Source organism: Musa acuminata, chromosome BXJ3-11, assembly GCF_036884655.1.
Source record: "Musa acuminata AAA Group cultivar baxijiao chromosome BXJ3-11, Cavendish_Baxijiao_AAA, whole genome shotgun sequence".
Taxonomy (NCBI): domain Eukaryota; kingdom Viridiplantae; phylum Streptophyta; class Magnoliopsida; order Zingiberales; family Musaceae; genus Musa; species Musa acuminata.
Genome location: NC_088359.1, coordinates 24,264,079 through 24,408,257, shown reverse-complemented (window position 1 = coordinate 24,408,257; position 144,179 = coordinate 24,264,079). Strand labels below are relative to the sequence as shown.

The following is a 144,179-nucleotide window of genomic DNA, read 5'->3' as shown; positions in this document are numbered from 1 at the left end:
AGAGCACTAAAAAGCAGTAAAGTGTATCCTTAAGTACTTGAAAAAGACTAATGATCTTTTACTAGTATATGAAGGTAGTAGTCTTAGGGTTGAGGGTTATGCGAACTCAAGTTTCTAGTCTGATATCGATGATAATAAGTCTAATTCGGGGTATGTGTTCACCTTGAATGGAGGAGCAGTGTGCTCGAAGAGTTCCAAGCAAGAGATTACTACTGATTCGACCACAAAGGTGGAATACATTACTGTGGTAGAGGCAGCAAAATAGAGAGTTTGGATAAAGAAGTTTATCACAGATCTAGGAGTCATGCCGGGTAGCGAGGAGTCGATTCCCTTGTATTACGATAACTATGGGGCGATTGCTCAAATGAGGGAACCTAGGTCTCATTAGAAGTTTTCTTAGGAGGTTTCAACTTATAAGAAAGATCGTGGCCCGAGGAGATGTTCCAGTGGAAAGAGTTCCTTCCGAAGATAACATCGTAAATCCACTAAAAAGTCATTGTCTCATATTGTCTTTGAGTATCACAATGGTCTGATGGGGATTAGATACATAGGTAATTAATTTTAGGTCAAGTAGGAGATTGCTAGTTATAGGTGCCCTTAATACCGGTGTGATGTAGAATGAGGGGGGGGGGAGGTAAAGTAGAATAGATTTCGAAAGAAAATTAATGGTACAATTTTTCGGATAGAAAATGTACAAACTCACGATAATACTTCAATAAGATCGAAAAATAGCTCACTACCAAGTTTAAAATCACAAAAGGATATAGAAAGTTCACCACCCCAAGGAAATTAAATAAGGATACAGAACTAAAAATAAAAGACTCACCACTCAAGGAAGCATCCAAAAGATACAGAGTTTAAAAGAGACCTCCAAGAGAGCTTCTGCCAAAGTATCATCAGTTTCTAAAGTTCTTTCTAAATCCTAAACAACCAAATAAGTAATAGTACATGAAACAACCCTTCATACATAGGGAATTTCAAAATTAAGTGTTTTACAATTGTAACCAACTTCTTTATTGTATTCCTTAGTCATGAAGAAAAGCACCTTGAAACTGTTGTAACTTCATCTAAGGAATGGACTAATGAGCTATCATATTTGAGTGAGTTGAGTTAAAATCTATGAGACAACATTGTGGGCTAAAAACAATACCATAGCACCAGCAATGTCCATATGAGCATATTATAGCAAATTAGGTACTCCTATGTCAATCTCCCCTAGTTGAAAAAGACTTGTCCTCAAGTCCTTGTTTGTTTCGTCAATATGATTAAAAGGACTTAAATCAGCCACATTAAATATTAAGGACACTCCATAATCTTTAGGTAAGTCGATCTCATTAGTATTTTTACCAATTCTCTTAAGCACCTTGAATGGACCGTTTGCTTGTGGTTTCAATTTTCTAAATTTTTCCGGTGGAAACCTCTCCTTCCTTAGATGAATCTAGACCAAATCACCTTTATTGAACTCTACATGTTTTCTATGTTTATTGGCAGCTTGCATGTACCTCTCATTTTGCTTCTCAATTATTGCTTTAACACCCTCATGCAGCTTCTTTATCTGCTTAGCTCTTTCATCATCATATCCACTAAATTGCTTAGTTGTAGAATATAGGATTAAGTCCAAAGGATCAACAGGATTAGCACCATAAACTACCTCAAAATGACTCTTACAAATACTATGATGCATGGAACGATTGAAGGCAAACTCAATTTGTGAAAAAAATGAGATCTCATTGCTTAATATTTTTGCTAACATAGTTTCTAAGTAAGTTTCCTAATCTTATATTCGTTACCTTAGTTTGCCCATCAGTTTGTGGATGATGAAAGCTACTGAAATTCAAAGAAGTATCCAACTTCCTACAAAGAGTTCTCCGAAAATGATTAAGAAATTTTGAATCTCGATCAAACACCATAGTTCTTGGAATACCATGCAATTTAACAATCTCCTTAAAATATAAATCAACAATATGAGATGCATTATTCGATTTATTATAGGGAACAATGTGAGACATTTTTGAAAATCTATCAACAACAACCATGATAGAATCCTTGTTCTTTTGAGTTCTTGACAATCTCAAAACGAAATCAAGACTCACTTCCTCTCATGGAGCATTTGGCACTGGCAAAGGAGTGTACAAACTAGAATTTTGACTTCTTGTTTTTGTCAAATGACATACTCAATATTGCTTTACATGTCTCTCTGTATCTTTGAACATCTTAGGCCAATAGAAATTTGATTGAACAAGAGCTAGAGTCTTGTCCCTACCGAAATGTCCTCCTAAACACCATCATGAGCTTCAGCTAGAATTACTTATCTCAAAGAACAAGATGGAACACACAATACATTAGCTCGAAAAAGAAAACCATCAAAGATAAAAAATTATTGAAAGGAACCTGATTTACAATTCTGTCATATTGAGCCAAAATCTAAATCATTCTCATCGAGATCTTTGAATATCTCAAATCCAACCACTTTGACTTCCATTACTGATAATAAAGAATGCTTTCTGCTCAATGCATCAGCAACTATATTTTGAACATCATATTTGTGCTTGATTGTAAAGTTATAAGATTGTAAGAACTCCACCCAAGCTGCATGCTTTTTGTTTAGTTTGTGTTGGTGATTAATGAACTTTAATGCCTCATGATCAGAATATAGGACAAATGACTTAGAAAGGATATACTGACTCCAATGAGATAAAGCTTGATAAATGGCATAAAACTCCTTGTCATAGATAGAATATTTCCTTCCCATATCATTCAATTTTTCACTGAAAAAGATAATAGGCTTTCTGTCTTGACTCAAAACACCACCAATTCCGACATTAGAGGCGTCACATTCAACCTCAAACACATTGTCAAAATTTGGTAGAACTAAGATAGGAGGTTCAGTCACCTTTCTTTTTAAAAGCTCAAAGGCATCATTAGCCTCACTAGTCCATTTGAATTTATCATATTTCAGGCATTCAGTGATTATAGCGATAATAGAGCTGAAACCCTTAATGAATCTTCTATAAAAGGAAGTTAAACCATGGAAACTCCTCACATCATGCAATGAAGCAAGTGTTGGTCATTTGAGAATAGCTTCTACCTTGCTTTGATCCATCATGATTCCATTTTTTGAAACAACATACCCCAAAAACACCACACTATGAGTAAAAAAATTACACTTCTTTATATTAGCAGCTTTTGTTATCTTAAAATAAAAAAGATCTCTTTAAGACAAGTCATATGCTCTTCTTCAGTCTTGTTGTATGCTAATATATCATCAAAGTAAACTACAACAAATATTCCAATGCACGGCTTAAGTATGATTCATAAATCTTATGAAAGTGCTAGGAGTATTAGATTGCCCAAATGACATAACCAACCATTCATATATGCCTTCTCGAGTTTTAAATGTTGTTTTTCACTCATCTCCGGGCCTCATTCTTATTTGGTGATAGCCATTCCTCAAATCAATTTTAGAGAAAATAGAAGCACCACATAATTAGTCAAGTAAATCATCTAACCTTGGAATGGGAAAACGATAATCCATTATGATTTTATTGATGGTGTGATTGTCCACACACATTCTCCAAGAATCATCCTTCTTTGGCACCAACAAAGCTGGAACCGCACAAGGACTCATGCTCTCCCGAATTAACCCTTTTTTCACCAATTCATCAACTTGCCTTTGAAGTTCTTCATGCTCCTTAGGACTCATTCTGTATACTGGCTTATTAGGTGGAATAGCCCCCGGAATAAGATCAATGTGATGCTGGATGTCTCTCAAAGGTGGAAGGTCATGTGGAATCTCTTCTGGTATAACATCTTGAAATTCCTCTAGGATTGGTTTCATGATTGCCGGTGTCTCCTTATATTGTTCATTCTCCTCTACTATCACTAGGGCCAAAACATGACCACCCTTGTCTAATTCACTTTTGCATTCACCATAGGACATAAAAGCGCTAACTTCCTTCTTTAGTGCCCTGATTTCGAAGGTTATAATGAAGCTAAGATAATCTTCTTTTCATTCACCTTAAAAGAATAAGAATGTTTGTAGCCATCATACAACACCCTTCTATCATAATGACAAGGTCTTCCCAACAGCAAATGACAAGCGTCCATAGGAGCAACATCACATCATACTTCGTCTTTATAATACTTGCCAATAGAAAACGAAACTAAACATCTTTTAGTTACCTTGATGTCATTTCCTTTTTGCAACCAACATAATTGGTACGGATGTGGATGAGGGATTGTGTCCAACTTTAGCTTCTACACCATCTCCAAAGATACCATATTCTCAAAGCTGCTGTTGTCGATGATGACCAAGCATACCTTGATAAGAGAAGTGCATTTAGTGCGAAACACATTTTTTCTCACCCAACTTTTATCCTCGGCCACCTAAGATACTTGTAAGCTACGTTGCAATATAATAGATAAATCATGATCTACATAAGTAACCTCTTCTTCATCTTCATCATATTTTGGTTCATCGTCAGCTTCATCTTCTCCTCCATCACTATAATTTTCAACCAAAGTTGTAATCCTCCTATTTGGATAATATGAAGCAATATGCCCAAAACCATGACGTTTGAAGCATTTTTGACCACTTGAGGTAGAAGAATTAGGTGTTTTTTTACTGCCAGTAGATTCTTCACCCATTTCTTGCACCTTTGGTATCACCTTGCTTTAGACAATAGGCTTGGAATTTCCTCCTTTTGTATAGCCTTCTTATGAACCGTACCAAGAACTCTTTTCAAACTTCTGTTGCTTTTCAACTTTTAATGTCAGCTTGCTCACACCATTTAAAGACCAATATGGCTGCAGTTGATCAACTTTAGCAATCTCGTACTTTAGACCTCCTAAAAAGATTGCGATGGTTTGCTCTTCTGGTTCTACAAGCTCTCTTTTTAACATTAGATTACCGAATTCTACTATATACTCTTCCACACTAAGATCTTTTTGCTTAAAATCATGGATTTTGAGAAAGATCTCTTGCCGATAATTGTCAAGTAAATATTTTCTCTTCAGCTCCCTTTTCATTTTTTTCCCATGTCACGATCTTACTCTATCCCTCACGTTCTCTTTGTTTCTTCATATTTTTTCACTAAAAAGATGCATTTCGTCTAAGTTTGAGTGTCACAAGTTTTATCTTATTTTGTTCTTATGGTTAAAGAAAATAAAAAATTCTTTCTACTGTATTAAGCCAATCGATAAAGTCATCAACATTTATTTTACCTACAAACTCTAGAATATCCAATCTTGGGTTGTATTTGTTCTGCCACTCGTTTTGGACTACATGTCTTGTCCGAAATCTTCTCGACTCCCTTGGATGAGGAGGTGTATCATCATCAGAAGTAAATTCATGGACATCATTTTTATGTTGGTTGTGTCTATTTTGAAGTTCTTCAATTATTTTATTTTTTTCTTGTAGACTATGTAGCAATCTTCATAGCTGCAGCCTCAATGACTCTGCATCATCTTCATGACAACTACCTTCACCAACTATATCTTTTCCATTCCGCCTTGCCATAATCTTTAGTTTTTAGCTCTGATACTAAACTGATACCGGTGTGATGCAGAATAGGGGGGTAAAGTAGAATAGTTTTCGAAAGAAAAAAATTAATGGTATAGTTTTCCGGATAGAAAATATACGAACTCACGATAATACTTCAATAAGATCAAAAAACAACTCCCCACCAAGTTTAAAATCACAAAGGGATACAAAAAATTCACCACCCCAAGGAAATTAAACAATGATACAGAACTTAAAATAAAAGACTTACCACTCAATGAAGCATCCAAGAGATACAGAGTTTAAGAGAGAACTCCAAGAGAGTTTCTGCCAAAGTATCATCAGTTTCTAAAGTTCTTTCTAAGCCCTAAATAACCCAATAAGTACTAGTGCATGAAACAACCCTTCATGCATAGGAAAATTTACAATTAAGTGTTTTATAGCTGATAACCAACTTCTTTATTGCATTCCTTGGTCATGAAGAAAAGCACCATGAAACAGTTGTAACTTCATCTAAGGAATGTGCTAATGAGCTGTCATATTTGAGTGGGCTAAATTGAAAACCATGAGTCAACATTATGGGCTGAAAACAATACCATAGCATCAGCAAGGTCCAAATGAGCAAATTATAGTAAATTATGCACTCTCGTGTCAGCCCTATAAGCTAATCACGTGAGTGATGGCATGTGTGACATGACACACAATCTTTTTACTTATTATTATTATGATATTTTCTTACTTTATATTTTTTGTTGCATATATATATTGTGATATCCACATATCTGTGCAATGAGAATCGGATCATGATGAGATCATAATAATGAGACTGATTCGTCTTTAAACACAAATCATAAATAATCCCGGTCATAGGTTACTCGAGAGAGACATCGAGATAACCAGACAGACTAGTGTACTGTATACCCATCCATATGATGGAGGTAACTAGTCTCATAGTTGCTCATGTGGGGACACTAGGGATACAGTGCAGGTGCTCATTGGAGAATGAGTTCACTGATTGATTCGCTCACGGAATGCTGGATAGTTAATGATACTTATTGATAGACAACGATTTCGTCATCCCAATGGTGTATTTAACTCTTAGACTTAAGATACCAAAGATGTCTTGTATGAGTATTTCACTCTTTGATGCTGGACTTATAAGTCTGAAAGTTTCAAATCTGACACAACCGATCATCGGGAGTAGTAGTCAACCTTACAAGGGTCATTGAGTGTCGATGGAGGATCATCCACTCTCAGTATCATAAGAGAAATATCTCATGTGTTTTTGCTCAAACAAATCCTTGGCCATGGTCGTTCGGATTGAGAGAGAAATAGTTCTCTGGGAGAATCCGATTAGAGTGAGACTCGAGTAGAAACTGTATGGGCCTGACATCACCATACTCGGTATATGATCTCTGGGGTATTAGATGAATGAGGGACTATAGATACATGATAACTGAGGACTGATAGGTCCAATGAATTATATCCCCCTGTATCATCTAGGAACTGTGGTGCAGTGGCCTAGTACATCCACAATTGATGAATCGAGTAAATTATTATAAGGATAATAATTCATTGAGTCAGAAGAAATTCTGATAGGTATGACTCATGGCCAGCTCAATATTGGGAATAAAGGATCACACACATATGGTAGGTGTTATGACGAGTAGAGGTTCGGATGAGATATTCACTAGAGCCTCTATGGATATCCAATAAACCCCTAAATTATTGGATCCTATGGATGAGATCCAACAAAAGCTATTGTGAGATGATTATTGGATAGAGATTCACTACTCTAAAAAGCTTGGATAGTTGGATGGAGATCCAGTACCCAATAGGGTAGGATTTATTATGGTTAAGTTGAAAGGGGGGCTCTATAAATAGGAGGGAACCAAAAGGTCATAAGTTGGGACTTCTTGGCTGCCACCTCCTATTCTCCTCTTCCTTTCTCCTCCTTAGCTAGTAAGTATGGAGATTTGGATAGCGATTCAAGGAGCACCTTTGCAGCTCTTGCTGCGTGGATCACCACTAGAGAGGAGGACACTTGACCTCCTTTATCCTCTCCTACAGATCTGTAGGATTTTACAGATATACGATCTCCCTAGGTAACACAATTATCTCACATGTGTTCTTTTTATTTTTGCGGGGTTTTAGCACACCAATCTTTACACGATGATAAACACCTTTTGGGAAATCTAGGATTTTTGTTTTCTATTTTTTCGCTATGCATGTGATGTCGCCCCTAGATTTCCCTACAATCCTGAATTCCTCGAGTGTTATCATACTAAGTCATAGTCAATTATTTCATTAATATGTCGACCAATGACTTATCATCATATTTAAATCTGACTTCAATAGTCTTTAAATATTTCCATGTGCTAGTTACACTCGATAATGAAATATTTATATCATTTGCAATCGTCATTTTTATGAACATTAAACTAAGCTATTAGATCTTTTCCAAGCATTCATTTTATTAACCTATTCTATAATACTTCTATAAATCAAATCTACGGACCTTTCAATAAGTAATACTAAGTCAAGATCTAATACGTCCAATATGAATCTCACATGCCCTAATCATTCTGAATAATTTGATCTAGAAAGTATAAGGACACTGGAAGCATGAGAATGTATGGAAGGAAGTACCATTGCAAAATATAAAATAATATTAATGCTTTGAGTTTTTTAAAATATGATGAACTATTGCTATCATCTATATATATCTTTAGATAAAATATTGACATATCTAGTATTCACTTAAGATCATTTATGGAGGACTAATACCATCCTGCAAGTAAAAACACTTTCATCCATATTCATCAAATCCATTTCTCAAAAAAAAATATTTTTCACATGATATGTGTATGAGAGATGTATTTGCTAGTTGATTACATATGTCAAAAATCAATGACATATGCTTGTTAAGTTCGGAAGAGAGTAATGTATCGAGAAAATCTGATTGTTAGGATCAAGAAAATCCGAAAATAAAATTTGACTCTTTCTTACATTCGGACAAGGTTTTGCTATAGATATTCAATTACAATCATGAAGGTAAAGCATGCTTATTATCATGGAAGTTTTGTATTCAAGCACATAATTTCCAACATGTAATTGTGTAAAATCATTATGGCAATCAAGTGATTTGATCATTCAATCAAGAAGGTTTAAAAAATAATTTTAATACGTTCAATCATTCAGACGTATTTTTGCTATAGTTTTCAAATACAATCATGAAGATAAGACATGCTCATCATTATGGTAGTACGATGGCAAGTTTACAATTTTAAGACACGCAAGCTAGTAATTTTGAGATGTTCAAGAAAGCAACTCTTGCTTCTTGAAATATAAGTTTTGCTAGATGTGCAAGTTAACTTTTTGCTTCTGCAAGATATCATTCCTTGGTGATGTTCAATATAGCAAGTTCTACATCATGCAAGCTAGTGAATCTTATAACATTTTAGAACATGCATAATCACCAAAGCATCATAAATTTTAATGATGTGCAAAATTACAAATTTTGCATGTTTGCATTTGTGCATCTTGAGATTTGCAAGATAGCACTTCTTGGTGATGTTCAAGATAGCAATTCCTTTTCTTTTGAGAAGTGTAATTATTTTCTTTCTCCTTTTTTTTGAATTATATGAGTTAGCAAATTAGCTTTCAAGCATGTTTTGCTCCCCCTTTGTCATTGTTAAAAAGAAGGGAAGACCCTTTACGTTAATTTTTAAATTATGACAAAGGTAAATAGTATTGATGAAAATTCAAGTCTTGAATGTCAAAACAATTATTTTATCATGAATATTTCATCATTGCATGCATCATTATCATCATATATATTTTTAAAACATATAAACTCATTATTATATGATTCCAAATCATCATTCCTATTATTTCAATCATTGTTTCAATCATCTTTATAGCTTATCATGCACAATATGTCAAATCATTTAACATGATACAAACATTTAGTTTCAAAGTATTTATCACTATTTTCATATATGATAATAAAGTGTTCATGATACCGAACATTAAATCAATATTTTTAAGTATTTATCACTTCATTTTGATCATGATACCAAACATTCATCATTTAGAGCATTCATGACATTAAATCAACATTTATAATACTTCATTTTAGCAACAACTCATAGCATTTTAAATCATGATTCACATCAAATGCAATACATCACATCATAATTAAAAGGCTCGTATTGCGTGCATCATTGCAAATCATAAATGTTTCATATCATGATGGTATCAATTTTGTTAAATTATATCCTACCATGCATGATCATAACTTTTCATTTGTATACATCAAAATAAATTAATGAATATTTCATGTATTCATATCATCACATAAGGAATATCAAGAAGAAAATAATTGGGTGATGAGATAAACCTTTCATGAATACAAAGAATCATATCATGAATACAAGGAATACAGGTCACAATCATTCAAGAGAAAAATCATCATTCATTTTCAATTCATTCAATTTGACAAATCATGATCATGATTTTGATAAAACTCATTTCAAATTTAAATCATCAAAATCATTTTTGTGGCTCACAAAATTTATAACATAAATAGATTCATGATTTCATTGATAATATATTTTTTTCCCTTTTTTTAAGTGTTTCATCTTAAGTGATCGATTTCATGTTAGCATGCATTTTCATTTATGTCAAATCAAAACATGCATCAATTTTTAAAGCCACTATTATTATCATGAAAATCGATAATCCATAATTATCAAGAATCATCATACATAATTTCAAAAATATATACTCATTAATCATAACTTCAAATTAAATATGATTTAATATACTCAAAATCGAGAAATAACAATGGACATCAACATGATACACATTATTACTTCTTAACCATGATTTCATATTTTCAATCAAAATCATTTTATTTGTTTATCATAAAATATACAATATTATCATTTTCGAAATTACTAGCATGATCATAATATTTTTTAAAAACATTAATTCTAAACTAAAAAAGAAAATACATCATGAAAGCATCAAGTAATTTCAAAATAAATTAGGGGGATTTCGATTACCTCATCATTGAAAGCAATTAAGGCGTAGTTTGCCACCTCGCATTTCTTGATTTTCTTCTCATCTTCGGAGGAGCTCGATTCATCCCACTTTGTGTTCTTCTTCTTTGGCCTCTTCCTTCGTTCAAGTTTATTGTTTATTTTAGATTTTTGTTTAATAAACTTATTATGATTTAGTGTTCGAAGTTCAAGTTCATCATTGTCCTCATCACTTGAGTCATCGCTCAAGTGGTATTCATTTGTCCGGAGTTCCAAATCCTTCCTGTTCTTTGGAAGGTGATTTTGTTCATCATGTGCATTGTACACCATTTCATATGTCATCAATGAACCAATTAGTTCTTCAAGTGGTAAGTTGTTTAGGTTTTTAGCTTCTTGTATTGCAGTTACTTTTGAATCCCACTTCTTAGAAAGAGAACGCAAAATCTTGTTTACGAGTTCAAAATCCGAAGAACATTTTCCAAGAGCTCTTGAACTATTGATGACATCCGTGAAACGGGTGTACATGTCACCTATTGTCTCGCTTGGTTGCATTCGAAAAAGCTCAAAATCATGCAATAAAATGTTAACTTTCGAGTCTTTGACTCTACTAGTTCCCTCGTGCGTGATTTCAAGTGTTCCCCAAATGTCAAAAGCCGTTTCGCACGTAGAAATCCAATTGAACTCATTTTTGTCCAAAGCGCAAAATAAGGCATTCATAGCCTTTGCGTTTAAAGAAAAATACTTCTTCTCCAAATCCGACCATTCGTTCATCGGTTTAGAGGGAAGTTGAAAACCGTTTTCAACGATATTCCATAAATCCAAATTCATAGAAATCAAGAAAACTCTCATTCGAGTTTTCCAATAAGTGTAGTCTAATCCGTTAAACAACGGTGGACGAAAGACCGATAAGCCCTCTTGAAAGCTATGAAGAGCCATTTCTCTCGGGTGTAAATCCGAAATGAGAAATACCGGGCTCTGATACCAATTGTTAGGATCAAGAGCACTAAGAGGGGGGGGGCGGTGAATTAGTGCAGCAGAAATCTTTCGACGATAAAAAAACGTTCAAAAGATAAAAATGATTTCGGCGTGAAAGCCGATTCTAAGATTACATTAACTTAAGATCAAGCGAGATGACGTTAAAGTCAATCTATGAAGGCAGTTTGTAGTTATGATGAAAACCAGAATATAAGCGCAAACTAAAATACGACGTTCGTACGAAGAAACTGATTTACGTCTAAATGCTGATTCGTAAATCACTTGATTAGGCGAGATGCAGCTTAAGCAAGGATATAAAGGCAGTTTTCAGTTAAGATAGAAATCAAAACGTAAACGCAAACTGAAATATGATGATCGTACGAAAAAACATATTTACGTCTAAACGCTGATTCGGAAAGTGCAAAGCTTGAAACCCGATCGTATATGCACAGAAAGCAGTAAGCTTTAGAGGAGGTTTACAGTAAAAATAATATGCTCAAAGTAAATGCAAACTGAGATTTAGAGTGGTTCGGTCAATCTTGACCTACTCCACTTTTGGCTTCCTCCACCGACGAGGCCACCGACGTCAACTAGAGGCCTTCCTTCAATAGGCGAAGGCCAACCACCCTTTTACAGTTTCACTCCTTTTGACGGGCTTAGGAGACAACCCTTATAGAATTTTCTCTCCTCTCTTTATAGCTCAGAACTTGGAAGAAAAGAGGGAGAAGAACTTTTGGCCTTTACAACAATTTTGAGCTCTAAAAATCACAGAACAAGATCAAGATTTCAGAGTGTATTCTATCTTCTTTCAGTGCTGAATGGGTGGGGTATTTATAGGCCCCAACCCAGTTCAAATTTGGAGCTCAAAACTGTCAATTCCCGGAATTCCGGGATCAAGCGGTTGCACCTCCTGACTGGAGCGGTTGCACCGCTTAGTAGAGCTCGAAGACTGAGCCTCTGGGCGGTGCTACCTCCTGTCAGGGGCGGTTGCACCTCCTGCCAGAGCTCGAAGACCGAGCTCAGACGGTGCCACCGCTTGACTGAGGCGATTGCACCTCCTGCCAGAGCTCGAAGACCGAGCTCAGGCGGTGCCACCTCCTATCATGGGAGGTTGCACCGCCCAGTCTTGCTCGGAGACTGAGCCCAAGCGGTGCCACCTCATGGCTGGGGCGGTTGCACTGCCCAGTCTTGCTTGGAGACTTAGCCCAGGCGTTGCCACCTCCTGGCTGGGGCGGTTGCACCTCCCAACATAAATCAGGGTCCGAATGGGTTGATCCATTCGGCCCAATTTGGGTTTTTCAGGGGCCCAATTGCCCCAAGATTAAGTTAATGGGATCACCTCCCATTTCCAACTTAATCATTGTGCTAACTACGATATTCTCTAAGACATTTACTGCAACTTGCTCCGGTGCGTCAATCGCTTCTTCCGGCGAGCTTCCGGCGAACTTCCGTCGATCATCCGATGAACCCTCGGTGATGCTCCTGCGGACTCCCGGCAAACTCCTGGACCTGCGACGATCCACTTGGCGAGTTCCGACAAGCTTCTTTGGCAAGCTCATGGACTTCTCGGATTTGTTCCCGCAGAACCTCCGACGACTGTCCGAACTTCCGTCGAACTCTCGAACTCCCAACGTGATCATTGTCTTGACTCCGGCGCAACTCCTACTGCATGTCTTTCTTCCATCGTAGTTAATCCTGCACACTTAAAACAAAACTTTGATCGAGACAATTAATCCTAAGCAATTAACCAAGTTGTCCAGCATGTCATTGGTCCCTCGACGCTTCGTCTGATTCTTCGACGCATCGTCCTCTCCTGCAGCCTATTGCCCAATCGGCCAGTTGACTCCGCAACTCCGATATCCTTGGCACAATACCTGCTCTTTTTGGCCCGATGCCCGAGTCCACGGCCCGAAGCCTTCTATCGATACATCGACCGATCCACCGGCCCGACGTCCAATCTTCTGACATGTTCCTCCGGCACAACATGATTTTCCTGCTTTAATTGTCTCATCCTGATCGAAGCATCCTGCGTCACTCAAAACGCAGATTAAATCATAAACATATATCAAGTAGTTTTATTATCAAAATATGAGATTCAACAACCACACCCTCAAACTGCACCCAAAATAGACACAAAACAAGCCTAAACTGTAGCCTACATCCACCAATCCACCAACTCTTTCGACCATCACCTCTCTCAACCAATACATGCCCTAACCCAACAACAAAAGAGAGATCTTAACATCACAGATTTGGCGGCTTATACTATGGCATCTGAGGAGGTAATCAATGCTAAATTCAAAGCCTTCAAGGTGCGAATAGAGGATAAGATTCAGACGCTCTTTACCGAACTCAGATTGGGCCGACCACTAAGCCCGAAGAAATCACATCAAGGAGAGAGCTTTGCCCAATCGCACCAATCCTGAAGATATGACTTCCAAGAGAGGGGAAGCTCTATGACCAACCCTAACTATCCATGCATGAGAGTGGACTTCCCTAGATGGGAAGAAGGAGACCCGATTGGTTGGATCTCGCGCGCGGAGCGATATTTTCGGTACCACAAAACCGCGGATGCATCTATGGTGAAAATTGCAGCTATACATCTTGAAGGGGATGCTATATAGTGGTTTGACTGGTTTGAACATACTTATGGAGTCCTTTCATGGTGACAATTCAAAGAAGGACTGCTGATCCGCTTCAAACCAACCGATTACGAGAATATTGACGAACAACTAGCAAACTAGGTTTGAAAGGTTATCTAATCAAACTCGTGATTGGTCTCAAAAACAGCTATTGAGGACTTTCATTGAGGGCTTGAAGCCGAAGATCCGAGGAGAAGTTAAAGCGCGACAACCGTATACGCTTATGGCAGCCATCTCTTTCGCACGACATCAAGAGGAGTAATTGAACCATAAAGCTCGGAGGACTAGGGTCGCTCCTCAACCAGTAATATTGAAGGCCTCAACCCCCCCTACTATCGACCAAGTCCCTACACCAAAGAGGTTAACATGAGAAGAGCTTCGGGAGCGATATGCGAAGGGGTTATGTTGGCATTGTGACGAGCCGTGGAGCCATGAGCATCGCTGTAGTAAAGGGAGACTTCTTATGATTGAACCAATAGAAGAAGAGGTCATTGAACATCTAGAAGAGAGCCTTGAATATGAAGAAGAAGATGCAGAAGAAGAGCCACAACCGACCGAAGTTACGGTACATGCACTAGCCGGCAACTCAAACCCGCAAACGATGAAAGTTGGAGGCCTTCTCAAACAACAATCGTTCACTGTTCTCATCGACATGGGCAGTACTAATAAGTTTCTAAACAGTATGGTTGCTATCCAGATGGCTTTATCTATCGAGAATTGTAGCAGGTTTGACGTTAAGGCCGCCGATGGTTGGATTTTGAACTATGATCGTAGGCTCCCGCAAGTGAAACTGTTGCTGATCATGAGGCCTTACCAAGAGATAATTACATATTTCTTCCTTCTCCCTCTTGATGATCATGAGGCCATGCTCAGAATTAAATGGTTGATGACATTATGTGATATTTCTTGGAATTTTATGCAACTAATTATGAAATTTTACAGTAAGGAGAAACAGGTGATATTGAACGGGAGACGTGGGGGCGACGTAATAACGATTTGCACACAACAAATGGAGAAGGTTTTGCATAAAGCATGCAGCGGCTTTTTGGTACAACTTGACTAGCAAACTAAGGGAGAGCCAACAAAATTTGAAGATCCAAATCTACTTCCTTTGCTTGCTGAATTTTCAGATATATTTGACGAACCGCGCAACCTACCTCTTACCCGTCGGCATGATCATTGTATAACGATTCTTCCAGGAAAATCTCTAGCAAATGCTCAGTCATATCAGTATCCAGATCTCCAGAAGGATGAAATAGAAAGGATTGTAAAAGAGATGCTCAAAATAGGAGTTATTCGGCCATGTTGCAGCCCCTACTCTTCATCGGTGCTCCTCATACGAAAGAAGGATGGAATATGGCGATTATGTGTTGATTATCGAGCTCTCAATGGCATAACCATCAAGGATAAATACCCTATTCCAGTAGTAGATGAGTTGCTAGATGAAAGGGAGCATAAATCTTCACAAAACTGGACCTTCGATCTGGGTATCATCAAATACGAGTATGCGAAGAAGACATACCGAAAACCACCTTTTGAACACACAACAACCACTATGAATTTTTGCTTTCTTCAAAAGAAGGTGGAATATCTTGGGCATATCATATCAGAGGAAGGTGTGGCAGTAGACCCCTTCAAAATTGGAGCAATGCAAAACTGGCTGACCTCGAGGAACATAAAATTGCTACATGGCTTTCTGGGTTTAACAGGCTACTACTGCAAGTTCGTGAAAAACCATGGAGAGATCAGTGCACCACTTACTTCCTTACTGAAAAAAGATGTCTTCCAATGGTCAGATAGAGCCTCCGCTGCCTTCGACAAAATTAAGGCAGCCATGACGACGATGCCGGTGCTAACACTACCAGATTTCAACCGACCCTTCATTATTGAGGCCGACGCATCTGGAGTCGGAATTAGAGCCATTCTCATGCAAGATAGTCGACCACTCACATACACTAGCATGGCATTATCTCCCTCCCATCAAAATAAGTCAACATATGATAAGGAGATGCTCGCCATTGTGCGCGCAGCAACGAGGTGGAGACCCTACTTGATTGGCCGACGATTTCAAATTAAAACCAACCATAAAAGCCTCAAGTACTTTTTGGAGCGAAAGATATCATTCCCTGAGCAGCAAAAATGGCTACCCGAGCAAGTTGAAGTTTCGGCCGTTTCACTTCCGACTAGCGACTTTCTTAAAGATATTAAGATGGAATGGCAGGAAGATTCAGAGACTAGTAAGATTATAAAAAAATTGAAGGAAGCACCAAGCCCCATGGCTCAGTACAATTGGGACTCAAAAGAATTACACTATAAGGGATGCATTGTGCTTATGATAAATTCTACTTGCATCTTCACGAGCAGATTTTGGACAAAGTTATTCCATATGCAGGGTACTAAATTGAAAAGGAATATGGCATATCACCCACAAACCGACGGTCAGACGGAAGTTGTAAATAGGTGCTTGGAGACAGCCCAAAGCCACCCACCAAATATGACTTCCTAAGGAGAACTTCAGACTCAGCCAAGTGCCATTATTGATCGACGGATCGTGACTCGACGACGACGATCCACTACTGAATTGCTAATACAGTAGGCAAACCTACTAACAGAAGATGCCACTTGGGATAACTATGATGACTTGAAGATCAAATTCCCAAAATTCATGAATCGTCAGCCTCGAGGACAAGGCTGATTTGAAGAGGGCGGGTCTGTTAGGACTCTAGCTAGGAGAGTCCTAATTGAGAGGGACATTCATGTAAAACCTACCTAAGCCGACCCCTATTAAAGAGGTGAAGAGGCCGGCTAGGGTTAGGAGGTTATTTCTTAGAGAAGAATAAGGAGTTGTAAAGGAATAGGAGTCTTGAGTAGGAGTCCTATTAGGAGTTGGTTAGAAGTAGGAGTCTTGAGTAAGAGTCCTATTAGGAGTTGGTTAGAAGTAGGAGTCTTAAGAGTCCTATTAGGAGTTAGGGTTTAGAAGCCCTATAAATAGTCATGTATTCCATCTCTTTTGATAAGCAATAGATAAATCTTTTCTGCAGCCTTTGAGCAGCAACTTGGAGGGAGGAACCCCTATAGAGTTCCAAGGAGGCCGATCCCCTAAAGTGATCAACACCAAGTTTAGAATCTGCAAGGGTTCTAACAGCATCGTGGTGAATCAAGCAATACGGGGCAAGCTGGACCCTTGCCCCAAGCAACCGCAGGTGGCCTGCAAGTGCACATTCGCTCGCATGTTGTTGGAGCCACTCAGGAGGTGCGCGGCAGCAAACATGATGAGTGAGAAGTTGGCTACTCTTTGTGAATGGAGGAGGTGCAATCTGGAGCGCCAATCGGGAAAAAGAGTCATAAGGAGAGACTCACAATAGCAGAAACCCGCTTGGACGTTCTCGAAGCGAGCTTGGAAGAACTCTACCATGGTCAACGAAGGCTTGTTGGGGTAGAGAGCTCGTAAGAAGAAGCGGAGTCTAGAATAGACAAGGTTGAGGCCCTATTTGACCGATTGTCAGATGACACCAAAGACTCCATGCAACACCTACAGGAAGTTGTGGCGGAACTCACTTCGAGGGTATCCATGGTCACAAGGGCACTAAATGCGGGAGGAAGCAACACCCGCGTTGCACCATCACAAAACTTAAGGGCACTCAAGCCTTATGGTTATAGAGGGGCCAGAGATGCAAAAGAGCTCAAGAATTTCCTATTCGATATGAAATAATACATTTAAGCTACAAGGCCTGATTCTAAAGAAACTAAAGTTTCTATAGCAACCATGTATCTGAATAGAGATGCAAAACTTTGGTGGTGAACCCGTTGGGAGGAGATCCAACAAGGTCGATGTCGAGTTGACACATAGGAGGATTTGAAGTGGGAGTTGAGAACTCAGTTCCTAATGGAGAACACCGAGTTCGTCGCAAGAAGGAAATTGAGACAACTCCGCCAAAATGCTTCCATCTGAGACTACACATCTAGGACATGTCCGAGAAGGATAAGCTGTTCAGCTTCCTCGATGGTTTGAAGCCATGGGTGCAATAAGAACTACACCGAAGGAATGTCGCCAATTTGATCCGGGCAATTGCTGCCGCAGAAAGGCTCATCGACTTCGTTTCCTCTGAAGACCCTGGAGGAAAGAAACAATCTTTAAGCAACCGCCCTCCAAAATATTCTCGAGGGAAGGAGCTCGGGGGCGAACAAAAGAAGAAGAGTTCGCACAAAGGGCCAAGCCCGAAAGGCAAGGCCCCGAAACCTGGCGGATGCTTCTTGTGCGGAGGGCTGCACATGGTGAGGGAGTGCCCACAAAAATAGGCACTTAATGCTTTAACAGCTTCCATCCATCCCCCCAAATTGGATAAGGGCAAGGCCGTCGCTCTTAGTTCGAGTAGTTCTGAATCTAGTAGCGACGGCGAGGAGTCGCAAGGACCCTGGATGGGAGCAATGAGTTTATTGAATGCCATACGGGGTCAAGTGAGGGAGAACATAAAGACAAAGCTACAAAAAGCAGGAAGTGATGAGCTGATGTATGTAGACATTAACCTAAATGGCCAAACAACCCGTGCAATGGTGGACACGGGTGCTACCTACAACTTTATTATCGATCGAGAAGCAAAGCGACTTGGGCTGATCTTAGAGAAGAGCCCAAGTCGAATGAAGTAGATGAACTCGGAGGCCAAGCGGATCTCCGGGTTGGCAAAGGGAGTCCCCATCAAGATTGGAATATGGAGCGGGAGCACGAACATGATGGCGGTGCCATTGGATGACTTCCAAGTGATCCTTGGAATAGAGTTTATAAACGTAGTGAAGTTGGTGCCAATGTTGTTCCTAAACACCTTATGCATAATGGGGGGTGACGACCCCTGTGTGGTTCCTATTTCTCGGAGAGGAATCAAAGATCCACAATAGATATCGGCATTACAACTGAAGAAAAGAGTACGAAAAGGCGAACTAATATTCGTGGCTGCTATGAAGCTGGAGCCACTCGACGAGAAGGCCATTCATGAAACTGCTGTGGTGGCGAACGTCCTGAAAGAGTTCACTGACGTTATGCCACCCGAGTTGCTAAAGACTCTTCCGCCACGCAGAGGTGTGGACCATAATATCGAGCTAGAGCCAGGAGTGAATCCTCCAGTGAGACCACCCTACTGCATGCCCCCGCCAGAGTTGGCAGAACTCAGAAAGTAGTTATGTGAACTGCTAAGCGGTGGTCTCATCAGTAGTTCGAAAGCACCATTCGAAGCTCCAGTTCTCTTTCAAAAGAAACAAGATGGGAGCCTTCGACTATGCGTCGATTACCGAGCCCTCAACAAAGTGATGGTGAAGAACAAGTATCCCATCCCACTTATCGCGGACTTATTCGACCAATTGGGCAAAGCTAAGTATTTCTCAAAACTCGACCTTCGGTCGGGGTATTGGTAGGTGCGCATTGCTGAAGGCGACAAAATGAAGACAACCTGTGTGACTAGGTATGGAGCATTTGAGTTCTTGGTGATGCCTTTTTACTTAACCAACGCTCCAGCCACGTTCTGCACTCTCATGAATCAGCTATTCAAAGAGTATTTGGATAAGTTTGTGGTTGTCTACTTGGATGATATCATCGTCTACAGTCAAACGCTCGAGGAACATGTCAAGCACCTTTGGATAATTTTCAAGGTTCTCAGGGAGAACACTTTGTTCGTGAAAAGGGATAAATGCTACTTTGCTCAAACAGAGATCTTATTCTTGCGGCATCAAATTGGTAATGGCTCCATTCGGATGGATAAATCGAAGGTGCAAGCAGTTATGAAATGGCAAACTCCAAAGAAGGTGCTAGAGTTGAGATCATTCCTTAGTTTTGTCAACTACTATTGATGCTTTATAGCGGTGTATTCGAAGCGTGCAACTCCACTGACGGAGTTGTTGAAGAAGGAGCAGTCTTGGAGGTGGTTTTATAAATGTGAAATTGCATTCCAAGATCTGAAGGCTGCCATTTTGAAAGAACTAGTGCTCAAATTGTCGGACTATAGGGAGCCCTTTGAAGTCCATACAAATGCTTCAGACTTCATTATTAGAGGAGTACTCATGCAGGAGGGTCATCCGGTGGCCTACAAGAGCCGCAAGCTAAACGAGACCGAGCGGCGGTATCTAGTGCATGAGAAGGAGATGACAGCAGTGATCCACTGTCTACGAGTTTGGTGACACTACCTCCTCGGATCGTGATTTGTGCTGAGGACAGACAACATCGCTTTGAGCTATTTCCAAACTCAGAAGAAACTCTCCCCAAAGCAGGCACGATGGCAGGACTTCCTGGTTGAGTTTGATATGGCAATGGAGTATAAGCCCGGAAAGGCGAATGTCGTGGCTGATGCACTGAGTCAAAAAGTGGAGCAAGTGAATGTTGTACGATTGGAAGGTAGAGGCCAAGCAAGTCAATTACACTCCAACTTCCTTTCCAGGATCAGGGATGGACTGTACAGTGATCCCCAGGTAGAAGCCCTGATACAGCTCATTAAAGAAGGCAAGGCACGACGATTTTAGGTCCAGGAGGGACTCTTTTACACCAAAGGGAATAGGGTCTATGTTCCTCGAGTGGACAATCTGAGGCATGAACTCTTAAGAGAGTGTCACGATTCCCTTTGGGTTGGACATCCAGGAATTCATAGAACCTTGGCTCTCGTGGAGAGGGCCTTCTATTGGCCGAAGATGGGGACTGATGTGAAGGAATATGTTCAAACGTGCCTCACTTGCTAACAAAACAAGGTAGAGCAACATAAGCCGGTGGGACTTTTGGAGTTGTTGCCCGTACCAGAAAGGCCGTGGGAGAGCATTTCCTTGGACTTCATATCAAGCTTGCCCGTAGTAGGGAGACTCGGATCGATACTCGTGGTGGTCGATCGATTTTCTAAGTATGCAACTCTCATTGCTGCTCCCCTACATTGTTCAGCAGAGGAGGCGGCTAAGCTGATGATGAAGGATATGGTGAAGTATTGGGGAGTCCCGCACAATATCATCAGTGATCGAGATGCTCAGTTCTTGGGACGATTCTGGACCGAGCTATTCAAATTGTTGGGGTTAAAGTTATACTTCTCCACAAGCCTCCACCCCCAAACGGATGGCTAGACTGAAAGGATAAACTCACTCCTAGAGTAATATCTTCGGCACTATGTGAGTGCCAATCAACGAGATTAGGTGAAGTTGTTGGACTTTGCCCAATTCTCCTATAACTTGCAGTGGAGCTCTGCATCCAACAAGAGCCCCTTCGAGATTATTACAGGGCAACAACCGTTAACTCCTCATACGATGGTAATTGGGTATAGTAGGAGTAGTCCGTCAGCCTACCACTTTGCAAGGGAATGGCACCGAAATGCGGATATTGTGCCGGCTTAATTGGAGAAGGCGATAAAAAGAATGAAAAAGTGGGCAGATTTGGGAAGGTGATCGCAAGAGTTCAAGATTAACGATTTGGTATTGGTCAAGCTCCAACTAGCATCACTCTAATTCTTTAGGAACAAAGTACATAAAGGATTGGTGCGCAAGTATGAAGGGCCCTTCCCAATTATCAGCAGGGTGGGCAATGTCTCCTACAAGTTACAGCTGCCGGCGTGGTTCAAAATTCACAATGTTCTTCACGCCAGCAACTTAAAAGCCTACCACTCAGATCCGCAAGATGCTTCCCGAAGTGTTCCAACTCGGCGAGCCCCCACCACAACCTCCTACGAGAAGTGAGTTGAAACCATTCTAGCGGACCACAAGATAAAGCTACCCATTGGAGCTGAGCAAACCGAGTACTTGGTGAAGTGGCGAAAACTTTCCCGAACTGAAGCTAGTTGGGAGCCTGAAGACACCCTACGACATGAAGAAGCAATCATCAATAACTATCAACAAGCATCGACGAGGGCGTCGACAATTTGAGTGGGGGAGAATGTCAGAACGGTCGTCGTGCACCCGCAACAACTTCGTTCAACGAATCGTTTGTCGCTCTCGTCTACATGTACAACTGCTTGGCAGCATGTTTTGGCTTGGTTTTAAGTCTGTTTGCTTGTAAAAATATAAGTTTGAATAAGTTACAGCGCTACAGTACGATCGCTCACCGAACCGAGCAAAACAACCCCAAAATAGCTCCATTTTCGCGTGCCATGGGCTGATTTCTGCAACCCACTACTGCATGTGAAACATTAGCCATCTCAGCACCCTGGAACCCCTCGGGTGGCACAGGGCTGGATAGGGCTTCGGTATAGTGTCGGGCGTTGAACAATCTTTCGCAAGTTCGCACGTTACCTTGACGGGAACTTGTTGTCACGCCCGGCACCCGGTAAGCAGCTATTTGTGGACTTGCAATTGTTCGTTCAACCTTCTAAAGATCTTGTTTTCCCCCTCTCCCTCTTTTTTCTTGTGCACGCAAGGTGCTCGCTGAATTTCTTGTAAAGCTTTCCCTTTTCACGAGACGTTGGGACTTGTCTATCGCTCGTTTTTTGAACTAATCAACTTTCTCTTTTTACAGGTCCTTCAGGACCTGCAAGAGGTTGCAAGTGGGCTGATCTTTGCGGACGCAAATCGCAAGGGCGAAATGCGACTTAGGCAATGCAAGCTAAGTTTGCATCTTTGCCGTAAGGGTGCCTCGCGACTTAGGCAATGCAAGCTAAGTTCGTGTTTTTGCCATAAGGGTGTCTCATGCCTTTGGCAATTCCAATTAAGGTCGTGATAACCTTGTAGCCGCTTGTGGTCGCTATAGTGCGGATGCTGCCTGGCACAATTTCCTACTATAGTAAGTCCGCCATAGCGGCCACATGTAGTGAGTTTGCTGCGACTACCATCGGCAATGGTGCTCCACAACAACCATTGCTGCTTCATGATCATCGAAGATCACAATACAAAAGCAAATCTCATGTCGCCCCCAAGCAGGTGACACGATAGACCAGATAGGAAGATAGATCGATAATATACACGAATCATTCAAGTATCATAAATAAAAAAAATAATATATCTAAAGTATTTAATTTCAAGAAACTAGGCTCTGATACCAATTGTAAAAATAAAATCTATAATATGCTATAAGTTATGTAGAAAACTTTTATGTCAAGATTGAAATCAAATAACAATAGATCATATTTATGATGTGTATCTTTCGATACTATCTAAAAAAGTTCTCTATCTGATCTGCAAAGGCACTATCCTCCGGATCCATATATCATAGTGACGTCGATCTACAAGAAGAACTAGACACTCGTTCTCCTCTCTTCCTAATTTTTTATAGAATCATTGTTATTAATGATTTAAGAAAATTGAGAGAGAAAGCCTAATCTCTCAATTGCATCATGTTTTCTTATTTCAGATCTTTAAAATGTTCTGTCAGACAAGAACAAGGGTCTAAGATAAGTTATTAAGAGAGCTTCTCCTATCAAGGGCATCCCTTAAGGAATCCTTCTATAATATAATTTTTTTTTACTAATATTTATCAACAAAATTTAATTAATCTAATTAGTTTTATTATATATCTTATATAATTATAAAGGATCAGAGAATAAGAAGAGTTGTCAGATGATTTTATTCTCTATTATGATTATATTCTCTCGCTCTTGTTCCAGACAAAGACATTTCCTGTGATTATGCCTAGACTCCGATGAAAGGAAACAATGCGCATACTTTACGAGTTCTCATAATTTAGTTGTAAAAAATTTTCTTGTTCGAGGATAAGGCTTGACAACATGATGAGATTATTTTTGACTTGGGTAGGGTACATCCATTATTTCTGGGCCATGCACATCAATGGAAATGAGAAGTATAAGGATATATTATTTATAAAGGAAAAAAAATTGACAGGGCATGTATTTAATCCAACAGTATTCTCTCTTTAGAAGCTTTTTGTAGTGTCTGCAGATTATATGACTAAACCAAGATGCTAAACGATATAGCTTTGATTGTTGCACTAAACCTAATCCAAGACAAAGATTTAAATATTGTTATGTCATCATCCAAAAGAGAAAGAACTTGAATTTCAATCTTTAGGAGAATTTCTTAATCCCAATAACATATTGAATCCATGCCAAATCCAACCTTTAGCGGACATCATCTTGCACTAACAAACGCATTTTCATCTGATTTGCCAAGAAAAGGTTAACGAGCATGCAGAAAGTCAAATGGCACAAAGTGTTTGGTTAAAATACAGAGATCCTCGAAGCATCTTTAAAGAAGGTAGCTGAAAGCAAAAAATGGCGCAAGACTGGAATCTGTTAATTCAGGATGTAGTAATGGAATAAGATGAAGATAACCTAACATCAATAATTATGGGTAACTACAGCAACAACTATTGATGGTCTATTAGCTAAAACATGAGACTAGAGTGTAGTCTCTGAACTCGGATGGCTTCAGGGAGAAGATCAGTTCATGAAGCAACGGAAAACAAAACAAGAGAAGCCTCCAAGAACATAATAATGTAATTTGGGATTTTTCAGCAGAGAAGTGAAATCACATTGCAACTCAGAAAATTGTAAAATGGAACATCTCTTCTAAAATGACAAATTCAAAGTAATATATACGAACTATCTGATGCAAGGACTAGGAAACCAGCACAAAATAGCAATTACAATAAGAATGAATAACTAAACAGAACATGAAATGCATAAGGACAAGAACACATAATTCCATAATCAATTTCCCTCCATTTTTTCTGGAGAATAGTAGCAAAGTTGAGTGGAAGTCACCCCGGAAGAAAACAACAAACCAAAAACAAAATTTCTATTGATATTTCCTGCTTTGTTAAATCATAATGTACAAAAACAACAATAGGTCGACTAAATGAATCTCTTGCTATGATTGATCTTTGTATAAGATGATATTTTTTATAGAAGATCATATTATAAGTAAATATGATATGATAATATTGTGTTTCTTATATGTTCTAATCCTCAATCAATCTATGATTTGAGGATAAATCATAAATTTAACTATATGATTTGAATATATGATTGAGAAAAACCTCTCCCTCACAATCTGTATAAATACGCGTTATCTCATTAATGAAATCATCTCATTAATAATAAATTCTTTAATTCTAAGTTAAATTTAAAAATTAAATATTTTTTTATAAATTCTGGTATAGTCTTCTTACACCCCCTCTACCACTCTCATATCAATTATCATAAGAAATAATTCTTGTTAGTTTTATTTTCGATCAGAATTACACTTAGAATTCACGAGTAAAAATATTTCTCATTCTATTTTGTAGTTATACCACGTGTCTAGGTAAAGGAGGAGTGGCTTACCGGATAAAAGAAAAAATAAAATAAAATAAAATAAAATAAAGGAACCTTTCCACCAACTTGAAAGTTTAGTTAACTGATGAAAATGCTACTCTATGATGGCTGTACGAACCGATTGCTATGGAAGCCCAGTGGCCTCACCTGGATGAATCTCTTAAGTAGAACCATAAGAGCAAATTATTCCAATTTTCTGAATCCCTTTGAATGCGCTGTCTTACATGAATTGTTAAAAGAAAGGACAACTTAATCCTAAGAACAGAATATACTCAAACAGATTCACATCCCAAATCAACCATTTAGTTTATACTGCCAACTGAATCTCTTCAACCCAAATCAACAGGGAAAGGAAGCCGAACTTTTAGCTTAAAGAGCAGAGCAAACTCTTTCTTGTCTGCCATGTTAATTGAATGCCTAACTAAGATCGAATGCATATTATGTATCAACAGAATGTGATCATGCTCTCAATACATCTCCCTCGTGAATCCTACATTTATCCACATTGATCTTCCAATCAAGACATCTAGTCGCCAAACACACACACATTTTGACACCATTATAGCGGAGCATATCCCTAGAATTAAATGGAAGACAAAGCTCATGTTGGGTCCGACCCATATGTGGGCTTGGACAAATTGACCCGTTCAAGCCCAAATCAAAGAAAGAGAGATAGGGTAAAATTGGATGACGGTAGCATGTGTGAGCGTGCGGTGCGCAGTAAGAAAGATTAGGTTTCTGAGTTTTCTACTTGACGATCTGTGGTCAAACGTTGTCAGTTTCAGCTCAAATTTTATGTGGAGAATCCTTGCAGCAAACTCTACAATCCTAACGGTGTTGATCTACAGTTTACCCTCTCTAAGGTACTTTCTTGCGATATCCACTTTGTGAGACATAGAATTCTTTTTTGAGGAGATCCATCCTATATGATGAAGATATGCTATTCTTGAGCCAAGATATGCTATTCTTGAGCCAAGATCTATGATCTTGATGTTATTCTGATCCTCTAGTTATTCTAGAGAAGACCTACTGTAAACCTGTTATCATTATTATTGATAGTGGAAGTTTGAGGTGGACTACGGTCCCGTAGTTTTTTCCACATTGGGTTTTCCACGTTAAAAAGATTTGGTCTCACTGTGTGATTGATTATTTGCTCTATTGTTTATGTTGTGTTGGTTGATATTTACATTTGGATATCAAGTTGGTATTTTGATAAGGAACTCATTTTGATACACAAAGAGGGAAAAGAATATTCTGCTTTAACAGGTTTTCCCAACAAGTGGTATCAGAGCAACAGGTTGTTTAGTGCTAGTTTTTCTTGTGTGATTGAAATGGAGTCTGATGGTATGATTAAATTAAACTCATCAAATTATTCCACTTGGAGTCGTCTGATGGAAGATTTGCTCTATTGCAAAGATTTGTATAAGCCTATCAAGGTTAAAGATAAACCTTCTACTATGGACGATGAAGAGTGAGAAGTTCAACATAGAAAAGCTATTGCCTATATTAGAAGATGGATGGATATAAACTTGCATGAGCATATTTCCGATGAAACCAGAGCTGATGTTGTTTGGCAAAGGTTAGAAAATCTCTTTGCGAAAAAGACAGTGGGGAATAGAATTTCTCTCCTCAGAAGGCTTGTAAATTTGAAGTATAAAGATGGTGGTAACATTGTTGAGCACATAAGCCTATTTCAGAGTCTTGCAAACAAGTTGGTTGCTATGAAAATGAATATAGATGATGAGATGCAGGGATTATTACTTCTCAGCTCTTTACCAGAAAGTTGGGATGTGGTGACTATTTGTAACTCTACGCCAAAGGGGACTCTAACTATAGATATGGTTAAAGACAGTTTACTAAATGAAGATGCTAGAAGAAAAGAACAGGGTGAATCTTCTTCTGGGGCATTTGTTACTGAAAAACAAGAAAGACGTGGAAGAAGTCATAGCAGAAATCCACATGGTTATAGAGGAAGATCCAAGTCTAGAAGAGATATCAAATGTTTTCACTGTAACAGGCCAGGTCACATGAAGAAAGAGTGTAGGTTTTGGAAGCGAGAACAGAATGAAATGAAGAAAAATGAGAAAGAGACCAATACAATTGCTGCTGAAGGTAATATCACTATTGTCTGTGATGAAGGTTGTGTTAGCCTTGTAGCTCAGGATAGTAATTGGGTAATTGACTCTGGTGCTTCATTTCATGTCACTTCTCATGGTGATTTCTTTAGATCTTACACTGCTGGTGATTTTGGTAATGTCAGAATGGGAAACAACGGTACATCTAAGATTGTGGGTATTAGAGATATTTACTTGGAGACCAGTATTGGGAGCAAATTGATACTCAAAGATGTAAGGCATGTTCCAGATATTCGTCTTAACTTGATATCTACAGGTAGACTTGATGATGAGGGCTTTGCACACTATTTTGGTAAAAGTAAATGGAAAATCACTAAAGGTTCTCTAATTGTGGCAAAAGGAAAGAAGATTAACTCTTTTTATGTCATGGAAGCTAAGCTACATAAAGGAGAGATTAATGCAATTCAAAAAGGTGAAAGTATATATCTTTGGCATAAGAGGCTTGGACATATTAGCGAGAAGGGACTTCAAACTCTTGCTAGAAAACAGTTCTTACCAGAGTTGCAAGGTACATCTCTTAAATCTTGTGATCATTGCTTAGCTAGAAAAACACATAGAGTTGCATTTCAGACATATCCATCATCTAGAAGATCAGATGTTATTGATTTAGTTCAGATGTTTGTACTATGCAAACTAGAACTCTTAGAGGTGCTCTTTATTTTGTTACTTTTATTGATGACCATTCTAGAAAAGTGTGGGCTTTTGCTTTGAAATCTAAAGACCAGGTACTCGATACTTTCAAGGAGTTTCATGTCAGTGTTGAAAGAGAAACTGGCAGAAAACTAAAGTGTATTCGATCAGATAATGGTGGCGAGTACATGGGTCCTTTTGAGAATTATTGTAGGTTTCATGGTATCAGGCTTGAGAAAACAGTTCCTAAAACTCCTCAACAGAACGGTGTGGTAGAAAGGATGAACAGAACCATTGAAGAAACTGGTGGCGAGTACATGGGTCCTTTTGAGAATTATTGTAGGTTTCATGGTATCAGGCTTGAGAAAACAGTTCCTAAAACTCCTCAACAGAACGGTGTGGTAGAAAGGATGAACAGAACCATTGAAGAAAGGATTAGGTGTATATTTTCTCACGCCAAGTTCCCGAAGTCATTTTGGGGGGAGGCTATGAGAACTACAGTTGACCTGATAAATCTTTCTCCATCAGTTCCTCTACAAGGTAATGTTCCAGAGAGAGTATGGAGAGGAAAAGATATATCTTATAATCACTTAAGAGCCTTTGGGTGTAAAACATTTGTTCATATTCTCAAAGATGAAAGGTCTAAGCTTGATAGTAAGGCAAAAGCATGTATCTTCTTGGGATATGGTCATGAAGAGTTTGAGTACAGATTTTGGGATCCAGTGAACAAGAAGATTATTAGAAGTAGAGATGTTGTGTTTCTTGAAGACCAATTGTTTGATAATGGTGATAATATTGAGAAGCCAGAAACCTCTGTTTATATTCATTGGAGTTTGGGTCCAGTTCCTTCACTTGTAGTTCATGATGATCATGGGGGAGATGAATAAGAAGATCATGGTGAGAATGCAAGTGATGATACTCCTACAGTTGATGATGCTGAACCAACTGAATAAGCACCTCCACCACCAGTTGAGATTCCATTGAGAAGATCCACTAGAGATCGACAACCATCTACCAGATATCCTCCACATGAGTATGTTATGCTTACTGACGGGGGAGAGCCAGAAATTTACCAAGAAGCTATTCTACATGAGAATAAGAATGAGTGGGTTAAAGCCATGCAAGAAGAGATGAGATCCTTGCTTGAGAACCACACTTATGACTTGGTAAGATTGCCTAAAGAGAAGAAAGCTCTCAAGAATAAGTGGGTTTATAAATTGAAGACTGAAAACAATAGCTCACAACAAAGATACAAGGCACGACTAGTTGTGAAAGGATTCAGTCAGAAGAAAGGTATTGACTTTGAAGAAATATTTTTTTCCGGTTGTAAAAATGTCCTCTATCCGAGTTGTTCTTGGTTTGGCTGCCCATTTGAATTTAGAAGTTGAGCAACTTGATGTGAAAACAGCATTTTATTCATGGTGACTTAGAAGAAGAAATTTACATGGAGCAACCAGAAAGTTTCAAAGTCAAGGGAAAAGAAAATCTGGTATGTAAGCTTAAGAAAAGCTTATATAGACTCAAACAGGCACCTAGACAGTGGTATAAGAAGTTTGATTCCTTTATGATGAGCCAAGGGTATGATAGAACCACATCTGATCATTGTGTGTTTATGAAGAAATTTTCAGATAATGATTTTATTATTTTACTTCTATATGTTGATGATATGCTGATTGTTGGCCATGATGTTGGAAAAATTAGAAAGCTTAAAAGAGAGCTAAGTAAGTCTTTTGCCATGAAAGACTTGGGATCGGTGAAACAAATACTTGGCATGAAGATTCTCCGTGATAGGAAGAAAAGGAAGATTTGGCTATCTTAGGAGACTTACGTTGAAAAGGTTCTTGAAAGATTTAATATGAGTAAAGCCAAAGTAGTTTGTTCCCCACTTGCAGGTCATTTCAAGCTTAATTCGAAACAATGTCCTACAAGTGAGAAAGAAAAAGAAGAAATGTCCAGAGTGCCTTACTCATCTGCAGTAGGCAGTTTGATGTATGCTATGGTTTGTATTAGGCCAGATATAGCTCATGCAGTTGGAGTTGTCAGCCGATTTCTCTCAAATCATGGAAAGGAACATTGGGCAGTAGTGAAATGGATATTAAGATATCTAAGAGGTACTTCCAGGTTATGTTTATGTTTTGGTAATGATGAACCTGTGTTAGAAGGTTACACAAATGCAGACATGGCAGGTGATACTAATTCCAGGAAGTCCACTTCGGGATTCTTGATGACATTTGTAGGAGGAGCAGTCTCTTGGTAGTCTAAGTTACAGAAATGTGTTGCTATATCAACCACAGAAGCAGAATACATAGCAATTACTGAAGCCTGCAAGGAAGCTTTATGGATGAAAAAGTTTCTACATGAATTGGGCTTGAAACAGGAAGTATATACTGCTTACTGTGATAGTCATGGCGTCATTCATCTCTCCAAGAATTCAACATAACATTCTAGATCCAAGCATATTGATGTGAGATATCACTGGATTCGTGGTGTGCTTGAGATGAAAGAATTACAGTTGGAAAAAGTGCATACCAATGAGAATGGTTCAGATATGTTGACAAAGTCTTTACCTAAGGAGAAGCTTGAAGCATGTAGGCGAAGAGCGGGCTTGGTATAGCCCACCATATGAGCTGGAGGGGGAGAATTGTTGGGTCCAGCCCATATGTGGGCTTGGACAAATTGAGCCATTCGAGCCCAAATCAGAGAAAGAGAGAAAGGGCAAAATTGGGTGACGATAGCGTGTGTGAGCGTGCGTAGTGAGATTGCAGCGTGCAGCGTGCGGCGACGTGCAGAGGAGAGAGAAATAGAGAGAGAAAGATTAGGTTTCTGAGTTTTCTACTTGACGATCTGTGGCCAAACGTTGTCAGTTTCGGCCCAAATTTTGTGTGGAGAATCCTTGCAGCAAACTCTACAATCCTAACAGTGTTGATATGCAGTTTACCCTCTCTAAGGTACTTTCCTGCGATATCCACTTTGTGATACATAGAATTCTTTTTTGAGGAGATCCATCCAACACGATGAAGATATGATATTCTTGAGCCAAGATCTATGATCTTGATGTTATTCTGATCCTCTAGTTATTCTAGAGAAGACCTACTGTAAACCTGTTATCATTATTATTGATAGTGGAAGTTTGAGGTGGACTACGGTCCCGTGGTTTTTCCCACATTGGGTTTTCCACGTTAAAAAGATTTGGTCTCACTGTGTGATTGATTATTTGCTCTATTGTTTATGTTGTGCTGGTTGATATTTACATTTGGATATCAAGTTGGTATTTTGATGAGAAACCCATTTTGATACACAAGGAAAAAAATATTTCGCTTTTAACATGTTTTCCCAACAGCCCAAGCGGTACCTACGCATTGAACCGCTGGGGAGGGGCCTCACGGGGAATAGGCGGCCACATAGGTGGAGGCTAAGCCCTCCGATGGAGGATGGAGGTGGCTGAAGTGGGTAAGGGGGTCCGCGCCATTTATAGGTTATCTTTGAGTGGGCTTCATCCGTGATGGACTAATTAGGGCCCAAAACAATCAGTTCTTTGTGTAAGACGCATCTTGTTTAATTTCGAGCCCATTAAGTTTGTAAGTTTATCTGTAGTGACTCACTCAACCACTTTGATCGTGCTTGATCCAAGTCGAACTTGATTAGCGTAGCCTAAACCTGACTCCAATCATATTCGATTCACGTCCCAATCCAAATTATTGACTCGTATAATTGGATCAATCATCACGTTAGCCATGAACCTATAAATTTTGCAACGTTATATATGTCACGTTAGCCCTAAACCTCACTACTCCATCTCAATTTGATTTCTTCTAAACCATCTAACTGAATTGGCACCAACAGGTTGGTGCCATGTCTGTTCAACGAATATCATCCACAACAAATTGGATTCTCGTATTTATATGAGCAAAATAATACGTATATTGTTGCAATCGAAAGAAGCATTTGCTTAAGTCATGACCACTCAACTTTGTCTTGTTCTAATCCAACTTTGCCAATCCTTTTAATATCTTGATTTAGGTCTAGTTGCATATATATGGCCACACTTTTCCCTAAAAAGCACTTCCCTATTACTGTTTTTTGTACCTAGAAAAAACATGCATATCAATTCTTTTAGTGCCTTTTTGTCGCTAACAGTTATTCCAGTTCAACAGCCATATATAACAAGAAATGCCAAAGGAGGCTTCGAAGCACCTCGCTCTTGCTTTTTCTGCTGAAGTCTCTGTATGCATGAGAATTCAATCATAATACAACATGCATGCTATATGTTTCAGGAGTACTTATTTCAGAAGCCTGAAAAATGATCTTGCATTGATGGATGAACAATTTGCAGGTCTGTTGTCGAAGAGCCAACACTGTCATCTCCAATCAAGTTCCTGCGGTAAGATATACGTGCAGTAGTATTCATGTAATTGTAGGAAGCTATAACCAAATAACAAATACCAGAAAGAGTGAGCACAAGATGTTTAGAATTAAATGCTAATGATTGAAAAGGCATGAAGCGACTAGATCATTAATTGTTGTATTTAGGCATGAAGCTAATGCTTCCAATTACCTGGGTGGTCAGCTATACGGGTTCTACTCAACAATCGAGCTCTATATATAGAACAATGTTCCAAATGAGATCATTAACAATCAAACCCCTTTTCCATTATTTCTTGCAAAGTTTTTCTCTTGATCCTCACATTAGTCATTCTAATCTATTCAAACTCATCGAACCACATTTTTTTTACTCATTATATCTTTCATTAAAGATATATGCACCTTCTTTTCCACTAATGAGAGCTTTCTTTATTTTATCTTTCTATAAATTCAGATATCCACGATGAATAGATTGTATCAAAAGATCATCTGCGTATACACTTGAGAAATCATATATGTATGCTTGATAGAAGCTTACGATGATCCCTTAACCAAGGAATTAACTATAGATAGCACAGATGGTGCATGTGTTAAATATAAAGAAAAAACTAGCAAGCATGATTAGTAGACTTACTGCCGAGGCCGAGAAGCCCACAGGGAGCTGAGAGCACGTAGACGGGTATAGTACTCTCCGATTGCGACGAAGCATCTTGCTGCTTGTCTGCTCGTTAAGATCCGACGCAATTGGTGCAACGTCTCTTGCCTCAAGTTATCAGCCTGCAGAGGCACCAATTTTGGAGTTAGTGTGAGATGTTATTGACATGCGATAACCTGTACAAGGTTAAGAGAAGCATCAGTTGGAACCCCATATCTTGTTGAAGAGGGTTTGGGCTGTTTTAACTATAAAACATTAGGGAATATTTCCATTACTTTATTAAAGGACAAAAGGGAATCTCCTTTATGTTATTCCCATCAAGCTTATTGGGTGTGACATGGTGGTTCCGTCTTCTATTGGAAATGAAATGAGTTATTAGACTATCATTTATTGGAGCCTTGACATATTTAACATGCTCTATCTTATGAAGATAAGCTATTCACAGTATAGAGATAACACCAGGGCAAGGCAGACCCAGTTGACTTTTATTCAAACCATCTCCCTCAGTTAAAGGGTACTCTTTCTACTTTTTTTTTTTTTTTCTTCTGTAGGTGAGTCAGTTCAGATTTATCGATAGATTTACTTTCAGCAATCACATACGTTAGATATAGTTGAGCTACTAGATATGCAGGCATACTAACAACATATAGTAAGTAATCCTTTTGGGGTTAAAGCAACTTTTGATAATTGAGAGTAAAGACCTGGCGGACGAATCCTTCGAGGTGGGCAAGCTTCTCTAGTGCAAGGACCATGTGGCCCATATAATTCCCGACGTATACGCCATCGCTGAGAGGACCACCGGCAACAGTGTCCGCCAAAGACTGGTGAAGCTGCTCGAGGCCCTGTGAGAGAGCCTCCTCCGCCTGCTGTGACGATTGCTTCAGGTTGTAGATCAACTGTTGCTCCGTCGACGGATCCAACTGAGGGATCAGTATCTGCCCAGCTCATCAACGATCAGACGAGGGTTAGTCGTACTGCATACAGCAGCTTGAGTTGTGAAAAAGGAAAAGGAGAGAGTTTTAACCTGGAGAAGCTCAGAGGGCCTAAATCCACCCATCCACAAGAAAGAGCGCTCTGCTGGTGTCGTCCATGATCCACTCAAGAGGTGGAAAACGTCGGATTTCGCGACTTCAGCTTTCAGTTGGAAGAGCTCATCGTAGTTCATGATGCATTGATCTACAATTACTGTAAAACTGGCTTCAGGAAGGTGAGCCTGCAACGCCCCTCGAAGCTCCGACATGAGCTTGCAGTTCTCGTCCAGCCATCGAGCATGTTCCATGTCAAACATCGCCGCGCCTGCAGCGCAGAAGCTACAGTTACAACTAGCCGAAGAAGAATGACGAAATCCTCTCTCAAAGCTATCAAAATGGTGCAGAAACAAACTCGTATCCAAACTGGGATGGGAAATAGCTTATTACCGGGACTGATAGCTTCATTTGAACTGCCTGCTACTCCTAAGAAGAGACCCTGACACCAAACAAACATAATAGATTGAACGGCTGAAAACATTATATAATGCACAGGTAGGAGTTACTAGACCTGTGATCTTGCTCTCTGGAGTTCTTGCTCTAGCTGCTTAAGTCTAAGTCTGCTGGACTCCAGTTGTTGGACGTAAGCCTGTTTATTTGGGATAATTGGATACGTCCATCAGATCGATCCATTAAACAAATATGATAACATCAAAGCCAGGTTTGGTTTTTATTGGAGATTTGAAGGGTGCACCTTTTTCTTTAGTCGGCTCTTTCTTGCTGCCTCTCGATTTTGAGCTAGGCGCCTTAGTGTCTAATAGGGAAATAAATCTCAAGTAAATGAATTCCCTCTAAAGAAAGCAAAGCACTTGACGTATATTCAAGTGGGTTTTTCGTCTAGTATTTTACAAAGCACAAGCAAACTCCTTTTTTCTTTTTCTTTTTTTTTGTTAGGCTGTTTCAATTAGGATTTTCAAGAAACAACCTTATTGTTGAATCAATAATAAAATGAGTGCATTTGTCGATTAGCATCAAGTTAAAATGAGTGCATTCATTTTAACTTCTTCTCTTTCGACTTCAACAGAGAGAGAGAGAGAGAGAGAGAGAGAGAGAGAGAGAGTACCTTGGCATCAAGTTGCTTTCCATGTTTCTCTATAGTTGAATCAGTCATCTTTCTCTGCAACGTGCAATACATTATTCGTTGTTTAGGTTGAAGTCAAAAGAGAAGAAGTTAAAATTAATGTTATATACATATGAGAGAGGAGACCAAAATATTTTCCGCTGTGCAAGTCCAAAACCCGAACAGAAAAAGAAGAAATAATAATGATATGCTTAAAGTGGATGGATTACCGTTGCCACTGATCTAAAAATCACTATTAAAAAAAAGAATCCCATAGCTGGAACCGCTACAGTAGGAACCATGAGCCAGGTCATGTCAGAACTCAAACTGCATGGCCCATAATAAAAAGAAAATGTAATCAAGAAAGAGAGTAAGACCTACTGAGTTTATGACAGTAAAAAGGGACAAAGAGGCAGCTCTTATAGGGATCCGTTTTGGCATTATACGACTGTTATAGGTTGGCTTTTCAGTGAACCGTCCGTACTTTGCAGTAGTTTGAGGCTAGGGCATGAACGTAAAGATTTTTGATCTGTTACCTAGTGAATTGAGCTGCTGATACTGTATAATAAAGCAATCAAACAGTACCTTGTCTTGGGATGTCGGTTGAAGAGTTGGCGTTGTTCCTGTCATGGAGGCACCACTTGTCATCATCATCATCAGCGTCTCCTTTCTGCTAGATGTAGAGTCTGATCCTGGATGAGATGGAGTGTTTTGAGCTGAGCCTGAATCAGTGCTCCTTGCGGAATGTGCCTTCCCCTGGTAGAAATAGAGTCGGAGACAAATCATAAATGGAGCGGCAAACCAGTTCTTCCTTTTGATTCATCTTTATACTTCTTCCCGCACCAAAAGCCCAAATCAGAAGGACAAGGCCTTACTCTAGGGGTTTGCTGGAATCTCATTGGCCACGATGGGAAGATCTCAAGTGTTGCAGGCCTGGGTCCAAAAAAAGCTGCAGGAACAGGAGATGCAGATGATCAAAGATCTCTAATAAATGATATAAAAACAAAGAAGCAGATGTTCGTACTAGAAAGGAAACTTATTCCTTCCACTCGTAGGAACCACAGAGTTCATGGAACTCTTTAAACTTGAGATGGAATGTGAGATTCTATCTATCTGTCTATGGGGAGTCATAGCATTCGAAATGAACATATGATCATTTAAGATATAATCTCTGTTACAGATGTGGCTAAAGTTGGAAGAATCACCAAAGAAAGAAAGAGAGAAGACCTACACTTTCTATCTTCAATTTCTCTTATGCCATCTACTCCCTGCATGAGAGCCTCCTCCAACTCCCCAAAATAAGCAGCTCCTTCTTGGTCACTGTTGGGCAATTGGAAGTCCATCTAACTCATCAAATTTAATTTAGACTAGGAACAAAAGCACAAAGAAATTGCTTCATATCCAGGTTGCTGTTTTAGAAACCCAAAGAAAATAACTAAAATGGATCTTTTCACTCTATGAAAATAGAGAAAAGGAAACAGTAAGTAGAACAAAGAAAGGGAGAGATGCGAAGAACAGAGAAGAAAAAATACATGGATTAGGTCAAAACTTTCTGAAAATGTTGGGCATAGGTGTAGTACAATAAGAACACGATATAAGATAATAAAGAGCCCACTGAACTATTTGAAAAATGGTATATGAAAAAAGATGTGGTGCCATGGTGCTAGCCCATTTAAAGTTACTTGCTTTGTTAAACAATGAATCCTCTGCAGTGACATGTAAAGCCGACATGATACTGGGGAAAAGGATGAGATCTGGCTAAGAGCTGTGAGCATAAATCTCAAGGATAAAGTTTCAAACAAGAAGGAGAAGAACATAAGCATAAAGGAGAGAAACTAAGGAACAGTACAAGAAATTAGATGCGGCAAGACTGGTGCCATGAACTCCATAAGAAACAGATCGAGTTGAAGGTCCAGAATCAGAAAGGCCTGTTTCACCAATTCTATGAGTTGCCATCCATGCCTCTTCTTCTCCTTCTCGCACCATTCTGAAACTTCCAGGACACTTCATATATCGCTCTATCACACTCTTTGGAGCCTCTACAAGCATTTGCCGAACCCTCTTCCCTTCTGCAGTGATCAACAGAAAGATTATGGTGAGCAGAGCTTAAGAAAAAGGAACTTGTAGAATGATTCAGAGAAAGTCTGAGTACAGAACCAAGGCAGCCATGCTAACCCAGGATTGTTGAATATAAGGAGTGCTCTTCCCAGTTTTCCTTCAAAAGTGGCCCCAGGATTGTAGTATTTTTATATAGCTGAATCATCTGATGGACCATGAACACTGTGGTACTCTTCTTTCCTCCTGTGACTAGTAATTATAATCAACTCTTGGGTTCCTCCATAGTACCTGTCCTATTGGGATTGTCTGCAGATTTTATGAATGCGAGAGAGAAAGAGGGAGGGAGAGAGAGAGAGGGAGCAAATAATGGTAGAAATTTGGCAGGAAGCAGCTAGTACTGTCTCAAACTGCAGTCCTTGTAACCAACTGTGTTATCTCATTGGCTCTTCAGAAATATGAAGTAACAGCAAATTTGCATTGAATGGGAAACAGACAAGCCAAAATACAATAAAAAAAAGGCCAGAAAAGTTCTAGCTTAGTCTCTATTATATGCTCTAAAGGGGTGAGTGAGTCTACTTTGACAAAAAGGATAGACATATAGCCTGTTGTATGTGACCCATGCCCACCCAGACAACACACTAATATAAAATCAGCCAACAAGCAAGCCCACTTATCTTAATAATCTTGTCACTCCCAATGGATTTGTTTGAGATTATCCCTTCTTTCATGGGTCTACATCAGATACCTAAAAACAAGATTGATTACTTGTGGGCACATTTTGAGGGGTTACAGAGCAGTCCTGCATTATGTTGCTCCTCCATGAGGCTCTTTTCCTGTATTAGGTATGGGTTGTGGGTCTGATACAGCTTCCTCAGAGATGGTCATCAGCATTCATGGACTTGTAGCCAACCATCTACTTAAAAAAAAAAAATTGGGGAGGGTCGTTTTCAAGCCGAGGTGGAAGGTTGATAGCTAATGCCGGTTGCATCCTCCACTTGCTCCATAAAATATGACGCTAGGAATAACCATATCCCCTTTTCTTCTGCGAGAAAAAGCCGTTACAAGCATTAGCAGAAAAGTAATTGATTTGACAGGCGAATTTTAAGCACCAACATGAGGAGAACATCACCTTTCTTCCAAGGAAAACTGCAAGAATGTCAACCTTCTTGGATACTGAACCGATAACAGTAAGTAGGTTATGGATGAATGTAGATATCAAATGATCACATCCAGTTGAAGGAATTGATTGGGAACCTCTTTTTCTCGTCAAACCAAGGGGTTAAAGTTGGTGTCATACAACAGTTTCTGCAACTCAGGACATTGTAGAATTCAGAGTAGAACTGCACTCAAGAGCATGATTTTTTTTTTTTTTTTGCAACTCATGAGCATGATAAGATTGACAGTTGACATGGCAATTGAGAGCATTTCACTTTGAGTATATTGGGGATTGCCAGCAATTTGTAGATGAATGTACAGAAACCAAACATTTCACCATTAGCTTGAAAGCATTCCATGTGCAGGAATAACCCTGGTTATAACTTTTTACCTAATCAAGTCCTAGCAAACTCATGCTGAAATGTATGCAACATAAATTCGGCCCCCGTGTACCTGTTGCGTAGAAAGGAAAAGAAATATCAACACAGATGTCACTGGTGTATCTCCAACAGCATGAAAACATACAGAATCTGCAAGGAACAAACAACTGCCATTAGACAAGGCTATAAGATATTCAACAAGTAAACAACAAATTAAAGAAATTGAAATTACTGATGGAGAACCCTACAAGAAACCAAAATATAGGAGGTATCACAACCAACAATGATAATCCTCCAATAATTGTAGGCATGATCTAGCTCCAACCATGAATCTAATGGTATGAATAATTTAATTGATCAGTTCCTTAAATAAAAGATCAGCTACAGCCAAAGAAAAAAGAAAACTACACATATCTAGCCCTACTCCTTTTATGTTATTAAAGATAAGAACCGAGCTTTCTAATTCCAGATTAAGGAATAAGCTCCCAAGTCAACCGCTATTATTCTTTTCAAATATTTGTCATAATATCTATTCAGCATGCCACAATAAAGAATAGGGTTTCCCAATCAGCCACAGCAACTAGATTTATGTATCATATATATGAGGCTTATAGGCCAAGTCTCATATTTGACCCTTAGTAAGGTATCGACCAATATCCCTCTTGCCCCCAAAAGAGAGAGAATGTGTTTGTGTGTGTGTGTGTGAGAGAGAGAGAGAGAGAGAGAGAGAGCGAAAGAGAGAGAGAGGAAATAAGCTAGGTGTCTTCAAGGACTTGTAGGACAAAACATGTGAATTTTGCAGCTCTAGTCTATATGAGTTACAGCCTAGTTCTAAAGACTATATACAGCATGAACTGACAAAAAATGGAGACGAAAGTTCATTTTCTACAGCAGTTCATTTTTTCTGTAAACAACTCCTGAGTGTAATTTCAATCAACTGAAGAAAATTAACCTAACTATTTGTAGATTTTTAATGCTATGTCATTTAGTGCTTCACAAATTACTTCTCTCTTAACTTAATGGGTCCAAACCTGCACCATAAATCACTGGCCAAATTGAGATAATGTCATGAATCATGCCACAGACAGAAATTAGGTGGATCTGGCAAGCTTGGACCTAATGTAAAAATAAAGAAATGTAAATACTACTTAGTACCAAATATGTCATTCGGTAATCCCAAAAAGAAACGGTGCTTACCAGTAAGAATGATTCTTTGTTTGTCAACTTTTGCCTTCTGTAAAGAAAGACTATGTAAACATTAAACAATTTATTGATATTAAGTAACTGAAAACAGATTTAACAAATTCCTTAACAAATAATTAAGAGAAATCAATAGATATGACACCCTTATATAACAAAGAATTAAATTCATACAGATCTGAGAAATTAACCCTTAAATAACTGAAAACATTACCAAAAATTAATAAAACTAATTACAGAATCAAAACCATAAAGCATAGTTTATCTTATAACAATCATATAAATTTTTTCTTTCAACCTAAGAGGCACACAATGAACATACAGTACTCCTAACACCCATCTACTCTTTAACATTTTGCATTAGTTCCACAAATAATATCTTCATCATTCTCCCCTTCCCGTTAAACAATAAATCCAAGATATTTAAAACGTTTTTTTTTTACTTTTTACCTTGAGAAAATTTTACTACTAGTAGCTTCTAAGGTATCTTCTGTCAGGATTGCTAAAGTTCATTTTGCATATTTTATTTCAATCCCACTTAGATTAAACCCTTGATTTCAAGTTTCATATCCATAATTCAAGTTTTGAGTCAATCCGAACTAAATTCTTCACAGTATAAATAATATCAGTAGGAAATAATATACAAGAAGTCTGTACTAAATTTGATGCAAACTTCCATTCTCCTGGTAGTTCTGACAACTTCATAATGTGTGCCTTCTGTAACATTAGTATAGAAAGTAAACATTCTTCGTACCAAAGCTTGCCATAAGATATCTAAAAGCATTCAATTGTAGGTTTCTTTAAATGATCTAAACATATTGGTTCTCTGGATCTTAAGACATATGATTGGAAGAGATAGGATAACAGAAAATTAATTACATGAATCAGTTCATAGTCCTACACTCCTACTAACAATAAAATTAATTAATTACCTTTTTCAAGAACAAAAAATGGATATCAGATATCTAATTAACAGCCAAATTGCTTTAGCCGCATTGAAATAGCAATAACAAGAAACACTACGACGATCCACATCAACAATTCAATATCACAATAGTAAAGAAACCATATAGATTACGAGGGATTTCACCTAGCACAAGACCAAACTCGACATCAGACATCTAATTAACAGCAGAGTTGCTTTACCCACATTGAAATCGCAATAACAAGAAACACCACAACGATGCAACAGTTCAATCTCATAGTAGTAAACAGACCATACAGATTACGAGGGATTTTACCTAGCACAAGACCAAACTCAACTCGCTTTGCCCCAAAAACTTCAAGACCGGAACAGGTACGGGCATAGTTCCAGTGATCGCGTTCCCTTCACATCATATGCATCTACATTCCAATCTAAGCCATTCATGAAACAAAGAATGAAGCGTAGAGGGGTACACAAACCGAGAAATTCCAGAGTCGAAAGGTCCATTCCAACCGACCCTATCAGTCGTATTGCCGCTGCAAGAAGCCATCATCCCCGGGCTCCAAAGCCAGTCGGTGCGGCCGCCTTCCCGCTTATGAAAATCCCTCAGTTCCAAGTCACCGTCGAAGACCTCCCATCGCCGCCGCATCCACGGACCGCAGGAGGAGTTCGATTCGATTGCGATGAAGGGTTCGGTGTCTGGATTCGGAGGAGATTGGGAGCGGAATTAGGGTTTCGAATGACTCTGCTCTCGTTCGAGAGCCGACCTCGGCGCGGGAAGTTACGTATACGAGCGCATTTAATAAAGAGTGCGTCACGAGCCGTTCTTAAGAGCGTGGAAACGAGGAAGTGATGATGTGAGCCGGAGTGGCGTGGAAAGCACGTGGGTTGGGAGAGTTAAATTACAGTTTTCAAGGAAGAATACGCCGTTTCGTGATTATAACAGACAATAGTAATTAACATTTATTTTCATAAATAATAACTGCATAGACTTGTAATTTCAGTTACTATGGCCCAATATTTTTAATGATGTTTTTACTTTCCTGTTTAATAACTTCAGAGTCAAACCAGACATGGATAAACATAAAAGATTTAATCTTAGTCTTCATAATACCACAGCAACTAGCTTGTAATTTATAATACAGAACCTTGAGTAGAAATACCAACAATAGAATTACATGCATGATTGGGAAGGATACATCATAAACCTATAAAGTCATGACATACTGAGACATCAATATTAATAATAGCAATCTTGTAATAACAATACAATCATGTTTTAAGAAATTTGATTAGTAGACTTCCAATTAGCATTTGAAGAGTTTCAGATATATATTACTGTAGCTCATTACAGCAGCATGCAAAGAAAATATTAGATTTGTGTAGAATTACACTATAAGAAAACATAACCAAAATATCACAAATAATAATAAAAGAGATCATATCAGTATTAGAGAATATAAATAGGTCATTTATAAAAGACAAGTGTGTAACAAACGAGAAAAAGCAAAATTTATAAGGAGTCCGAAAGCTATCTTAAGCAGCATTATTTAACAAATCAAAGAAATTCTGCATAACGATCGTGAAAAGAAAAGGTGTTATGGGAGAGCCTTGATGAAGTCATTGAAATCCTTGAAAGAAACCCACATTAGAACCATTAATATTGATAATAAAAATTAAATTTGGAACACAAGCTTTGATCCATCCAACAAATTAGGTTGAAGATGAAGAAGAAAGTCTCAACATACTTAATCATAAGTTATTTAAGAAGATGTTATGAATACACTAATGATAAAAGATGATATTCTTATGAAAGCATGTTGGTTTGCATTAATATTTTTAAGAAGAACCTACTGTAATCTATTCTTTAGTATCTTGGAGATAAAGCGATAAATAATTTTACATACAATAAAAAGTATGTGTGTTTTGTCTTTTTGATACTAAAGTATAAGAAGCAGTATTGACCTTACTAAATAATTTATCGTTTATAAAAAAATTTAGATAACAGTAACAAGATTTTGGTTGATAATATGCCAATAAAATTGAAATAAATGAGCATTAAAACTATCTATCCCCAATTTTGTTGTCAAACTTAGAGTTGAAAATAACCTATTAGATTTCTGATATAAATTAGAGAGTAGTTAATAGGATGATTCAAATATAATTTTATAGATAAAAATGAGACTGTATGAAGCCTCAATAAGGGGAGAGGCAAGAAGATTATTATAGAACCCGATAATTTCATCGCGTAGATAAATATCCCACACAAGCTGATTCTCTTCATTTAAGATAAATAAAATATTATTTTTATTCAATATTTTTATGAAAGTAAGTACTTGTTTTTCTTACAATATTTTTATTGAGGTGCTGAAAACATCGTAAAATTATTAAAACACAGTAAATAATATCATATTGTATCTCTTTCGGATCATTATGATATCAAATTTTTAGGTTTAAAATTGGTTTGCTTGAAATCGATTATATGAGTTAATTTTGAAATAAACTTTATACTGTTTTTGTTATGATGTTCAAAACAGACCAAAATACTATAAGAAGCAAAAACACTCTAATGGATGAGAAAATATTATCAGGATTATGAAAGTTATTTTAGATATTATTGGTACCATATGGGAGAAAATAAAAACAGAAGATATCTATTGAGAAAAAAATAAAACAAAAATCCTCTTTTTGACGGAAATCGCCCGGACATTGGTGGAAGGGTTATCTAGTGCTGGGAGTTCAATATTTCCAAAATTTACAAGGATAAATATGTAAAACCACATTTTTTATTTTAAATATCTTAATTGACCGAACTCAAGTTGACCCAACCGAACCGAACGCGAACCCGTCACACTAACGTCATGGTCCAATAAGGAAAGCATATCAGCCGTTGGATCCAAATCGAACGGCAAAGTTGGGCACTCGTCGCATCAGTGCGCAGTCTAGGGTCTATAAAAACATCGCGCGTTCTGTGGCGTATCGCGATTCCTCGGTAGGGCTTTCTTCCACCCAGAACCCTCGCGGAGGCTGGTGGTCAGTCTTCTACACTTCGCTTCCTGATCCGCTTCTGGTGGTGCGCTTCTCCAATTCCATAATGTTTCTTTCGATCCATCTGTTGTTGATGGATGAGCTCATTAAATTTTGTTTTTTCTTGAAGGATCGAAGGAAGAAAGAGAGACATCTGAGCAATGAGGTATCGCAAGATCTGATTTTTCTCATATGGCTTGATATACTTCATATCGTTTTTTGGCTATTATTTTCTTGTATTTTTTGGGTCAATATCTTGTCGAACGAATTGCTAGTTGTTGCTGTAGAGAATCTTAGGAGCCATGCAAATGGTCCATTCTGTTATATATGTCTCGGTGAATGTAGGATAACGAATTATGTGTGAGCGATTAGTTTCTCGAGCAGCGCGCTTAAATTTCTTTTTATGTCGTTCATCAATATGTGTCGAGAACTAGCAGCAGACACTACAGATCGTTATTTTCTTTTTTTTTTAGCTTATTTACTCTCTTAGCACTTCTAGGCATACACGTTCTGTTGTTCTTTTTTCTGTTCATGATATTTGTTCTGATGTATCAAAGAAGTGAACATGATAGATTGATCACAGCAAACAGCAGTTCTTTAAGGTTGTTTGTAATTATTAAATGATTAATTAGAAGTTGTAGATAATTTAAATATTATGTTTGATAAACATAATAAATAATTGGCCTAGTAGTATTCCTTTGTGCTTAGATAATATATAACATGCATTCAATTTGCCTTTAATTTTGATTTGTGGGAGACAATTTCAGCCTTCTAAGCTTTGCCTATCATTGTCTAGAAGTTTTTTTTTTCTATTAGTCATGTGAGGATTTATTTTTTTTTAAATGTCATTTGGAAACTCATTACTGGTGATCTGTTGTTTTCTTGCTCTCTTCTATTTGTACTGCATTTTTAAATTGTGCAGATTTATTCATTGTTTTGTTTCGTATTCATTTTTTCTATGTACTAATTACTTTATAGATTCTGTACTGCATTTGTAGTTTCATCCTAATGTGGTTATTATGTTGAACTCACTTTTCAAGCACGTTGTTATCATCACAGCAAATTACAGAGTGATGTCCTGAGGGAAGCAATCTCCCAGGTTGTTGGTGATTCTCGGGAGAAGAAACGGAAATTCACCGAGACAGTCGAGTTGCAAATTGGTCTGAAAAATTATGATCCTCAGAAGGACAAGCGTTTTAGTGGGTCTGTAAAGCTTCCTCATATTCCTCGCCCTAAAATGAAAGTATGCATGTTGGGAGATGCTCAACATGTCGAGGAGGTAAAGCATATTGGTATTTTATGTATGTTTATTTATGGATTTCTTTTGGTATAAGAATTATTTAGTGTCCCTTGTTTTAATGTCTCCTGATCCATTAGAGTTATACTTTTTTAATTCCTGTAATCATTAACTGGCTCATTACTCACAGGATGGTCTTCTCTGTGAATCATAGATTCAAATGCTGGAAGGTCATGGTTTATCGTTTATTGTGGTCAACTATGTATTTAGTTGTGTTGCTCTGCTGCTAAAATGAGTACCAATCAGTATTACCTAATGTTTTGCATCTACCCCCATCAGTCATGCTGCAGACATATTTGTGTTGTTTGCATGTGTTTGATTTCAATGTAGCTCTTGAAAATATCTGCAACAATGAATACAACCTATATGATGATGATATGAATGGAACATTTCAAATCTATTTTCACCTTATCTTGACATGAGAACAAAAATATTTTTTCTGTTAAATATCATGATCTCCATTTTTTTTACTTGTGGATACTTATAGTTCTGATTCTTATGTTTTCGTGCACATCTTATTGCAGCACGTTATTCTAATGCTTGCTTTTATCGCCCCCAGGCAGAGAAGATAGGGCTAGATTATATGGATGTTGAAAGTTTGAAAAAGATGAACAAAAATAAGAAGCTGGTTAAGAAACTTGCTAAAAAGCACCACGCTTTCCTGGCATCAGAGGCTATCATCAAACAGATTCCTCGTCTTCTTGGCCCTGGTCTGAACAAGGCAGGCAAGCACTATGGCTTTTAACTTTTACTGCATCCTCAATGCATCTGATCGGACAACTACTTTTTTATGCTGGTGGAAATTTTAGCAAATCATAACAAGGTTTAAGTTATCATATTTTAACAATTTTCTTCAATGTAATCTTGTTTGAAAAATGAACATTACAGTGACATATAACATAGTCAATTAATGGTTATTGATCAGTAGCCATTCATGAGTCAATCAGCAAGTTCACGAAGCCATCTATTTAAGAATAAAATATCATAGTAGAGAGCAATTATTGAATTATTTTTTGGGAAGTTAAACAAGTGTATATTAGAAGGGTTTATTTTGTTGCAATTACTTCTTTGAATCCCTAAATAGCTTTTTGGCCCTTTGGAAGTTTTATTCATTTCAGTTGGTATACTTATTGAAATAAATATGTATAGTTTCCATATAATGAGAATATCATCATTAGCAACAACAACAACAATATCCAGGAGTAATATTCCAACTTAGTTAGATCAATTAAAGGCGCTATATGAAAAGCAAAATAATTTTGGGAGTGGCACTGACGTTAGTGATATTTTGTTTTATTTGAGGTTGGTTTTAATGATCTCAAACTATGCTCCATTTATATGAGAATGTTGTTTGGGGTATTGGTAAGAAAAACTATAATTAATCTTACCACTTAATGTTAATTGCATCTTAATGAAAATCTATTCTGATGCTTGATTGTTATTGTTTTTGCCATGGCCCTTTGTTCATCTTACTTCTTGGGTAGGTTTCAATCTCCATTAGATTCAACTCGAAATCTTCCAACAATCTTTTTGAAATTTGATCATGTGTGTACATGTGTTCTTGCTCTTCTGTTAGTTTGTTGAATTTAGATCTCTGTATTCTAGGTTGACCGATATACATTTATATATGTTCTCCTGTATGTAGTTTCTGTTCTGTTATATCTTACTCATCTCTGGTTGTCTTTTAATTTGATTTGCTATGCAGGGAAATTTCCCACTTTGGTCACTCACCAAGAATCTTTAGAGTCAAAAGTTAATGAGACAAAAGCAATGGTAAAGTTTCAACTCAAGAAAGTTCTTTGCATGGGTGTTGCAGTGGGTAACTGTGCAATGGAGGAGAAGCAGATCTTTCAGAATGTGCAACTCAGCGTGAATTTCCTTGTCTCTTTGCTGAAAAAGAACTGGCAAAATGTGGGTTCTTGTCATCCCTGTTAGTTGATTTTTTTTTCTCTTGTTTCACTATTTTCTCTTAGAATTAATCATCATTCAAACTGGTAGGTTTTTTTTTCTAATTGGTACCAAGGGTTTGTTTTGTTTGATGCTTATAGAAATCAATCCAAATTACTCATTGTTTTTATTGATGTTTTGGATTATTCAACTTCCTTTTGCTTCTTTACTAATTTTGATTAAATTTTGTAGAGCTTGTAACAATATATTATTAAGTTTCTTTCTAGAAAAACAACTTTATTAGTCTTTTTCCTTGGCTTATTGGCATTAGTGTCTTTGACGCTGAAATGACTTTTATTGACAGGCTTAGATGTTTATTTTGTTTGCGTTCCAATTTTTCTTTCTTATTTGTTCTAGTTTTCATACTAAAAAAAACTCGTGTTGATCTGTAGTGACTGCTTTGTGTTAAAATATAGACTGTATTTTTTGTCCCGTAACTGATGTCTGGTGGTTTACCAGGTGAGATGCTTGTACCTGAAGAGCACCATGGGGAAGCCATACCGAGTGTTCTAAGTTAGCTCCTTTCTCAGGCTGGTGATCCATAAAATCTAAATTCTACTTTATCTTCCATATTTTGTTCATTAAGCAGTATTGAAGGTCTAGGTTTATTAAAAGCTCATGTTCTGTTTGGTGTCAACATCCATCAGAAGGTATTTATTCTTGTTATGCTTCTAATATTTCGGTGGACATTTGAGTTTTATTCATCTTTTTGTGAACATTTGCAGCCCTTTTCCCTTCTGTCGGCTCATTCAAGTGTTTGTGATTGAAAACTGAAGAACTTTTAAGAGTCGCTCCTTGTTAATCTTTGTAGTTGATTCCGGGTGTTCAATGAAGATTAGGTTAGCCACTTCGTGGTTGTCTCTGTCGAGACATCACAACGTAGTTATTTATGGAAGGAAATTAGTTTATAAGAAGTTAAATTATAGTTGACCATTCGTCAAAGGATCAACTAGAAATAAGGTGTCCAAAAGCGTTGATGCAAACGATTAGCTTTCCAGGAGGCCGAAGCAAATGTCAATTTTAGTGATGTGCGGGTAAATTGCAGTAACTTTCAGGGAAAAAGAAGGTAAGAATTTGACATCTTTTTAATTATATTAATGTATTTTACAAAAGGTAAAGTGGGATCTTGTAATGATTAGGTAAGGTTTTTATTAATTAAGTTAATCAGCACTTTCAAATGCATTAATATTGTATTGTCTGCTCTAGTTATAGTGATAAATAAATAATTTTTCATGATGAAACAAATAATAATATCAATAATAAATCATTTCTCTGGCCAAAAGCTGCTCTTATAATATGAGAAAACTACTGGCATCCGAGTCTGCCACGTGGTATCATCATTGATACTTGTTTTTATTCGATGATTTTTTTATGACATTGTGGTGGTCAGTAGTATTTTCAAGCATACTGGCATCTTCGTCCACGTGGCGCCCACGTCGAGAGGACAAGAGAAGTCGTCTCCACTACCGTCACTCCGTGGCGGAGCCCGTCGGAATCCCTAACCCGCCCAACGCAACCGAACAAGCTTTTCATACGGGTGGGTCCCGCACGTAGCCAAGGACGGCCGTAGGAAAAGCGTGTCGATCAATTCTTCTTACGACTCACAACCTTCTATGGCGAAGGGAGAGGTTAGGGCGGTGGGGGCCACCGAAACGCTTGGTGATGATTGGCTGGATCCCCTCGACCGCGCGCCGTGCGCCGCATCGAATCCGAGCTGGAAGAGATGAGGGGGATACCCTATCTGCCGTTTCTCGTCCCTCGGTTGGGGCACTCTTCGATCGCCCGCTCTCTCGAAGAGGATTCCTGGATCTTCCTTCGCCATCTTCCAACCCTCTCTCGATTTCATCCGTGGGTACCCGATTCCTCTTCTTCTTTCTTTTTTCATTTACTCTTCATTCTTGTTTTTGTTGATCCATTTCGATTTCTGGATTGCAGCAGATGAACGTGCTCCAAGTGCTTATTTTCTGGTTATAAATGCTATACTTATATTTCTCTGGTAGGGATTTTGCTCTTTCCATGTTTTTTTCTATACACACGCAAGGCTAAGCATCCTTCACAGAACAATTCCCCTCATATATATATTGTGGTACTAGGGAAAAGAAGCCACCTTTGTGTGTGTGTAGGACTGGAAATAGGAAAAGGAATCCAGGTTAGATTGATGCGATGCCGTTAGTGGAAGTTTTTCGGGGATAATATGTTAAGAATCTTGCTGTGGATACTTAGAATTGATGTCGACACCATGGTGTGATCTGGGATAGTCATAACATGGCTAGATAAAAATTGGTTCTTGATAGTAATATCGCTATAATGCAGCCAGAAAAGCTAGTGGAGCTCATGTCATCTTGCATTCCTCTGAAACTGCTGTTTGCCACATGCAAGTTTTGAGATCTTATTTCGCAAAAGATGCAACTCTTTTGTGTGTACAATGATGACCAGGTTCACCAAATGCATATCTATTTTGTTTGTCCTGAACTTCTTCCGATTCAAAAGGAGCCTTGCAGGGTTATTCACCTTTTGAAGCACCAACTTATAGTTTTTGATTTGGCTTGTAGACAACTATTAGATTCTGCATGCATTTAATGGAGACAATAAATTTCTCGTCGGATCAAAATTTTGGCAATTCTGTTGTTGTTTCAGCTGCCTGTTCAACTTATAGTACATTTCTGATGGACGTTCTTTTCCCCTAGCAATTAAACTGCAGTGAAAGAGAAGCACAGAATTTCCTTAAGAATTAGATAAGGACTAATGTTCTAAAGTTGATCGCAGGGATGATGGCTCATCGCTAGGTCATCCATTTGCATTCTAAATTAGATTCTTGTTTCTTTTGTTTGAGGTTGTCGTGACTAGTGCTATAAGACAAGGGATTTGAGAAGTGTTTCATACATGATGTCAATGACAAAAAGACTGTTCTTTTTATTTCAGTGCAAATTTTCTTTTGTGCTGTACAAGTACAAACAATGATTTAGGATTCTGGTACCGAAAGAGAATATTTCTGTGCACAAATGTGAAACTTCAATTGTATCTCTACCTGGACCTCATGCTACCCTCAAGTCAAGTGTTGCATGTGCATCACATCCAGAAACAATTGATTGGCCTTTCTACCGATCAAGCATTGACAAATACTTCGATGATTATTATATATTTATATTCCTGCATTCAGTTCTTGGTGACAGATACTTAAAAAATAACAGAAACATAAATCATCCATGCATCAACCTGAGGATAATTGCCCACCTTTTTGTAGTACAAATGTGTCCACTGGCCATAATAGATGCAAGACTGTATTATCAATCTATGAAACTTTATGGGCCGATTGTGGATGAAGTTGTGCGCAAGGATTCCTGGCTTGCCTAGTTCTGAATGTTCAGCTCTGTTGGTTTGAGCAGCAACTATTAAGTCTTATCTGTGCACAATCATTTCCATGTGAGGACTAGTGAATTTGTACCTCCCTTACATGTCTATTTGATCATAAGTGTCATGCTTTCACCTAATTGCACGTACCAAGTAGACACTTTGATCTGGTGCCAAAAAATACTAGTTCTGTAATGAACTGATTGTATTAGTTGTCTATTGGACAAGCTTTTGTCCAGTCGATATAATGATACTCTTTTCTAATTTGTTTTGGGTTTTCAGGAGACACAATGGTGACAATTGCTCTCCCATCTTCCTGTATGCTCAAGAGCAGCTCCAAGGGCTGGCTTTCTTCTGTGTTGATTAGGAGTCCATCCTCGCTTAGCTCCTTGAGGTGTATCACAAAAACATCAAGCTTAAGGATGGCCAACCACTTCAGGGCATCGGCTATGGCCGTTTACAAGGTGAAGCTCATTGGACCAGAGGGGCAGGAGCATGAATTTGATGCTCCAGATGATGCCTACATTCTGGACTCAGCTGAGACGGCAGGAGTGGAGCTGCCGTACTCATGCCGTGCCGGTGCGTGTTCCAGCTGTGCAGGCCAGATGGTGTCTGGTGCTGTTGATCAGTCAGATGGATCCTTCCTTGATGATTCACAGATTTCAAAGGGTTACATGCTGACTTGTGTTGCCTATCCCATGTCAGATTGTGTCATTCAGACACACAAGGAAAGTGATCTGTACTGATGGCCGTTGATCAGTTTGTTGTGCTTCACTCTTCCTTTGGTTTGAACCTTATCAGACTGTATTGTGGGTCAGGTTTTTGTTGCGTTCAAGAATCTGCTGTTTCTTACAAGGATTTTAATCTCAATAGTTTGTTCCCAGCATCATATTCCTATGCTCCATCTAATTCCAGATGGATAAGATAGTTTCTTCTTTACTTGGTTATGATATGGGCTTGGAAGTTCCAAATTTTGTTTGAATTTCCATGCAAATTATGATATCTAAGTTTGAGTTTCCCTAATATTTTTCTACTCTGATTTTTAATTTTTTTGTATAGAAATCTTGTACAAATATTATGATATATATATATATATATATACCTTGATTCATCTAGACCGAAAATAAAAATAATATCATTCAATTGTTATCAAATTGACTGAATTTAAATTTCAAATGCAATTTTTTCGATTATGAAAATGTAGTAAAGATCATTGAAACTATGCAGATTCTTTTGCAACAAGTAGTTTCTGAACCTCTTCTTAATGGAACACTCAGAGGTGTGTCTACTTTGTGCTCTTCTCACAATCATCTCCTCTCAGAATCCTCTTCATCTGTTCCACAAGCTCCTGCATCTGCTTCCTCGAGTGGAGCGGCGAAGGGTACACGCAAGCACAGTCGAGCTGGCCATCTCGGATCGTATCGAACACGGCGATGGAGGGGCCGACCCCATGGGCGGAAGCACAGCCGACGTAGTCGTCCAAGCCGAGCTGGTGCTGCAGCGCCGCCGACGACTCGTACACGACGGGCTCTTCGAACACGGAGACGAGCGCGGTTCTGAGGGCTGAGGAATTGGTGAGGTGGGGGTGATCGATGGCCCTGCCCATCAGGTAGTTCACCTCGCCGATGTCTTTGAGATGCTTCTTGTTGGTCATGGCGGTGGAGTAGGAGCATTGGCATCTCTCCGCGACCTCCCATAGTCCTTCTCCCCCATGAATGCTGTGTGTGTTGATGAGGGCCGAGTGATAGAATCCTGAGATTAGACGGCGGCCCAATAGTTATTAAGCATACTGCATGCCAATCTGATATCGAGAAACACTCAAATTCTTCATTATGAAACTAATAAATTTAAATTGAATGATTCTTTAATCAACTAAAAGTCCTCTCACATAAAATAGTATAACTCAAGACTAACACATATGAGATCAACTTAAAAATGTGAGGCTGTCCTCTTAATCCATCTATTTTCACCTCATGCACATAAATATTTTCAACAATTCAATTAAATTTTTAATTTTTTTTTCTTCTTCATGCAATTCTATTCCAAATTGAACTCCCAAGCAACATATTTTCAATAAAATATTTAAAAGAAATGTTTGCCAACCCTCATAGTTATTATCCATCTTAGCTTGAGGTTTTGGCCTTTTGGAATGTCTCCTATTTCGCCTCATGATTACTAAGATTCAGATTTTTGAGTACGAAAGAGGAGTGAAAGTTCATGAATTTTACACGCATTTACAAGATTTACATGCTTCGTGCTTAGGTGCTAGTAAGAAACAGTACTAAAACTAGAATGAACAACATTATTCTCCTTTGCTATTCTAATTCAGTTGATCACATTTACGATGCAATTCAAATTGTGTCCGCATAGTTATGATTTCTTTTTCCTTTAAAAATGTCATGCCAAATGATAAGATTATAATGGTTTGTCATACTACAGAATACAGCGGTCAAATGACAAATTGTTGTAGGTTTTGTAGGCCTTACCGATGTTGTGATCATGCAGAGGCGGATCGAGATACTTGCGGCAATCGATGAGGGTGATGACCGAGTAAGTCTCGTAGCGATCATTGTCCCATTGTTTTGATGCACGCGTAGCCACCATTGCTGCAGCTGATAAGGCTCCACACAGCTTAATTCCCCTCTTTCTGCATGCCTGGGATTCAAAAATATTAAAGTTGATATGAACGTCGCAATTAGCAAGAAAGTATCATTTAGCATGGTAAGATGATGATCATACATGCTCTTAAAAAAATCACAAAAAGAAAGTATCATTTAGCATGGTAAGATGATGATCATACATGCTCTTAAAAAAATCACAAAAAATAATCTTCTGTGGATTTCGATCACTAGCAAAAATATCATCAAAATAAATAAATCAAAAACAAAAAATAAAGCTCAAAATTGGTCTTTTACTTAATAGATATAAAATCATCTTTATCATTGATTGCATCGATATATTAGATTAATTAGTCGGAACACAAGTTTACTTATTAAATATTATAATCCTATACTATATTAATAAGATTATAGAATATATATAAGATAATATTATCAAAATAAATATTGTAGTTGAAATAAATAAGAGAATATAATGAAAATGGATGATAGAGACGACAATAAAATGGTAGAGACGTGATAGGAACTAAAGATCAAAGAATATAATATGATTTCCTTCTGTTATATTTTTATAAAAAAATATTTATCTTTGAAAAGAATTTAGACACCTAATATTTTGCTTAGGTATATTGCTGGAAGCTGCTTAGGTTTTCTACTTTCAGAAGTCTTGTTTAGTATAATATATGCGGTGCATATGATATTTATGTGGGAGGAATTGGATCAAGATAATATTTTCTTCACTTGCCCTTTTGCTTGTAAAGTTTAACAAGGATCCAAGAATAGATTAAGAATCAAGTTTTAGGTTTATGATGGGCCTTTGGAGCTTGGGTAAAGAGAGGAGGACCTCACCAATCTACCTGGGTGGACCTCCAGTTTTAGAGCCCTTATTGCTTCTTGTTTCTAGGATAGAAGGCTCGAAATGAGGAACTTTCAAGGCAATGAAGGATGACCTTTGTTGTTCACTCTTTGGGTTTGGCCCGAATATTTTTGTTGGCTGAAAGCCTAAAGTCCTGAAGAAAGAGAGACCCACACGCATAAACAAGAAGAAACACAGCAAGAGAGGAATCAGGAAACCATCTCCATTGTGAACAACAACAATAACCGGATAAGTTGTTTTGAGTTGCATATTTTCTTGGCTGTCCACATCTCTACTCTCCTACCGAAGAAAAGAGCAATTGGAGTGACCACTCATCATCCTATTTGTCAGCCTCTGTAATCCACCAATTTATTTAAATTTCAGTCTAAATTGAATTCGTACATTGTATATCTTAAATATTTTATCTTTATATATACTTTTTAACTGAAAATAAATTTATTATGATTAAAATTGGTTAATCTTACAAACCTTGCTTTTTTATCTTATAGTGTGGGAAACTATCTATCTATCTTAATGCATTGAACAGTGTGAGGATGATCATAGTCCACACTAACCGTAACGGCCTCGCAGGATGGACGGTCTGAGATGAGGGATCAGACAGATCCTACGGTCATAATGCAATGTATAGTGTGCAGTATAAGCAGGGTATCAGAGCGTAAAAGGAAGCAACACAAGAAGAAGAGGCACTCACGGTGAGAAGTTTCTGGGTGTCGTCGGTGCCCAACACCAGCCTCGCCACCTGCGACCGCCGCTCGGAGGCAGCATCCTCGAACCGGAGGGTCGATGTCCTCAGGGCGTTCAACGAGTAGCCGACCAAATCCTTCCCCCGCGCCCAGAACGGCTTCCAGGCGTCCTGCTTCGGAATCAAGTCATCTATCCCCCGATTGAACCCATCCGCCTCTCCGTGGATTCTCTCCCCCGAAGCGTCCATCAAGGCCAGGAGCTCCTTCAGGACCGCCACGGCGGAGGTGCGATCGCAGACCGCGGTGTGAAGCCGGAGCGCGAGGGTGGACCGGCCGGGCTCGGGCATCTCGTAGAGTGTCGCGAAGAGGACCTGGTGAGTCGGGCCCCCGTCGGACCAGGGGTTCTGGTTGAACTCATGCTCTAAGAGGGCGTGGAAGGGCGAAACCGACACCGCCGACGCCGATGCCGGCGGCGGCAGGAGGAGATCGGAGGAGGAGAGGAGCCGGAGGACTTCCGACCGGGGGGTGGCGATGGCGAAGAAGGGGTGTCTGGAGGCGACGGTGACGAGGTGGGCCCGGAGGAGAGGGTGGGAGGATTGGAGCTGGTGGAGAGCGGAATCGAGGAGGGGGCGGGAGACAGGTCGGGAGAGGAGGAGGGCGAGGACAGTGATGCCGGTCCCGCCCTCCACGGCCCGGCACCAGCTGTACTCGGTGCCGCCGACGGGCCGTCCATCGGCGGTCCCGTCGTCCATTCCCGGGGAAAGGGTGGGGGAAAGCTAGAGGAGGGAACTCGATCGATGGCTCGCTTTGGCCGTTCTTATCTTTACCCAAAGAGAGTCTTTTCTTCGTACGTAGCTACTCTCCGTTGAAGCCGCACACTTCTGGAATGGGATATTCTTTTATTTAAAAAAATAAAATAAAAAAAATTCGTTACATCAAATCAAACGACCTATTCGCACATGGAATCCAACTGTAGAATAATATATTAATCAATTCGAATATTTTAATAAAAATAAATATTTTTATTTAAGAATAAAATTTATCTTTACTTCAAAGTCATTCTTTTCCTATGTGGACAATATTAGGGATAGGAATATGAGAGGACGAATTATTGAGGTATGAAATTGTACCAAAATCATCATCATCCAATCAAAATAAGATATATATATATATCATGCTATCCCCACATAAAAATCGATCATATCGATTAACTTACCTAATTCCACCCAATCACTTGACAAGTGCCACATTGCCCAACTTATCGAGCTTTGCTATCAGAATATGACTACGCACTTAACTACAGGACAAACCGAGGGGCAGACGGAAAGAGGTATATTTCACTGTTCTATTCGACACTCACTTCCTTACCGTGTTGTGATTGGGTATAACAGTCGGGATTTTTTTTTTATTCTCACAAGTGCGTCAACTTCTATAAACATCCGAAAGTAAATTTAATTTTAATAATTTATTATAAGATCTTAGATTCGAATCTTATCTTTATTATTATTTTTTTTAAAAAAATAAGTGTCCAAATTGTATGAATTGAATATTTAAGTGGCCGCTTAAATATGCGTGTGTACGTGTTTGATGCTTCCGGAGCCACTTTCCAAGTGAAAGCATTGCTTCCGCATAGCTCGAGTGGGCACGTTGAGAGCCGCTTGAATCAAAATTGAGCAAGTTAGATAATACCGATTTAGACAATTAATGGAGTCGTACAGAAAGAAAAGAAATATTATGATGAGTTTTAATAAATAATTATATATTTATTAATTATATTATTATTATTATTATTAAAGATGATTATGATAATATAGTCACTCGTTTTAGAATGATAGAAAGTTTGACTAATGAGTTTATTATTAATATAAGGTTACATCTATTAAGTTATTACATTTTTTATATTGATGATTAATAAATTTATTTACTATTTATAAGATAGACTTGGATGGTGTATATATTTTTCGTGATGATATTATATTAATTGACTATAGTTTAAATGAAACTAATTCTAAACTTAAGTTAATAAGATAATCTTCAAAAACTAAAGATTTTAGATTAAATATTATTAAAACTAAATATATAAAATATAATTTTAGTTATATTAGGAATAAATATGAGGATATAATTAAGTTAGATTTACAGGAGATTCTATTAAGTAAAAACTTTATACATCTTGAATTAATTATTAAACAAGATGAATAAATTGATTATTCATTGAGTGAAAATAGAATGATTAAGAAGATAAATAACTGTGAAGAGACTTACGTTATGATTAAGAGCGCACTAAGAGGGGGGTGAATTAGTGTAATCGAAAACTTTTACGATTTCAATAATCTTTTTTTCGATTAAAGCCGATTAAACAAGAATGAGTTCAATTCAATTCGTTTCGGAATAAATTTGAGCTTGAAGTCTTAAGTAAAAATGCAAGAAAAGACTAAGGTGATTTATAACAGTGTAAATCACAACAACGTAGATTTCGTAAAGTCTTCGTAGAAAGCCGATCTCGGAACATGTTTTACATTAAAGCGAATGTAGACTTATTTAAAGCACAATAAGAAGGAGAGGCAGTTTGCTATAAAGGAAAGATGCTCAAAGTAAATGCAAATCGAGATTTTAGAGTGGTTCGGTCAATGTGACCTACATCCACTATCGGCTTCCTCCTCCGACGAGATCATCAGCGTCCACTAGAGGCCTTCCTTCAATAGGCGAAGGCCAACCACCCTTTTACACCTTTTCTTCTTTTGCCGGGCTTAGGAGACAACCCTTACAAGTTTTACTTCTCTCTTGAATGATCTCACTTAGAAAAAGGAAGGAGGAGAACTCTAGCTTTTACAATACTTTTAAGGCCTCAATACTCATTTATGGAGCCTAAAAGTGTCCATTCCCGGATTTTCGAGGTCCTGACGGTACCACCGTCATTACTGGGCAATACTACCACCTAACAACGCTCGAATACCGAGCTCAGGCGATACCACCGCTTGACAAGGGTGGTACCACTGCCCAGAATTCCTAGGAGACTGAGTCTCTTGGGCGGTGCCACAGCCGGCCCTAGCGGTGCCGCCATTGGCTAGGAATTCTGGATCCGAATGGGCTGTTCCATTCGGCCCAATTTAGGTCTGTTAAGGGCCCAATTGGCCCCTAATTAAGTTAGTGGGATTACCTCCCAATCCTAACTTAATCTAAACTCTAATTATGACAATTAAGACATGATTACTACAATTCTTATTTCGGTGCGTCAATCTTACTACGAACCCTCGGCGATGCTCCGACGGACTCCCGGTAAGCTCTTGGACTTCGCGACAATCTTCTTGGCGAGTTCCGATGAGCTTCTTTAGCAAGCTCCTAGACTTCTCGGATGGTTCCCGTAGAACTTCCAACGAACGTTCGGACTTCCGACGAACTCTCGAACTCCCAACATGATCTTAGTCTTGACTCCGGCTCAACACCTGCTGCATGTCTTACTACCATCGTAGTTAATCCTGCATACTTTTCTCAGCATATATATTAGATCAATAAATGATAATTGACTACATCATCAAAATCCGAGATTCAACAATCTCCTCATTTTTTATGATGACAATCAATTGATGATGGAGTTAACCTTAACTCCCCTTATCTATATGCCATACTTGAGAAAAGTCATTCTTGAATTCAAAGCCTTTGAATTCAAGAGACATATTGATAAGTTAAGTTCATTTAAACTTATCAATACACCCATCATGATTCCTATTATGATGTAACTTTCTGAAAATGGTGTCAAGGCATGACATCCATTTTCAAATCTTATATTTCAAATATAAAGGATAACAATCATAGTAATTTATTCTATGACAAGATATCAATTTGTAATATTTTAAATTAAGCTCTAGATATCTTATCATAATACAAATATTTCAAGTTTAAAATTGCATACATATAAAATTACATACATTTATCATCAATTTACCACATATTTCTCCCCCTTTGTCAACAACAAAAAGGAGAACGATTCAACAATATATGTAATTATGGTAAAAGTTCATGTCATTTTTCAACTTGTAAAGAAATTCATACCAATTATTTTTCAAGCATTCATGACATGATATCATTCATTAACTTCTTTCCTTTTACTTATCATCAAAACTTTACGTGAAGAAGGAAAGTAAGGAGGAAAAGCCATTGAGAACCAACTTTGAATGAAGTTAAAACGATAAGATAGTTTCATTTAAATCATGCTTCATTTTTCACAAGGATCAAGATATATATGTGAAATTAAATCCTTGCAAGTGTTCATCTCAAAAAAAAAAATCTTCCTTCGTCAAGAAGGAATTCATGTGAAAGAATCATTACATCAAATCCATTTCTCAATCAAAATTCACAAAAGATAAATCCATAAGAGATGCATTTGTCAATTAATTCCATGTATCATTAAGTAATGGAGAATGAAATAAATTTGATATGGCATAGACTCATGAAAGCTCTATTCAAGAAATACATTAAATCCGGAAGAGAAATACAACAAAATTATACATTCAGACAATATTTTGTCATAGCTTTACAATCACAGTCACGAAGGTATAACATGCTCATTATCATGGAAACTTTCAGTACCAAGGCACAAAATTTCCAACATTAAAGTAAACATGTAATACAATCATGTCAAATTCGTATCCTAAAATTTTTAGCATCAAATTTAAGTGAGTGATCGAAGAATCAAGAAAGTCCAAAAACGAAATTTAACAAATTCATGCATTCGGACAAATCAACATTCCTAATTCTCTTCTAATAAAATCAAATTATTTTTCACTTAAAGCTTTTATAAAAATATCAGCTAATTGATGTTTAGTATCAATAAACTCTATGATTACATCATGATTAGTGACATGATCTCGTATAAAATGATGCATAATATCAATATGTTTTGTTCTAGAGTGTTGAATGAGATTCTTTTTTAAACATATTGCACTTGTGTTATCACATTTTATGGAGATATTTTTAAGATAAATCTTATAGTCCTCTAAAGTGTTTTTCATGCACACAGCTTGTTCACAGCATGCACTAGCTGCAATGTACTCAGCTTCGGTTGTAGATAGTGCAACCGAGTTTTGTTTCTTGGATGGCCAAGAAACAAGTGCATGTCCCAAAAATTGACATGCTCCTGATGTACTTTTTCTATCTAGCCTACATCCAGCAAAATCCACATCAACATAAGAAATTAACTCAAAATTCTTGGATTTTAGATACCATAATCCTAGATTTGTGGTTCCTTTAATATATTTAAGTATTCTTTTAACTGCTTTCATATGAGATAACTTAGGATTAGATTGAAACCTAGCGTAAAGTCCTATACTAAACATGATATTCGGTTTAGTTGTAGTGAGGTAAAGTAAACTTCCTATCATACCCCTATAAGTTTTTTGATTAAAAGCTTTCTCCACTTTCATCAATTTCTAACTTAGTGGATGTGCTCATAGGAGTGTTGATAGCTTTTGAGCTATCCATATTAAACCTCTTTAGCAAATCTAAAGCATATTTTGTTTGACTGAGAAAGATGACATTACTTAGTTGTTTGATTTGTAAACCCAAAAAGAAGGTTAATTCTCCCATCAAACTCATTTCAAATTCAAGACTCATACTCTTAGCAAATGATTCATAAAGAGATTCATTCGTGGAACCGAAGATAATATCATCAACATAAATTTGATCAATAAGAAAATTATTTTTAAAATTTTTGATAAAAATGTAGTATCGACCTTGCCTTTAGAGAAATTATTTTCAATAAGAAATGAACTAAGTCTCTCGTACCAAGCCCTTGGGGCTTGTTTTAAACCATAGAGAGCTTTAGTCAATTTAAACACATGATTAGGGAGACTAATGTTCTCAAATCCGGGAGGTTGTTCAACATAAACTTCTTCGGAAATAAAGCAATTAAGAAAATCACTTTTAACATCCATTTGAAACAACTTAAAATTATTACTACTAGCATAGGCAAAGAGCATCCTTATGGCTTCTAATCGAGTCACAAGAATGAAGGTTTCTTCGTAATTGATACCTTTTTCTTGGTTGAAACCTTTGGCCACTAATATAGCCTTGTTTCTAACCACGATACCAGATTCATCTTACTTGTTTCTAAAGACCCATTTAGTACCAATAACTAAATGGTCATTTGGCCTAGGAACAAGCTTCTACACCTCATTTCTCTCAAATTGATTTAACTCATCTTGCATTACGATAATCCATGAATAATCTTTCATGGCTTCATTAATACATTTAGGTTCAATTTGAGAGAGAAAAGCGATATTAACATAAAAGTTTTTAAGAGAAAAACGTGTTTGAACCCCTTTTGATATGTCTCATATGATTAGCTCCTTAGGATGAGCATCTACATGCTTCCAATCCTTAGGTAAGGATGTTTCGGAATAGGATGTATCTAAGTATCAAAATTAACATCATCATCAAAATCATTTTTCTTAATTATAAAAATCTCATTAAAAAAAATATGAATGGATTCTTCTATAATTAAAGTTCTTTTGTTGAAGATACGAAATGCTTTAGAAATCGAAGAATAGGTAAGAAAAATTCCTTCATTAGATTTAGCATCAAATTTTCCTAAGGCATCTTTTTCATTCAAGATAAAACACCTACACCCAAAAACTTTAAAATATAAAACATTGGGTTTTTTGTTGTTTCACAACTCATAAGGAGTTTTGGTGAGTAAGGGTCTTACTAGAACTCTATTCATGACATAACATGCTATGTTTACGACTTTGGCCCAAAAATATTTGGGTAGGCTATGTTCATTCAACATAGTTCTTGTCATTTCTTACAAATTTCTATTCTTTCTTTCTACTACTCCATTTTGTTGAGGATTTCTTAGAGTAGAGAAGTTGTGGTTGTATCCATTGGATTCACAAAATTCTTGAAAATCATGGTTTTAAAATTCACCATTGTGATCACTTCGAATTGACGAAATCATGGTACCCTTTTTATTTTGAACAAGTTTACAAAACTTGGTGAAATATCTAAAGCATTCACTTTTGTATATTAAGAAATAAGTCCATGTGTATCTACTATAATCATCTATAATGACAAAAGCATATTTGCTACCTCCTAAGCTTGATGTAGAAATAGGTCCGAATAAGTCCATATGGATCAATTGCAAAGGTTTAGATGTGCTTATTTGATTCTTAGGTCTACCTTTTATTTGTTTTCCTAATTGATAAGCATCACATATATTATCTTTGACGAACTTGATATGAGGAATTCCTCTTACAAGTTCTTTAGATGAAATTTGCGTAATTAGTTTCATGTTAGCATGACCTAATCTCTTATGCCAAAGCCAAGCATCATCAATAAAAATCGAAAAACATTTCATTGCAAAGATCATTGATGTCAATAGTGTATACGTTATTTTATTTTAATGCAATCATAGATGTGTTTTTGTGTGATTTTTCAATAACACAAGCATTAGATTCGAATTTAACAATATATCCTTTATCACACAATTGACTAATACTCAAGAGGTTATATTTTAAACCATTAACTAACAAAATATCTTCAATACAAAAGTTGGATTTGTTACCTATGATTCCTTTGCCAATAATTTTACCCTTGTTGTTGTCTCCGAAGGTGACATATCCTTCGTCTATGCTAGTGAACTTAGAGAATTGAGATGGATCTCTGGTCATATGCCTTGAGCATCCACTATTAAGATACCATCTCTTGCTCCTGGCTTGTGATGGTATATATTTCTACAAAAGAGGATGATTTTTAGGTACCCATTTGACCTTGGGTGCCTCAAAAACCGATCTAAATTACTTATCATGTTGCATGGAGTTCTTTATGGTTCCTTTAGAAACCCAAATCAATTTGTTTGGACTAACTTTCTTGAATGGACTAACAAAAGTTACATTTATTTTGGTGCAAAATATGCAAGATAGAGCCTTTAATGAAGGTGATTGGATTTTGGTGAGAGCTTCTCACAAATCCGATTCTACTTCTTTTATGAACGTGACCTTTATTGGTAAGGATCATGTTCAAGGAGTTGCTACCAATCTCAAGTTTCTTCAAGGTATCCTTGAGTAGCAAGTTCTCCTTTTGAATTATTTCTAAATCATGACATTTCGTACATGGAGCTAAGCTATCATTATGCTCAATTTTTAATTTATCAAAATTACTAACAAGAGATTCATGCTCCTTTTTTAATAATTTATATTTTCTACTAATTATTTTACATTCATCAAATAAATCATGGAAAACATTTAATAATTTATCAAATGATAAATTTGCATCGATTGAACTTGATAGCTCCTCTCCAATAGCCATTAATACATAATGAGCAACTTGCTCGGTGTTGAGCTCCTCTTCTTCGGATGCACTTAGTCATCCTATGTTGCTTTGAGTGCCTTCTTCTTTGGTGTCCTCTTCTTGGCTTGGGGATATTCACTTTTGTAGTGTCCCCACTTTTTGCATTCGTAACAAATTACTTGATCCTTTTTGGGTTCAAATTTATTTTTAGTGTTATTTTTAAATTTATTTTTTTTAATAATTTTTTTGAATTTCCTTGTTAAAAGTGCCAAGTCATCATCAAAGTCCTCATCAATTGAGTTTTCTCTCAAGTGGTCTTCTTGTGTTCTAAGTACCATATCCTTCATGTTCTTTGAAAGGGTGTCCTCATATTCTTCATGAGCTTTGCATGTCATTTAGTAGGTCATTAGTGACCCAATTAATTCTTAAAGAGGAAAGTTGTTTAAATCTTTGGCCTCTTGAATGATCATGACTTTAGGGTCCCAACTCTTTGGAATTGATCTTAAAACTTTATTAACGAGCTTGAAATCCGAAAAACCTTTATCGAGTCCTTTCAGACAATTGACGACATCCGTAAAATAGGTGTACATGTCTCCTATGACTCACTCGGTTTCATTCGAAATAGTTCATAATAATATACTAAAAGGTTGATTTTTGACTCTTTCACTCTACTCGTGCCTTCGTGAGTCACTTCGAGTGTATGCCAAATATCAAAAATAATTTCATAAATCAAAACACAATTGAACTCGTTTTTATCTAGTGCACAAAATAAGGCATTTATATCCTTTGCATTTAGAGCGAAAGTCTTCTTCTCCAATTCATTTCAATCGATCATTCGAAGAAAAGACTTTTGAAATCCATTTTCTACAATATTTCAAAACTCAAAATCCATAGAAATAAGGAAGATCCTCATTCGAGTCTTCCAATAGGTGTAATCCGTCCCATTGAATATGAGTAGACGTGTAATTGAGTGACCCTCTTGGTTCCCAGCAAATGCCATCTCTATTGGGTTTTAAGCCAACTGAGAGTGAACCTTGCTTTGATACCAATTGTTAAGATCAAGAGCGCACTAAGAGGGGGGTGAATTAGTGCAGGGGAAAACTTTTACGATTTCAATAATCTTTTTTTCGATTAATATCGATTCAACGAAAATGAGTTCAACTCAATTAGTTTCGGAAGGAATTTGAGCTTGAAGTCTTAAGTGAAAATGCAAGAGAAGATTAAGGTGATTTGTAGCAGTGTAAATCACAACAACGTAGATTTCGTAAAGTCTTCATAGAAAGCTGATCTCGGAAGATGTTTTACGTCAAAGCGAATGTAAACGTATTTGAAGCACAGTAAGAAGGAGAGGCTGTTTGCTATAAAGGAAAGATGCTTAAAGTAATTGCAAACTGAGATTTTAGAGTGGTTCGGTCAACGTGACCTACATCCACTAACGGCTTCCTCCTCCGACGAAGTCACCTGCGTCCACTAGAGGCCTTACTTCAATAAGCAAAAGCTAACTACCATTTTACAGCTTTTCTCCTTTTACCGGGCTTAGGAGACAACCCTTATAAGTTTCACTCCTCTCTTGAATGATCTCAACACTTAGAAGAAAGAAGGAGGAGAACTCTAGCTTTTACAACACTTTTAAGGCATCAAGACTCAAGAGTAATTCAAGAATTTCGTTGTCCTTTCATGTAGGAAAGGGTGGGGTTTATATAGGCCCCAATGAGTTTGAAAATGGAGCCTAAAAGTATCAATTCCCGGATTTCTGGGGTCCTAGCTGTACCACTCCCATTACTAGGCGGTACTACCGCCTATCATCTGTCCTTGAGCGGTACTACCACTCAGTCTGGGCGGTACTACCACCTGACAACGCTCAAAGATCGAGCTCGAGCAGTACGACCCCTTGATAGGGGTGGTACCATCGCCCAGAATTTCTGGGAGATCGAGTCTCTTGGGCGGTGCCACCGTCGGCCAAGAATTCTGGGTCCGAATGGGCTATTCCATTCGGCCCAATTTAGGTCTATTAAAGGCCCAGTTGGCCCTTAATTAAGTTAATGGGATTGTTTCCCAATCCTAACTTAATCTAAACTCTAACTATAATAATTAAGACATAATTACTGTAATTCGTGTTCTGGTGCGTTAATTATTTTTTCGACGAGCTTCCGGCGAACATCTGACGAACCGTCAGCGATGCTCCAATGGACTCCCGGCAAGCTCCTGGACTTCGCGATGATCTTCTTGGCGAGTTTCGATGAACTTCTTTGGCAAGCTCCTGGACTTCTCGGATGGTTCCCGCAGAACTTCCGACGAACGTCCGAACTTCCGACGAACTCTCGAACTCCTAACGTGATCTTGGTCTTGACTTCGGCTTAACACCTACTGCATGTCTTACTGTCATTGTAGTTAATCATATACACTTTTCTCAACATATAGATTAGATCAACGAATGACAATTGACTTCATCAACAAAATCCGACATTCAATAACTTACGTAACAATACCAATAATACTTTATGAATTTCAATGCAATTAAAACATAATATATACAAAAATAAGTTTATACTTTATAGATGAAAATATTGATATGGTTATGTGAAGTTACTAAAAAAAATTAAAAAATATATATTGACCATATGCTCAAGAGACTTATTAAATAGATAGTTAGAGTATATAAAATAATTACTAGTGGTGTCAGAAAATATATTAAGAAGATCTAAAAAGATCATAGTAGAAATCATATATAAAAATTTAGATACTTTTAACTTATATGACTTTTACATATAATAAAATTTAGACAGTTATGATTTTATGATTTTATTATTATTGTTATTATAGATAATACTGTTTTATCATAAATTTTAGTGCCGAGAATTCAAAGCCAACATGGGTTATTGTGAAAGCTTATCATCAGTTTAGTATCAAGAGATAATTAGATTTAATATGGATTCACATAAAAATTATATCAAGATATATTTGACAAAGTTTCTCTTATGTTTAAAATAGTATTTGGAAATTAATATGATAACAAAGAATTCAGAGGGTCCGAGAAATTAAAAGTTGTATAGAGTCTCTCTTGTAATAACATAATATTTATTATATAATTTATTAATCATCGGAAGTAAATGAGAGTTAACTAAGATCAATGATTATAATCATGCGAACCAACAAGATGTTCAAGTGTATGTCCGACTATCCCCTTATTATGGCTCATTTCTAGAAAAAGTGGATGTAAGTTTTCAATCAATATTTCATGTTTATTATACTAATATTTTTTGTATTTAATTCAAAGATGTTAAATATTTTAAATAAAACATAACGGGAGGGACGTGAAATGGTTAGTTAGGTATAATGCCACATTATAATTACATTATTTACTTTTATAGTCCCTTAATATTTAAATTTACTGTTTATTTTTCCTAATGTGACATCTTCAGTCACTATTAATCTGGCTATATTGTATTGCCATAAGATTAAATGATACCAATATAAAATTATACTTTCAATGATTATGTATTATACTGGTGATTAATTAGTTCATAGTTATTTATGATGGCTAGGATTAATGGATGTCCCTTTTTTTTTTTTTTCTTTCAGCCCATGTACAGTATATGGAACCAATGGGATTAGTTGGAACGTAAGGAAGGCAAACAAAGAGGACTAATTATATATTATTTGATGTAATTATATCTTTCTATTCTTAAACTTAAAAAATTTATATTGAGATCTTAAGGATGAAAGTAAACTATTTAATTTTATTTATTATAATATAATCGATTTTATCGACGAAAGATAGAAAGTAAAGGGACAAAGCATCTATGTCAACATAGGAAAAGGAGAAAGATGAGGCATATGTGTCGGTGTCGCACTACTTTACCTCATCTACCTCCATCCTCATCGTCAACTACACAGATGCCTCATTTATTTATTTATTTTTATTAATGTAAATACAGAATGATATAAAAAAAATTAGAAGACTGAGAGATACTACATCGATAATATTTTTATACAATTTTGCAGCGCCTACATTGTTGAGATCGCTTTTCAACGGTGGAAAAATATGCATGCAGCAGCTGTCGGAGCAGTAAACATGCTGCCAACATTGATGCACGCATAAGGTAAAATGTTCATTTTAAAATTCATTGATATATACATATGTCTCGTAAACCAGTAATTTGGTTGCAGGGCGGTCATGGACGGTAACGATACATCAGGGAAAGCAGCCGCAAAGAGCAGTGTAGATATCATTCAGTACAAACATAGACTTTTAGGTTCTGACCAATCGTGTGATGAAGAGTTTAAAGTGCTTCGTGTGGGATCTCGAATTAAAAGTCTTATCTATATATTTTTTAAGATTTCTAAGGAACTGTTAGAGATTTCAAGAAATTAATTCTTTACTTATATAGATATACAAAAGTATCACATGATTTAAATAAAATTAATTAAGTTTGTAACATACGCTTGACTTCCTTTTTTAATGTGCAGTAAATTAAGCGTATGCTCAATTACTTCATCATCTAAGTAAATTAATCTAAATCGTATGATACTTTTGTATATCTATATATGTAAAAAATGTAGAGAGCGTGAAATGGCAACAGCGTCTCATTATCCTAGCGAGAGATTGCAGGATTACGAGCGTACTGGGGAAGTTCCCGTGAGATCAGAACTGGATGTACCAAGCAAGGGGATTAGCGAATCACTTCGAGCCATGCCGATGGAAGCTTTGCTGAAGGAGTTATGAGAAAACCACCCTCCTGAGTCATCCTAGGAGCCAAAACCATCTTCTATACCACGCTTCTCCAAATTGACATCTTACTGAGTCTAATCTGCTCTCGCTTTTATCTTGTTTCGTGCACAACGAGATTCGGAGCTGAAGGGATTTTATCTTATAAGTCCGAGCTTAGAACACTTTTTATATCCACATGAGAGGTTAGGGGTATTGCCGCTAAGTTGTCTTTATAAACCTGAATTCTAGATTTTAAAAATTTATATTAAAATCTTTATAATTTTAAAAATTTATACTAAAATCTTTATAATGAGATTGAAACATCTAGATTTATGTATTATAATATCATCAATTTTATCAATAAAAATATAAAAATAATAAATAAAAAATAATTTTAATATTTTAGTTAATGATAATAAACGATAATCGTTCTACAACCATCGAACCATATCGTCCGTCATTATTAACTGAAATATTAAAATTATTTTTTATTTATTATTTTTATATTTTCATCAATAAAATAAATAATGAATATAAATATTTTACTTTCATAATTATATAAAAAATTAATATAAATTTTTTAAATTCAAAAACCAAAATATTAAAAATATCTAATTAAAAAATATATAATTAACCCTAAAGAAACACTACATTCCTCCGAACAGGTGGATGAATTCTTATGAAACGGATTGGCTTATGTGTCGAGATTTACCCGCTGACTTCATAAGTTTCCATCCCAAATTTTTACCTTTTTGCCATAAGTCTTCATGCTTCTTTTTAGAATATATAATGTTTCGTGAAATTTATTCTTAAAAAGCGTATACGAAAGAAGGTATTTGCGCAATGAGTAGACACGACCTTTAGAAACGAATTAGATGTAAAACCTTTTGCCTATTGCGTAGACTATAAAAGGGACGACCTTTAGAAACGAATTAGATGTAAAACCTTTTGCCTATTGTGTAGACTATAAAAGGGCATAAAAAAGGCGATGAACACCTGAAGGAAGAAGGTTATGTAGCCAACCAAAGAGTTATCCGGTTTGAATTGAGACACAACCAGGAAATATAAAGATCATATTAAAGCACAATACTCGGGAAACGGCTTCAACAAACCCTAACTACTACAAAATTCACGAGCCTTCTGCGTTTGCATTAAGTGACCTGTCACTTGAGATCCATAAAGACTACCTACAACCCACATTAGATCAATGCAAAACTCAATGGGACTTGACATACTCCTGAACTATATGAAGACCCTCCGATTCTTCACCATAATCCTGCCAAAGAAAAATATTAACAGATATTTGGAAGTCATGTCCGAAAATGTCAAAGAAATGACAAGTATAATGTTCTTTTTCAATTGATTACAGTACCTTGATTACCACACATGAACAACCCACAACTTTCCTAGCCTTTCCCTCTGAATCAATCTTGCATAGCTGCATTCCAATAACACAATAGAAAAGCATTCAGAATCGTCAGATAACAGCAAATCATAAAGAGATACAACCACCGCACATACATCCCTGATTAACCAAGATAATAACAAGTGTGATGTAATACCATTTTTCCTGTCAACCAACTGCCCTTTATAAGAAGCAGTCAAGCCTATAAAATAACAGCAGCATAAACGGCTGCAAACCATGGACACATCAATATGCCTACCAGAGAATAATACGTGACATAATATTTGCCTGTTTATGCATATTTGTCACACAACATCAATGACGAAACAACATAGTTGACAGAGAAAAAATAAATTGAAATCATCAACCACCATAAATGCATATTATATTTTAATGTTGTTAGACTGTAAAATCTTAAAGAAAGAAAAATCTGACAAAGAAGATGCATTTCTACCGTTATCATCTTGGCTCATATTTGAAGTTCACAAGAAAAAAGAAAGGATTTCAAAAAATGTCTGACAAAGCAGGCTGGATCAGAGTCGATATTTACTAAGGTTGTGACAATTTATATACATGTAACACAGATAAGCAAAAAAAGTCGAGGAAAAAAATTTACAGGACAATATTCAGCTAGCTTGCTTGTACATGCAGTTTTGTGATATTTGACTAGGAATATAGACTGCTAACTGTGTTTTTGTTTTGCTTTAAGCAAACATTAGAAAAGAAGTTTTTTTCAAAAAAAAAACTTTCCCCATGAATCATTTGGTGCAACCAAATACAAAATGAAAAAAAAAGAGAAACATGAAGAGATACAAACCCCTGCCCACTCGCCAAGGGTTTTGGCACTTGGAACCGTTACTAGATGCACATTATGATCAGCACAGAGGGCTTTGACTAGCTTGACATAGTCAGCCTGGTTGCAATCCTCAGCCAGAATGCAAAGCTGTGCTGCATGCTTCTCGATTGCCTTGGCAGCTTCGTGAAGACCACGAACAAGCCCATCATGAGCCAATGACTTCTTCATCACAAGTTGGAGAGCTGTCATCAAGTCCATGGGCTCTCCAAGAGCTGGAGCAGTTTTTTCAGGCTCTTCCCTGAGAAGCACAGGGAGAGAGTGTAAAAACGGTGTAAGAGGGCTTAAAACAACGTGTAAAGGTGAGCTCACTGCTCATGCAAGAAATTCAAATAAAAACCATGCATACCAAGAAGCAAATCGAAGGAAAAAAATCAGGAGCTAACTGATGCTTTAAAACAAAAGTAGCTTCTAAATGTGGATCGTTTATTCAGTATACAACACAGTGTTAAATGCACAGTCAAAAACCAATAATAATGATGTTGAAAATCAATAACTTATAACTTAATCAAGCTAAATATTTAACCATTATCCCTCCATAAAGTTTACTGCCAGCTCAACAACAAAACTATGCATTGCCTCATTGCATTGTTTATGAACATAACTTATTATGAGTACCATAGAAAAGTGGCAGTGCTATTGCCATCCAATTGCACTGATGACTAGATAAGCCATATGTAATCGAAGTGAACAAGTTAAAATTAAACAAAGTATGGATAAAAAAGTCACATGAAGAGAACATCCAAAAGTTGAAATCAAGAAACAAGATTAGTTATAGAGTGAAGGTTCATGACTCCACCTGTTGGTAGTACTGGCCAGCCAAAAGAACTATGTCTGCCGAGTTTGATATAGATCAAGACTAAACACCCTAGTACAAGAAGTTACAATTGTCTAACTAAGCACATCCTTTCACCAGGAAACCCAGAATAAACTTGGGCGCAAAATTACTGTTAGATGGTCTTCAGTATGGACAGTTACTGTTACTTTGGACCATGACAGATACTGCATCAATATAGTTACTTTTTTATTACTTTCCATTAGTAAAATAATTCAAATGACTCATATCATGAACATCAATTAAACCTCCAAAATCATTAAATTGCCTTATAAGGGTGCTTGGTCAAAGCATCTATGGCATAAAATTTCATTAGTTAAACAGTCCATTATTTAATTCTTAGAGTACAAGTGCTAACATCTAACTGAAGAGATGAGCTTGTTCCTCTGAAGGAACCTTTCTAATCATGACTTATTCTGAATAAGTTTTGTTTAAAACAGCTTGAATGATTCAGAAATCTCCTCCCGCCTCCATGTTTCCCTAGCTCAATATTAAAAAACCCATCTTATCGTTAGATTGTCATCTATAACATGCTTTGCACTATCAACTAAGAGTTTACTACTATATAATTCATGTCATTAATGAAAAAGAGAAGAGCAATAATTCAATCGTGAGTTATTGAGACTTAAATCTAGTCCATGTGTAGGGCTACCAATGCCCGATTCACCTAAATTATCTAGGAAGATGAATGTTTCTAAAAAAATTTTATTAAATTACACAAGCTAAGCTGAAAATAACAGACAAATTTCTCCGTGCAAAGCATGAACTATAGGCAACTGTACACATGTACATGTCTCTACTTGTCAGTATTTTCTGCGACAAGACATGCTGCACTGCATGCCGCAGAAAGAATTCCATTTCAACACTCATTCCACTTGATTGAGAAAACAACCTACCAAGAAGCATGAAATACTCAACCAAAAACCTCTTATGATCCCGATTGACTTGGTTCTAAGATGGGCAAGCTGAGAAACCATTATAGACATTACAGAACTTTACCATGGGCATTCAAGATTGAGGTGAGTCTCAATTGGTCTGTTATTACTACTTATTAGGAGCTTGAACTTTGTACAAGCAGCCAAAGTACATAGTCAAGGGAAGTGACTATGTGATAGATACAACAACAACAACAACAAAGCCATAAGTCCCAACTATTTGGGGTGACTATATGGATCTTTTGCCACCAATGAAATCTGTAAAAAACCATATGTTAAGTCCAGAGAACTTAGATCTTTATTTATAATTTCTATTAAAATCTTTTTAGGCCTTCTTCTACCTCTCTTTGTACCGATAACATTAATCATTTCACATTTTCTTACTATCACATCTAGAAATCTCTTAAATGTGTTCATACCATCTTAAATATTTTCTCATCTTATACTATATTGAAGCGATACCCAGTCGTTCACGAATAAAAATATTATTTTTCTTATCTTTCCTAATAACTCTACATATCCAACTCAACATTCTCATCATGGTAGCACAAACTTTTTGTATCTGTTATTTCTTAATTGTCTGACACTCAGATTTATAAATCATTGTTGGTTTCACAACTGTTTTATAATTTTTTTTTTTAATTTCAACGATATCTTATTATTACACAAGGCTCCTGATGCCTCTCATCAAGAGTCTCTACAAACAATATCTTCATCAATCTCTCCATCTTGTTGAATAATTGACCTCAGATACCTAAAGTTTTTTACTTAGAGGGACTTTCTATCCATCTAACTTAACAATATTCTCTCTACTATTCCTAGAATCACTAAAATTATATTTTATATATTTAATTTTAGTCCTACTTCATCTAAAACTTTTAGTTTCGAAGGCTTGCCTCCATAACTCAAGTTTATAATTAATTCCACTCAGGCTTTCATTAATTAAGATAATAAGATAAGCAAATAATATACACTAGGGAGATCAATCATGTAAATGACTAATAAGTTCATCCATTATCAATGTGAAAAAGGTAGAGACTTAATGTGGATCTTTCATGTAATTCCATACCAATAGGAAACTACTAGAGACACTTCCTATAGTCATAACACTAGCAGCAACATTAGCATACACCTTTCTTTTTTAAAACCTGCCATAAAAAATATCTAAGAACCCTATCATAGGCTTTCTCTAAATCAATAAAAACCATATACAATTTTTTTTTCTCCATATATTTATTAATTATCTTAATAAATAAATAACTGCTATAATTGATCTCGAAGCATAAAACCAAATAGATTTTCAAAGATATTTATTTCAAGCCTTACCATACTTTCAATAACGCTTTCCCAAAATTTAATAGTCTGACTCATGATTTTAATTCCTTTATAATTCGAATAATTTTGTCATCATTATTTTTATAAATTGGCATTAAAAAACTTTTTTCATTCATTAAATATCTTGTTGAATCTTATAATTTTGTTAAATAAGCTAGTTAGCTAAGTTACTCACTTGTCCCATATAACTTTTTAAACCTTAATAAGGATGCTATCAGGCTTCACATTCTTAACTATTTTTATCTTCTTTAATGAGTATTTTATTTCACTAATTCTAATTTTATGAACAAATCTATGATTATTAAATCTATCATTATTATTTATCATTAAATTTAAATCATGTCTACAATATTTATTAAATAATTTATAAAAATAACTTTTTCATCTTTCCTTAATCTCTTTATCATTAAGGAGTATTCTTTGATCTTCACCTCTAATGCATTTAATATTACCTAAATCCTTACACTTTATTTCCTTAGCTTTAGCAATTCAATGTATAGTTTCTTCCCCATCTTTAATACCTAATTTATTATAAAAAATATCATAGGCTTTATATTTTATTATACTAACCACTTTTTAACCTCTTTTTTAGATTCTTCACATGTTTAAAATTTTCTCATTTTTATAATTTTTCCAATCTTTAAAACATTATCGTTTTGTAAAAATTACATTTTAAACTTCCTTCTTATCATGCGATCAATCTTAAAACTCCATACATGAGGAAGATACCTAAGCAAAACCAATTGATAGAAACAAAGGACTCATATCACGGCCATTCTAACCCCGATGAGATGAATACTCCACCTCTATACATGAATAGGATCCTAAACAAAATCAATTGATAGACACAAAGGACTCACATCATGGCCATTCTAAGCCTTAAAAGATGAACATATTTGATAGAAATTTATAGTGTAAATATAATACAACTAGAAACCCCCGATTTCGTACAAGAATTCAGCTTATTACGAAAAAGTTGAAACATCATGTATCTGAACAAAAAAAAAGAGGAAAAGCAAAATGTCTTTCACGGTTGTCGAAATAGAACGGAAGAACAAAGTGGGGGTAATGGATTACTTACGCGGCCATCTCTTGACAGACGAGCTCGACCTGAAGAACAAGAAAAAAAAAAGAAAAAGGAATCGTAAGAACAAGAGGGAATGGTTCGAAGGAGACGATGAGGATAAGACGGGAGGCGGGGGTGGCGCCACAAACCTGAGATGAGATGCCCGGGTTGTAGGATTAGGGTTTCGGGATGGCGAGGCGGAAGGCGAGGTTGCGGTCGTTTATATATATACATATGGGAAGGTGGTTTCCCCTGACCCGCTTTTTGGGTTGGGCGGAACCCAACATGACCCATGTGGGTTCGGATTATCCGAACCACTTGAAGTTTGGGCTCGCCGGTTCCCTGATCGATTGCGTCGGACGACTTGGGTCCGGTGACGTAGAGGAAGAACGGCAGGCACTCGCGCATACATACGTACGCCCATTATCTTGGCGTGTCACGGACAGTTCTGCTAAGCTTTTGATAGCCGAAACATCATGGGATCACATGACATCAATATTCTGATGAGACGAGGAAAACCTACAGCATGATATCAATTAAATGCAGACAATTATAGGAAACATAAAGAAGATGATGCGGGCTTTATTATTCGAACTAACATCGATGTGCATTTTTTCAGAATATATCGATCATCTATACTTAGCTCACAAGCACCAAAGATGGGTTAGAACGTAAATCATATAAGTCTGTCATATAACCAGAAAAAGAAATAAAAAAGGTCGCATCACTATCCGAAGCGAGCGTTACCATGGGTACAACAGTAGTCCTATGTTTCAATATGATCAACAACCATTTTTAACACCGTTTAGCATCAAAGGGTACAACAAAGAAACAAAAAAGAACAAAATAGGAGTGAGCAGCTACATGCCAATGATATTATTGGCACCAATCAATTTCAACAACTTCCACGCACGGCGAGAAAACATGAAGACAAGTTGCCAGTGCCTCCTTATGTTAGATTGGCCTGTCATTTGTACAGCAGTGATAGGTCAACAGTAAATGGCAGAACAACATATCAGCCCTCGTACCATAAAAGCCTTCTCCCAAGATGTACAGGGCTCTGCAGTTTTTACAGCGAGCAACAATGTCCAGGTTACCATCTGAATGGAGCAACCATCATTGGATCAATATAGAGCTGGAGTTGTCCATCTTGAACTCACTTCCCCACATTGTCAGAAGTCCTCTCATGTTCTGAATCTTCAGCAGCAGATTCATGTCCAAGTGGCTCCGAACTTAAACCAGCGTAGGTGATTTGAGGAGATCCAGGTGAGTCCCCACATAGATTACACTTACTGGACTCTGGTAGTTCTTCAGCAGGAACGTCAGTAGGTCCTGGTGATCCACCTTCATCCACATCTGGTCTCTCTGTTTCTGCGTCTCCAGATGAAGGCTGACAATCATCTGTACTAGGTGTAACTTCATTATCCACATCTTTCTCCATCTCAAACTGACCATTCGGAATATCTGCAGTTGGATTTATACCAGCTATGTCAGACCCCAGCGTCACTCTCCATTCAACCCACCCTGGTGGTTTCTCATCCTCACTTATACTTGAGTCACTAGTGCCCTCTTTGGGCTCATTGATACGACCATTCTCTGAGACAGTAGCCTGAGTTTCTCCTGAAGTGGTTCCTAGAACTGTCGCTTGCAAAGATGTTCCCATGTCATTTAGATCTTTGTTATCACCAATAACCACCTCATCGGGCTCATCTACATCAGGTGATTTCTCATTTGAATTCGGTGACGATGAAGTAGGAGAATCTGTTAGACGATCGTTGACCCCTCTATCATTTTCAAAAGCAAACCAGTTGGAATTTGTGAAGATGGAACTGCACAAGCCAGAGAATTTCAATCAGCTTGATCAACCAAGTGGTTGGCGGGCGGACATATCAGGGATGTTCACAAAAATTGCAACTACCTGTCCTGGTCATCCCCCAGACGCAAAGACGAAATGACAACTTCTGCAGATTCATCATCAAAGTAAACATCCTGCAAAAATTATCCAATATCTAAATGCCTTTGGACCAGATGAATACAAACTCAACTATATGGTTGAAGAGCACTGACAAGTTCACCATGTCCTACCTCATCCAGATTTGGATAATAGCATGAGAAGTGAAATAGTAGAAAATCAAGTGAAACCTTCATGTAATTGGCATATCAAATAGAATCAAGAAAATAAAAAGAAACAGCTTATTTCTTTGAGACTGCATCCAACCAACACCCCAAGGTTTATGACCCAACAGTTACCCATTCCATCACTAGAAAACCTTTCGAAAATTGACAACAAAAACAAAAAGTATTAACTGTGACATTGTACCATACCTCATCATCATCCCGTTCAAAAGATCCTTGAGCCTGCACCCAGCAGCCAAAAACATTGATAAATTATCAATAACAACGAATCCAGATAGTATATACACAACCCTGTGTCTTGAGATAATTTTTTATCATTTAACTATTGTGGGAATGGTGAAAATCAGGTTTGCAAATATCTTTGATGTTACCAAATCATTAAGCATAATTAATGTCTCACAATGTCAGCTCTAACAAAACAAGAAAGGTGTTTGCTTCCAAGCAATCTATTTTCCAGAACTAAATAAGAATGATGTGTTTGTTTATCATGCTAGAACAGCTGTGAGTACACCTCTAATATTCTCTTACATGTTAATCAGAAAAGGACACATCCACTCCAATATTACACATGTCAAACTCAATCTTACACAACATTGCCAAGCAAGGTTTGCTTAAGCTATTGTGCACATGCTAATAATTGTTTGTTGTGGTATATATCATTCATCGTGCCATGCAGTTATCAAGCCAGTAATAAGACCAGAAAGGATTGCTGAAGCTAATCCTTAATCAAGCCACTCATATCACACATGTCAAACTTAATTTTACACAATATTGCCAAGCAAGGATTGCTGAAGCTATTGTGCACATGCTAATAATTGTTTCTAGTGGTATGTATCACTCATCGGGCCATGCAGTTATGAAGCCAGTCATAAGACCAGCAATTACTCAAATTTTGATATGGGCAATACATGGCTTGCATCAGAAGCATATTGGACTAGATGTATTCCTATTCCAAGGGCATGCTGAAACACTGCAGGAATTGTGTCAACCCAAGCCCATCACCACCTTGGACTGTAGCAAGTAACGTGCAGCCTTTGATCACCGCACACAGTGTGATAAGTGAAATTTAAAGGTATATCAAATCAAACCAAACTTACTGCAGATAGTCTGAAAAAAGAAATGATTCACAGATGAAACTTAACAGTAAGCAAGCAAAAACAATATTTTTAATAACATAGACGGTTCAGGTGCATCCTTATGTTACCTCTTCAATATCATCATTAGTATAAATCCCCAATCGAAATGCCTGACTCAAATTATTAGCCAGTGCTGCCACATCAAAATCCCTGTCTCGGAAGTCCTCATCATCACTATCCCTAACTCGGTCCTGTAGTGTAGTTGGACGCCTAATAAATAGTGAAAACCATTTTAATCCATGGAATATCCAACAAGGTGTAGATGGTCACAAATGTAAAAAGTTCTTAGTCTGTACAAATAGCATAACTTTTATTAAATAATTTAGTGCAGCATAAAGTTGGGAATGGTTCTGTAAAAACAATGGTACAAAATTTCAAATATGTTACTAAATCACTGAGCAAGCAATCAGTTTACATAATTCAAGTATTTGAATAAATCATACCTAAAAGAGAAAAACAATGGAGATTATTAAGGAAGCTCTAATGCTTTGACAAATTGTCATGTAAAGATGAACTAAGTTCAATTACTGTAGGTCATCAATCAAGTGAACTATCCTAGAAAATTCTAATTTTCTGAATATCTGCCTGTTTCCAGCCTTGGACAGCTTAAAATACCAGTATCCAGATATATGCATGAAAATAAGTATATAATACTGCAATATATGAGATAACCAAGTTCCAAAATATTCCGCAAGAGCATGTTCATTCTGATTTTTTTAGTATAGGATGCACCAAAGGTTTTAAAAAATGGTACTAATATTATGTAAGCACTCAATCCATTATATATAAAACAACTACAATCATGGCTTTGATCGTAATATGACAAATGATGATACATTTAAACCAATTCCTATGCATAACCATCCTATATAATTAACTAATAGAAGGAAAAAGCTATATATGCTCTAACTGCCATAATTAGCCAAAACTGTGGCCTTATCAAGATTTACGTGGAAACAAACCCATTTGGCACAGAAGGTGGTACGAAGAAAAAACTTAAATAGTAACTGATACTACCTCTATGGTCTAGTTGTGGTGCTTGGTCGAACTAGCAAATACCAGGTTGTGGTGCTTGGTTGAACTAGCAAATACCAGGCAATACATACAAGTCCAACCAATATTTGAAAATTTCAATGGAATATATAAAATTTTAAAGTCAAATATGCATCCCCAAAATTCTAAAAACTGCCTTTTGCAACTAAAAGTTTGGCAATTAAACCCTTCAAAGGCTGGCATCCAAGTAACTACAAGTGAAGGAGAGATATAGTTACCCTAGGAGATCAACAATGGCAAAGATCTAAATTGAAATGATCATATTCACCATATATAACAAAGATGAGAATGCAAAGAATAGTCAAATTTGTTGCACTGTGGACATCTACCAAGCAAAAGAATGTTCCCCCCTAATAAAAATATATAGAGAAAAACGACAACAATAAAATGAGATAATTTTATGTTAAAAACTTAAAAAGTTAAAACCCATCCATAGAAACTTTAAAATGAAAACAACCATAAAATAACAAAGTATACAAAACCCAGAATTTAAGAGAGCATGTTGGACACTGAAAACTCTCACTATCCTACTACATGAATAGTTCTTTTGCTATCAACTGCATATTCTATAGACTCATCATTCATAAAAAAGGAAGTAAACTGAACTCAGAAACCATATTAGGTTGTAGTCTCAAATGAACAAAAACAAAATCTACAGAAAAGCAACACATGGAAAAAAAATAAAGGTTAAGCATCTTAGTGTGACCATTTAAACCCTGAAATAACCTACCCACAAGCCCATTGATGTACATTTTCTACAGAATTCCGCTTGAGCAAGACATTGCTATGCCAATCAACCCAATCACTATTTTCCTGCAGGTAAGACCAGGCCATAAGAATGAGTGTTTATACAATGAAGTATAGCATCAGAAGCAAAGGTAATTAATACAATTACAAGCTTTGAAATTTAATTGAAGTACAATCTGCAGAAAAGTAAGAAAGGAATAGTCCTAAAGTGCATGCAAGTAGCAAGATTGTCTTCAGAACTTGGACAGCAAGAGTATCCAATCATAACAGGAAGTAATGTAATAGAGTAAAAAGTGTATATAGACTCATAGAAAAGAAGTTAGGCAAACGATAAACCAATCAAGATAAGGATGTCCAAACCAAGGTTTACAGTTTCGAATAATACTGCCCGGTTCGGGCGGTATGTACTGGCCCGACAGCAAACCAGTACGCGGACCACCCGCTACCGGGCAGAACGCTTAATATCGCCCCGTATCGGATGATATGGGGGCGGTAACGGTCGAAATTTCAACTGTTACCGATCAGTAACAGTGCTCCAATGGTCAACTCATAGGTTTTTAAACTCTTTTTCTCCCCTATTTCACTCCATTTCATTCTCATGCTCTCTTAAACTATCTCAAACTCTTTTTTTCTCATATTTGAGCTCTATTAAACTCTACAAAACAACAATTTGTGAATTGAATCGAGACTAATTTGGGAAGATTAAGAGGAAGAACTTTCTAATGAAGAGGTATGTATTCTCTTTCTTTAATTAAAGAGTGAGAGTAATTAAGATCTTTAATATTATGATTAGTGTGTTTAATTGATTAATTCAAAATTAGATACTTAATAGGTCAAATATTTATATTTCATGCATATTAATTATTGAAAGATATTTATGATAGTAAAATAAGTTTAATTAGGTTTTATTAAAGTTATTGAATGCTGTGATTAATCATTTTAATGATAATTTAATCAAAATTTGATCGATTTTATGTCAATTCAATATCTTTAATATCTATTAGGGTGTTTGACATGTTTATAATGTTGAAAGATAATCAATTAGTGAGTAATTAACTATATTAATCATGTAATTAGTGTATCTAACGATGATTTCATCATAATTTGAACTATATTGGATCAAATTATGTATTTAATGCTTCTTTTATGTGTTTGACATATTTATGATGGTAAACTAGGTTTAATTAGGTTAATTAGGTTTTATTAAAGTTATTTAAGGCTGCGATTAGTCATTTTAATGATGATTTAATCAAAATTTGATCGATTTTAGGTCAATTTAATGTCTTTAATACCTATTAGGGTGTTTGATATATTTATAGTGTTGAAAGAGAAATTTATGCCTCAGGAGCTGCCTCGGACAAATGTGATTCATGACGATCAGCCTACGATCATCACCACATTGATGCACCAATGACATACGATATATCAATACACTATGTTGTAAGATCAATTTCATGATTGAGTCCAACAGACATATCATATTGAAATGCAAATGTATAGGATCGAGGACCCCAATCCACCACCTGTGGAGGCCTGTCGTTCGTTTTGGTGGTAGGATCAACAATTAGGTATATCTACATATATGATTATTTAATTCATTTGAAATTTAGAGTTTATATTGTAACAAAATAGTTTAACAATTCAAATAATTTTTCTGTAGATATTTCAATATTTACAGAAGGACAATCCGTAACGGACTGAAATACGAACCTTGCACAAGACTATTTCTCAAAGTCTGAAAAAGATATGTGATACTATTCTTACCTAATTTACATTAATTTTGCTAAACTTATACTATTACTATATTTATTTCTAACTTAAAAACTCTATCCTAACTTTTTTTTATTTTCGAAGGATTTTACGCCTAAATTAGGTGTACCACTCGGTACGCCCTAGTGTACTACTGGATACACGGTACCATACCATACCAAACCAAGCTCGAAACATCAAAACGGTACGATATTTCAATCCTTGGTCCAAACACTAAAGTTTTCATTATAAAAAACCTTTGAATGACAGGTAAAGCTTCTAACTGCCGCATCAAACAAAGTCCACATTACACCCAATTTTTTCATCAATTTGGCTTTTAAATTTGACCATGATAAATTTCAATATGTTTACAAACCATACTTCTATTAAAATTAAGAAAGTCGACTGACCTGCAAGTGTGTCTGGATTATGCTCCTGTTATTTCCCAAGTGAACAAGCTTGTTTGCAATGCGTGTCATGTGACCTATATTTCCTATTCTTGGAGGTATCCGTCCCTCTGCAGACACTGTAGCCTACAATGAAATTTTAAACTTGCAAGGTTGTTAAAGATCATCCTGATGTTATCTTTAAGAAAGAGAACAAATGAATAGTATACAAAACAAAGTTAACTTGGGGACTGAGGCACACATATAGAACATGACGAAACATAATCTTAAGAATTCTAGTAGCAAACTGTTATATTATCTAGAACAACTAAGGTATTATACAAACTCCATACCTTAAAAGAATCAGTTGACAAGGAAGGCTGCTTTTCTGCCGCAAGAATTTTGCCAACAACGTCACAATCATTCAAAATATGTTCGATTAATAGAGTCCTCTTACTCTCTAAGCACGATCCTATAACATTCTCGACATGATGATGCAAAAAACTATTGAAAGGGTACCTACAATTTCCATGAAGTTTCAATGCTATAAATTTTAGTGATAAGGTCAATAGTTGACCAAATAAAGTCATTCAGATGCGCTACTTACTCAAAAAACAAATCTATGACATGCTTTATTACTCCCAGCCGGATCAATTCTTTTTCAACAGCTTCACTACCGATTGTCAACAAAACAGAGATGAACTCCACAATCTGAAAACAAAAAAAAAGCCATTTTAAACTATTATTAGCATGAAGACATCATGAAAATTTTGGGTCAAGTTAATCCCACATAACATGAGCAAGTACTTCAATGCATTATTTAAACATTAATAAATCTAGAAAAGTCATTCCGTACTTCTGAAGATATATGCAGCCCAAATGGTAAGCCATCATCATCATCATAAGGCATAAACTACATGAATTTGGCATGTCATTTGAACTTTTAGGCAATAAAGCATATATCAACATATTAACAAATAATTATGCATTTTCAGACAATTAAAGTGTTTTTAGTTATGTAATAAATGCCAAATTAATATGGTGCCTATAACATGAGATAAATATTATATCTTGTTCTAAGTTAGATATCCAAAAACTACAAGTTTACACTAAAAAGGACATTATGTATTCATTAACTTTGGCAAATATAAACTCATAAACACAATCAAACTTCACACAATACCTTCAAACGTTGTTTCCCAAGAGGAGGCTGTAGTTTACCATATGTGGCCGGTAAGTCACTATCCGATGAAGTAATATCCAACAATTTCAGTAAATCACCTGTTTCATGTTTGAATGAATAGAAAAGCAAATACAGAAGCTGATATAGAGAACACCAAAGTTATAAACAATTATAGAAAACTTCACATAGAAACTTTTAAAGACTACTACCAAGAAAAACACAAAAAAAATAAATTCAGTATAATACTTTACTATCAAAATGAAAGTTGAGACAGACAACAAAGAATGCAATGCATGACTACATTTGTGCTTGATACCATAAAAATATATACCCATAACAATATTTAGAAGTCTTATGAGATGAACTTCGACTTTAGTCTCAAGTAAGAACTTTCAACATGTTTGAATATTTCCTACAACTGGAAGCTTTCGAGGTTTAAACTTTAAAGCACATAATAGTGTTGATGGATAAAAGATGAAAAATTAGAATGAAGTGTAATGAAATGTCAGCAATTATGTGCTTAAAAAAGTACAGGTAAGAAATAGAAAATCAGGTAATAATTAGGAAATCATCACTTCCTAGTGATCGTCCGTGAGTAAGAATAAAAAAAATAGAAATCTCATGTAGAAAAATAATTATAATGAAGTTGAAGTTCGATATATAGTAATTGAATCATGGTCTTCAAAATCTTATTAAACCTAGTGGATTTAATAAGCTACTACTATTGTATTGAAGCCAATGTAATTGTAAACATTCATAGGTCCAAAAGAATAAATCAGAATCTGTTGTGTAGTATTCGAGCACTTATCTTTGTGATGAAAAGTATTGCAAGCACACACATTGTTAGGAGGAACCCCACTCCATTTCTGTTTGGCCTTCCTCAATGGCCTTTGGACTAGGGAAAATAATCTATCCTTTTACTGTCAAAACCAATGCTAGGTTTTGACTTTACTGGTGGCAATAGCATTAGATAGCTGTCCAAACCAATGATGGGTTTGACTTTACTGTCAAAATGTTAGAACCCTTGCAGATTCTAAACTTGGGGTTGATCTCTTTAGGGGATCGGCCTCCTTGAAACTCTATAGGGGTTCCTCCCTTCAAGTTGCTGCTCAAAGGCTGCAGAAAAGATTCATCTATTGCTTATGAAAAGAGAAGGAATACATGGCTATTTATAGGGCTTCTAAACTCTAACTCCTAATAGGACTCCTACTTAAGACTCTTACTTCTAGCCAACTCCTAGTAGGACTCCTAGTCAAGACTCCTATTCCCTTACAACTCCTAATTCTTCTCTAAGAAAACACCTCCTACATGAATGCCCCTCTCAATTAGGACTCTCCTAGCTAGAGTCCTAACAGAAAGTCCCTCTCAATTAGGACTCTCCTAGCTAGAGTCCTAACAGAAAGTCCCTCTCAATTAGGACTCTCCTAGCTAGAGTCCTAACAGTTTTATATGAATGTCCCTCACAATTAGGACTCTCCAAGCTAGAGTCCTAACAGACCCGCCCTCTTCAAATCAGCCTTGTCCTCGAGGCTGATAATTCGTGAATTCTGGGAATTTGATCTTCAAGTCGTCATAGTTCTCCCAAGTGGCATCTTCTATTGGTAGGTTCGCCCACTGTATTAGCACTTCATTAGTGGGTCATCGTCGTCGAGTCACGATCCGTCGATCAATAATGGCACTTGGCTGGGTCTGGAGTTCTCTTTGGGTAGTCATATTTGGTGGGTGGCTTTGGGCTGTCTCCAAGCACCTATTTAAAACTTTCGTCTGGCCGTCGGTTTGTAGGTGATATATCATACTCCTTTTCAATTTAGTACCCTGCATATGGAATAACTGTCCAAAATCTGCTTGTGAAGATGCAAGTAGAATTTATCGTAAGCACAATGCGTCCCTTATAGTGTAATTCTTTTGAATCCCAATTGTAATGAGCCATGGGGCTTGGTGCTTCCTCCAATTTTTTTATAATCTTATTAGTCTCTGAATCTTCTTGTCATTCCATCTTAATATCCGTAAGAAAGTCGTTGGTCGGAAGTGAAACGGCCGAAACTTCAACTTGCTCGGGTAGCTGCGAAAGCGCATCTGCAAGAACATTCTCTTTCCCCTTTTTGTAAGTTATTTGATAATCAAATCCAAGAAGTTTTATTACCCTTTTTTGTTGCTCAGGGGATGATATTTTTCGCTCCAAAAAGTACTTGAGGCTTTTATGGTCGGTTTTAATTTGAAATCGTCGGCCAATCAAGTAGGGTCTCCACCTCGTTGCTGCGCGCACAATGGCGAGCATCTCCTTAACATATGTTGACTTATTTTGATGGGAGGGAGATAATGCCTTGCTAGTGTATATGAGTGGTCGACCATCTTGCATGAGAATGGCTCCAATTCCGACTCCAGATGCGTCGGCCTCAATAATGAAGGATCGGTTGAAATCTGGTAGTGTTAGCACCGGCGTCGTCGTCATGGCTGCCTTAAGTTTGTCGAAGGCAGCGAAGGCTCTGTCCGAACATTGGAAGACATCTTTTTTCAGTAAGGAAGTAAGACGTGCACTGATCTCTCCATAGTTTTTCACGAACTTACAGTAGTAGCCTGTTAAACCCAGAAAGCCATGTAGCAATTTTATGTTCCACGGGGTCAGCCAGTTTTGCATTGCTCCAATTTTGAAGGGGTCTGCTGCCACACCTTCCTCTGATATGATATGCCCAAGATATTTCACCTTCTTATGAAGAAAGCAAAAATTCATAGTGGTTGTTGTGTGTTCAAAAGGTGGTTTTCGATATGTCTTCTTCGCATACTCGTATTTGATGATACCCGGATCGAAGGTCCAGCTTTGTGAAGATTTATGCTCCCTTAGCAACTCATCTACTACTGGAATAGGGTATTTATCCTTGATGGTTATGCCATTGAGAGCTCGGTAATCAACACATAATCGCCATATTCCATCCTTCTTTCGTATGAGGAGCACCGGTGAAGAGTAGGGGCTGCAACTTGGCCGAGTAACTCCTGTTTTGAGCATCTCTTTTACAATCCTTTCTATTTCATCCTTCTGGAGATGTGGATATTGATATGGCTGAGCATTTGCTGGAGATTTGCCTGGAAGAATCATTATATAATGATCATGCCGACGGGTAAGAGGTAGGTTGCGCGTTTCGTCAAATATATCCGAAAATTCAGCAAGCAAAGGAAGTAGATTTGGATCTTCAAATTTTGTTGGCTCTCCCTTAGTTTGTTGCTCAAGTTGTACCAAAAAGCCGCTGCATACTTTATGCAAAACCTTCTCCATTTGTTGTGTGCAAATCGTCGTTACGTCGCCCTCACGTTTCCCGTGCAGTATCACCTGTTTCTCCTTACTGTAAAATTTTATAATTAATTGCATAAAATTCCAAGAAATATCACCTAATGTCATCAACCATTTAATTCTGAGTATGGCCTCATGATCATCAAGAGGGAGGAGGAAGAAATCTGCAATTATCTCTTAGTCCTGCAACAACAATTTCACCTGCGGGCACCTATGATCACACTTCAAAATCCGTCCGTTGGCGACCTTAACGACAAACCTGCTGCAATTCTCAATAGGTAAGTTCATATAGACAACAACCTTACTGTTTAGGAAGTTATTAGTGCTGCCCGTGTCGATGAGAACAGTGATCGGTTGTTGTATGAGAAGGCCTCCAACTTTCATCGTTTGTGGGATTGAGTAGCCAACTAGTGTATGTACCGTAACTTTAGTCGGTTGTGGCTCTTCTTCTGCATCTTCTTCTTCATGTTCAAGGCTCTCTTTTGGATGTTCAATGACCTCTTCTTCTATCGGTTTAATCATAAGAAGTTCCCCTTTACTACAGCGATGCTCACGGCTCCATGACTCATCACAATGTCAACATAACCCCTTCGCATATCGCTCCCGAAGCTCTTCTCTTGTTAACCTCTTTGGTGTAGGGACTTGGTCGAAAGTAGGGGGGCTAAGGGCTTCAATATTACTGGTTGAGGAGCGACCCTAGTCCTCCGAGCTTCATGGTTCAATTGCTCCTCTTGATGTCGTGCGAAAGAGATGGCTGTCATAAGCGTATACGGTTGTCGCGCTTTAACTTCTCCTCGGATCTCCGGCTTCAAGCCCTCAATAAAGGTTCTCAATAGCTGTTTTTGAGACCAATCATGAGTTTGATTAGATAACCTTTCAAACCTGGTTTGGTACTCCTGAATGGTAGAGGTTTGTCGGATCTTTGCTAGTTGTCCGTCAATATTCTCGTAATCGGTTGGTCCGAAGCGGATCAGCAGTCCTTCTTTGAATTGTCGCCATGAAAGGACTCCATAAGTATGTTCAAACCAGTCAAACCACTGTATAGCATCCCCTTCAAGATATATAGCTGCAATTTTCACCATAGATGCATCCGCGATTTTATGGTACCGAAAATATCGCTCCGCGCGCGAGATCCAACCAATTGGGTCTCCTTCTTCCCATCTAGGGAAGTCCACTCTCATGTATGGATAGTTGGGGTTGGTCATAGAGCTTCCCCTCTCTTGGAAGTCATATCTTTGGGCTTGGTGTGATTGGGCAAAGCTCTCTCCTTGATATGATTTCTTCAGGCTTAGTGGTCGGCCCAATTTGAGTTCGGTAAAGAGCGTCCGAATCTTATCCTCCATTCGCGCCTCCAAGGCTTCGAATTTAGCATTGATTGCCTCCTTAGATGCCATAGTATATGCCTCCAAATCTATGATGTTAAGATCTCTCTTTTGTTGTTAGGTTAAAGGCATGTATAGGTTGAGAGAAGTGATGGTCGAAAGGGTTGGTGGATCGGTGGATGTAGGATACGATTTAAGCTTGTTTTGTGGCAGTTTTGGGTGCAGTTTGAGGGTGTGGTTTAGTGGAGTTTTAGGGCTGTGGATAAAAGTTTTGGATCTGTGGTAGATGACAGCAAAGGTTTGATAGAAATCAGTGGAAGTTGCAGCAAGTATATGCTGTCTTGTAAGAGTAGAATTGTCGTCGAAGAAACAATGGTTTCTCGATGTAATTTCTACCAAAAACTTAAGAGAATTGAGGAGGGAATTGATAGCAAAATCACAGATTATATGACAGCAAGGATGTCTAATTTAATCAAGAGAATTTCAGCAGTATAACAACAAGAAAATTGGTGCAAGTTGCGATAGCAGAATTATCATCGAAAAATTTCAGCGGGTTACGATGAAAATTTGCAGCAACACAAAATTATTTTTAGAGATGAATTCCTTAATATATCAATCTTTAGATGGAAGCCAAGATGATCTATGAAGTGTATAAAAAATTTCATTAAAAAAAGATTGCAAATAGATGGGTTAAGGCAACAATATGCAGCTGAAATTTTCTGCAGCACAGATTTTTAAGTATAACAGATTGGATGTAAAAGATCAGTGGTTTATATTGAGAATTTTTTGATGAAACCAAAGGGAAATCCACTGTTTGGAAGTGTCAAAGCTATCATAAAAATTTCGTAGAGATTTGGATAGAAACAATATAGTATCAAGATCAAACAAACAGTGCTATGCGGCTGAAATTTTACAGTGCAGATTTTCAAGTATAGCAGATTAGACGTAAAAGATCAATGGTTTATATTGAGAATTTTTTGAAAAAACCAAAGGGAAATCTGCTGTTAGGAAGTGTCAAAGATGTCATAAAAAATTCATAGAAATTTGGATAGAAAAAGCACAGTAGCAAGATCAAACAGATAGTGCTATGCGGCTGGAATTCTGCAATGTATCTTTCGTCGTAGAGATGAAAACTTTGTGACAAAAGGTTTATGCAGCAATATAGGAACAGTTTTTTTTTTTGGATTTTCGAATAAGGATAACTAAATTGCAACAACAGTAAGGTAGGAAACCAGAACCTGTTGCAATTCACGGGGAGATTAAAGGATGATCTACGGTGGTAGAGATGATAGCGGAATTCGACGACGATCTTTTAAGCAATTGTGGGAATTGCTTTGGGCGGTTGTAGAGGGCTGATGGATGGCAGTGGAAGGGCAGCGAGATGCCAAGAACGCTGCTCTGATACCAGGTGTTAGAACCCTTGCAGATTCTAAACTTGGGGTTGATCTCTTTAGGGGATCGGCCTCCTTGGAACTCTATAGGGGTTCCTCCCTTCAAGTTGCTGCTCAAAGACTGCAGAAAAGATTCATCTATTGCTTATAAAAAGAGAAGGAATACATGGCTATTTATAGGGCTTCTAAACTCTAACTCCTAATAGGACTCCTACTTAAGACTCTTACTTCTAACCAACTCCTAGTAGGACTCCTAGTCAAGACTCCTATTCCCTTACAACTCCTAATTCTTCTCTAAGAAAACACCTCCTACATGAATGCCCCTCTCAATTAGGACTCTCCTAGCTAGAGTCCTAACAGAATGTCCCTCTCAATTAGGACTCTCCTAGCTAGAGTCCTAACAGTTTTACATGAATGTCCCTCACAATTAGGACTCTCCAAGCTAGAGTCCTAACACAAAACCAATGTTTGGTCTAGTGATAATAGCAATAGACAGATGGATTGCTACTGATGTACCAACATGTTAAATTGATCAGTACCGCCAAGGGAAGGATAAGACAGGAGGATTGCCAAAGGAGAATGAGAAGGTGGAAGAGGAGACAACGACCTAGAAGAGAAAGCAGCAACATGGCAGAGCAAAGGAGGAAGAGATGACAGAGGAGAGAAGGGGGAGAGAAAGAGAGAGAGGGAGGGAGGAGGCACATGAGAGGAGAGAAAGAAAGGTAAAGAAACGACAGCTGTCAAAAAAAAAATTGATATGGGTATCAAGTGACAAGCGAATAGAGAATTTGCATGAAGAGAGAGAAAGAAAAAGAACAATCATAACAGCTATCATAAATAAAAAAAAGTTTCAAGACTAGTACCGGGTTGTGGACTTACAATCTCACACTGATTTGCTTATCTACTGGAAGTTCACCAAGCAATACAACCCATACCAGACCAAACCAAGTGAAATCATTCTGTTCACATTTCAGCTGGATGTCAGACTGGTAAATACCAACTTGTACTGACCAGTATGCACAGTATTTTTAACCATGAATATTGTGGCAATGAGATACGATCCAAGACCGTGGTAATGAGATATGATCCAAGGCTGTGGCTCAGGATCAAACCATAAAATCTTAAAGGTCATCCTCTCAAGGTTTGTTGTTTCATCACAAGGAATACTCATGTAACCACTAAACTTTAAAAAAAAGCCTAATCAGATGTTGATTAATTGATTTCCTGATGTGTATAGAATCAAGGCTTTAAAAGAATATACATTTATTACACTTGCTAGAAAAGAAGACTACTGTTGCATCTAATTTCAAGATCCCACAGGACCCATACAACACCAACAAGAATCATATAATCCAAACAAAAAAGTTGGCATGGAGAGGATTCTGTAAGTTTTTTTTAGAAAGAAATTGTCAATACATCAAAAAGCATATAAGACGTCATACATAGAATTGAAACCAAGACCCATCAATCATGCAATAGTGCACTAACCAATGTCTCAACAGACATATAATGGAAGTTGTTAAATAAGCAACTCAAAGTCTGAAATTATTTTGAGATATAGGATAATGATGGGCAATAAAGCCAAAAATAAAAGGGAATAATAGAGCTGGTTGTAATTTATCACAAGCATCCTAATCTACTAAAACTTGAAACTCAAAATATTAAACCTATAAAAATAAGATAAACAAATTGTAAATCTTACAATAGAAGTATCCCAAGCACAAACAAAAGCAACAACATACCTAGTCTCCCAAGCATACCCTCAACTGTTTCTTGACTAGCAATAACTAATGATCCATGAGTTAGCTGGCTTCTAAACGCTTGATAGGAAGATGCTACCAGTCGTTTAGGATCTAACAAACATATGCAGAAAGACAAGGCGTGCACTAGCACAGATTTAGGTCTTGAATCTTCCAGTGCATGATGAAACAATCTTCCCACATAACTGCAATGTGAAAACATAATAAAATAATCAGAAGATAGAACAAAGCTCAAGATCCAAATGATCAACAGGTTCACTTCTATGACAAGCTTGCATTAAACAGAACTCTTATATCATGTTTACCTTGGGCTACAAATTTTAGCTGCGAGTGCTGGAGGGGCACATCGAGTAATGGCACAAAGAATTTCTGCTACATTGGAATGGACTTCCGGTGAGTCCTGTTCAAAAATTGTCAGATTAGAAAGAAGTCACCCATTCAGATAATTAGGATCAAGAAATTCTTTTACTTGGCTATAGATCATACACTATTAATAGTGGAGAAAGACATAGAAAATGACCTAACGAGACTGTATTAGAAACAATTTAAAAAAGATTTCAATAATCCTGATTTAGATATACTCTTGGTCAAAGCTCAATCTCAAAAAAAGATCCATATTAGCTGATCCTAAATAGTTGGGACATTTAAAGCTTGTTATTGCACTTGTTGTTATTGTTGTTGGCAAGATTCACAATTTCGTATCGTACCGGAGTATCATGCTCAGCTCGGTACGGTACAAGTAAACCGAGCGGTACACTCTGGCATACCACTCAGTATATATATATATATATATATATAATAAAAAAGTTAAAAAATTAAAAAAGGGCGACGTCGCCTCGTTTCTTCTCGTCGCCGAGGCTTCTTCTCCTCGCGTGGATGAGGAAAAGTTGCCGACGACACCGAGGCCTCGTCACCTCAAACGAGGAGGCGACATCTCATATGCAGCGTCCAGTGAGGGAGGGCAACGACAAATCGAGATCGTCAAGGAGAGCAACGTTGGATCTCCAAGTTCTCCCTTTTCTTCTCCCTCTTCTTCCTTGTCCCTCGACTAATACCGCCCCGTAGCGGGCGGCGACGGTCAAAATCAACCATCGCCGATCAATCCGGTAGCGGGCAGTCCACGTACCGGTCTGCTGGCGAACCGGTACGTACCACCCGGTACGGACAGTATCATTCGAAATTAAAAACCTTGGTTGTTGGTAACTTGGTATATAGCTTATGTCTCATAGAGGAACATGTCTTCTTTATTTCCTTATAGCAAGTCTCCAAAAAGGACTAATCTAAAATGATGATACAAGATATATCACATACCGATGACCTGAACTTATCCACGATCATCTCAAGAATATCAGCATCTTCCAAACACTGAATTGTGTCCGTGTAGTTGGAGTGCATATTTTCATCAGCACCAATCAATCGAATGAGTACCTGCCTTACATGTCAACATCAGAACTAGATGAAAAAAAAAAAAAAAAAAGCTAGTAGCTCTGTGTTTTCATAGTTGCATATCAACTTCACATAAACATAATGAAACTGAACCACTAACCTCCATTATAGATGTGATCCCAATGAGGTCCACAAGTTCACGAATTATTTCTGGGTGACCCTAGACAATAACAAGGAAATGTCAAGTGCAAATACTTATTTATGCAAATGATATCAGAAAACATGTACAAACTGGAACATGAACTTTGGCAAATAATACATAATTATGTACTGATAGTTAATATCCCTTTGGAAATCAAACTATCTGGCTTGCAGAAGTTGTAAAACAACTTGAAAACACAGGTTCGAGATAGTAGAGAAAGCAGCGCAAATTACATTGCTCCTGCACATTGCTTGTGGTGTCTCTTCCACAGAAGATTTCAACCCTCAACAACTAATGATAACATCATTCAACTTTTTGACTCTTTTCACCAAAATACAGCAGAACCTGTACAGAATGCTCTTTTTTAACACAACAACATCTAACAAGCCTTATCCAGTAACTAACACATAAAAAAGATAGATGTTTCTTCCACCTTTCTCAGTGACACCCTTTGTGAATAAAGGGTAATCAGCCCTCTTGATCATGGCTACCATACATGCCAAGATGCAGAATTTAGTTCACTCAGCGGCACTTTTATACAGAGATAAGTTAGTACCATCTACGGTTTTAAAAATTAAATCAAAATCTCAGAAGGCAAACGAAAACTGATGACAGGGTTCAGAAAGTGTCATCCACATAGGCAAAACTGCTCTCATGCAAGTATTTATATTTTTGGAAAGAGGGGGTGGTTGTTCTAATGTAGACTAGTTCAGTATTTTGAACCACAATAAACACCTAAGACAAAAATGGCACATCCTCTCTTGTTTTTCCTGACAATTCAATCTTCTAGGGCCCAAGCTATGTGGAATCAGATATGAAGACAAGACAAAGCCAAGATGACTTGCCACTGAAGAGATTAATCGTGAACGCTAGGGCAAAGATCAGTTAAGCAGGTATCCCTCCCTCCCTCCTTTTCTCTCTCTTTAATTTGCTTCCTTTTGTCTTTTTTTAATGACGCCAGCTAGGAGAGGAATGTGGATGATGATTATAATCCCATTTAAAACAATGAAATATGATCGTAGAGGTAAGTTATATTATGTTTTATATCATAGTTTCTACCATTTCTTTTCCCTTTTGTTGGAAACTTCAGAGACTTGCAAAAGAAAGAAAGATATATGCAGATCTGAAATAAGGCTCAATAAGGCTATTGCATAAAAAAAAAGTCAGAAAGAAACCACAAAAATCATCAACCTATGTCTAGAAATAGTCCATTGATGGGCAATTCAAAAAAAGTGAATAGAAAAAATCAGATAGTTATGATATCAAACTATCACATTATACATCAGCACACCAATAGGATGGGGTCATCCTCCTTACCAGTACTATCCTAAAGCAAAACATGCATAAAGAAAATGCATGCCAAATGATGATTCTCAGACATTTGGTTCTTTGACAATACAGAAGGATCAGTTGTCCTTTATCAGTGTTATGCAATGTACATTTCTAAATGTCTTCAAGAGGGTTATCAGCAAAAAGCATACAAGTAGCAACTCATTATACAATTAAATACACATGGAAGACGAGACTAATAACAAAAGCCACAAACCCAAGTGAACAAATGTATCAGGTCCCATGTACAAGACTAATGGAAGGGACATCACACCCTTTCTCATCCACTAACGCAACTACATCAAATGAGATGAATTCCACACTGTGCAATTGTTACAGTCAATCCAAGGCATTGGATTGTCTGAAAATGTAATTAACGATCCCAGGCTTAATCACCTTTACCTGTGGCAAATTAATAGTAATGTGCCCACCAAGTATGAAAATTGTGTAATGCCCCTAACAAGCTTATCAGCATGCTCCTAACAAGCTTGATTTTCTGCAAACATGCTCCTGCCATCATTGATCAAGCAAAACCCAACGATAGTCCATTGTTTGATTCAAGTTTAGCATTCTTAACATATTACTTCAGGTGTGTGCTAATTTAGTCATTCACCCCGAGCTGATAATTTTAGTGAAGGAAATTTCTACTGTGGGGAAGTTGAGCAATTCCCCAATGCCCGATGCTGCTGCTGATTAGCCAAATCATCTTCCTTCCTAACAGAAGATTGTTTCTAGATATGCTTTCAGTAAATTTGTAACTGAATTTCACAACAAAGATATATATTAATGTAACTAATCAACAAAAAACACAGGGAAAAAAAAGTTTCTTGTTTGACTACATGAACTGCACATACCTGAACATAGTTGAGAAAAAGGCCTGTCTTCCGCATCATTAGGCATATCACAACCTTTCCAAACAACATAACATTTGCAATAACTGCTGTTAGCCAGAAAGAAGAGCTTAAAAATGCTGAAGAATCACTTATGACATGTTTGGCTAAATCCTACACAAAGGATGTTATGGATACCTTACTAAAGTAACCAGCCAACAATGTACTATGCGGGTGATCCGGCTTGAGGAAGGAAAATAACTTGTCCATAAGCTGAAACAAGCGAAAAAAAAGGAGGTGCAGTCAGTAGCAATTTGAAAAAGAGTGGTGATCTTCAATAACGCACAGGCTGTTAAAGGTTTAATAGAGACATTTACCTGTCCATCGTCAACTAAAGCCCTCAATATGATATCAACCTCACAAGTAAATATCTCACATGCAATAAACGGAAACCTATATTGAAGACCAAATTCAACAAATAATCATGTGGCAGAAGTGTTGAAGCATGAGTAATATGACAAACAAATTATGGCTCACTTGAAACTATGCTTCTTATCGGCATCCTCAGGCGGCTCCTCCGTTATATAATGAAGCAATTGCTCCACTTGGACCTTTTCTCTCAAACTACATATGAAACAATAAGGAAACAATAAATGGCTAATGAAGACCATTGAAGAGATCGAAAAAAGTGCAATTCATGCAAAACCTAAGTTCCACATTCAACAATAATAAAAATGTTGAATAAAAGGACATATAAAAATAACTATAATAATTACACCACATAATTTACTATGTTAAATAGAATAAAATATTATAAAAATTATAAAAGACCTCTCACGATTGCTTCCAATTTCAAATTTGATGTGTAACTGGGAAAGTGCTTGTTTGTCATAGAGGAAAAAACTGATAGACAATTCCAACATCATAAACATCATAAAGAAGAGTTAGATACATTGTTGGAAAAGTTCAAAGCAGTGCTAGTTTTTAAAATGTAGAGTCTAATAAGTATTGAGGCATCTGGCAATCCGAAAAATAGCTCATGCCCAGGCATGCATCTAATGTCAACTACTTTAGGTTGATACAGGAGGCACTTTATACTTGCAGAGAAATGAAATACTTTTTCCCCTCCCTACTAGATAAATGGTGGTTTATCCCTTTTTATAAGTATACCATTTTATTGCCCGAAACTAAAAAGATCAGCATACATTTAGAGTCATACAGAACTAAGACAAGGAACAAACTATCCCGAAAAAACTTTCCTAGCTAACACCATGTACAATCAATCAACTAAATTACAATCACATCATAATAGAACTTAATATCATGAGGCTGTACTTCGTACTTTACTTCTTTTACATACTAATTAAGTGGAAAATGAATTTGAGAAAAAGCGAAAAGAGGTACAGATGTTACACAGTGTATACCTATGAAAGCATAAATGAGAGTACAACTAAAAGAAGAAAAAAAAACCAAACAAGCAACCATCAACAACCAAAGGGGAAACAGGATATCACCATTAAAGGTTCCTGATTGATTCCTGTGAAAAAGATAGTTGAGTAATTTTATTACTAGCTAGAAAAATTACTAAATCAAATAGTTATCTGTGATTGAGTCTTTCAACTACTTTTAACTAATCATCCATGCGCTAGATGCCCTGACATGTGATGTTACTACTCTATCCACCCCCTGAAAAAAAAAAACAACCACACACACCTTTTCTCTCCCTTGCCGGTGGGAGTGGCAAAAGCCAGTGTAGCACAGCGCATCGGCTGTGGCAGTGCAAGTAGTTCCTTGATCCACTCTACTTTTCCTTCCATCTTTCCTTCTTTCTCTTGTTCTTTCACTAAAAACTTTTTCATGCCTAAAATTTTCCAAATTGCACAATTTTTGTTCCTCAATTTCATCATTCTGTTTCTGCTTAGACATTCCGATGCAAGTAAATATAAACATTCCAATACAAGAATGTATGCGCTGAAGATCTTAAACAATTCAAACAACTTTACAGTCTGTTATATTAGCATAATTAATTTTCTCAAAGCTAGACAGGTTGATTGCTAGTTCCATTCTTGAACCTTTTTTTTTTCTTTTAACCTGGTTATTAATATATTTATCTGAGCAGTGTGTGCTGTTTTTCCTAGGTTTTTTTGCGAGAATTTCTTTCTTTTGCCTCGTGGAAAGGGAGCACTGCCACAGCCACATGCTGGTGAAGTTATTGGCATTTGGTTAAATAAATTCATAAGAATATTCCACATTTCAATTTCAATTGATTTTGTACCACCCATTGCTTCTTTGTGACTAACTAATAGACAAATGGTCTGCTGATACAAAAAAGCATATACCAAGCAGTTCCAGGATGTTTCTGGTGACTTAGTTTATTCAGCATTAGCTACTGCGCCAACGAATTGTGTATATAGAAAAGGATATGCTAATGTAATTTTTAGTATCCTTCTATAAGATCATTATCTCTCTATGTAACAGCATAGGATTAGAAGAAAGTCTTTTTGAACATGGATCAGGCAATCAACAAAAGAGTAAAACAAACTATTACAAATTTATAAGACGAGTATTTAATGCTTTGCATTCTTGGATTATTTCATCCTCATCAAGAAGATCTTCCAAGGTAAAATTCTCCTTCTCCAAAATGGCGTCCACCTGAAACAAATAGGAACTAGTATGAAAAAAATGCTTGTTTTACATGCATTATAAACTAATAGCAACAATGCAAATGTAGGAGAGAAAACAGTAAAATTCATCAGCAGACGAGGATAAGTATCGATAAGGAAAACTGCATTCAGATGACTAGTATACAGAAAAAAAAAAACCAAAAAGGTGAAGAAAAAGAGTTTAAACCAAGGTTCGCCATACCGTACCGTACCGACATTTCGACCCGCGCTCAGTATGGTACGGTACGGGTGTACCGACCGGTATACCGAGGTGTACCGAGCGGTACACCCGGGTGTGCCGAGCACTGTAGCAGTGCTACAGTGCTTCGGTACTGCTACAGTACTGCTACAGAACGGTAAGAGGCGGTCCGCGTACCGAAAGACTGTCGGACCGGTACATACCGCCCGTACCGGGCGGTACTGTTCGGTACGGCAAACCATGGTTTAAACATCAAAAGAAACGGTTCCAAAGTTCTCATGGTGAATAAAACCAAGCAACCACGTAGCTGTCACATATGTTGTAATTTGAAATTGTGGATACAAAGCCTCCAGAGCCAAAGAAGATAACAACATAAACATTAGCAACCGCAAGTCAGAAACCAAGCCTGTCCTGGCATATGATCAATTGAAGAGCATAAATCCAACTCAACAGCAAAATAATCCATTGAAATCACAGTAGAACTCACTGGTCTCCAAGAAAATAATAACTGCATAACATAGATGCATGTGAGCTACTAATATGGTGGAACTACTGCATATCAAGTTATCAGCAACAACAACCCTTAGGTCCCACATCAATTGCTCTAGCTATATAAACTCTTTTCAATCATTCAACGTTACCGAGGACAACATCCTCCACTAACTTGAAGCCCAATAAAAGGCACACACCATTAGTTGCGATATCAATGTCATCTTATCCAGACCTAGGGCATGCCGTGCAAGAAAGTGTCATTGTGCACCATTACAGTATTGATGAAAAAATGCATGTATGTGATGGTAGGAATTTAATAACAAAATAGTTTATCAAAGAAGCATTGCTCGTTCCAAGATCAAAATATAGTAAGACTGAACTCCCAAGTTTCTAAAACTGCTCAAGTGCCATCTAAGTTCTCAACTGCACCCCAGTGCACTAATTGGTACAGCCTGCACTACAGAATCTGAATAATCCAGTCAATCATCCTAACAAAGAAGTGATCGATGTTCTTCTCCTGCCGGATCATCCAAGAGATAATGTCAGACGGACCATGTCATCAAGCTAAGTGTAACTACCTAGGATAGGAAATGTTGGTGGAGAAAGAAGACATGAACGAAAAGTGTGCTGCAACCATACATTGTTCTCCACTGTGTTTGGTAACAAAAAGGACAGTTTGACCATCAAAGTCAATAAGCCAAATCTTTTGTCCTGTTGCCAAATCAAGAAAATCATACTTATTTAGTATCTCTTTCCTAGTAGTATCGATGCCTTAAATCGTTTTCCAAGACAATGAACTAACCCACGGGATCGATCGAGTTCTCAGATTCAAAATACAAGGAAGGAAAAAAGAACGAAGATGCACAATGCGCAGAACAAACAGCTAACTGGAAGACTAAACCCTCGACAATTGCACGCGCCAAAACGAAACCAATTCTCAATCATCAATCACAACACGTAAAACAGAAGGCGGCAAGAACAAAAAATCACATCCACCAACACGGAGAGACTCACCGGAGACGCTTGAGACAATCCGGTCATGCGCCAGAACATCGTAACGGCCGCCAAATCGAAAGACCCCGAGAGCTCCTCGGAGGCCCCAACCCCAGATCTAGGGTTCCGGACTCGGGCACCTGCTCGCCAATTCGGTCTGCAGATCCCCCGGACGCAGCAAGAAGACCCGAGGGACGGGAGCAGAACCCTAGAACCCCGATCTGCGCCTCTATGAGGACTTCTTGAAGGGGGAGCAGATCGATGAACGGCAAAAGAACGCGATCCGGAGAAAGAAGGCGAGGCGAATTGGTCGTCAATAGGGGGAGAGGAAGGGAGGGCTCCAAGGGGATCGAATTCGAGGAGGCTTTGAGAAGAAGAAGAAGAAGAAGAAGAAGAAGACGGGGAGAGCGGAGAAGCGGCGAGGGGGATACGGGCGAACCCTTGAATCGCGGGACGAAGCGCTTCAGATGTAACGAGAAAGGGGTCCTATCGGTCCTACAGTAGCTTATATACGTGCCTCGCAGGGCCTTCGAGTATTTATTTCCGATTTAAGATAAATAAATATATTTTTTTGTTTGCTTGTTTGTAATACATGTATTTGACAACCTATTATATAATATATATATGAAATACTTTCACAATCAATCACGATTGATATGGAAGAAAAAAAGTCGAATCACCATTAGTCGAGTGATGACATTGGAGGTTGTTATAGACTATCAACCTCCATCGATAATAGTTTACAAAAGTTTATTCAGGCTTGTATCTCCTTTTTATCACTGTCGTCAGATGTTGAGGCCATTACAGAGGATCCTCTCAGTCGATCAAGTATAAAAATCGACCCAGGGGTCAAACATTTCTTCAAAAAAACCTCTCACACCCTATATAACCTCCTGAATTAACTCAAGAGTTAGAGGGGCCAGGTCGAGAAACCGCTCTCAACACTTACCTTTATACAAGAACCCATAGAGAAGCCAGATTCCACTGAGTCGATCTCAAAATTATCTTGAGTAGGTTAAAGTTACACGAAGACCTCCTCGGAGCCACTACAATCACACCAAGGCCACCACGAAGGTCCCTAAGACATCCCTATACCTTTGGGTCAAAACCAAGCTTAGTTGACTCAATCGTCGACAATACTTCCTCTCAATATTTTAGCACTAGAAGGAGGGTCTCAAATGTCGCAGGAACATCCGCTCAACGAGCTGTCACAAACGGTCGTCACGCACCCGCAACAACTTTGTTCAATAAACTGTTCGTCGCTTTTGCATGCTTGTACCGAGACATGGTAGCATGTTTTGCCTTAGTTTTGTGTGTTTTTGCTTGTATAAATGCAAGTTCGAACAAGTTGCAATGCTATAGTGCGATCACTCGCCGCGCCGAGCTGAACTGCCCAAAACAACTCCATTTTCATGTGTCACGGCTTATTTTCTGCAAGCCGCAGCTACGCGCAAAACACCAGCCATCTCAGTACCCTGGAAACACCAGCCATCTCAACACCTTGAAAATCTCTGGGTTGGCAAAGGGAGTTCCCATAAAGATCGAAACATGGAGCGAGATTACAAACATGATGGCGGTGCCATTGGACGACTTCCAAGTGATTCTTGGAACGGAGTTTATGCACATGGCGAAGTTGGTGCCAATGATGTTCCTAAACTCCTTATGTATGATGGGAGGTGACAACCCTTGTGTGGTTCCCATCTCTCGGAGAGGAACCAAGGAACCCAACAGATTTTGGTATTACAACTGAAAAAAGGGGTACAAAAAGGTAAATTAACATTTGTGGCTGCTATGAAGCTAGAGCCACTCGACAAGAAAGTCATTCATGAACCTACTGTGGTGGCAAACGTCCTGAAGGAGTTCATAGACATTATGCCACCTGAGTTACCGAAGACTCTACTGCCACGTAGAGGCGTAGATCATTATATCGAGCTGGAACCAGGAGTGAAGCCTCCAGTGAGACCACCCTACCGCATGCCCCCTCCAAAGTTGGTAGAGCTTAGAAAGTAGTTAGGTGAACTACTAAGCAGTGTTCTCATCTGTAGTTCTAAAGCACCATTCGGAGTTCCAATTCTCTTCCAAAAGAAATAAGATGGGAGCCTCCAATCATGCGTCGATTATCGATCCCTCAATAAAGTGGCAGTGAAGAACAAGTATCCCATCCCACTCATCGTAGACTTGTTCGATCAATTGGGCAAAGCCAAGTATTTATCTAAACTCGACCTCTGGTCGGGGTACTAGCAGGTGCGCATTGCTGAAGGCGACGAAGCGAAGACTACCTACGTGACCAGGTATGGAGCGTTTGAGTTCTTGGTGATTCCGTTTAGTTTAACCAATGCTTCGGCAATGTTCTGCAAAGACTCTAGCTTATGAACCACTGAATCCCTCTTATTTATAGAGGTTCACTGTTAACTTAACCTCAATGGATCCTCCCATATTAGGTATTAGATCTCCATCCAACTACCCAAGCCTCTTAGATTAGTGGATCTCTATCCAATAATCTCTCATGAGATCTTTAAACATAATTCTTGCCAATAAGAGTCATGTTCGTAGAAAAGAAGAAATCAACTTTATGAGTAAAACTCAACAAAAGCCAACCACTTTTGTTAAAGGACCCACGTTACATATTTCTCTTGTAAATAAATATAATTTTTATGGTAGACATGATCATTTTGCATATAAATATTCATTTAAAAGACATAACTTGCATAAATTGGTTTGAGTTCTTAAAGGAACCATAAATAACCTTATGCCAAAAATCAAGATAGATAGATCTAATCATAAGGGACCCAAAGTCAAATGAGTACATAAAGGAAACCTACCTTTCTTGTAGATATCTCTTCAATCGAAAGCTAGGAGCAACAAAAAAATTTTGATAATAGATGCTTAAGGCTTATGACTAGAGATCCAACATACTTCACAAAGCTCACTAGTCAAAATAAAATGATTTTGATTGAAAATACTTTATGTTTAATGAAATCATGCTTGATGATTTTTTTATGTGTTATGCTACTGATCTTTGTCGTGATGAACTTTGTTTTTTTGGTTTTAAACATTGATGCATATTTGGTATAAAATACAAAGGCATACTTGTATAAAATAAATCGCATAAATTAAGACACATAAAAAGGGAATGCATTTTGAAAATTTCTCTATCTTTAACTCGATTTTTCAATAAGAGATTGATAAATCTATTTATGTTATTTTGAATCTTTTGAAAGTAATTTTGATGATTTGATGATTTAAATTTGAATGAGTTTTATCTATATCATGATCTTGATTTTTTAGAATTAGAACTTGAGATTTTCTTTATATGAATCAAGATCCCTTACTCTCTATCCTTGTATTATTCTTGCATTCTATTAAAGAGAATATTTATCCAAATAAATCATGAATTTTCTCTTAATTTTTCGGAATTAATGACTTAAAATTTCTTTTGAAGATCTTTTATCATTTGATCTCCTAAGATTTATTTTTGATTATTTAAGAGGAGATTTGTCAAAATGAATCATGTCTTCTAGTATTCATATGATCTTTGATATTATCTTTCATGACATGATTTTCATTATGTATAATTCCTTTGTATTTATGGTTGTAAACGTTATGTTATAAGTAGAGCATTGATGTAAAAAAAAAATTATACCATTGTATTTTTCTAACCAACTTCTTTCTTGTTTATAATGACAAAGAGGAGAAAAAAAATTGCTAGCATATAAAAAGCACCAAAATTGCTAGTTTAAATATTAAATTTATACAAATTGTTAAATCTCCCAAATGCATAAACTCTTCCTATACTTTGTCATATCATGATCTTGATTTCTTGATTTTTATAACTTGAGTTTTCCTTTTGAATCAAGATCGTTTACTATGACTCATCTTTTTACTATTTGATTTATCCAAAAGAATCATAATTTGTCTCTTGATATTCATAACTTGAAATTTGTAATCATGAATTATATATCTCAACACTAAGTTAATTTTTCTACATGTATTTCATATAATGATTTGAAAAATGATGTAATGGAAAAAGTTTTGTACTATTGTAACCTTCCCTTTTTTTTTTTTTGACAATGACAAAGGGGAATAAAGATTTCCTAGCTTGCATAATTCAAGAAGTTAAAACTTGTTAGCTTGCACATTTCAAAGAAAGGCAAAAACTTGCTAGTTTGCATATCTCAAAAGAGAAGCAAAAGGTGATATCTTGCCTATTTTTAGATTTGCCCATCTCAAGAAGCAAAGAATTATTAGACTTGCACATCTCTAAAACTTGCTAACTTGCATGTTTGTAAAACTTGCTATTTACTATCTTATATTCTTTTTCAAAAACTTACTAGCTTGAACATCGCAAAAAAAAGCAAACATACTATTTTGCACATATCAAAAGATGCAAAAATTTTGCTAACTTTCATATATGAAAAACTTGCTAGCTTATATGATGATAAATGCAATGATTTGAAATTATCTTAAAAACTTGCTAGTTGTACTTCTCTTTTTTATTGATGATAAAGGGGGAGAAGGTATGATGATGATCATGCATGGTATAATGGAATTTTATTATGTATGATGGTTTGGATACAATACTTGAACTTACGATGTAAGTAATAATATGATGTATTACATATAAATCATGATTAAAATTGCTTTTACTTGAATTCAAGGTTCATTTCAATATGGCATATTGATAGGGAGAGTTTAGTTTAAACACTATCATCAATTGGTTGTCATCATAAAAAAGGAGGAGATTGTTGAATTTTAGATTTTGATGATGAAATCAATTGATGAAGTTATGATCTAATCATCATTTTGAGTGACGCAAGACTACCCTCGATCAAAGAAAGGCAAATTGATTGACGCGCGAAGAATCAAATGTTGGGCCAGAATAGAATGTAAAAAAATTAGACGTCGGGCTAGAGGATTGGTCGACGTGCCGGAAGGACTTCATGCCATGAGTTTGGGCATCGAGCCGAAGGATCGAACATTACACCAAGGATATTGAAAGTTGTAGGAGTAAACATGTCGATTGGGCAATACGCCGAAGGAGAGGATGATGCACTGAAGGATTGGATGAAGTGTCGGATGAACCAATGATATGCCGAACAACATAGGATTCACGTTTGTAATCAATGTTAGGATCAAGAGCACTAAGAGGGGGGGGGGTGAATTAGTGCAGCGGAAAACCTTCTGCGATTAAAATCGAAAACTGCTTTCGTTCGATAGAAGTGATTTTGGTAAGAAAGCCGATTCGTAAATCACTTCAACTTTTGACTAGGAGAGATGCAGCAAAGATATGAACGCAATTTGCAGTTATGATGGAAATCAGAATATAAGTGCAAACTGAAATACGACGTTCGTACGATAAAAGCGATTTCGGTATAAAAGTTGATTCGTAAACCACTTTAACTTGAGATAAGGCGAGATGCAGTTAAAGCAAAGATATAAAGTCAGTTTGCAGTTATAATGGAAATCAGAACGTAAGCGCAAACTGAAATACGACGTTCGTACGATAAAACTGATTTGTGTCTTAAACCTCGATTCAGAAAGCACTGAACTTTGAAACACGTTCGTAAAAATACAGAAGGCAGTAAGCTATTGAGGAGGTTTACAGTAAAGATAAGATGCTCAAAGTAAATGCAAACTGAGATTTAGAGTGGTTCGGTCAATCTTGACCTACTCCACTTTTGGCTTCCTCCACCGACGAGGTCACCGACGTCAACTAGAGGCCTTCCTTCAATAGGCGAAGGCCAACCGCCCTTTTACAGTTTCACTCCTTTTGACGGGCTTAGGAGACAACCCTTACATAATTTTCTCTCCTCTCTTTAGAACTCAGAACTTGGAAGAACAGAGGGAGAAGAACTTTTGGCCTTTACAACAATTTTGAGCTCTAAGAATCACAGAAAAATATCAAGATTTCGGTGTAAATTTATGTTTCTTCAGTGCTGAATGGATGGGGTATTTATAGGCCCCAACCCAGTTCAAATTTGGAGCTCAAAACTGTCAATTCCCGGAATTCCGGGATCAGGCGGTTGCACCTCCTGATTGGAGCGGTTGCATCGCCTGGCAGAGCTCGAAGACTGAGCCTCTGGGCGGTGCTACCTCCTATCAGGGGCGGTTTCACCTCCTGCCAGAGCTCGAAGATCGAGCTCAGGCGGTTGCACCTCCTGACTGAGGCGGTTGCACCGCCTGGCAGAGCTCGAAGACCGAGCTCAAGCGGTGCCACCTCCTCTCAGGGGAGGTTGCACTGCCCAGTCTCACTCGGAGACTGAGCCCCAAGCAGTGCCACCACCTGGCTGGAGCGGTTGCACCTCCCAATCTCGCTCGGAGACTGAGCCCAGGCGGTGCAACCTCCTGCCTTGGGCGGTTCAACCGCCTGGTAGAAATCAGGGTCCGAATGGGTTGATCCATTCGGCCCAATTTGGGTTTTTCAGGGGCCCAATTGCCCCAAGATTAAGTTAATGGGATCACCTCCCATCTCCAACTTAATTAATGTGCTAACTATGATTTTTCCTAAGACATTTACTGCAACTTGCTCCGATGCGTCAATCGCTTCTTTCGGTGAGCTTCCGGCGAACTTTCGTCGATCATCCGATGAACCCTCGGTGATGCTCCTGCGGACTTCCGGTAAACTCCTGGACTTACGACGATTCACTTGGCGAGTTCCGACGAGCTTCTTTGGCAAGCTTATGGACTTCTCGGATTTGTTCCTGCAGAATTTTCGACGACTGTCCGAACTTCCGTCGAACTCTCGAACTCCCAACGTGATCATTGTCTTGACTCCGGTGCAACTCCTGGTGCATATCTCACTTTCATTGTAGTTAATCCTGCACACTTATCTTAACATATAGATTAGATAACAAATGACAATTGACTTCATCATCAAAATCTGAGATTCAACAATCAATTATGTCTAGATCAAGTTAGTTTAGGTCTAATTGAGTCGGTATTATGATGAAACAATGCCAACTCAATTAGCGGTCCATTGGGCCCGATTTGGGGCCGTTTTAGGCCAAGCGAGGCCCATGCAGCAATCCTTAGTAGGCCTAGGCGGTGGCACCACCACGGCTAGTGGTGGCACCACCTAGGACTCGACCTCCCAAGTTGTTTAGGTGGTGGTACCGCTCAGACACAGTCTTCAAGACTATGTTAGGCGGTGGTACCGCTAGGACTCGGAAAACGTGGGATGAGATCTTTTTTGGCTCTATTTTTAAAGTTATTCTGGGTCTATAAATACCCCAGCTATTTCTGCATGGATAAGCAAAAAATTAAGTAGAAAGGGGTTGTGATTCTGAGATAAAAGTGTTAAAAAGTTGAGTTCCCTCCTCCTTGAGCTTAGATGTTATTCTAAGAGAGGTGTAGGAGGGTTACCTTAAGGGGTGTAAAGGTTATCTCTTAAACTTGTGAAAAGGAGAAAGAGTTGTAAGGGTAGTTGATCTTTGCCCGTTGAAAGAAGGTCGGTAATGGAAGTCGGTAGCCTCGAGTAAAGAGGAATCGGGAGTGGATGTAGGTTACGACGATCGAACCACTATAAAATTGGTGTGCCTCCCTTTATCTGCTTATTTACTTATTTTACAACTGCTTTACCTATTATTACTACTCTTACAAATGTTTTAAATTTAAACATTTTTCTGATACGACTTTATTGAATGAAGATTTCTAAACCGATGTGATTTTACGAAAGCACTCATTCACACACCCCCCCCCCGCCTCTTAATGTTGATTTCGATCCTAATAGGAAAAACTTTGATCATGGACTTGAATCATGGAAGTAAAATCTAATTTTGGGTTGGATAGCATCATGTTGGATGATTAGTCGACGTGCCGGAGGATATACTTCGTACCATGAGTTTGGGCATCGGGCCAGAAGAATCGAGCATTGCATTAAAATGATTAGATATTGTAGGAGATTAACATGCCAATTGGGCAATATACCAAATGAGAGGACTATATGCCAAAGGATCAAACGAAGTATCGGATGAACCAATGATATACTAAACAACGTAGGCTTCATAATTGTAATTAAGTCTTGGTCGAAGTTTAGAGTCTAATTTAGTTGGTTTTGAGTATAACCATGCCAACTTGATTGTGGGCCAATTAGGCCTAAATCAGGATTGAATTGGGCTTATTGAAAACCCAATTCAATATTCTGAAGCTGGCCCAAGTGGTGGTATCGCCAGGTTAGGCGGTGGAACCGCTTGTGAGACAATGTACGTCTTCGGGAAACCCGGGCGGTGGTACTGCTAGTGTCAGGTGGTGGTACTGCCCAGATATAGTCTCCCAGATTATGTCAGGTGATGGTACTGCCTTGACTAGACGTTGGTACCGCCCAATGTCAGTGTTGCAGACGGTGGTATCACCAGTACCCCAGAAACCCGAGATGAGACCTTTTTTGGCTCCATTTTTTAAGTCATTTGGGGTCTATAAATACCTTAGTTATTTCTTCTTGGATGAGCAAGAAATTGAGTAGAAAGGGGAAAGAATACTTGAGAAAAAAGAGATATAATCTCTTTTGAGATAGTGAGTCTCTTCCTCCTAGAGTTAGAAGTTTTCTAAGGGAGGAGTGAGGTCCAATTGTAAAAGAGAGAAGTGTAAAGGTTATCTCCCGAGCTTGTGAAAAGGAGACAGAGTTGTAAGAGGGTAGTTGATCTTCGCCCATTAAAAAAAGATCAATAGTGAAAGCCAATGGCCTCGAGTGAAGAGGAATCGAGAGTGGACGTAGGTCGGGATGACCGAATCACTATAAATTGGTTTGCATTTCTATTCTGCTTTTCATTTCATTACAAACCGATTTACTTAATCACTACGCTTATGAAAATTTTTAAGTTAAACATTTTTCCTATATGGGCTTTATCGAACGAAGTTTTCAATCGTCATAATTTTTATGAAAGCACTAATTTACCCCCCTATCTTAGTGTCATTTACGGTCCTAACAGTTAGTATTAGAGCCAAATTTTTTTCGATTGCTTCAACACTAAAGAGAATGGCTTTTACCGATAATTTAGAGGGTCACTCTATCACTCGTCCTCCTATGTTCAATGAAATGAACTCCACATATTGGAAAACACGAATGAGAGTTTTCTTGCATTCTATAAACTTTGATTTATGGAATATTGTTGAACTTGGTTTTCAAACATCCTATAAACCTATGAACAAATGGAGTGATTTTGAGAAAAAAACATTTTGGTTAAATGTTAAAGCTATGAATGCTTTGTTTTGTGCATTAGATAAAAATAAGTTTAATTATATTTCGACTTGTAAAACTGCATACGATATTTGGTACATACTTGAAATTACTCATGAAGGCATAAGTAGAGTAAAATAATCTAAAATCAATCTTTTGATGCATAGTTTTGAATTGTTTCAGATGAAACCATGTGAAATCATTGAAGGTATGTACACCCATTTTATAGATATTGTCAATAGTTTAAAAGACTTAGTAAAAGTTTTTCTAACCTCGAACTTGTTAATAAAATTTTATGATCTCTTCCTAAAAATTAGGATCCGAAAGTAATTGCTATTCACTAAGCAAAGGACTTTGAACTCATAGTTTTTCTCTTAAAGAACTCATAGGGTCATTAATGACCTATGAAATGACTTGTATAACATATGACGAACATAAGGACAACAGAATAAGAAGGATTTGACACTTAGAATAAAAGAAAACCACTCGAGCGAAAGCTCAAGTGATAATGACTTTGAACTCACAAAAAAATTTAAAAAGTTCATAAAATAAGAATTTAAGAAAAAAACAAACTTAAAAAGAAGAGGCTACCAAGGAAGAAGAAAACATTCAAGATGACATTGGATGAATTAAGTACTTCCAAAGACGAGGAGCAAACCAACAAAGATGATGTGGCGAACTACGCTTAGATGGCTTTCAATGACGAGTTATACGACTCAATTGAAACTTCTTTACTTTACAACGATTTACTTAATGCTTTTCATGAGTTGTTTGAGGATTTTAAATTAGTTAGTAAGAAATATAAAATACTAAAAAAGGATCATACTTCTCTTTCTAATGAATTTTAAAAATTAAAAAATGAGTTTCATAAATGCTTATTAACCCCTTACATTAAGTGTGAAGAATTAGATTCACTTAAGAAAGAAAATATAGTATTACAACAATCTTTAGACAAATTTGAAATTGGAAACAAATATTTAAACATGATCCTTGCTAACAAAGGTCATGTACATAGAAAAGAAGGAATCGGTTTTGTAAGTAGCAACACTCAACAAAAGCCAACTATTTTTGTTAAAGGACCAACTTTACATATTCCTCCTAAGGTTAAGTATAATTTTTGTGATAGACATGGATATTTTGCTTATAAATATTCATTTAAAAAGTATAGCTTGCATAAATTAGTTTGGGTTCCTAAAAGGACTATAAATGACTTTATGTCAAAAGACAAGATAGGTAGATCTAAACATGAGGGACCCAAAGTCAAATGTGTACCTATAGTAAACCCACATTTCTTTTAGAAATGTCTACAATCAAAAGCTAGGAGCAAAAGTTCAAATTTTGATAGTGAATGCTCAATGCATAGGACCGGAGATCCAAAACACTTAATAAAGCTCACTAGCCAAAACAACAATAATAAAGAAAAGATTATTAAAATTAGAATTATTGGCAACAAATCTTTTGATTAAAGATGTTTTATTAGTTAATAGTTATTGATCTTGATAATTTTTGTGATAAATCTTGTTTTTTGATTTTAAACATAATGCATGGTTTGACATAAAAAACTTGGGCATGCTTATATGAAATCAATCACATGAATTAAAACAACTAAAAAGAGGAAAGCATCTTTCTTGAAATTTTCTCAATCTTTATCTTATTGAGTTTTCAATAAGAGATTGATGAATCTATTTATGATATTTTTGAATCTCTTGAACTATAAAAATGATTTTGATGATTTGAATTTGAATGAGATTTTTCTAACCGAATCATAAACTTTCTCTTGATTTCTTGACTTAAGGTATCTTTTATGGGAATCAAAATTTTTTTATCTTCTATGATTTCTTTTTTTACCATTTACTAAATAGGAGAATTATGCAAACAAACCATGATCTTGATAACTATAACTTGAAATTTTTATATAAATCAAAATCATTCACTATGGTTCTTTCATTTTATTAAAAAGAATTATCCAAATGAATCATGATTTGTCTTTTGATTTCTTAGAATAATAACTTGAGAATTTTTGTATGAATCAAGCTCTTCTATTATTTATTCTCGTATTATTTTTTCTTTTTACTAAAGAGGAGACTTATCAAAATAAATCATGATCTTTCGATATTCACAACTTGAGAGTTGTTTATTTCATATAACTCCTTTGTGTTTATGATATCTATACCCTATCATAAATTGATCACTCTTGATGTAAATTTATCTTTATTATTAATATTTGTTATGATTTGAAAATTGATGTAAAGGGAAAGGAATTATAACATTATATTATTCCATTCTTTTTGACAATGACAAAGGGGGAGAAAGAATTGCTAGCTTACACATTAAGAAGCAAAAGTTGCTAGCTTGCATATCTCAAAAGAGAAGTAAGAATTGTTAGCTTGCAAATTTCAAATAAAAGCAAAAACTTGCTAGTTTGCACATCTTAAAAGAGAAGCAAAATTTGCTTGCTTGCATATTTCAAAAAGAAACAAAAAATTACTATCTTGCACATCTCAAGATAAGTAAAAATTTTGCTAACTTTTGCATCTCAAAAACTTGCTAGCTTGCATGTTCTAAAATAATGTAATACTTGCTAGTTGCATTTTTCTCCTTTTTGATGATGACAAAGGGGGAGAAGTTATGATGATGATTTAAAATTTGAATCATGCATGATATGATATACTTTAATGTTTTGAAATTATGATGATTTCAAATTATGCATGCAATGATATTTTAACTCATGATTTGACATTATGATGCATATAATAATATTGTTTCGACTTGAATTCAAAGGTTATCACTCTTTTTGAATTCGAGTTTACTTTATTTCGATATGGTATATTGATAGGAGGAGTTTAGTTTAAACTCCATCATCAATTGGTTATCATCTTCAGAAAGGGAGAGATTGTTGAATCTTAGATTTTGATGATGAAATCAATTGATGAAATTATGAACTAATATACATTTAAGATAAGTGATACAGGAAATTTATCGTGGACTTGAATCATGGAAGCAGAATCTAATGTTGGGCTAGAGAGCATCATGTCAGATGATTAGTCAATGTGCTGGAGGATAGACTTTGTGCCATGAGTTTGGGTATCATGCCAAAAGAATCGAGCATTGCACCAAGATTATCGGATGTTGCAGGAGGTCAACATATCGATTGGGTAATACGGTGAATAAGAGGATGATGTACCAAAAGATCAGACGAAGTGCCAAATGAACCAATGACATACTAGACAACATATACTTCATGATTGTAATTAAGTCTTGGTCGAAGTTTAGAGTCTAATTGAGTTGGTTTTGGGTGTAACCATGCCAACTTGATTAGGGGCTAGTTTAGAGTCTAATTGAGTTGGGCTAACTTGCTACGAATGCAAATTATCGGAGTACTTCAAAAGTGAATGTTCGTAATTAAAAAAGATGTTGCTCGCACAAAAGAAGAAGAAAGTACTTAAGACGACTTGAGACGAATCGAGTGCATCCGAAAACGAGGAGCAAACCGATGAAGACGAAATGGTGAACTACGCTTTGATGGCTCTCGACGATGAGGTAAATGACTCAACCAAAACCCCTTTGTCTTACAATGAATTACTTGATGCTTTCTATGATTTGTTTGAAGATTTTAAATTAGTTAGTAAAAAATATAAATTGTTAAAAAAGGATCATGCTTCTCTCTCTACTACTTTTGAAAAATTAAAAAATTAGCATGATAATTACATGTTAATCCCTTGTACTTAATGTGAAGAATTAGATTCACTTAAGAAGGAAAATATAGTATTACAATAAATTTTAGAAAAATTTAAAATTAGTAGCAAATCTTTAAACATGATTTTTGCCAATAAGAGTCATGTTCGTAGAAAAAAGGAATTAACTTTGTGAGTAGTAACACTCAACAAAAGCCAACCATATTTGTTAAAGGACCCGCATTACATGTTTTCCTTGAAAACATATGTAATTTTTGTGGTAAACATGGTCATTTTGCATATAAATGTTTATTTAAAAGATATGACTTGTAAAAATTAGTTTGGACTCCTAAAGGAACCATAAATGAGGGACCCAAAGTTAAATAGGAACCTAGAACAAACCTATCTTTCTTGTAAACATATCTACAATTGAAAGCTATTAGCAAAAGATAAAATTTTGATAGTGGATTATCAAAGTATATGATTGGAGATCCAACACACTTCATAAAGCTCACTAGCTGAAACAAAATTATTTTGATTGAAAATGCTTTATGTTTAATGAAACCATACTTTATGTTTAATGAAACCATGATTGATGATTTGAAATCATGTTTAATGAGTTTATATTTTGAAATTGTGCATGATGATTTGAAGTAATGATGATTATTGTGATTTATGGCTTATTGATCTTGATGATTTTTGTGATGAAACCTTATTTTATTGTGATGTTTTATTGATCTTGATGATTTTTGTGATTGCCATAATGAATCTTTTTTTTTTTTAAACATGATGCATGGTTTTGACATAAAAAAACTTGGGCGTGTTTGTATGAAATCAATCGCATGAATTGAAACAACTAAAAAGAGGAAAACATTTTTCTTGAAAATTTCTCTATCCCTAAAGCTTATAAAATTTTTCAATAAGAGATTGATGAATCTATTTATGATATTCTTGAATCTCTTGAACTATGAAAGTGATTTTGATGATTTGTCAAATTAAATTTGAATGAGTTTTATCCAAATCATGATTTCTCTTTTGATTTCTCATAATTATAACTTGAGATTTTTTCTATGAATCATGATCTTGATGACTTGAGATTCCTTATGCATGAATCGAGATCTTTTATTTGTTATCTTATGTCTTGTTTTGCCATTTACTAAAGAGAAGTTTTTATCTTAATCATAATATTGATTTTTTGATATTTATAACTTGAGAATTTTTTATATGAATCAAGGTTTTTTATTATTTGTTCTCCTATGTTCTTTTGTTGTTTACTAAAGAGGACATTTATCCAAATTAACCACGATATGTCATTTGACTTCTTAAGGTTTATGACTTGCGTTTTATGTATAATTCATTTGTATTCATGAATTCTATATCTCATCACTAAATTGATTTTTCTTGATATCTTCCATGTAATAACTTAAACATTTACACTATTGTGTTATTCCCTTTTTTACAATGACAAAAGGGGAGAAAAAATTGCTAGCTTAAGAAAAGCAAAACTTGTTAGCTTGCTCATCTCAAAAGAGAAGCAAAGATTGTTAGCTTACATATTTCAAAGAGAGGCAAAACTCGTTAGCATGCTCATCTTAATCGAGAAATAAAGCTTGCTGGCTTGCACATTACAAAAGGAAGCAAAAATTACTAGCTTGCAATCTTAAGTAAAAGTGCTATCTTGCCCATCTCAAGAAGTAAAACTAGCAAACTTGCACATTGCAAAAGGAAGTAAGAATTACTATTTTGCACACTTCAACAAGAAGCAAAAATTGCTATCTTGCACATCTCAAAAGAGACACAAAGTTGGCTAGCTTATACACTTCAAGTAGATGCAAAAACATGCTATCTTGTACATCTCAAAAAAAGCAAAAAAATTGCTAACTTTCATATGTGAAAAACTTGTATATCTCAAAAGAGAAGCACAAAGTGCTATTTTACCTATCTTTTGATTTGCTCATCTCAAGAAGCAAAAAGTGTTAGCTTGCCCATCTCAAGAAGAAGCAAAAATTACTATCTTGCAATCTCAAGAGAAGCAAAAAATTTGCTAATTTTCATATCTCAAAAACTTACTAGCTAGCATGTTTTAAAATGATGTAAAACTTGCCAGTTGTACTTTTCTCCTTTTTGTTAATGACAAAAGGGGAGAAGTTATAATGATGATATGAAATTATACATGAAATACTCATGATATTATGATGATGCATTCAATGAGAAGTTATGATGATCATACATGGTAGGATGTAGTATACTTTGATATTTTAATACCATGATAATTTGAAATATTTATGATTTGGAATGATGCATGCAATACTCATGATTTTATAATGCATGCAATGATGTGAAAGTCAATTGTTCTCATTTTATGAAATTCAACGATTATCATTTTATGAAATTCAACCTTATTTCATTATGGTATATTGATAGGAGGAGTTTAGTTTAAACTTCATCATCAATTCGTTGTCATTATAAAAAAGGGGGAGATTATTGAATCTCAAATTTTGATGATGAAATTAATTGATGAAGTTATGATTTAATATGCATTTGAGTGATGCAGGACTATCTTCGATTAGAAAAGGTAAATCGATTGAAGTAGGAAAAATTAGACGTTGGGTCGGAATAAACATGTCAAAAGATTGGATGTCGAGCCAGATGATCGGTCGATGTGCCAACAGAAGGACTTTGTGTCATGAGTTTGAAGGTCAATATGTCAATTGGGGAATATGACGAAGGATCGAATGAAACATCAAATGAACCAATGACATACCGAACAATATAGGATTCATGCTTGTAATCATCTATCAAAATTGATGTAGTCTAGAGGGCTAATTGAGTTGGTTTCGGGTGTAACCATGCCAACTCAATTAAGGGCCCATTGGGCCTGAGTTGGAGCTATTTTGGGCCAAGTGGAAGGCCTATTCAGTGACCCACAATTGGCCCAAGCGGTGGCACCGCCTAAGGCTCGACCTCCTAGGTGGTGTTTGGGCGATGGTTATAATATCCCTCACTTCAAAAAATTATTTATAAGGACCTATTTATAAATCGGATGACCTATATGTAAACTTAGTAAATTCAATGACTAAACTGTTAGGTTGCAAAAAAAAAAAAAAAAACTAAAAAATTATAGTTTTATCACACATGGGAAACAAAGGAGAGGGAGTGCGTTGGGGAGGAGAAGGAAAGAAGTAGGGAAGAAGAGGAGAAGAAGAGAAGGAGAAAAAGAGGGAGAAGAGAAGAAAAGAAGAAAAAGAAGGAGAAGAGAGGGAAGAGGGAAAGGAGAGGGAGGTGGCTGCAACTAGGGCTGCAGCACCTCTATTTCCCCACAGGAGGAAATAGAGGAGAGGAGGTGTGGGGCATCGGGGAGGAGAAGGGAAGAAGAAGAAGAAGAGGAGGAGAAGAAGGGAAGAAAAACAAGAGGGAGAAGGTGGCTATGACACCTCTATTTCCTACAAGAGGAAATAAAGGAGAGGAGATGCTATGTGTCGAGGAGGATTAGGGAAGAAGAGGAGAAGAAGAGAAGAAGAAGAAGAAGAAGAAGAAGAAGAAGAGGGAGAAAAGAGGGAAGAAGAGGAAGAGGGGAAGGTGGCTGGGGCTGGGAAGGAAGAAGGGAAGGAGAGGAAGAAGAGAAAGGAAAGAAGAAGGGGTAGTGGCGGCAGTGGTGGTAGCTGCAGCTGGAAGAGAAGAAGGAGAGGAAGAAGAGCAAGGGAGGAAGAAGAGGTTGTGGTTGTGGCTGCGACAGCTACTTTAGGAAAGAAAAAGAAGGAATGAGAGAAGGGAGAAAGAAGTAGTGCAGTGGAAGGGGCTATGGCCATGGCTGCGGCTGCGACTGTGGAAGTGGCAACTGCGGCTAGGAAAGAGAAGAAAATGAAAGAGGAGGAGAGGGGAAAGTAGGTGACTGCGCTTCTACGTTCTGCATGAGCTGTAGTTGTGGAGGAAGAAAGAAGATATATGCAGAAAATGAAATAGGGAGAAGAGACGGAGGAAAAGTAGAAGGATTTGGGCTTACACCTTTGGATCAAAATATTTGAAAGGCAAGTGTTTCGATCTTTCCTACTACAAGTGTTCAGATCTTTTCTCCTGTAAGTATTCTAATCTTTATTTATTGTAATTTTATTTCTGCATTTGCTTTGAATATGAGAAAATTTGAATTATTCTAGCCTTGTATCTAATATATCTATTGTTTAGATGATATAATCAGAATCTAGAAAACTTCTAAGATTCTGACCTTTCTACCTTATTATAACTATAACCTTCTATACTAATATCTGATTTAGGCAAAGCTAAATTCATCTAAAAATAGACTCATAAATCTTATGAAAGATTTAGAGTCCAAATTCTTGCCTAGTTATCTAATGAACCCTATAAATTATGCAAAATAGAGATTTTATTCTCTAACCTTTAGTTACCAAATTATTTGTAACTCTCTGTTTGAAAGTTTGATTTATATAAAACTTTATTCATATAAAAGTAGATAGAAATATCTTTCCAACGATATATTTCTTGAGTAAATTGGAGCATAATTGATAGTTTGAATTATTTGTTCAATGTGTCTCTCAAATTCTACCAGAATCGAGCTTTGATCAATTTCACCTATTCTTGTTGTTAAATCTCGGATTTTGATGATAAAATCAATTGATATGTTTATGATCTGATCTGCATTTTGAGTGATATAGGAAGCTTCAATCAGGGAGAGATAATTAAAGTATGAATAATCATATTGAGTCGGAGTGGAACATGTCAGAAGATTGGACGTCGAGTCGGAGGATCGGTCGACATATTAGCAGAAGGCTTTGGGCCATGGGTTTGGGTATTGGGCCAAGAAGAGCGGAAATTACGTCAAGGAAATCGGAGTTGTAAAGGTTAACTGACCGATTGGGCAATAGACTATAAGAGAGGATGATGCGCCAAAGAATCGGACGAGGCGTCGATGAACCAATGACATGCCGGACAATATTTGATTTAGTTTTATAATAATTGTCTAGATTAAAGTAGGTTTTAGGAATAATTAGGTTAGAATTGGGCCAACTCAATTAGGGTCCAATTGGGTCTAAGTTTGGACTATGTTGGGCCAAGTGAAAGGCCTAAATAGTGACCCAAATTGATGGAATTGTTGGTGGCACAATTTCTGAGACTATATCAAGCAGTGGTACTGCCTAGACTTAGTCTCCGAGACTGTCAGGCAGTGGTACTGCCTAGACATAATCTCCCAGGCGGTGGTACCTCTAGACTAGGCGATGGTACCACCCAATGTCAGTGCTGCAAGCGGTGGTACCGCCCAACATAGGTGGTGGTACCGTTAGTACCCCGAAAACCAGGGATGAGACACTTTTAGGCTCCAATTTTGAATCCACTTGAGGTCTATAAATATCCTTCTCATCCCTGGTTAACATACATAAGCATAGAGAGCTTAAAAGTGGGAAAACACTATAGCAATCACTCGAGAGATCCCCTCCTCTAGTTCTAAGTTTAGAATTCAATTTAGTGAGGAGTAAGTGCTTGTAAAAGGTTGTCTCCTAAACTTGTGAAAAGGAGAAGAGGGGTGTAAAAGGGTAGTTGATCTTTGCCCATTGAAAGAAGATCGATAATGGAAGCTGGTGGCCTCGAGTGAAGAGGAATCGAGAGTGGATGTAGGTCACGATGACCGAACCACTATAAAAATCTGGTTTGCATTTTCTTCATGCTTTTTCCTTATATTGCAAACTGAATTCTTACTTTTGCTACGCTTTAGTATGCTTTTAAGTTAAGCATCTTTTTGATATGATTTTATCAAACGAGATTTTCGACTCGACGTGATTTTTATCCGCTGTACTAATTCACCCCCCCTCGACTTGATCCTAACAGTTAGTATCAAAGCCATGTTCTTTCTTGTTTGGTTTAATAATCAAGAGAAATGGCTCTTTTCGGCTTTCAAGATGGTCACTCTATCATTCTTCCTCCTATGTTCAATGGGACAGACTACACATAATGGAAAATTTGAATGAGAGTTTTCTTGATTTCTTTATATTTCAATATATGAAATATCATTGAAAATAATTTTTAAAATTCTTCTAATCCAATGAATGAATGGAATGATTTGGAGAAGAAAACTTTTTCCTTGAATGCTAGAGCTATAAATGCTCTATTTTGTGCCTTAGACAAAAATAAATTTAATCATGTTTCTATTTACGAAACTGCTTTCGATATTTGGCACACTCTTGAAACCACACACGAAGGCACAAGTAGAGTAAAAGATTTAAAGATAAATCTTTTGATGTATGATTTTAAATTATTTCGTATGAAACCAAGCGAAACCATTGAAAATATGTACACCCGTTTTACGGATGTCGTCAATGGTTTAAAATCATTTAGTAAAAGTTTTTTGAATCTTGAACTTGTTAATAAAGTTTTATGATCTCTTTCTAAAAATTGAGATTTAAAAGTAACGATAATACAAGAATCAAAGGACTTGAACCATTTTTCGATTGAAGAACTTATCGGGTCTTTGATGACCTATGAAATGACTTGTATTGAACATGAGAACTACCTTTTAAAGAACATGAAGGATTTGACACTTCAAATAATAGAATACCACTTAAGTGATGACTTAATTGATGATGATGATGACCTTGAACTCTTCACAATAAAGCTTAAAAAATTCTTAAAACATGAAACTAAAAATAAAAATGAACTTAAAAAGAAAAATTTGCCAAAGAACAAGAAAGCACTCAAGGTGACTTATTATGAAACAAGTGCATCCGAAGACGAGAAGCAAACCGATGAAGACAAAGTGGTGAACTTCGCTTTGGTGACTCTCAACAATGAGGTAAACAACTCAAATAAAACTCCTTTACTTTATTTTAAAATTAATTAATACATTTTCATAAGTTATTTTTAAATTATTTAGTAAAATAAAAGAAAATAAAAAAAATATCATGCTTCTTTTTTTAGTGATTTAAAAAAATTTAGCATGAAAATTGCATATTAAACTCCTAGCACTAAGTATGAAAAGTTAGATTCATTTAAAAAGGAAAAATGCATTACAAACAAAATGATTTTGATTTTGATTGAAAATGATTTATGTTTAATGAAATCATATTTGATGATTTAATAATGCATAATGATGTAAGACGTAATAAATGTTAAAAGTCTTAGTATCATGCTAAATGATTTAATTATGCATGATGATTTGAAGTCTTGGTGATTTTTGTGATGAATCTTGTCTTTGTTTTTTGGTTTTAAACGATGATGCATGCTTTGATTTAGCATAAAAAAAACTTGGGCATGCTTATGTGAAATAAATCAAACAAAAAAGGAGGAAAATATTTTTTGTAAGAATTTCTCAATCCCTATCTTATCGAGTTTTCAAAAAGGAGATTAATGAATCTATTTGTACGAATCTCTTGGACTATGAAAAAGATTTTGATGATTTGAATCTAAATGAGATATCTTCTATTTTATGTGAATCAAGATATCTTCTTTGTTCTTCTATATTATGAGATATCTTCTTACCATTTGCTAAAGAGGAGATTTTCTATATGAATCATAATATTTCTTATACATGAATTGAAATCTTTTTCTCATATGTTTCTTTTTGCGGTTTACTAAAGAGAATATCTTTTTTGGAATTCATGACTTCAAATTTCTTTTGAAGATATTTTATTATTTGATCTGTTAAGATTTCCTTTTGATTATTTAAGAGGATATTTGTCAAAATAAATCATGTCTTTTGGTATTCACATGATCTCATCTTTCATGATATGATTTTTTTCTTTGTATAATTCTTTGTATTCATGAAGTATATCTCATCACCAAAATTTTCTTGATATCTTCCATGTGATCACTTGAATATTTACACCTTTGTACCTTTTCTCTCTTTTTGTCTATGACAAAAGGGGAGAAAAAATTGCTAGCGTGCACATATTAAGAAAAGCACATTGCTAAGAAAGACAAAACTTGTAAGCTTGCACATTAAGTGAGATAGCTTTGCTAGCTTGGATAAATTGGTGTAAAACTTACTTGCATGCTTTCAACCACTTGCATTATTGAATGATTCTCCTTTTTGCCTATGACAAAGGGGGAGAAAATAAAATGATGAATATTTGGTACCAACAATCATGAAGTAATAAATGCTTAAAAATATTGATTTAATGTTTGGTATCATGAATGATTTAGTTTCGTGATCAAAATGTTGATTTAATGTATGAAGTGATAAATGCTTTTTTAATGTCTTAGTATCATGAATATTATGCCAAAAATGATGTATCATGAATTCTTAAGTATCATGTATGATATGCCCATAGTGATGATTGTTTTATTTTTACTTTCGTGCATGAAGTAGGGATGAAATGTAAGGTTTTGAAATTGTGCATGTTTTAATTTAAAATTATAATAATGCATAAACATATTGAAATAAGATTGATACTTTACCTTTGTTGTATTCTTCCCTTCTTTTTGACAATGACAAAGGGAGAGAAAAATTGCTAACTTGCACATCGCAAAGAGAGGCAAATCTTGCTAGCTTGCTCATCTCAAAAGAGAAGCAAGAAATGATATCTTGCAAATCTCAAGAGAAGCAATGTTTGCTAACTTACACATTTCAAGAAGATGCAAAAATAGGTTATCTTGCTCATCTCAAAAGATGTAAAAATTTAGTAACTTTCATATATGAAAAACTTGCTAACTTGCATATTTTTAACTTGCTATTTATTATCTTGCATTCTTTTTTAAAAGTATGTCAGTTTGAACATTGTAAAGAAAAGCAAAAATGCTAACTTGCACATCTAGCAAAATTTACAAACTTACAAAACTCAAAATTGTTGCTTGCTTGCATGTTGTAAAATGATGTAAAATTTTGCTAGCTTGCGCTTTGCAAAGGAAGCAAAAATTACTAGCTTGAATATTGCAAAGGAAGCAAAAAATTGCTAGCTTACACTTCTTAGAAGAGAAGAAAGAACTCACTAGCTTACATGTTCTAAAGTGATGGGAAAGTTGCTAAATTCCTAAACTTATACCTCTAAACATTGATAGTTACACTTCTTTTTGTTGATGACAAAGGAGGAGAAGGTATAATGATGATCATGCGTGATATGATATATTTTTATATTTTGAAACATTGCATGATTTTTTGAATTTAAATGTTCTATCAGTATGACATATTGATAGGGGGAGTTAAGGCTAACTCTATCATCAATTAGTTGTCATCATAAAAAAGGGGGAGATTGTTGAATCTCATATTTTAATGATGAAACCAATTGATGTGTTTATGATTTGATCTGCATTTTGAGTGACGCTGAAGCTTTTATTAGGGAGAGACAATTAAAGTAGGAAGAATCATGTTAGGCTAGAGTGGAATATGTCAGAAGATTGAACGTTGAGTCAGAGGATCAGTCAACGTGTCTACAGAAGGCTTCGGGTCATGGGTACGGGCATCGGGCCAAGAAGAGCAAAAATTGTGCCAAGAAAATCGGAGTTGCGGAGGTCAACTGACCGATTGGGCAATAGACTGTAAGAGAGGACAATATGTCGAAGAATCGGACGAGGCGTCGATGAACCAATGACATGCTGGACAACATTTGATTTAGCTTTGTAATAATTGTCTAGATCGAAGTAAGTTTTAGGTGTAATTGGGTTGAAATTGAGCCAACTCAATTAGGGTCCAATTGGGACCAAGTTTGGGTTATGTTGGGCCAAGTAAAATGCCCAAATAGTGACCCAAACTAGTGGAACCGTCAGTGACATAGTCTCCGAGACTGTGTTAGGCGGTGGTACCGCCCAAACTGAGTCTCCGAGACTGTTAGTCAGTGGTACCACCCAAACATAGTCTCCTAGGTGGTGGTACCTCTAGACTGGGCGATGTTATCGCCCAATGTCAGTGTTGCAGGCAGTGGTACCACTAGTACCTAAAAATCGGGGATGAGATACTTTTAGGCTCTAAGTTTGAATCCACTTGAGGCCTATAAATACCTTTCTCATCCCTGGTTAACATATATAAGCACAAAGAGCTTAAAAGTGGGAAAACGTTATAGCAATCACTTAAGAGATCCCCTCCTCTAGTTCTAAGTTTAGAATTCTATTTAGTGAGGAGTGAGTGCTTGTAAAAGGTTGTCTCCTAAACCCGTGAAAAGGAGAAGAGAGGTGTAAAAGGATAGTTGATCTTTGCCCATTGAAAGAATATTGATAGTGGAAGCCGATGGCCTCGAGTGAAGAGGAATTGGGAGTGGATGTATGTCATGACGACCAAACCACTATAAAAATCTGGTTTGCATTTCCTTCATGCTTTTTCCTTATATTGCAAATTGAATTCTTACTTTTACAATGCTTCTATATACTTTCAAGTTAAGCATCATTCTGATATGATTTTATCGAAAGAGATTTTTGACTCAACGTGATTTTTATCCGCTGCACTAATTCACCCTCCCCTCTTAGCGCTGACTTGATCCTAACACTTGTTTCATTCCCTTTGAAAATTGATTTCATCTAGAATTCTTTCTTCATTTGAGCTTTATATTAATACTTTCAATTCTTATATGCATTTATCCTTAAATTATTTGTATACTTGAAACCTATTATGTAAAGTTTATATTGTATCGTATTGTTTTGTATGGGTAAATGTATGTTCCGTTGTTCTGCATTTACTTCCGATATGTGCTAAAATCCTTATATGCTCTTGTTTTTATTTCTTTTCAAATTTGAATGCATTTGTAAATGAATATGTTTGCATCATAATGACTCATAAAGGCACATGTACGTTTCATTATTCTACATGTGCTTTTGATATGTACCAATTTTATTATTCACACGGTCCTTTTGTACTCTGGTGTTTGTGGGATAATGTGAACCTTTGCCAGAAATGACAAAGGGAGATATGCTTAGAGCTCGCGATGCTCTGTTGGTCTCCTTTGACTTCACTCAAACGTGGGTGGATGAAGCTCCCAAATGTGGGAGACTTATGTTTGGTAGTTATTCAGAAATGGATGGACCATATTATATTATGATCCCACTTCACCTTCTATGTGTTTGATATGATTTCCAAAGCTTTGGTTATATGCTTTTATGTGTGCTTTCGATACGAATGATATGAATGCAATGTCAAGTGCAACGTTTGAGCTTCTGTTTCGTATTTATTCTTTGATAAGTACCAAAATGTTTCATATGCCTTTGATTTGCTTCAAAATATTTCATATGTCATTGATATGTTTCAAAATATTTTATTTACTATTAATATGCTCCGAAGCATTTCATACGTCATTGATATACCTCGAAATGCTTCTTATGCCTCTGAAATGTTCATATGTCATTGATATGCTTTGAAATATTTCATACACCCTTGATATGCTTCGAAATATTTCATATACCATTGATATGCTCTTAAACATTTCATATGTCATTGATATGCTCCGAAATGTTTCATATGCCTTTGATATGCTCCAATTACTCTCTATTTCATTTGTTATAAACCAGATATAATTTGATTGAAATGACATTTACGATTCTGTATCTAATAAGATTATATCTATAAACTCTTGTATTCTACCTTGCATTGTGATACCAAGTTTGATTATAGCTATGCCCTTTCTTGTTTTAGATATATTTGTCAATTGTTGAGCTTTTTAGCTCACTCCATTATTATATAAATATTTCAAGTTAGCTTGTCACTCACTGATATGTTTGAATTGGGCTAAGATAGTGGATAGCTATTCAGATTTTGGGCAAGTCTTATTGGTTGATATATTGTGGTTATTGTATAAGTATATTTTGTATGTAATGAAATGTTATTGTTGAATCTGAATTGATATATCATGTAAAAGTTTTAAAAGACCTATTTCATTTGGAATTTTGAAATGTTATGTTAGTTTACGATGATATGAATTCATTGTAAATGGTTGGAGTTTTGATTATATAAATTGTTACGTTTTTGGATTTATAAGTGTGGTTAATATTTGGTTAAGTTGGCTTGAGTTTTCATAAATATAAATTATTGAGTGACATGATGTATAATTATAAACTATATAGGTTTTATGGATGTGAATTTGATAAAATATTTCTCAGTATCCTCAAATGTTAGTTTGGATCTTGGATTAGTTTGTTGATAATTTTTTTTAATATTATCGATTAAAGACAAGGTCACACCTCTTGAATGTGGTAATTCGAGGGGGCCATGACAAAGGTGGTATCAGAGCATGGTTTGAGGCTCATTGAAATATTTAATAAGTTTAATATATAAAATACATTGAGGTCTAGTAAACTATAGTGATCGGTGAAAATTTTCTTTAATATCTTTTAGGAATCTAAGATGACGAGGACATCTGGTCGTCTTACTTAATCTTTTGTTGAGTAATTAAGTGGGATGAAAGGGGTGATCCAGGATATCAAATCAGAGTGGCGCAGCGAAAGCATGGTGAACCTAATCCATTGGTGGTAGAATAGTGGCAGAATAATGGATGATGCGAATAAAGCAGATATTTGATGTACTAAATTGTTTTGATGATTAGAAGATTTCTTTTGCCACCTTTATGTTGGAAGAAGAGGTTGAGCACCGGTAGAAAACTATAAAAAAGAATCTTTGGAGATCAATGATAGGAATGACAAGGATAAATTTACCAATAAAAATACAAGAGGAAATGAATTAGAAAGTGATAACAAGAGGGTCAAAACATCTAGATTTGAAAAGAGAAGTCACCATAAAGGACTCAATTATATGTAAAATACGGGTTAAATTATGAAACGAGTTTGCGTTTTCAAGTGACTGGAGCCTATTTTGCTTATGAGAAATTGAATTATAAATTAAAAGACTGCCCTTTGAACAAGAAGAAAGAGTCACTACCTCTTGAATCATCATCCCATATTAGAGTATATGCTCTCACTGAATAAGATTTTAAAACTTCTAAATCAGTGGTTAAAGATATTATTCATGTTTACGAAAGAATGCAAAATTTTTTTTTGTTTGACCATGGTTCCTACTAGTCATAGTTGTCTAGCAAGCCAATCACATGAGTGATGGCACGTGTAACATAATACACACTCTTTTTTGCTTATTATATTATTTAATATTTTAATATTTTATATTACTTATTACATGAATTATATATATATATATATATATATATATATATATATATATATATATATATATATATATATATATATATATTGTGATGTCCATGGATCTGTGTAATGGGAATTGGATCGTGATAAGATCATGATAATGAGTCCGATTCACCTTTAAACACAGACCCTAAATAGTCCTAGTCATATGTTACTCGAGAGGGACATCGAGATAACCAAACAGACTGGTGTGTTGTATTCCCATCCATATGATTGAGGTAATTGGTCTCATAGCTACTCGTGTGGGGACACTAAGGCTACAATGCAAGTGCTAATCGGAGAATGAGTTCATTGATTGATCTGCTCACTGAATGTTAGATGGTTAATGATATCTTATTGTTAGACAACGATTTTGTTGTCCCAATGGTGTACTTGGTCCTTAAACTTAAGACACAAGGATGTTATGTATGAGTACTCTATTCTTTGATACCAGACTCATAGGTTTGAAAGTTTCAAATCTAGTACAACCGGTCATCGGGAGTAATAGTCAACCTTATAAGGGCTATTAAGTGTCGATAGAGGATCATCTGTACTCAGTGTCATAAGAGAAATATCCCACATATTCTTGCTCAAACAAATCCTTGGCCAAGGTCATTCAGATTGAAAGAGAAAGAGTTCTCTAGGAGAATCCGATTAGTACGAGACTCGAGGAGAAACCGTATGAGTTTGACAACACCATGCTTGGTATACGGTCTCTGGGATATTAGTGTTAGGATCAAGAGTCGGCACTAAAGGGGGGGTGAATTAGTGCAGTAGTAAAATCACGTCTTCAAAAACTTTGTTTCGATAAAATCGGTTTACGACGTAAAACCGTTTCATAAATATCTTAACTTGAAATGCGTTCGTAAATGAATTGAAGGCAGTAAGCACTTAAAGAGGTTTGTAGTAAGGTAATAGCAAGAATAAAATGCAAACCAGAGAACATGGCAGTTTTAGAGTGGTAAACGATCAATGTGACCTACATCCACTTTCGACTTCCTCCTCCGACGAGGTCACCGGCGTCCACTAGAGACCTTTCGTCAATAGGCAAAGGCCAATCACCTTTTACACCCCTTTTCTCCTTTTCACAGGTTTAGGAGACAACCCTTACAAGCACTCAGTTACTCCTCTCTCAAACTAGTCTAACACTTTAGAAGAGGGGGAGGAGATCACACGAGATTTTAGCAGTGTTTCTTTGCTTTTAGACTCTCTATGCTTGTGTGCTTTAACCAGGGATGAGAGGGGTATTTATAGGCTTCAAGTTGATTCAAACTTGGAGCCTAAAACTTTCCCATCCCGGGTTCCCTGGGCACAGGCGATACCACCGCCTAGTGTCAGTCTGGCTGATACTGCCCTGGGCGGTACCACCGCTTGGGGGATAGTGCTGGGTGGTACCATCACCCAGACTAGTGGTACCATAGCCTGGCACCCTGCCAGGGGCGGTACAACCACCCAGACTAGCGGTACCACCGCCTGACACAGCCTCAAAGACTGTGCCATGACGGTGAGATTTCTTGGGGCATTGTTTGGGCTTCTTATTGGGCCCAACACAGTTCTTACATGGGCCTAGCTGGCCCCTAATTGAGTTGGCCCAAATCCAATCCCAATTACGTCCTAACTATGATTCCTAAGACATATTCTAAGCTAAACAAAGTCTGTAAATCTATTCTTCTGGCGAACTTCTGACGATCTCTCGGTAATGTTCCGGAGGACTCCCGGCAAGCTCCTGGACTTCACGACGATCTTCTTGGCAAGTTCCGATGAACTTCTCTGGCAAGCTTTGAGACTTCTTAGCTGGTTCCTCCAGAACTTCCGACGAACGTCCGGACTTCCAACGAACTCTCGAACTCCCAACGTAATCACGTCCTTGACTCCGAGACTTCATTTTGCTTTATGCTTTGCTATCATAGTTAATTCTGCATATGTAAAAATACACTTCGATCTAGAAAATTAATACTAAGCATTAATCAAGTTGTCCGGCATGTCATTGGTCCCTCGACTCTTCGTCCGATTATTCGGCGCATCGTCCTCTCTTGCGGCCTATTGCCCAATCGGCCAGTTGACTCCGCAACTCCGATATCCTTAGCACAATATCCGTTCTTCTTAGCTCGATGCCCGAATCCATGGCCCGAAGCCTTCTGTCGATACGTCGACCATTCCTCTGGCCCGATGTCCAATCTTCTAATATGTTTTCCCCCGGCACAACATGATTTTTCCTACTTTAATTGTCTCATCCTGATCGAAGCATCCTGCGTCACTTAAAACGTATATTAAAACATAAACACATATCAATTGGTTTTATCATCAAAATATGAGATTCAATAATCTCCCCCTTTTTGATGATGACAACCAATCGACGACGGAGTTAACCTTAACTCCCGGAGTTTAAACAAACTCCCCCTATCAATATGCCATATTAATATAAACTCTTGGATTCGAAAATCCAAGCAATATGTCATGATCAAATTATGCATGACATCAACATACTTCTTCCTCTTTGTCATCAACAAAAAGGAGAAGTCCACTATTCATGTGTTTGGACATACAAGTTCAAATCGTTACATGAAAAAATATAATATCAAGTTTTATCATCATGCATAGAACATTCATGCTATCAAGTTTTAGATTTGCAAGTTTTATAACATACAAGCTAGCAAATTTAAAGATGTGCAGATTGGCATATTTGCTTTTTTTTACGATGTGCAAGATAGCATTTCTTTATAATATTCAAGATAGTAAGTTCTATATCATACAAGCTAGCAAATTAGAGATGTTCAAGAAAGCAACTCTTGCTTCTTGAAATATGCAAGTTTGTAACTTTTGCTAGGTGTGCAAGTTTAGCATGTTTTGCTTCTTGAGATAGGCAAGATAGCAATTTTTGGTAATGTTCAAGATAGCAATTTTTGCCTCTTCTTGAAATGTGCAACTTAGCACACATTGCTTCTCTTGATATTTGCAAGATAGCACTTTTCCTTCTTTTGAGATAGCAACTCTTTGCTTCTCTTTAGATCACAAGCTAGCAATTCTAGTAAATTTTACATCATGCAAGGTTGCAAATTTTTGTGATGTTCAAGATATCAAGTTCTTCTCCTTGTAATTTTTGCTTTCTTCTTGAAGTATGCAAGCTAGCAAAATTTGCTCCCCCTATGTCATTGTCAAATAGAAGGGAAAACCTTTAATATCAATTTTCAGATTATGACAAAGGTAAGTATCAATCTTATTTGTGCATCATTATATATTCAAATTAAAACATGCACAATTTCAAAATCTTATATTTCATTTTTCATGCACGATACCAAAAAATAAATCAATCATCATTATGAGCATATCATACATGATACTAAAGTATTCATGATACATCATTTTGGCAACAAATCATAGTATTTTAAATCATGATGTCAAATTACATTACATCCCATATTTCATGCATATTTTTATTTCATCACATTCATTTCATCTCATCAAGAAAAATTAATTGGGTGATGAAAACAAGGAGTTATACAAAAATAAATCATATCATGAGAGATAAGATCATAGAAATGCCAAAAGATATGATTCGTATATTAAATCTCCTTATAAATAAAATACCAACAAGAATCGTAGGAGAACAATTAATGAAAAATCTTGATTCATAATAAATCTTAATTTATAAATATCAAGGAATCAAGATCATGATTTGGATAAAAAATTATTCAAATTTAAATCATCAAAATCATTTTCAAAGTCCAAGAGATTCGTAAAAATGATACAAATAGATTCATCAAAATCAATAAGATAAAAAAAAAATAATTTTCAAGAAAAATACTTTCCTCTCTTTTTGTTTTAACTTATTGATTGATTTCATACATGCATGTTCTTTTCTTTTATGCCAAATCCATGCATCATTCATTAGCGCCGAAAAAGAACTTTCAAAAGATCACAAAGTTCGATAATCACAAAAAACATCAGGATCAATAAACCATAAATTATTTAAAAATCATCATGCATAATTTCGAAATTTAAATTTATTAAGCATGATATCAAATTACATTATTTCATCAAGTATGATTTCATATTTCAATTAGAATCATTTTGTTTGTTTATCATAAAATATGTATTTTTCTCTTTAGGTGAATCTAACTTTTCAAGCTTAGTTTTTGATACAAAATCCATGCATCATCATTAAGCATCAAATCATCATTACATTATTTCATCAAGCATGATTTCGTAAAGTATTTTCAATTAAATATGAAGATCATCAAGATACATATTATCACTTTATCACATAAAAACATCTAGCATGATTTAAGTCTAATTTTTTGTTCTTTTATCATATGTAATTTTTATGATTATTTTTAAAATTACTAGCATGATCATAATTTTTGTATTTCCATTTTTAAACATGAAATTTTTAAGAAAAATAATTATTCTAAACAAAAAAAATAAATGCATCAATGAAAGCATCGTGTAATTTCGAAATAAATTAAGCGGGATTTGATTACCTCATCGTCGAAAGTTGTTAAGGCGTAGTTTGCCACCTTGCCTTTCTTGATTATCTCCTCGTCTTCGGAGGAGCTCGATTCATCCCAATTTTTATTCTTCTTCTTGCGTTAAAAGTAAGTAGTTACGTTCTTTTTGTTCATTAATTTTTGTTTTATGGGGGGGGGGTGAAGTAGTGCTGCGAAAAACTTTCGTCGGTTCAAAAAGACTTCGTATGAAAACCGTTTCGGAAAGATCTTTAACTTGAGAGCAAATGGAAATATAGTTGATATAAATAAATGGAGGCAGTTTGTAGTTAAGATAAAGAGCAGAATGTAAATGCAAACGGAGATTTAGAGTGGTTCGGTCAACGTGACCTACATCCAACTTCGACTTCCTCCTCTGACGAGGTCACCAGCGTCCACTAGAGGCCTTCCTTCAATAGGCGAAGGCCAATAACCTTTTATACCCCTCTTCTCCTTTTACTAGGTTTAGGAGACAACCTTTACAAGCACTCACTTACTCCTCTCTCAAACTAGTCTAACACTTAGAAGAGGGAGAGGAGATCATACAAGATTTTAGCAACGTTTCTTTCTTTTTAAACTCTCTATGCTTGTATGCTTTAACCAGGGATGAGAGGGGTATTTATAGGCTTCAAGTTGATTCAAACTTGGAGCCTAAAACTTTCCTATCTCGGGTTCCCTAGGCACGGGCGGTACCACCGCCCAGTGTCAGTCTGACGCTAACACTACCCTGGGTGGTACCACCGCTTCGGAGGTAGTGTTGGGCGGTATCACCACTTAGACTGGCGGTACCATTTCCTGGCACCCTGCTAGGGGCGGTACAACCACCCAGACTGGCGATACCACCGCTTGACATAGTTTTGGAGACTGTGCCACGATGGTGTCACCTCTTGGGGCACTGTTTGGGCCTCTTATTGGGCCCAACATAGTTCTTATATGGGCCTAGCTGGCCCCTAATTGGGTTGGCCCAAATCCAAGCCCAATTGCATACTAACTACGAAATCCAAAGACATTTGCTAAGCTAAACAAGTCCCTATGTCTATTCTTCCGGCGAGCTTCCGGCGATCTTCCGACGATCTTCCGACGATCTCTCGGTAATGTTTCGATGGACTCCTAGCAAGCTCCTGGACTTCACGATGATCTTCTTGGTGAGTTCCAACAAGCTTCTCTAGCAAGCTCCGAGACTTCTCGGCTGGTTTTGCTAGAACTTCCAACGAACGTCCGGACTTCCGACGAACTCTCAAACTCCCAACGTGATCACGTCTTTGATTCCGAGACTTCATTTTGCTCCATGCCTTACCATCATAGTTAATCCTGCATATGTAAAACATACTTTGATCTAGACAATTAATACTAAGTATTAATCAAGTTGTCCGACATGCCATTGGTCCCTCGACACTTCGTTCGATTCTTCGACGCATCGTCCTCTCCTACAGCTTATTGCCTAATTGGCCAGTTGACTCTGCAACTCCGATATCCTTGGTGCAATGTCCACTCTTCTTGGCCCGATGCCTGAATCCATGGCCCGAAGCCTTCTGTCGATACGTCGACCGATCCACCGACCCGACGTCTAATCTTTTGACATGTTCCTCCGGCCCAACATGATTTTTCCTACTTTAATTGTCTTATCCTGATCGAAGCATCCCGCATCACTCAAAACGTAGATTAAAACATAAACACTTATTGATTGGTTTCATCATCAAAATTCAAGATTCAACAATCTCCCCCTTTTTGATGATGACAACCAATAGACGATAGAGTTAACCTTAACTCCCGGAGTTTAAAGAAACTCCCCCTATCAATATGGCATATTGATAGAAACTCTTGGATTCAAAAATCCAAGCAACATATCATGATCAAATCATGCATGACATCAACATACTTCTCCCCCTTTGTCATTAACAAAAGGAGAAGTTCCAACTCTTATGTGTTTAGAGATATAGATTCAAATTATTGCATGAAAAACATAATATCAAATTTTATCATCATGCATTTTGTAAGATAGAAAATTTAGCAAGTTCTACAACATACAAGTTAGCCAATTTTATAACATGCAAGCTAGCAGTTTTGAGATGTTCAAGAAAGCAACTCTTATTTTTTGAAATATGCAAGTTGCAAGCTAGCAAATTTTTGCTTCCTTTGCAATGTTTGAGCTCACAATTTTGCTTTTGTTGCAAAGTGTAAGTTTAGTATGTTTAGCATCTTGAGATAGGTAAGATAGCACATTTTTGCATTTTCTTGATATTTCAAGCTAGCAATTATTGGTGATGTTTAAGATAGCAATTTCTTCTCTTTTGAGAAGTGCAATTTTTGCTTTCTTCTTAAATTGTGCAAGCAAGCTAGTTTGCCTCTTTTCATGATGTCCATGCTAGAAATTCTTGCTCCCTCTTTGGCATTGTCAAAAAGAAGGGAAGACCCTTTATATCAATTTTCAAATTATGACAAAGGTAAATAGTATAGATGAAAATTCAAGTCATGAATGTCAAAACAATTATTTTATCATGAATATTTCATCATTGCATGCATCATTATCATAAGTTAAAGTATTGCATGCATAATACCAAATCATCATTTATAATTACATCAATATTCCAATCATTATTTCAATCTACACATCATGAGAACAATAATTTTGCACTATAGACAATCTCATGTTTTATCATTCAAGCTAACATATATTTTTGTTCTCTTTTGCAATGTGCAAGCTAACAATTTCCTTTTTCTTTTATAATAGTGATTCAATCATATCATGCGATAAACAAATCATAATTACAAAGGAGTATTGGATCATAAAAAAAATCAATTTATGCATAAAATGTTCCAAGCATCAAGGTACATTTTCTTAAATTGTGGATATCAAAAAATCAAGAGAAAATAACTTACGATTCATTTTAAAAAATATTCTCTTTGATAAAACGAGAGAATCATGATTAACAATCTTGATTTACATAAAGTTTAAAAAATATAATTATCAAGATCATGAATACTAAAAGACCATGAACCATTCCGACAAATCTCCTTTTAAATCGAAAACAATCTTGATTCATTCAATAGAAAATTCAAATTATAATTGCAGGAAATCAAGATAAAGCTCGTTCAAATTCAAATCATCAAAATCATCAAAAACATTTTCAAGAGATTCACAAAAGTGATACAAATAGATTTATTAATATCCTTTTTGGAAAACACGATAAAGTAGGAAAAATAAATTTTTCAAGGAGAAACCTTTCTTCTTTTTAGTTGTTTCAATTCATGTGATTTATTTCATTCAAGCATGTCCTTTTTTTTATTTATGCCAAATAAAAACATGCATCAAACTTTAACACCGAAAAAGAACTTTCAAAGCCGTAAAAGTCGATAATCCATAAATCTCAAGAATCATCATGCATAATTTCGAAATATAAATTTATTAAGCATGATCTCAAATTACATTATTTCATCAAGCATGATTTCATATTTTCAATCAAAATCATTTTATTTGTTTATCATAAAATATGTATTTTTCATGATTATTTTCAAAATTACTAGCATGATAAGCATGATTCCTAATTTTTGCAATTTCATTATTAAACATTATTAAACATGTAATTTTCAAGAAAAACAACTAAACTAAATTAAAAATAACTTATGAAAAATATTATGTCATTTCAAAATAAACTAAAGGCACTTTGATTACCTCATCGTCGAAAACCGTTAAGGTGTAGTTTGTCATCTCACCTTTGTTGGATTGTTCTTCTTCGGATGAGCTCGTTTCGTCCAAGATTACTTTCTTCTTCTTGAGTTCATAGCAAGTAGTTGTGTTCTTTTTAAGTTTATTTTTGTTCTTTAACTTTTGTTTTATTAACTTTTTAACTTTTTTTGTGAGTTCAAGTTCACCATCACATGAGCTTATGCTCGAGTGGTCTTCAATTATTCTAAATATCAAATCCTTCCTATTCTTTGGAAGGTGATTTTGTTCATCATGTGTATTGTGCACCATTTCATATGTCATCAATGAACCAATTAGTTCTTCAAGTGGTAGGTTGTTTAGGTTTTTAGTCTCTTATATCATAGTTATTTTTGAATCCCAATCTTTATAAAGAGAACGCAAAATCTTGTTTACAAGTTCAAAATCCGAAAAACTTCTACCAAGTACTTTTAAACTATTGACAACATCTGTAAAACGGGTGTACATGTCAACAACGGTTTCGCTTGGTTTCATATGAAAAAAGTTTAAAATCATGCATTAAAAGATTAACTTTAGAATCCTTAACACTACTTGCGCCTTCGTGTGTGATTTCAAGAATGTGCCATATGTCGAAAGTCATTTCCCACATAGAAATCTGATTAAACTCGTTTTTGTCTAAAGCGCAAAATAGAGCATTCATAGCTCTAGCATTTAAAGAAAAAGTCTTCTTCTCCAAATCATTCCAATGATTCATTGGAATAGAAGACCTTCGAAAATCGGATTCGATAATATTCCATAAGTTCAAATCCAAAGAAAGCAAGAAAACTCTCATTCAAGTTTTCCAATAAGTGTAGTCCATCCCATTGAAAAAGAGAGGACGAATGAGAGAAAGTCCCTCTTGAAATCCAAGAAGAACCATTTCTCTTGGGTGTTAAACCAAATGAGAAATCACGAGGCTCTGATACTAATTGTTAGGATCAAGAGCACTAAGAGGAGGGGGGGGGGGGGGGTTATGAATTAGTGCAGCGGAAAACTTTCGTCGGTTCAAAAAGACTTCATATGAAAACCGTTTTGGAAAAATCTTTAACTTGAGAGCAAACAGAAGTATAGTTGATGTAAAGTAACAGAGGCAGTTTACAGTTAAGATAAAGAGCATAATGTAAATGCAAACCGAGATTTAGAGTGGTTCGGTCAACGTGACTTACATCCACTTTCGGCTTCCTCCTCTGACGAGGTCACCAGCGTCCACTAGAGGCCTTCCTTCAATAGACAAAGGTTAATCACCTTTTATACCCCTCTTCTCCTTTTACTGGGTTTAGGAGACAACCCTTACAAGCACTCACTTACTCCTCTCTCAAACTAGTCCAACACTTTAGAAGAGGGAGAAGAGATCACACAAGATTTTAGCAGTGTTTTGATAAGACCCTAAAGTCTTATCGTCGCTCTGATACCAAATGATAAGACCCTAAAGTCTTATCGTAGGCTCTGATACCAAATGATAAGACCCTAAAGTCTTATCATGGAAGAAAGGGGAGAAATGGGGATGATAATGATCGCTTCGAGAGGATCGGCCTCCTTGATCGCTTCGAGGGGATCGGCCCTCCTTGATCGCTTCGAGGGGATCGGCCCTCCTTGATCACTTCGAGGGGATCGGCCTCCTAGGGTTTGTCCAAAGATAGAATAGTATTTTTCATAGATTACTTAAAAGAAGCAGTTACATCCCTATTTATAGAGTTCCACCCAGAGTCCCTCAGGACTTGAACTTTAATAATAAATAAATATTAAATAAACCTCTACTTGACTCTAACTGAACCAAATCGACTCAATAAGCAACTGGACTAAACAGACTCAATAAACATTATTCAAAAGCTCAGAAAAAGGGTCCTAACACGTTTCTTTTATTTTAAACTCTCTATGCTTGTATGCTTTAACCAGGGATGAGAGGGGTATTTATAAGCTTTAAGTTGATTCAAACTTGGAGCCTAAAACTTTCCCATCCCGGGTTCCCTGGGCACAGGCGATACCACTGCCTGCACTGGGCAGTACCACCGCCCAGTGTTAGTCTGACGCTGACATTGCCCTGGGCGGTACCATAGCCTAGGGGGCAGTGCTGGGTGGTACCACCGCTTGGCACCTTGCCAGGGGAGGTACAATCGCCCAGACTGGCAGTACCACCGCTTGACACAGTCTTGGAGACTGTGCCACGACAGTGTCACCTCTTGGGGCATTGTTTGGGCCTCTTATTGGGCCCAACACAATTCTTATATGGGCTTAGTTGGCCCCTAATTGGGTTGGCCCAAATCCAAGCCCAATTATGTGCTAACTACAAAATCCTAAGACATTTGCTAAGCTAAACAAGTCCCTATGTCTATTCTTCCGGCGAGCTTCCGACGATCTTCTGACGATCTCTCGGCAATGTTCCGGCGGACTCCTGGCAAGCTCCTGGACTTCACGACGATCTTCTTGGCAAGTTCCAATGAGCTTCTCTGGCAAGCTCTGAGACTTCTCAGCTGATTCCGTTAGAACTTCCGACGAACGTCTGGACTTCCGACGAACTCTCAAACTCCCAACGTGATCGCGTCCTTTTCTTCGGGACTTCATTTTGCTCCATGCCTTGCCATCGTAGTTAATCCTACACATGTAAAACATACTTCGATCTAGACAATTAATACTAAGCATTAATCAAGTTGTCCGGCATGTCATTGGTCCCTCGACTCTTCATCCAATTCTTCGGCGCATCGTCCTCTCCTGCGGCCTATTACCCAATTGGCCAATTGACTCCGCAACTCCGATATCCTTGGCGCAATGTCTGCTCTTCTTGGCCCAATGCTCGAATCCATGGCCCGAAGCCTTCTGTCGATATGTTGACCAATCCACTGACTCGACGTCCAATCTTCTGACATGTTCCTCTGGTCTAACATGATTTTTCCTGCTTTAATTATCTCATCCTGATCGAAGCATCTTGTGTCACTCAAAACGCAGATTAAAACATAAACACTTATTAATTGGTTTCATCATCAAAGTATGAGATTCAACATTATGAACTTTTTAAATTTCATAAGTAGTTCAAGTTCACCATCACTTGAGCTTATGCTCGAGTCGTCTTCAATTGTTCTAAGTTCCAAATCCTTCATGTTCTTTGGAAGGTGGTTTTGTTCATCATTTTTATCTTGTGCATTGTGCACCATTTCATATGTTATCAATGAACCGATAAGTTCTTCAAGTGAAAAATTATTTAAATCTTTTGTTTCTTGTATTGCTGTTACTTTCGATTCCTAACTCTTATTAAGAGAACGCAAAATCTTATTTACAAGTTTAAAATCCGAAAAACATTTCCCAAGAGCTTTTAAACCATTGACGATATCCATAAAACGGGTGTACATGTCAACAATGGTTTCGCTAGGTTTCATTCAAAAAAGTTTAAAATTATACATTAAAAAATTAACTTTAGAATCATTAACTTTGCTAGTGCCTTCGTGTGTGATTTCAAGAGTATGCTAAATATTGAAAGCTGTTTCGCATATAGAAACCCGATTAAATTCGTTTTTGTCTAAGGCGCAAAATAGAGCGTTCATAGCTCTAGCATTTAACGAAAACGTCTTCTTCTCCAAATCATTCCAATCTTTCATTGGAAGAAAGGACCTTTTAAAAACAGATTCGATAATGTTCCATAAGTTTAAATCTAAAAAAAGCAAGAAAACTCTCATTCGTGTTTTCCAATTAGTGTAGTCTGTCCCATTGAAAAAGGGAGGACGAATGAGAGAGTGACCCTCTTGAAAGCCGAAAAGAGTTATTTCTCTTGGGTGTTAAACCAACTGAGAAATAATGAGGCTCTGATACCAATTGTTAGGATCAAAAGTCAGCACTAAGAGGGGGATTAATTATTGCAGCGATAAAATCACATCTTCAAAAACTTTGTTTCGATAAAATCAGTTTACGACATAAAATTGTTTCGTAAATATCTTAACTTGAAACACGTTCATAAATGAATTGAAGGCAGTAAGCACTTAAAGAGGTTTGTAGTAAGGTAATAGCAAGAATAAACTACAAACTAGAGAACACAACAGTTTTAGAGTGGTTCGGTCAACGTGACCTATATCTACTTTCGGCTTCCTCCTCTGACGAGGTCATCGACGTCCACTAGAGGCTTTTCTTCAATAGGCGAAGGCCAATCACCTTTTACACCCCTCTTCTCCTTTTCATGGGTTTAGGAGACAACCCTTACAAGCACTTACTTACTCCTCTCTCAAACTAGTCCAACACTTTAGAAGAGGGAGAGGAGATCACATAAGATTTAAGTAATGTTTCTTTGCTTTTAGACTCTATGTACTTGTGTGCTTTAACCAGGGATGAGAGGGGTATTTATAAGCTTCAAATTGATTCAAACTTGGAGCCTAAAACTTTCCCATCCCGGGTTCCCCGAGCACGGGCAGTACCACCGCCTAGTGTCAGTTTGGCTGACATTGCCCTGGGCAGTACCACCGCCCAGGTCTGGTGGTATCACCGCCTGGGGGGCAGTGCTAGGTGGTACCATTGCCCAAACTGGTGATACCACCACCTGGCACCCTGCTAGGGGTGGTACAACTTCCTAGACTAGCGGTACCACTACCTAATATAGTCTCGAAGATTATGCCACGACGGCGAGATTTCTTGGGGCACTATTTAGGCTTTTTATTGGGCCCAACACAGTTCTTACATGGGCCTAGCTGGCCCCTAATTGGGTTGGCCTAAATCCAATCCTAATTACATGCTAACTACGATTCCTAAAACATATTCTAAGTTAAACAAAGTCCGTAAGTCTATTCTTCCGGTGATCTTCCGACGAACTTCCGACGATCTCTCGACAATGTTCCAGCGGACTCCCGGCAAGCTCCTAGACTTCACGATAATTTTCTTGGTGAGTTCCGACGAGCTTCTCTAGCAAGCTCCAAGACTTCTCGGCTGGTTCCTCCAGAACTTCCGACGAACGTCCGAACTTCCAACAAACTCTCGAACTCCCAACGTAATCGCGTCCGTGACTCCGGGACTTCATTTTGCTTTATGCCTTGATATCGTAGTTAATCTTGCACATGTAAAAGCACACTTCGATCTAGATAATTAATACTAAGCATTAATCAAGTTGTCCAGCATGTCATTGGTCTCTCGACGCTTCGTCCGATTCTTCGACGCCTCGTCTTCTCTTACGGCCTATTGCCCAATCGGCCAGTTGACTTTGCAACTCCGATATCCTTGGCGCAATATCTGCTATTCTTGGCCCGATGCCCAAATCCATGACCCGAAGCCTTCTATCGATACGTCGACCGTTCCTCTAGCCCGACGTCTAATCTTTTGACATATTTTTCCCTGGCACAACATGATTTTTCCTGCTTTAATTGTCTCATCCTGATCGAAGCATCCTACATCACTCAAAATGCAGATTAAAATATAAACACATATCAATTGGATTCATTATCAAAATACGAGATTCAACAATTAGATGGATGAGAGACTATAGGTACATGACAACTAAGGATATATGTGTCTAAAGGATTGGATTCGCCTGTATCGTCTAGGGGCTACGGTGTAGTGGCCTAGTACGTCCACAATCGATGAGTCGAGTTAATTATTATGAAGATAATAATTCACTGAGCCAAAAGGAGTTCTGAAAGGTGTGACTCACGACCAACTCGATATTGAGCCTAGAGGGGCACACACTTATGGTAGGCGTTGCGACGAGTAGAGGTTCAAATATGATATATTCGCCAGAGTCCCTATCTTATTGGATATCCAATAAGCCCCTGAATTATTGGATTCTATGGATGAGATCTAATAAGATCCAATAAGAGATTATTGGATAGATATCCACTAATATAAGTGTCTTTGGGTAGTTAGATGGAGATCCAGTACCTAATAGGGTAGGTTCTATTAGGGTTAAGATGATAGGGGACCTCTATAAATAGGAGGGAACCAAAGGCTCATAGGCTAGAGGTTTCTTAGTTGCCACCTCCTATTCTCCTTTCCCCTTCTCATCCTTAGATAGTAGGTGTGGAGATTTGGACAACGATTTGAGGAGCGTCATCGCAGCCTTATTATGTGGATCACATCTAGAGAGGAGGGCGCTTGACCTCCTTCATCCTCCTACAGATCTGGAGAGATTCAGGAATATACGATCTCTCTAGGTAACACAACTATCTCACACGTGAATTTAAGTTTCGTGGGTTTTATGTACTAATCTTCGCACAACGATGAACACCTTTATAAAAAATTATAGGTTTTTTATTTCTGTTATTCTGCTACATATGTGATGTCACCCTTAGATTTTCCTACAGTGGTATCAGAGTTAGGATGTTTGTGTGAAAGATTAGTTTTGAACTATGTGTGTTGTGTTTTAGAAAGACTTTTGATGTCAAAATTGTTAATGTAAAAGGTGAGAAAAGATAGCAACTTTTCTACCCTTGTTGCAAATGGCCAAAGGCTGCTTGCAGCATTGGCCATCTGCAGCGATCGGCTGGATGCGACCGATAGCCCGCGGGCCATAGGCATGCATCGTGCGGTTGCCTGCTGTCACGCCCTCCCCCCCCGGACGAATTTTCACATTCAAGAAGCATGAACCTATCTTAAAATCATCCAAACACACATTTGAGGCCACTAAGAAAACATTCAAGTCAACTCACCAAGATAATAACCACCTCATAATCCACAAGTGGTATTCTATACAATCACAAAAAAACCAATATTTACCACATGTTTATATCATTACACAAATTAAACTTAACATTCCAAAGTCCTAAATATGAGAGGTCTTTTAAATTTTTACAAAACTCATAAGTTCATATTTCCCATCAACATTACATTAGACACCAAGTGTACTTAAATAATAAAAACATATCATCCACTAAAGGTTTGCCCCAAAATCTTCTAGCTTTCCATAACCTCAGTCCAATTTAAACATTTTAACAAGCGACAAGCTATCCTAAAAAATTTATATAGCAACGAAGTGAGCATATAAAGCTCAGCAAGTGACTAATATATCCATGGCGAAAGAGGATAGTTTCAAATAAATAAGGTACCAAATACAATGCAGGGATATAAGAGTTCATAGATAGCCACTTAATGAATATAGAATTACAATGTCATTTCATTCGAAACATATTTTATTCATAACAAAAGAGTAAAGACTAATTGGAGCATATCAACGACGTAAGGATATTTCAGGGCACATCAATGGCATATGATATGTTACGGAGCATATCAATAGCATGTGAATCATTTCGAAGTATATCAACGGCGAAAGGAAAATGTTTCAAAGCATATCAATGGCGTATGAAATGTTTCGAAACATATCAATAGCATATAAAATATTTTGGAGCATATCAATGGCTTATGAAATGTTTTGGAATATATCAATAGCATATGAAATATTTCGGAGCATATCAATGGTGCATGAAATGTTTCGGAGCATATCAATAACAAATGAAACATTTTGGAGTATATCAATGACGTATGAAATGTTTTCGAGCATATCAATGATATAAAAAACATTTTAAAGTGTATTAATGGTGTATGAACATTTCAGAGGCATAAGAAGTATTTCAGAATATATCAAAGAATAAATATGAAATAGAAGCTCAAACATCGTATTTGACGTTGCATATATTTCTTTCTTATCTAAGGCACACATAGAAGCATATAATCAAAGCTCAGAATATCATATAAAATACATGGAAGGTGAAGTAGGATCATAATATAATATGATCCATCCATATCTAAATGACCACTAAACATATATCTCCCACGTCTGGGATCTCCATCCACCCACGTCTAAGTAAAGTCATAGGGGGCCGATAGAACATCGCAGGCTCTAAACATAACTCCCTTTACCATTTCTGGCAAATGTTTACATTATCCCATAAACATTAGAATACAAAAGGATATTGTGAATAATAAAATTGGCACATATCAGAAGCACATGTGGAACAACGGAATGCATATGCCTATACGAAATATTGCGATACAAACATAAAGTTTACATAACAGATTTAGGTATGCAAATACTTATAGGATAAGAGTATACAAGAATCCAAAGTAATAATGTAAAGCTCATTTGAAGTAAAGATTTTAGTTGAAATCAATTTCCAAAAGAGATGAAACAAGAATAGGCAGAATCTACAAAAGCTTGATTATAGTAGAATTTGAGAGGCATATTTCATAAACTATTTGAAACACCAATTATACTCAAGTTTATATAAAATAAGTGTCGTTCGAAAGTTGTTTCAATCAAATTTAGATAAATTAAGTTTTGTATGAATTGGAGTTTCGAAAAAGGAGTTATAATTTAGTAACCAAAGGTTAGATAACATATCTCTGTTTTACAAAATTCATAGAGTTGATTAGAACAGATGCTACAATAGACATTTATGATTCAAATCTTTCAAATTATGCATAAAAATATTTATGAGTCTAGTTTCTAATAAATCATGTTTTCCATAATTCAGAGTTTCCAATAGAGAGTTATAAGCAAGAGAGTACTGAAAGGTCAAAACCAATTATCTCTATTTTACAGATTTCATATGGTTAGTTGAAATAACAGTTTGGATAGGTAATTAGACTTCAAATTTGTCAATCTTAGTATTAAAAGAAAGAACTATAAGTCTATTTGTTGAATCTCAAATTTTCATGATAAAACCAATTGATAAGTATTTATGATTTGATATGTGTTTTGAGTGACGCAGGAGGCTTCATGTTGGGCTGGTGGAAAATGTCAGAAGATTGGACGTCGAGCCGGAGGATCGGTCGACATATCGACCGAAGGCTTTGGGCCATGGATTCGAGCATCGGGCCAAGAAGAGCAGATATTGTGCCAAGGATATCGGAGTTGCGGAGGTCAACTGGTCGATTGGGCAATAGGCCGCAAGAGAGGACGATGAGCCGAAGAATCGAATGAAGCGTTGATAGACCAATGATATACCAGACAACATGATTCATGCTTAATAATAATTGTCTTAGATTTCATAGTTAGCATGTAATTAAGATTGGATTTGGGCCAACCCAATTATGGGCTAGTTGGGCCCATGTAAAGATAATGTTATGCCCAAACAGTGACCCAAGAAGTGGCACTGTCATGGCATAGTCTTCAAGACTGTGCCAGGCGGTGGTACCGTCAGTCTGGGTGGTGGTACCGCCCCTGGCAGGGTGCCAGGCGGTGGTACCACCAGTCTGGGCGGTGGTACTGCCTAGTGGCCCAATGCCAGGCAGTGGTACTGTCCAGTGCAGTGTCAGTGTTAGACTGACACTAGCGGTGGTACCGCACAGCACAGGTAGTGGTATCGTCCGGACCCAGGAAACCCAGGATGAGATAATTTTAGACTCCAAGTTTGAATCAACTTGAAGCCTATAAATACCCCTCTCATCCCTAGTTAAAAAAAACATAAGCACAGAGAGTTTAAAAGTGAGAAAACGCCATAGAAATCACTTGAGAAATCCCTCCTCTAGCTTAAACTTAGAATTCTGTTTAGAGAGGAGTGTGTGTGCTTGTAAAGGTTGTCTCCTAAACCTGTGAAAAGGAGAAGAGGTGCGTTAAAGGTAGTTGGTCTTCGCCTATTGAAGGAAGACATATAGTAAATGCTAGTGGCCTCAATGGAAGAGGAATCGACGGAGTGGATGTAGGTCACGATGACCGAACCACTATAAAATTGGCGTGTTCTCTAGTTTGTATTTCTATTGTTGCCATTTACTTTCCTGCAAACTATTTTACTTGCTTATTGCCTTCAAGACATTTACAAACATGTGTTTCAAGATAAGTTTCCGAAATCGATTTTTATCGTACGAAAGAATTTTTCGAAACCGACGTATTTTACCACTGCATTAATTCACCCCCCCTCTTAGTGTTGACTCTTTTCCTAACAATTGGTATCAGAGCCTCATATTTCTCATTTGTTTTAACACCTAAGAGAAATGGCTCTTTTCGGCTTTCAAGAGGGTCTTTATCTCATTCATTCTCCCTTGTTCAATGAGACAGACTACACATATTAGAAAACTCGAATGAGAGTTTTTTACTTTCTTTAGATTTAAATTTATGGAGTATTATGGAAAATGATTTTCCAAGGTCTTCTCTTCCAATGAACCATTGGAATGATTTGGAGAAGAGGACTTTTTCTTTAAATGCTAGAGCTATGAATGCCCTGTTTTGCGCCTTAGATAAAACCAAATTTAATCGGGTTTCTACTTGCGAAACCGCTTTCGATATTTGGCACACTCTCGAAATTATACACGAAGGCACAAATAGAGTAAAAGATTCAAAGATCAATCTTTTAATGCATGATTTTGAACTATTTCATATGAAACCAAGTGAAACCATTGGAGACATGTACACCCGTTTTATGGATGTCATCAGTGGTTTAAAAGCATTTGGTAGAAGTTTTTTGGATTTTGAACTCGTTAATAAGATTTTATGATCGCTTTCTAAAAATTGGGATTCGAAAATAGCGGCAATACAAAAATCAAAGAACTTGAATTATTTTCTAATTGAAGAACTTATAGGGTCTTTGATGACCTATGAAATAACGTGTAATACACGTAAAGAACTTGAGAACCACCTTCTAAAGAACAGAAAGAATTTCAGACTTAGAACAATTGAAGACCACTCGAGCATAAGCTCAAGTGATAGTGAACTTGAACTCCTCGTGAAATTTTTAAAACAAGAATCGAAAATTAAAAATAAATTTAAAAAGAAGAAAATATGACTTTTAACGAATTGAGCTAATCCGAAGATAAGAAGAAAATCAACAAAGGCAAGGTGGCAAACTAAGCATTAACGACATTCGACAATGAGGTAAACAACTCAAACAAAACTCCTTTAATTTATTTCAAAATTACATAATGCTTTTCATGAGTTATTCTTAAATTAGTTTAGAAAAATTATTTTTTTTAATTTTATATTTAATAAAAATGTAAAAATAAAATTAGATCATGCTTACCTTTCTAGTGATTTTAAAAGTAATCATGAAAATTACATGTTTTATGATAAATAAATAAAATAAATTTAATTAAACATACCTTATGAAATCATGCTTGATGTTTTAATAATGTAAAAGAATGTTAGATATAAATCTAATGCTTGTATACCTAACAAGATGAATCATATTGTTTCTCAATTTTGATTGATGATGCTCCATGACTAATGAAATCATGTTTGATTTAAAGTAATGATTTGATATCATGCTTAATAAGTTTATGTTTCGAATTTATGCATGATGATTCTTTAAATTTATGGATTATCGATTTTTACAATAGTGAACGTGGCCTTTTCGATTTTAAACTATGACGTATGTTTTCATACGAAAAAAAAAAACTTGATCATGCTTATATGAAATCAATCACTTAAAATGAAACACATAAAAAGGAAAATATATCTTAATGAAAATATAATGATGACTTGAAAGTATGCTTAACGAGTTTATATTTCGAACTTATGAGGCCACTAAGAAAACATTTAAGTCAACATTTCTTCCATAATCCATAATTCATAAAACCTGTTCAGTTTAAAACTATATACCACATCACTCGATGAATCATAAAATCTGAAGCTAACTCACCAAGACAATAACCACCTCATAATCCACAAGTGTAGTATTCTATACAATCACAAAAAAACCAATATTTACCACATATTTATATCATTACACAAATTAAACTTAACATTCCAGA

General features: G+C 36.7%; 6 protein-coding genes across 10 annotated transcripts; 2 read left to right on the top strand and 4 right to left on the bottom strand.

Moving 5' to 3' along the window:
- Positions 1-32,299: 32,299 nt before the first annotated feature.
- LOC103971391 (transcription factor TGA2.2) lies at positions 32,300-37,629 on the bottom strand. 2 transcript variants are annotated; one of them, XM_009385398.3, is made up of 13 exons: positions 37,427-37,629; positions 37,101-37,320; positions 36,483-36,571; positions 36,127-36,200; positions 35,837-36,007; positions 35,255-35,308; positions 34,886-34,945; positions 34,703-34,780; positions 34,582-34,630; positions 34,188-34,459; positions 33,865-34,098; positions 33,143-33,285; positions 32,300-32,522 (listed from the first exon to the last, which is right to left on the bottom strand). In XM_009385398.3, the coding sequence occupies exons 1-13, from the start codon at positions 37,524-37,526 to the stop codon at positions 32,432-32,434; spliced, it is 1,635 nt and encodes a 544-aa protein (XP_009383673.2). In that variant the 5' UTR covers positions 37,527-37,629; the 3' UTR covers positions 32,300-32,431. The 2 variants fall into 2 exon arrangements, with proteins under 2 accessions (XP_009383673.2, XP_009383674.1); XM_009385399.3 differs by having other exon boundaries at positions 32,301-32,522; positions 37,409-37,449.
- A 6,294-nt stretch (positions 37,630-43,923) lies between these two features.
- On the top strand, positions 43,924-47,967 carry LOC103971392 (large ribosomal subunit protein uL1). Of its 2 annotated transcripts, none has more exons than XM_009385401.3 (6): positions 43,924-44,042; positions 44,127-44,162; positions 45,056-45,275; positions 45,853-46,018; positions 46,999-47,204; positions 47,700-47,967. In XM_009385401.3, exons 2-6 carry the CDS (start codon positions 44,158-44,160, stop codon positions 47,751-47,753), a joined length of 651 nt encoding a protein of 216 aa, XP_009383676.1. In that variant the 5' UTR covers positions 43,924-44,042; positions 44,127-44,157; the 3' UTR covers positions 47,754-47,967. The 2 variants fall into 2 exon arrangements, with proteins under 2 accessions (XP_009383676.1, XP_009383678.1); XM_009385403.3 differs by having other exon boundaries at positions 43,951-44,039.
- Positions 47,968-48,949: 982 nt separating this feature from the next.
- On the top strand, positions 48,950-51,480 carry LOC135583531 (ferredoxin, root R-B2-like). Of its 2 annotated transcripts, XM_009385405.3 has the most exons (3): positions 48,996-49,088; positions 49,176-49,236; positions 50,874-51,480. In XM_009385405.3, exons 2-3 carry the CDS (start codon positions 49,215-49,217, stop codon positions 51,335-51,337), a joined length of 486 nt encoding a protein of 161 aa, XP_009383680.2. In that variant the 5' UTR covers positions 48,996-49,088; positions 49,176-49,214; the 3' UTR covers positions 51,338-51,480. The 2 variants fall into 2 exon arrangements, with proteins under 2 accessions (XP_009383681.2, XP_009383680.2); XM_009385406.3 differs by lacking the exon at positions 49,176-49,236 and having other exon boundaries at positions 48,950-49,088.
- Positions 51,481-51,704: 224 nt separating this feature from the next.
- Positions 51,705-55,606, bottom strand: LOC135653223 (uncharacterized). Its single transcript, XM_065174952.1, has 3 exons — positions 54,778-55,606; positions 53,078-53,246; positions 51,705-52,343 (listed from the first exon to the last, which is right to left on the bottom strand). The coding sequence occupies exons 1-3, from the start codon at positions 55,519-55,521 to the stop codon at positions 51,877-51,879; spliced, it is 1,380 nt and encodes a 459-aa protein (XP_065031024.1). The 5' UTR covers positions 55,522-55,606; the 3' UTR covers positions 51,705-51,876.
- Positions 55,607-68,810: 13,204 nt separating this feature from the next.
- On the bottom strand, positions 68,811-74,432 carry LOC103971396 (small ribosomal subunit protein eS12). The gene is made up of 5 exons (XM_009385408.3): positions 74,345-74,432; positions 74,211-74,239; positions 69,989-70,265; positions 69,139-69,204; positions 68,811-69,042 (listed from the first exon to the last, which is right to left on the bottom strand). The coding sequence occupies exons 2-5, from the start codon at positions 74,216-74,218 to the stop codon at positions 68,983-68,985; spliced, it is 411 nt and encodes a 136-aa protein (XP_009383683.1). The 5' UTR covers positions 74,219-74,239; positions 74,345-74,432; the 3' UTR covers positions 68,811-68,982.
- A 427-nt stretch (positions 74,433-74,859) lies between these two features.
- On the bottom strand, positions 74,860-98,913 carry LOC103971397 (uncharacterized). Of its 2 annotated transcripts, XM_009385410.3 has the most exons (19): positions 98,460-98,913; positions 96,640-96,743; positions 94,629-94,715; positions 94,469-94,544; positions 94,290-94,364; positions 94,116-94,169; positions 91,891-91,950; positions 91,656-91,772; positions 90,650-90,744; positions 90,327-90,529; positions 82,586-82,683; positions 82,010-82,113; positions 81,756-81,921; positions 81,427-81,549; positions 79,251-79,333; positions 77,536-77,677; positions 76,521-76,553; positions 76,114-76,184; positions 74,860-76,024 (listed from the first exon to the last, which is right to left on the bottom strand). In XM_009385410.3, the coding sequence occupies exons 1-19, from the start codon at positions 98,496-98,498 to the stop codon at positions 75,352-75,354; spliced, it is 2,403 nt and encodes an 800-aa protein (XP_009383685.2). In that variant the 5' UTR covers positions 98,499-98,913; the 3' UTR covers positions 74,860-75,351. The 2 variants fall into 2 exon arrangements, with proteins under 2 accessions (XP_009383685.2, XP_065030232.1); XM_065174160.1 differs by lacking the exons at positions 96,640-96,743; positions 98,460-98,913 and adding an exon at positions 94,923-95,131.
- Between the last annotated feature and the right edge of the window lie 45,266 nt (positions 98,914-144,179).

Coding starts and splice junctions, on each gene's coding strand:
- LOC103971396 (XM_009385408.3), bottom strand. Junction 69,205..69,988: donor CCCTTGGCGAGTGGGCAGGG/GTTTGTATCTCT, acceptor ATTGGAATGCAG/CTATGCAAGATTGATTCAGA. Junction 69,043..69,138: donor GTTCATGTGTGGTAATCAAG/GTACTGTAATCA, acceptor TTTCTTTGGCAG/GATTATGGTGAAGAATCGGA.
- LOC103971391 (XM_009385398.3), bottom strand. CDS start 37,526: ATGGTCCATCAGATGATTCAGCTATATAAAAATACTACAATCCTGGGG. Junction 36,201..36,482: donor AGAAATTGAAGATAGAAAGT/GTAGGTCTTCTC, acceptor CTGTTCCTGCAG/CTTTTTTTGGACCCAGGCCT. Junction 34,946..35,254: donor GAAAGCAACTTGATGCCAAG/GTACTCTCTCTC, acceptor TTTCCCTATTAG/ACACTAAGGCGCCTAGCTCA.
- LOC135583531 (XM_009385405.3), top strand. CDS start 49,215: ATGCTATACTTATATTTCTCTG. Junction 49,237..50,873: donor GCTATACTTATATTTCTCTG/GTAGGGATTTTG, acceptor TTGGGTTTTCAG/GAGACACAATGGTGACAATT.
- LOC103971392 (XM_009385401.3), top strand. Junction 45,276..45,852: donor ATGCTCAACATGTCGAGGAG/GTAAAGCATATT, acceptor TATCGCCCCCAG/GCAGAGAAGATAGGGCTAGA. Junction 46,019..46,998: donor CCCTGGTCTGAACAAGGCAG/GCAAGCACTATG, acceptor TTTGCTATGCAG/GGAAATTTCCCACTTTGGTC.
- LOC135653223 (XM_065174952.1), bottom strand. CDS start 55,521: ATGGACGACGGGACCGCCGATGGACGGCCCGTCGGCGGCACCGAGTAC. Junction 53,247..54,777: donor ACACCCAGAAACTTCTCACC/GTGAGTGCCTCT, acceptor TTTGAATCCCAG/GCATGCAGAAAGAGGGGAAT. Junction 52,344..53,077: donor TCTGCATGATCACAACATCG/GTAAGGCCTACA, acceptor GTCTAATCTCAG/GATTCTATCACTCGGCCCTC.
- LOC103971397 (XM_009385410.3), bottom strand. CDS start 98,498: ATGTTCTGGCGCATGACCGGATTGTCTCAAGCGTCTCCG. Junction 94,365..94,468: donor CTTTAGTTGACGATGGACAG/GTAAATGTCTCT, acceptor CGCTTGTTTCAG/CTTATGGACAAGTTATTTTC. Junction 91,773..91,890: donor GGATCACATCTATAATGGAG/GTTAGTGGTTCA, acceptor CATGTAAGGCAG/GTACTCATTCGATTGATTGG.